At 46.5% G+C, this 144,179-nt stretch overlaps 1 protein-coding gene across 1 annotated transcript; it reads left to right on the top strand.

Moving 5' to 3' along the window:
- Positions 1–22,409: 22,409 nt before the first annotated feature.
- TSHZ3 (teashirt zinc finger homeobox 3) lies at positions 22,410–97,603 on the top strand. The gene is made up of 2 exons (XM_003275046.3): positions 22,410–22,899; positions 92,802–97,603. The coding sequence occupies exons 1-2, from the start codon at positions 22,860–22,862 to the stop codon at positions 96,005–96,007; spliced, it is 3,246 nt and encodes a 1,081-aa protein (XP_003275094.1). The 5' UTR covers positions 22,410–22,859; the 3' UTR covers positions 96,008–97,603.
- The last annotated feature ends 46,576 nt before the right edge of the window (positions 97,604–144,179 follow it).

The raw sequence follows: 144,179 nt of genomic DNA on the forward strand, positions 1-144,179 counted from the left end.
TGCACATCGCAAGTGACACACACAAGCGCATATGCAGCCAGGACTAGGGGCCCTCCTCTTGGAAGCCCCTGCTGCCTGCTGGTGCCGTCTTATCTCCCTAGATAGCCTCCCTGTCTTTATCCTCCTCCAGAGAAGCAGCGTGCTCCAGAGTCTGGTGCAGTGATACTGGCAGAGGCTGCAGGTAGTGTGCTGTGGAAAGAGCAATGGAGCAGGAACAGATCCCTTGGAGACACCTTACCTTCAAAATTGTTCTAAACTGTGCACCCCACCACCCCTGCCACCACCTGGCCCAACCCGCCACCATATCTTGTCCAGAAAATGAGCACAGCCTACTAATTGGTCTCTCTGATGTTGCTCTTGTCCCCCTGAGTTAATCCTACACACAGCAGCCTTCACCATCCTTTAAAAATTTATATCTTGGGCCAGGCTTGGTGGCTCATGCCTGTAATCCCAGTGCTTTGGGAGGCTGAGGTAGAAGGATCCTTTGAGGCCAGGAGTTCAAGACCAGCCTGGACAACATAGTGAGATCCCATCTCTACACAAAATTAAAAAGAAGCCAGGTGTGTTGTTGTGTACCTATAATCCCAGCTACTCGAGAGGCTGAGGTGAAAGGATCGTTTGAGCCCAGGAGTGTGAGGCTGCAGTGAGCTTTGATAGTACCACTGAACTCCAGCCTGGGTGACAGAGCAAGACCCTATCTCAAAAAAAAAAAAAAAAAAGTAAATCTTACTGTTAAATATTCCCTTGTTGAGGCCCTCCCTTGGCTTTCTATACCCCTTTTTCTCTATCCCTTTTCCCACTTCCATTTCCTCACAATTAATTCTACACACTAATCATCCTTTATATTTAGTCATTTGACTTGATTATCGTCTCTTGTACTGGAAGAAGGTCTCTAGGTGAGGGTGCTGATTTTGTTCACTTCTGGGTCCCAGCCATTTAGTAGACATGCTAATATTTACTTAAGACATGTGGTTTCTCTAAGCCTCAGTTTCCCCAACTGCCAAAAGGGGACAGTGAATTCTGTGTGTCACACATTATGGGTTTGCCAGGATTAAATAAGAAAATAAGGAAGGACAGACACTGTGGTCTGTGACATGAGCCAGGTAAGGCAGGGTGGTTTTCAACACCACTGCCTGCAGATGCTAATTTTGCAGGATATTTTTACATCATCACAGTCCACGTCCGAGGTCAAACGGTGGCATCTTCACTACAAACAACAGCTATAGTGCTCCTCCCAGCTGAAAACCCTGGGAGTCTATTGAAAATAAATTAGCAATGCCTCATTCTCAATGAGAAAGTCTCGGGGAGATTTATAATTTTATTTTTTCTAAGTGTGCAGAATAACATAAATCAAAAGAAGCAATAGTCTACCATATGTTTGGACTACTTTGACCCTCTTCAACCTCTGCCAAATTTTATCTCATTTGTGTTTAACTTTATACATCAGAGTTTAATTTGAGAGCTGGTGGAGAAGACAGTGATGTATAGGGTACATCAGGTGCAGCTGAAATTACCCTGTCCCTAGGGGCTGGAGTTTGAAGGGAGGGTCCCAGTCCTGTTTCAGGGTAGAAGAGGAATGGTACAGTTTGCCCCTGGAACCCAGACTCTCTCCATGCTGCAGCCTCTCATTGATTGATTTGGCCAGGTTTGAGGAGCTCACTAAATTGTGTTCATGCAGGGCTCATGCTTCCAGGGCAGCCACGGGCTCAAAGCATCAGCCACTGTGGACAATGTCATATTTGGAACCAGATAAGGAGTTCTATTAGCATTGATTTTTCCTCTCTTGTAAGTGGATATGTTCCCTGGAAAAGTGTGTTCAGTTGGCAGTGTGTAATCTTCCAGAGAGAAGGCTGACTTTGCCATTCTGACTGTGCAGAGCCTGCCTGGCATCCCACAGAGCACTCACTAAGAGTTGCTGCATGAACACAGGAACAAATGAATGAATTAATGAATGGGTCGCCTTTTGCTTCCTCATTACATTCTTTCCTCATTACTTGAGACAGAGTTTCACTCTTGTTCCCCAGGCTGGAGTGCAGTGGCACGATATCTGCTCATTGCAACCTCTGCCTCCCAGGTTCAAGTGATTCTCCTGCTTCAGCCTCCCAAGTAGCTGGGATTACAGGTGTGTGCCACCATGCCCAACTAATTTTATATTTTCGGTAGAAACCGGTTTTAGTCATGTTGGTGAGGCTGATCTTGAACTCCTGACCTCAGGTGATCCCCCGCCCACCTCGGCCTCCCAAAGTGCTGGGATTACAGGCATGAGCCACCGTGCCCAGCCTGTTTCCTCATTACTTTTATGTTCCAGCTGGCCGCAATACTTTTTAGAGATGACAAACACAAATTGATCAACTGGGCCCCAGACACAGGAACTGGTGAGCTACTGTCTGTCCTAGAAACTCTGTTAATGTAGCTTAGGGACCCTGGATACCAGAAGGAAACTGAGATCCTCTTATCTCACTCTCATCTTTCACATGAATGTTCCCCAAGACAGCCTGGCCAGGGGCTGGGCCACCTTTATTAAATGCCTTCAGGGTGGGCCACTCATGCCATGACCCAGTGTTAGCATTTTCAAAAGTGCATTTCCCTTGTAGCACTTACCACATTTAGAAAGTATATATTTATGCGATGATTTGATTAAAGTCTGTCTCCCCCACTAGACCCTAAAAACACTGACAAGCTCTGTAATTAAATTTTACAAGAAAGTTCTGTTTGTCCACCTGTATCCCTAGGGTCAGGCCCAGGGCTTACCATGCAGGAAGTGTGCAATGTCTCTGAATGAACCAGTGCCAGGCACACTGGGATAGAGGGATGCTGTGATTGGCTAAGGTCAAGGTCAAGGCAGGAATGAGGATGACCAGTAAAAATGTCCAGGTACAGAAGTCATGTCACACCTGGCCACCTGGTCCACCCTCAGTCCAGAACACCAGTAAGGGGGTTCAGGGAGGCATTAAAAGGTGGCTGGATTTCAGGGCTAGGGGAAGATGCCAACAGTGGCAAATATCTCTGGTGGGTCCCTTGCCCTAGACCTGCACTGTCCACAGTGGCTATCAGCCACCCACGTGGCCACTGAACACTGGGAATGAGGCTGGTTTGAATGGAGCTGTGTTGTAAGCATAAAATCTATACATCAGATTTCAAAAGTTTACATGGGAAAAAATTGTAGACTATCTCATTGATAAATTACATGTTGATTACACATAATCATATGTTGAAATAATATTTTAGATATAATTGGTTAAATAAAATGTATTTTTATGTTTGTTTTAATTAATTAATGGTTTTGGTTTTTTTTTGAGATGGGGGTCTTACTTTGTGACCCAGGTTGGGGTACGATGGTGCAATCTTGGCTCACTGCAGCCTTAACCCCGCAGGCTCAAGCGATCCTCTCACCTCAGCCTCCCGAGTAGCTGGGACTACAGCCACACACCACCTATTTAGCCAATTTTTGTATTTGTCTGTAGAGATGAGGTTTTGCCATGTTGCTCAGCCTGGTCTCAAACTCCTGGGCTCATGTGATCTGCCCACCTTGGCCTCCCAAAGTGCTGGAATTACAGGGGTGAACCACCGTGCCCAGCTCCAGTAAAAGGTATTATTAAAATTAATTTCAACTGCGTCTGCTTTTTGAAATGTGGTTATTATAACATTGAGAATTACATGGCTCACATTATATTCAAGCGCTGTTCTAGAGGAAGGTCTTTGGAGCAGTTCTTAATTGCAGAAGAGCTTTACATAAACACTCACCACTAAACAACAATAGTTATCAACCAAGTTGTGTCTATTTTGTGGCTGGCCCTGGGCTAGATACTTCAACCTCTAGTAGCTTTATTTTAGAGACATCATACTGGATAAATAATCTGAAACATGGAAAAATTCTTTATACACAAAGTTTTTAATTATAGCATTCTTTAATATTAATGAAACAGGATATAACCTAAACATATAAACAGTAGAAGAAGGCTGAGCGTGGTGGCTCATGCCTGTAATCCCAGCACTGCGGGAGGCTGAAGCAGGCAGATCACCTGAGGTCAGGAGTTCAAGACCAGCCTGGCCAACATGGTGAAACCCTGTCTCTACTAAAAAATGCAAAAATTAGTCCAGCATGGTGGCGCATACCTGTAGTCACAGCCATTGAAGGAGGCTGAGGTGGCAGGACAGCTTGAACTCAGGAGGTGGAGGTTGCAGTGAGCTGAGATCGCGCCACTGCATTCCAGCCTGGGTGACAAAGCAAGACTCCATCTCAAAAATAAATAAATAAATAAATAAATAAATACAGTAGAAGAATTATAATATGAACTATGTTAGCATTCATACAACAGAATATTATGCAGCCATCAAAAACTATGTTTGCCAATGATTTATCATAACATGGCAAAATACTACAGAAATGCTCAATCAAAATCTCAAAATTCAAAATCGCATCTGACTCTTACCACAGCCACAGAGGCAAAGCTTCAAGGAAAGCCACTGGAAGGAGTTCCACCAAGCCGTTCACAGTTGTCTTTGGAGAACAGGATGATAAATGACTTCTCTTTTCTTCTTTCTATTTTTTCAATTAGATTTTATTTAATAATCATTTGATAACAGAGAATTATACATATTTTATCTCAAGGAAAAAGGCCCGGCCCCAGGAGTTTGCCTTCACGTTGTCAATGGCAACAGGAGGCCAGGCATGTCAAGGTGGGCGCGCTCCTTCCAGGCACATGCAACAAACCCCAAAGCTTCTGCAGGAGCGTCGCCCATGGCCTGCATCTGCTCATGGAATCCTTTGCCAAGGGAACACCCCCTCTCTCTGCCTGACTCCTCCACAGACTCTAAGATCTTTGAGGGCAGTGCTATGGTCTCCTCTCTTCCCATTTCCAGCCCAGAGCCGGCACGGGCTGGGTGCTTTGCAAGACGCACTGTGCCTGTGCTAGTTTTCTGCCACTTGCCTTAGAGCTCTCCATGGGCTGTGCCCTGGGAGGCAGACCTGGGTGGCAGTTTTCACTCACCCCTGCAGGGGTTTATCCAATGCGGAGCCCTGGCAGGAGAGTGGAGGAAGAGAAGAGAGCGTAGTCCAAGTATGCCATTCCCTGGTCACCTCCCTGTGGGTCTTCTTGGGCCCTGACTTTCTCCTGATGGTGAAATCTCCTCTAAAAGTGGCTCTCACCACATTCTCCTCCTGGCTTCCAGTAACCCATCCCCTTCAGGCGTGAGGAAGTAACGGTTCTGTTCATTTTCTCTTGTGCTTTCCTTCACCATTCCCTCCGGCCTTCCAAATAGCCTCTTCGGAGAATCCTCCATGAATAATCCTAATCTGAGTGTGTCCTCTCTTTCCCACCGAGCCCCTGATGCACACGGAACTTATCTGAAAATGCAGTGCCTGTCCCCCCTGCAGTGTGTGGAGAAGAGAGGCACAGTGCCCATTCTAGGAAGGGTGGCATCTCCGAGCCTTGTGACGTCTCCTAGTGTGCCCAGCACCAGGTGTGGGACAGTCAAGTTCCAGGGCAGGCAGACCTGAGTCCAAATACAAGATCTAACCCTTCTAACAGCTGTGAGACCCTTCATTCATTCCTTCGTCTCTCAAGCCTCATCTTCTTCATCTGCAAAATGGAGCAAAACAACTACATTTTGTGAGTATTGTGAGGATTAAATGAGGTACGATACCTAAATTTCTTAGCGTGTGGCCTGGCTTGGAGTAAACCCCCCAGCAAACATCAGCTGGCACAATTATTGCTCTGACCCTCTGCGGCTGCCTCATGAATGCAAATGTCCCAAGACGACCTCCACTCCTGAAGACATGCCGCAGCAGGACCTAAATCCTCCCTCTCCCTGTCCTGGGCTGCAGAGATTACAGGGAAGGCCCTCCCCAGGACCACAGACTGCCCTACGTCCATTCTGTGTAAGCTCTGCTGTGAGACACAACGGTTATTTGCAGAGCAAGACAAGGAAATGACAAAGAGTAGGAGATAAGGTGCATTTTGGGAAAATCCCTTGTTTATTTAAATATTGCACTTATGAAAGACACCAGAAAGAGAAATATGGGCATTTGTGGCAATGATCAAAAAGGGAAAAAACGGAAATACATGATCAAAAACACAGGAAAGGATTACATCTGAAATAAAATTTGGTACCCTTAAAATATCTGTAATTCAACCTCAGAATGAGTGTATCTTTTAAAAGCTCTTTGAAAACACTTCCCCACTCTCTTTGTCTCTTTTCTTTATAAGGCATCTTCTCTTTAACTCCCTTTGGGAAACTTCTTATAAATGAGGATTTGCATCTCCAGGGATTACTCTGGTTAGGAAAGTGTTTTATTAAAAAATATATGTTTGCCACAGAATGCTGAGCGATATAATTAGCTGGTCCCTTCTGTTTTGTTTTAAAAGGCTGTATGGCCAAGTTCTAATTAAACATATTCTCAGGACGTTTGAAATGTGAAGGTGCCTCAGAAATGGGCACTGAAATGAAAGAAGCAAAGGCTCTGGAAGTATATACCAGGAAGGAGGATCTCTGGCCACGGTGCACCCGGCAGAACGGCTTCATTTCTGTCTCTGTGTGCACAGCTACTGTGGATAGAGAAGCCGGTCCCATCCCACCTTGGTGGGACACTGCCTTGTGTTCTGGAAGGCTATGTGCTAAATGAGCTGATCTCGTTCCACCCAGGGCAATCCAGGAAGGCTGAAGGAGTGAGTCCTGGGCTGGGATTCTGGGGACCTGGGGATGTAATCGGTTATCATCTCTAAAGTGACAATTGCTAAGGTCCCTGCCAGCTCTGACATTCTGATTGGACACATGGCTGTTTCCACTGGCTTTGTTCTTGTCACAAAGCATAAGAATGCTCCAAGTGATCACGCTGCATTTTACTTTGTGACCCCAGGAATAAAACAGAAGGCTGGAGAATCTCACTGCTATTCCTACTGAATAATGACTGGCTCAACCACGAGAGGCAGTGCTGTGCCCTCATTTGCAAAAAGAGAAGGATACTTCCCTGTCTCCCTTTTGGAGAAGCAAGTAACCTGGAAATGAAAGTATTCTGTCCCCATTCAGAAGGATGGGCTAGGAGCTCACAGGAGTTTAGAGTTTAGAAATGCCCCCTCTGAATCTTCCCACCTGGGCACGCTATGAGACATGTTAACTCTTTACAAAGCACTTTCACATTCACTAATGCCTCTTACAGAGCAAGCGGAGCCTCATTTCATTGCTAGTGGGGATACAAAATGCTACGCTCACTTTGGAAAACAGTTTAGCACTTTCTTGTAGCATTAGACACGCTCTTACCATTGACCTAGCAATCATTCTCCTAGGTATTGAAACTTAAGAGAAATGAAAACTTATGTTCACCCAAAACCTAGAGGTGCATGTACATAGTGGCTTTATTTGTAATCAGCCCAAACTGGAAACAACCCAGTTGTCCTCTAACTGATGAATGGATAAACAGACCTGGGTAAATCCATGCGAAGGAATACTTCTCAGCATTGCTAAGACACAACCTTACTGATACATCCGACAGCATAGATAAATCTCAAATGCATTACACTAGATGAAAGAAGCCAGACTTGAAAGGTGACATACTCTATAATTCCACGTACGCTACACCCTGGAAAAGGGAAAGCTTTAAGGTGAAGAACAGATCAGAGGTTCAGTGGTTTCTAATGTGGGGGAGCTGGGGTTAAGGTCAGGTGGACTACAAAAAGGCAGCACAAAGCAGTTTTGGGGGAGTAAGGAAACTATTCTAGGCCAGGCACAGTGGCTCATGCCTATAATCACAGCACTTTGGGAGGCCAAAGTGCTGAGGTCAGGAGTTCGAGATCAGCCTGGTCAACACGGTGAAACCCTGCCTCTACTAAAAAAAAAGAAAAAAAAAAGCCAGGTGTGGTGGTGGGCGCCTGTAGTCCCAGCCACTCGGGAGGCTGAGGCAGGAGAATCACTTGAACCTGGGAGGCGGAGGTTGCAGTGAGCCAAGATTGTGCTATTGCATTCCAGCCCCGGTGACAAGAGCCAAATTCTGGCTAAAAAAAAAAAAAAAAAGAAAGAAAAGAAGAAAAAAAGAAAAGAAAACGATTCTAAATCTTTTAAAAAATTTTTTTGAGGTGGGGTTTTCCTCTGTCACCGAGGCTGGAGTACAGTGGTGCAATCACAGCATACTGCAGCCTCAACCTCCCAGGTTCAAGTGATCCTCCTACCTCAACCTTCCAAGTAGCTCGGGCTACAGGCACATGCCACCATGCCCAGCTAATGTTTAAAAAGCTTTTCGTAAAGACGGGGTCTCACTATGTTGCTCAGGCTGATCTTGAACTCCTGGGCTCAAGCGATCCTCCTGCCTCGGCTTCCCAACATGCTGGGATTAGAGGTGTAAGCCACCACCACACCTAGCCACCGTTCCAAATCTTGATGGCAGTGGTAGTTACGTGATTTTGTGCATTTGGCAAAACTCAGAAAACTACATACCAAAAAAATGCATTTTATTATATGCAAATTAAAAAATGAATTTAAAAAACCCTATAGGCTTGGCAGTAAGCATGGTGGTTGTTTGAGGTTGCCTCCTCCCCATACGGTACTCTTTTTGTCCTACTAGGAGTGCTCAGTAAGGCGTCAGGGCATGGCATTCACTGGAGATGCCTCCTGCTTCATGGACGTGGCCCCTGGAAACTGAAGGGAATGACTTAGATTACATGGGTCAATGAAAAGTTTTCTATTATTCTCTTCCTTGTTGAATGTGGACAAAGAAGCAATTAGTTCCACTCACCATTTATGGTCCTCTTGAAATCATAAGATAAAACACCTTGAGGATGAGATTATGCCGAAAATGAAATGAAGAGTAAGAAGGCAGAGAAAATTGGCTTCCTGTTAATATAATGGAGCCATAATCTACCTCTTGCCAATTTCCTTAAGCCAGTGTGAGCAGGGGGTTGTATTTCTCACAGATAAAAGCATCCTAGGAAATAGAGTGAGAGATCTCACTGAAACATTTGTGATCTGATCCACTGTCCCAAACCAATCTGAAACAAACCTGGGCAACAGAGAACTTGGGTGAAATAACGTGAAAGATATACGCAATGGATAATGGCAGGACTTGAACAGGCATCTCACAAATAAGGCATTCCCGATCACCACGCAGATATAAAAAGGTGCTCAAACTCATTAGTAATCATGGAAATGCAAATTAAACACAGTGAGACAGCAACCACAGCCGCTAGATTAGGAAACATTACAAATACGAAGAAACATTGCTAACAATATCATAGGCTGGCAAGGATGTAGAACAATGGGAACTTTAAAAACTGCTGTGGGAATGAAAATTGACACAATCATCTTGGAAAACAGTTAGAGCTGCAGATATGCAAACTCTGACCAAGCAATCCCACCCCTAACTATATATAAATAGGAGATATTCCCACGTGAGTTACGGCATAGGAACAAGCATGTTCACAGCGGCATTCTTCATGATATCCAAACAATTGGGGGGACAAATCCTAACGTTTTCATGAAACTAATGTTTTCACAGTCTAGAACTTTGATCGTGAACCAGCAGCACAAATCCACTGGTTACGCCTGAAAAACAATGCTGAGTAAGAGAAACAAGACACAAAATAATTCATACAATATGATCTCATTTATGAACATGACCAGGTATACACACCTAAATATTAAAACTACAAAGTAAGGCAAGGAAGTGATCATTACAAAAATTAAAAATAGAGGTGGCCTCCAGGAGAGGGGACTGGAATTGGGAGGTGTTGGGGGAGGTTTCAGGTGACTGAGTGTTGTGTATGCAGGTATTATTTAAACCGTACCCATATGATTCACACGTTCTTTTACCTTTTGATGTATCACACACACAAAAATGTAGGAAGACAAAAATCAGATCGCAGGGAAATTCAGAAAACCAGTCTGAAGCCAGGAATGTGCAATGAATGACCCTAGATCATGCATTCTCGAGGATATGGCCCCAAAGAGAGACTATCTGGATGGCTCTACAGAGTGGTCACAAGCTTCGCTTCGCTTCATTATCATTTAGTCCAGCCAAAGGCCTTTTAAAGGCATTTGCTTTTAAGTAAAACTTGTCTCCTTTTAAAAGTGCCAATTTTTGGCGCCCTGTAATCCCAGAACTTTGGGAAGCTGAGGCAGGTGGATCACTTGAGGTTAAGAGTTCAAGACCATCCTGGCCAACCTGGTGAAACCTCGTCTCTACTAAAAATACAAAAATTAGCTGGGTGTGGTGGTGCGTGCCTGCAATCCCAGCTATTCGGGAAGCTGAGGCAGAAGAATCACTTGAACCGAGGAGGCGGAGGTGAGTGCAGTGAGCCGGCATCGTGCCACTGCACTTCAGCTTGGGCAGCAGAGCGAGTCTCTGTCTAAAAAAAAAAAAAAAAAAAAGTACCAATTTTCTCTTTTAAGTTTAATCAGAGTGTTAATCTTACAGAGTTCTCTTACTGATTTTTTTACACAGTTTAGATCAGATTTGTTCTCTACATGAGTCTATAGAGACTTAAGGTGAGCTACTCTATCCAACTGTTCCTTATTTGCCTGGAGAGCCTTTATCTTAAAAACTCAGTCATCAGGGTAAGAAATATAGGAGACCACAACCCAATGCCTCTTGAATAGGTAAAAGTATTAACACATCTTCCAGAGTCCAGGCGTACACTTCATGCAGTTTCCTTGTAGAAAATACCTTCCTTCAAATACCTTATTTGAGCCTATTAACTCTACTCTTATTTTAAATATAAATCTAACATGCTCAGCCATCTGTTTCCAAGAATACATCAGCTAAGAAAGGTAAAAGTGAGGAAGAAGGACTGCTCTAGCCAGTGACAGTTAAGAAGCTCACACTGTGAAAGAAGAGAGAGGAAAAAAACCTCTCAATTCTCCTAAGCTTCTGGAGGCATTTATTGTAGAGACAGCAATGAAATGTTGAATTAGAAATTGACCAAACCCCTTCTGTAAAATAATCAGGAATAAGTTCAGTGCACAATAAATAATTGCCATCAAATATTTAGCAAAACATATTCAAAAGAGTAAGTTTAATATCTATTTTCCTGCAAAGGCTAAGTCATTCTGTGAGAAGGCTAAAAATGTCCACTGAATCCAAGTCCCAATGAGTCTATGTGCATGCATAGATACAAATATGTAAATACATATGCACAAGTACATGTACATGTACACAGACATGTATGGGAAAATATTCATTTATTATATGTGTGGCCGGGGCTTTGGATCCCATTAAATAACTCTGGATTTGGTTGGAATTCACCCCGATAGCTGAACAATTCCGGAACAACTGCATCCTCAGCACAAAATGACCTTTTCATCAAGTTACAAAACATTAAAGGTTAAAGGATGTTTGAAAGGAAGTTAATACTTTTAAAACATTGGGAGAATGGCCATCTTTTCAGAGATCTGACCAAAAATGTGAAGGAAGCATTGGACGGCCTTTCTGGCAGTTATTTGCAGGCGGGTGTCATATGTTTGCACTGCCTGCTCCTGCTGAAACCATGAACGAACCTACCTCCTTAGGAAATGAGATGAGATGGGCCTGCGCTCCGCACAGCACAGGAGCTCACGAGAGGACTCCTTAGCAGGCTGGTTCCTAATTGCAATTTTGAAGTCACATTTCTTCCTCTCAAGAGTGGTGATGGCAAAGAGAGCAAATCAATGAGACTGTCAGATTTTCCCGCCTTCTATTTTCCATCTGACCTGGATGGTGCAAATTCCAGTCGCTACTAACAGGGAAAATAGAAATATCAGTCACCAGACCCCTTCCTCTAATGAGCTCAGAGAAAGGCCCAGAAGAACCTGACTTATCAGCCCTGCAAATGCCCAATCTTCCCAGAAAGTCAGGTGGACTGCGCACTGCCTTCAGCCATTCTCTCCTGTCTTTCTTTTTCACCACATTCCAAGCACCTGCTTATAATCTCAGGTGCATCCAGGCTCAGCCCAAATATAAGCCTTTATTTTCAGGGTGGTCTGGCCCTGTGGCCACCCTGCACACCAACTTAATGGGGTACCATTTATTGGACAACTACCATTCTTCACCAAGCTCTCTGCCAAGGCATGGACACACATAATCCCACATGAGCCTCACAAGTGCCGTGGGAAGTAGACTCTACTGTGACTTGCCCACGGGCACACGGCTAGTGACACAATGCCTCTTTCAAACTCTGGTCTGACTCTGAAAGCTTCCAGAATGTAGTCCCAAAAACCCATGGGTTCAAGGGGCATCTCTATTTCTCTCTTTTTTTTTTTTTTTTTTTTTTGAGACAAGGTCTCACTCTGTTGCCCAGACTGGAGTGCAGTGGCACGATCTTGGCTCACTACAGCCTCAACCTCCCAGGCTCAAGCGATCCTCCTGCCTCAGCCTCCCAAGTAGCTGAGATTACAGGTGCATGCCACCATGCCCAGCTAATTTTTGTATTTTTTGTGGAGAGAGGGTTTTATCATGTCGCCCAGGTTGGTCTCAAACTCCTGGACTCAAGTGATCTACCTGCCTCAGCCTCCCAAAGTGCTGGGATTACAGGCATGAGCTGCCACAGGGCCTGGCCAAGGCATCTACAATTTTGATGGAAGGTTTCCACACTGAATTCCTACTTGGTGTTTACGATGGAGAAAGCTGTCCTGTTTTAGAGATGGAGACAAGGTTCAAAGAGAGGGAGTGACCTGCTCAGGCTCACTGGGTTACTTACGGGCCAGAGGCTCATCACCACAGTTGGAGCTTGCATTCCCCTGCAAGGTACCGCTTGCTGCACATATATTCATCTGCGGGGCACACCCACTGTGGGTGTGATCCTTACAGTTACTCACTGATACCTAACTCCTCAGATAAACTGACTAGCTTCACTCTCTTGGTCCTTCACCTGTCATTTACTTCCTCATTCATCGTGCATAGTTCAGCTGAGATAGGACTGGATGCAGGGCTGGATGACAGCCAGCCTTCTACTTTTTTCCTGCTTTCACTGCCTACCTTCTTGTCCCTATATGGGCTCTAAATACAGCATCCTCAAGGTGGAGAAAGAGAGAGAGAGAGAAAGAGAGAGGCTTGCATTTCTGCACATTCTAGACAGGAGTGACTCTTTAACAAATTTCACTGTTGGAGGAAGACTCTGGTCCATTTGCAAGTCTCAGGTGAGGCCTGAGGATGGGGAGGAGGAAGGAGGGTTCCCGGGCTTCCAAGACAGGTTTCCCTGCCCTGTCGTATAAGTAGAATCAGCCATCTAGGAAGGGGCCTACTCCTTCCTTAGGCCTCCTCCTGATGGGAACCCCAACCCAGGTCCTAAAACCAGCCAGGATGGAAGATTCTCTTAGAAAGTAGAGAGGCCTGTTTTGTACCTCTGTCACCAGCTGTTTACCCCATGCATTCCCATCAAGCCTGGGGCCAGACCCTCTTCTCTTCAGCCAACACACTCCTCAAAACTCCAAACGATACAAAAGCCTTCTTAGGAATTAACATCCTTTGGGCAACATACTTTGAAACTATTGATAATATGTATAAGGTGATTGAGAGTCAAAATTCACTCTCTCCCAAATGTGTGTTCAGCACCTACTCTTTCTGCTGTGTGTATTTACATACAGTTAGTGAGCCAGCCTGGGCCAGGTTCTGAGTGGTCATATCCCCAGGTTCTCCTTGATGAATGGGCGGGTGAGACTGGCTGCAGATGAATGACTTGCTTTGACTATGTCTGGGGAAGAGGTACTGAGAGGGCTGCTGGCTGGAGTGCAGACCACCTCCTGCAGACCCTTTTGGCTGGGAACAGAGATGGGGATCGAGCATTCCCAGAGACAGCTAGGAACCAACTCGAAGCCCTGCTGAGATGGAGAAAGAACAAGGTGTTCAGCATCCCACAGCAGAGTAAAGAAAGGCAACTGCACTTCTAAAAATTCTGCTTTAAAGGCAAGTTCGTGTGGTGCTCCAATAGCTCTAACAGGCACAGCCTAGGGATCTGGCATGGGATGGAATATGGGGTGGGGGAAGGGAAGTGATGATCAGCGGACAAGAGACATCCACTGTTCTTTGGCTCCCACGCAAAAGTCCCCGTTGAGTCAGGACCTCCAGGAAGAGCTGGGCCTGATTCTGGTGGAGTCAGAAGTGGTCTCATCACCAAGCCAATCTCCCCCATATGAATCTGCCCTATCTTCCTGGCTGAGCACCTAACCATGGCCAGCGCCTTATGGCTTATGTATATCCCTTTTTGCCCTCTCACTGGGGCTGCCTTGAGGCCTGGGTGCTTCTTCCAGAAAGCATTTTCCCAGGTGAGAAGTTCTGCTGTCTGAAGCCAGCCTCCAGGCACTGCCTGCCCCTGCCTAGGCTCCCACAGCTTAGCCAAGGTTTGGGGCTCCAGGCAGGGTGCCCTCCAGAGTGCCCTGGCCTGTGAGGGTGCAGGGTCGTTGGCTCAGGGCAAGATGGAAAGTTTGATATATCTGCTCCATCATTTCATTATCAGAGGGCCTTTGGGAAAGCTGGCCATGTGGTGTGCGGTGGGCAAGAATCTTGTCTTAAAGCTAAGTCAACAAGAGCAAATACACGATTTTAACTTAAGTGCTGGGTTTGTTAGGGGAACCTAGAGAAGGTGGTTGGGTGAAGGAGGCTGGAGCCTTTCTGAAACCCCTCCTTGGGGTCACCATCCACTTCTGCAATCCATCAACACTTTTAAGGGCAAGAGGCATGCCGAGACCCTACTGTACCCCTAGTCCACGAGGCCAGCCGGAAAGCCTCCTGGGGCCGCGAAGCACCACCCGGACCCCACCATCACCCCTCCCAAACCCCCCTGCATCCCAAACCCCCAACCCCCCATCTCGTCTTTTGGGTCAGAGCGGCCGCCCGCGCTGTCCCGCCTCCAGAGGGCGCTGACGGAGAGGTGGTAGCACCCGCTCCTGCCGCCGCGCCAAGGAGCAGCCCCAGGGACTCCACCCCTACTACCGCCACCCGGCCTAATTTGAATATTTCATTGGCTGCCGCCAGTCTGGTCAATTTATCATGCAAATGTAGGTGCCCTCCGCGCCAGAGAGGAGCCATCGCCCGCGCAGGAGAGCGGCGCCCGATTGGTGGCCGAGACAGCGGCATTTGTAATATTTTTCTTTGGGCATTAGAGTCATTTACCAATGCCATCCCCGCAACTCCAGGCACTGAATCACAAGCCACTTAAAGGGTTTTATTGGCAGCTTCGAAACTTCTTAACATGTTCTTTTATTTCAAACCAAGTGTCAACCTATTTCTGACCTCCCTCCCTTTCCCCCACCTAAAAAAGCTGCAAAAAACTCCAAACTACTTTGTTCCCTCACTATTTGTACGCGGTAACAGCCTCCGTCTTGCCACAGGGAAAAGGACTGGACCTGTTTGGGACTAGCACTTGGTAGACCTTAAATCAATAACCTTTGAGAAGTCTTATAAAGGTGGAGGAGGGACTGCTGGAAGAGAGAGGCACAAAAAGAAAACAGAAAAACAAACGAAGAAAGAGATGGGGAAAAGAGAAGAGGCGGCAGAAAAGGGAGAAGGCAGAATTTAGGACTGCTCTGCAAAAGAGGAAAATCTTGGTGTTATCAAAGCCCTGGAGATCAGAGACTACCTGCATGCCATATCATCTAACCCTTCGGGCCACCATGTCCCCAGTCACCCTGGCCCTCCTATTGCCGAACTACAGGTGATATCCATCAAATTTCAAGAAACAAAAACGTGAAAGAATGAGACCCCCAGAGTGTTGTCCCTCTCTTTTGTGTCTGCCCTGCTGAAACTTAGGCTCTGTCTTCCCCGTTTGTAAATTGTAAATTTAGGGACAAACACAAAACCCTAACGTTGAAGACAGAGGAGAAAAGCAATGTAGGAAAGAAGAAATGGGAAACGAGATTCTTCCTGGTCTTGCAAATTCCCTGGCCAGTTAATGAGGTCACCAGCCTCAGAAAGCTGGGCTGTCTGGTCGGCTAAGACCTGGTGGTTTGATTTCTGGGACCTCCTCCTCCTTCAGGATTCCAGCATTCAAAGAGCCGGGGTTCAGAGCCGCATCGGGTTGCCCACGTAATGATTCAGATACCTGCAGTGCGGGGCAGCTGGCGCAACCACATGGGAAGAGTTGGGCACCCTTGAGCTACAACTAGCAAATAGCTGCTCGCTCCCGGCCAGGGGTGAGCCCCTAGGTGGCTGCAGCTATCTCTAGTGTAGGGTTTTCCCCTCCCCTTATTTTTAGCTCTGCTTAAATTGTTTCCAAAAATCCATTTCACCCAAAGTGGGGTGGGGGTGGGGGTAAACCACGCCACGCTGCAGCGAGGAATTCGTGAAATTCCCAGCGCAACCCAAGTCGACGCGTGGGATTTGATGAAAGGGCATTTCGCCTGGAGTTAAGCGCTCCAAACTGAGTTTAATGTGCATCTGTCCTCCTTAGACTGAAATACAAAGACGTTTTATTTTCTTTATTTAATCTTCGCTCTCCTAAAAAAAAGTTTTTGAAAGTTCCGTAGATGATTGAACGAAAGAGAATGAAGGAAGAAAGAGGTATCTGAAGATGCGAGACTCAGAGCACTGGAAAGCTTGGGGAGAGGGGAGGGAGTAGAAAATCCTCATCTCCTGTCTTGGGAAACCCGAGAAAGTGGCCGCTATGACTCACACGGTGGGTTTCTAGGCAGACCTTGTTTCCCTCTCCCTGCACGCCTGTGATAACTGTACTCCATCCTTCCCTCCCTCCCTCTTTTAGGTGTATTGTTAAGTGGGTCTTTTTTTTTTTTTTTAAGGTGTTTATAACTGCCTGGAAATCCTAAATCGGAAAAAATGAGGCACTGGAGAGGGGGACCTGCAGGCTGTGGCTTCCTAGACCAGGTCGGCTTCCACCCCAAGTTCTCCCGAATCTAGTTGTGTCCAGGAGTTAAGGGCGGGCCAGGCAGGGGCACCAGCTTCCACCCTGCTCTGCCCTGGCCCCGGCCCCACACACTCAGGCATCAAAACTGCCCCGGGAAGAAGATCGACGGCCCCTTTGCCTTTTAGTCAGGCGGTCCTCGTGGAAAACAGCAGCAGCATGCAGTGGACACAGTCTGCAAAGTTGAGCCACATCTCTGTGCCCCAAGCCACAAGAAATTTACGATGTAGCAAGCTATGCCTGGTTGGAGGAGGGCTGGGAGTTCGTACTCTGGAGTGACAACGCATGTGTGTGTGTGTGCCTGTTTTGGGAGTCGGGGAGGCACTTCACCTCCCCCAAACCAATTCTTGACCTTGGGCCAAGAGAAGCCCCCTACTTCTCTCCAAAGATTATACTCCCACCCCCAGCTTCCATCCAGGCACACCTGACTCAGCTCTCCCCAGGCCCCACAGAAGTGGTATTAATATACTCTTCCGATTTTTGAAGGTTTATTTCACGTCAAAACTGTAAAAGTTCTTGGGAGAACTTACAGACAAAACATCTGGTTCGTTAAAACAAAGCTACTGGAAAAAGAGAAACAAACTTCGCCGCTGTGTAAATGCACTTTTAGCAAACAATTTACCACTTGGGGAGGGCCAGGGTCCCTATCCTTCCTGCTTGGGCAGGGGCTGAGATTCCGGGGCCCAATTCCTGGTTGAGGTGTGCAGGTGGCAAGCTTCCCTGCACCCAGGGCACCTCCTCGACACTGCCTAGCCCAGAATGTGGTGTGGGGTGGCGTGAGGAAGGCAAAAAACCCATATGCCAGCATTCCAGGTGAGTGCAGGCAGGAGGGCACCCACCTGGTGCCTCTCTCCCCTGGTGCTGCCCAGCCCTGGGCTCCCTAAAAGCCTACACTCTGGGCAAATGCCCTCACACTTTGAAACGGGGTACAGGCTCCCAGAGGGTACTACTCAGCGTGCCCAGTCCCTCCAGGTGGCCCAAGCCTCCCTCCCAGAACCACTCTCCAAGATCAAGGCTTAGGCCCTGGGTGCCTGGGACCGGAGCCCGCTCTAGCTTCTCATCTTGTAATGGTAGCTTTGAGGACACCTTCTTTCCCTTAAGTCTTTTCCCTCAGTGGCCACCCCAGATAAGGCCAGGACTTGGCCTTCTTTGGGTCGAGCTGTCACCTACTGCCCTCAATCGCCACCTCAAACACAACCTCGGCTGCCTCCCGGCGGTGGCCTGGCTACTCCTTTCTGGCACAGACTTCGTGACTCTGTGTGGTGTGTTGCCAGACAAGTGCCGGTCCCCACAGCACACACCTGTTCCTAGCCACGCCTGCATGTGACTTTTTTCTTTCTCTCTTTTAAAAACTTATCCGGGTGGGGCTCCCGGTAGCTAAGGTCATGAATGATCCTGGGGTGGGGCACAGGTAGCCTTGGGGACAGGTGTCCCAATTTCCTTGAGTTCAAAAGGTCGGAGGCAGATTTCTAACCCCTGACCTGAAGCAGCTTCATTTGGGAGCTTTTTTACTGATTTTCTACTGATTACATAGCACCGCTATGGAGGAGGAGCAGGATTCCACTGGGCCTGAGGTGCAATCGTGGGGGTCAGCACTGCCTTCATGGCCCTGGGGGATGTTTGGTGATCACAAGGTTACCACCCAGCTGTTGGGTGAGCCACCTGGCTGCCATGCGAGTGCCAGTTTCTCCTATGGACATTTGCACCTCGATGTTTCGGTGAGTCGTCCCACCGCCTTTGCTCATTTTTCCTCCTTCTATTTTTAGGGTTTTTTTTTTAATGTTCCCGGAAATGTGGCACCTCCCAAAGGTGGGGATATCTCACTGGCCTAGGGGCTTACTTTTCAGAGTGACTCAGGCGGGTAGAAGTTACCAGGCGCTTGCAGGGCCAGAGCCTGTTGTTTTTCAAAGATAATCTGCAACTCTGAAGAGTGGGGTGAAAAGATTTCTACACAGTGTACATTCTACAGAATTCTAGCTTCTCCGCGGGCGCAGACTTTTCCGCCCTCTAGTCTAGCGTGAAAACAGTTCGACCACTGGATGTGGGCGGCGAAGCCCGAACCCTAGAGCGCGGTGTCTCCCTGCAGGAGGGAGCTCCAGCCCGCGCCGCCGCGGCCGCTTCTGGCCTCCTCGGGAACCGAACCGAGCATACCTCAGTGCTCTCCTAGAAGCGGCTCCTTTTCCCCTTCTTACTCGCGAATGGCGAAATGAATAGCCGCGCGGGATTTTACCCGTTTGTGTAGTGGACTCTGAGGGGGCACCAGGTATCGAGACAGAAATCTTTGCGGTGAGAATAAAGTCAGGTAAAATGCCTGGTACAGCCGCCCTGCAGATGTCCCAAGAGTAGGTACCCCGTACACTCTTCCCATTAAGTTCTTAGGGGGAGGAGAGGGAAGGCCCTTTGGTCTGGCTGGATTGATCAGGGAGGTATGCGCATATGTTTGCCCTCTGGACATTTGGGGAGGGGTTATGGGAGAGTTGAAGGCAAGAGGCAAAATCAGGTAGAACAAACAACCACAGCCGAGAGCGGCACTCTCGGGAAACGGGCACAGGGAACTCCGCGCAAACCTCCGGCTTCTCAAACCTACAGCCCTGCCCTTTCTCCCTTTGTAAACAACATGTGAATTACAGACTTACTGCCATCCAAACACTATTTCTCCCTAAATCTGGCCCTTAGTTCTCACTGGGATCAACGTTTTCCTCCGCTCTCCAGCTCCTCTCCATCAGGCCATGTCACGCAGCAGCCAGGCGGGGCCAAAAAGTTTTAGCGCGAGACCTCCTGGCTAAAACCTGCCCAGCGACCTCGACAACACATCCTAGGCCCAGGTGAAGGGGGTTTAAGCCCTTGGATCCAGGTAGCTTCTGGATCTGCAGTGTGCTTGGTGCGGATTTGGGAAGTCTCCCTTCCTTCTCTCATAGCCACACCCAACCCACAGAAGGGCAGAGAAAACCTGGTGGAAAATAATGACTTGGGCGACACTGCCCTTCTTCCTTCAATTCCATCCTTAGAATGGCCTGCAAAACTATTCATGTTTGGGGGTCCAGATATTAAGTGGGGGTGGGTACATGTGGCTGAAAGAACACAGATTAGGGATTCAGGCTGTGCCAAGCCAGGCCGGGGGCCTTTTTGGGTGTCCCGACTTGGCAGTATGGTTGCGGCGTGCACTCCGCATAGCCCGTGTTGTGCGTGGCGGGCTGTCGCTGCAATGTGCAGCCCATTGACACTGATGGATGCGCCAATGGTTGGACGGACAGATGTTAGGGCGGATCGCACAGCGCTCGGCGCCTGAGCGGGGGAGAGCCAGGCAGCGACCAAGCAGCGGCGGCCGGCTACGCGGAGACCCGAGTTCAGGCCGCGGCCCGCAGGGGGAGGGGGCCGATGGAACAGAGGTTTGCAAGAACAGCGAGGGGATGGAAAGGAGGAGAAAAGCAAGACCAGGGAGAACTCCACGCTTCCGTGTGCGGCGCCCCGCGCTGTGCACACGCCGCACCGGGCGCGCCTAAGTGGGCGCTTCGAAGGTGAGCGAGGAGCCGGCGGGAGCTGACCCCGTGCGGCGCAACCCGCCTCCAGGCGACAGGAGCTTAGCGCGGCCACCAGAATGGTGAGGCCGCCGGCGGTGTCGGCCAACTCACCGTTTCCTCGCTTGCAAGAAGCGTTTCACGCTCCACGGCCGCGTCTCCCGGGCCTGGAGGAGTAGCGGTTCTGGCCTCTGCGGCCACGGGCACCCAACGCGCACGGCGCCTCAGCCCCCGAGTCCGCCAGCCCCAGAGCCCCGCCACAGCCCGCTTCGGACTCCCTGCCCCGCCTGGGGTCCGCACCCCACAACTCCGAGCGCTCCTGCGGGCGGAAAGGCGCTGGAGGCGGCTTTATAGCCGGGGAGGCCAGCGGCGGCGCATCTGCATCCTGGGAGACTTCTGGACCCAGCCCAAGCCCGCAGGCTGGGCGAGCGGAGACTTTTGATCTTACCGTGTGGGTGAGATCACTGTCTCCCGGTCTAAAAGAAAAGAAAGCATGCTGTAAACTTTTAAAACAAACTTGCAAAAACAGTCGTAGAGAAAAAATAAAAAGGACACAGGGCAGAAAAAGAGGGAGAAAGAGACTAAAAAAAGAAAAAAGATAAGTGGGGGTAAGAAAGGAAGGAGAGGAGGAGGAAGAAGTCTGGGGTTTGCTGCTCAGGAGCGCTCAGGCAGCCGGTGCCGGAGCGCACGGCGCCCGCCCTCGCCGGGACTGTCGGCCTCGGGGCCCGCGAGAGCGCCAGAGCCCCAGCCAGCGCGCCCGGGCGCAGGGCCGCCTCGGGGACAGTGGGCCCGGAGGCCGCCCCCGCGCTCCAGCCGCCGCCGCCCGGCAGCGCCCGGAGCCGTCCCCGTCGCGGCCGCCCCATTCCCGGCCTGAGAGCTGGCCCAGGGAGACGCAATCGAGCCCGCAGCGCATCGATGCGCCGCCGCCCGCGCCGCTCGGGCTCCGGCTCCCGCTCCGCCGCCGCCGCCCGGGGGTCGCCCGCATGAGCTCCGGCCCACCCGCGCCCTCACCGCCGCCTGTAAGTGAGCCCGCGTCGCCCTGCCGCCCACGCCGCCCCGCCAGCTTCTCCTCGTCGCGGCCCGCCGGCCGGGCCCGCCCGGAGCCTCAGCGACCCCGATCACCAATCAATAATCAATCCCTCTAGTCCAGCAGCGCCGGCAGGCCGGGCGCGGAACACGGCGCGGCGGCCCCCTAGGCTCTCGGGGGAGCCCCGGGCGGGGGATGGGCAGGGGAGCCGGGTTTCCTTCTCCCGCCCCCGTCCCGCCCTAAGATCGGCCCGCGCTGTGGATGGGGGGCGCGGCCCGGCTCCCGGGGGCGAGGGGCGGGGTTGAGGGACCCTGATCATCCCAAAGTCAGGAGAGGAAACTTGAAAGAACCCCCTCCCACATCGACCCCCGGGACGGGCCCAGGAAAGTTTGTCCGGGGAAAAAAAAATTGGGGGAAGTGGCTACGGCGGGTCCTGGGGGAGGAGCTGGGTGGCGCGGGGTCTGAGGGATGCCCCCACCCGCCCCGGCCCGCGCCCGCCTCCTCCCTGGAGGGGTCCGCCCGTGGGCTCTGGCATCCCCGGGGGCGCCAGCCCCGGCCAGGGGACCGCGCTGGGGGCTCCGGAGTCGGCGGGTGGAGAGGAGTGCGGGCCGGGCGGGGCAGCTGGGGACGAACGCTGGGTGGGAATGGGGTGGGGGGGTAACGAGCGCCCCGGGACGGGCTCGGCGGGGCGGGCGCGGCGCCCCTGCGTGTGCGCACGGGGCGGAGGCGGAGGGGTGGCACCCCTTTCGCTGGCGGGGCGGGGGTCCCAGGCGGGCCTGGGGCCGGGGGCGGGGGCGCGGCGCCCCCGCGGGCGATTGACACGATCATCTCCTTTTCCTTTAAGCTTGCCTGTTGCCGACGCCGCCGCTCCAGCCGCGCCACGGGCAGAAGACTGGACCGCCGAGCCCCGGGCCGCGGCGGCGGCTGCGCGTCCCCCCGGATGCCGTGACCCCCGGCCTGGAGGCGGGGGCCGGGGCAGTACCGGTCCGGGCCGCTCCCGCGCTCCTCCTCCCACCCTTCTGCCCGCCCTCTCCCCCTCTCCCCGCCCCCCAGCCCCGAACCCCGCGCACCTCGTCTGGGGACGGGGCGGGGGGGGGCAGGGCCGCCGCTCCTCCCCGCCCCCTCCTCCTCCTCCGGCCTCTGGAGCGATTTGTCAAACTTCCCATTCCGCCGGCAGCGCGGTCCTCCTCCTCCTCCTCCACCTCCTCCTTCTCTGCCTCCTCCTCCCCCCCGTGCTCCTCCCTCCCCGAGCCTCCCTCGCCCGCCCTCCTTCTTCCCTCCGCACGTTCGGGGTTCGCGGCGGAGCGCGGCGCGGGGGGGACGCGGAGAGCCTGGGCGCAGCAGCATCCTGCGGGCGGCCGCTCTCCGGGGGGGAGGCTGAGAGCAGGCCCGCCTCGCCCCCCCGCGGGCCAGCCGCCCCTCCCTCCCTGTCCTCAGCCCGGCAGCGGCGGCGGCGGCGGCGGCGGCGGCGGCAGTGGCAGTCGCCGGAGAAGCATCATGCCGAGGAGGAAGCAGCAGGCGCCCCGGCGCGCAGCAGGTACGAGCCGCTTCCCCTTCCTTCTGCTCTCCTCCTCTTCTTCCTCCGCTCGCCCCGCGCCTCCAGCGGACGCGACCCCGCTCCTCGCCCCGCTCCTCTGCCCGCACTGAGTAACTCCGGGCGCCGCTCTCCTGTTCGGGTGCGTGCGCCCGCCTCGGGTACCGGGCGCCCCCCGGACGCCCCGCCGCGCTCTGCCCTCTTCCCTCTCGCACCCACTTGGGGAGCCACTCGCGGAGCGCGCTGAGCCGCGCCGGGTCCCTGCCTCCTCGGTTCTCCGGCTACAGAGGGGATGGGAAGCAACCCCGGTCTGGCTCTTTCTGTGGGGGGCGGGCGGGGTCACCTGAGTTCCCCGGGACACCTTTCGCGTTCTCCGAGCGGCCGACCGGCTGGGGACTGCCCGGTGTCCGCCGAGCCAGGGAGCGCGAACGAGTGAGCGAGCCGGTCCCCTCGGCCACCTTAGTACTACTAATACGATTGATTCCTCATTTCTTGGGCCCAAACTGGGCACAGCGGTGGACCCGGAGCGCACAGGGTCTGGGTATTGTCAGATGACTGTCAAGTCCATGTTAGATGCTGGCCTTTCCTTCTCCCCTGTTTGTGTTTCCTTGCCCCCACCCCCTCCTTGTACTGCTGCTCCCACCCTCATCTCCGCATAGCACTTAGTTCTGGGACGTGTCTGAGTACTTTTTTGTTCCTCATTTTTTTTTTTTCTTCTTCAACCGGGAGTGTCAACTCCTGTTAAGACTGAGCCGATTTTTTTTCTTTTCTTTTCTGGAAAACGCATCATTGAAAACAAAACAAAAACCACACACATAACATTATTTTGCAATAATGTCGGTTGGGGGCATGTTGCCTGGAAGAAGGGTTTCTGGCCCGTTGCCATCCTTGATTTGATGACTGATTGATCGCCCGTCATGCTGCTGCCTTTGATCTATTCATTCCCAATAAACATCAATAAATCACTTGGAATAGTGAGGCCAAGCTCTGTGACGTCAGGAGGGCCCTGTCAGTGCAACTTTGGGATTTGGGGCGGATTGCCGAGAGGACCACATATGGACGTGATGTATTTTGATATGAGTAACACTCAGATGTGCAGAGGTTCAGATGCTCCCTGAAGGGGAGGGTTAAGTGGGGCTTCCTTTCTTTTCTTTTCTCTTCCTTTCTTTTACTTCTCTTTTGATGTTAGAGGGAACGGCAGAGAGTAGGGTCAGGGCATTGGCTGATGCCCATCTTGGAGGAAGGCGTTGTACCCATGGTGCCCTGAGTTGCCCTGAGTGCCCATAATTTCCATCATGCCAGCCAGCACTGCCAGGGGACCTCACACGTTGGCTGCACTCTACACTCCAGACCCCTTACACGGGGTCACAGAGAAGGAATGATAATTCTCTTTTCTCCCAGAAATGTGCTTGCCTGCCAGTGTCTTCAGAAAATCTCAGAAGAAAACAGGGTTGGTTTGGGGCTTAGGATGCAGGTTTTGCTCTCTGTCCTCGGTGTTGCCCAAATTTAGAAAGTTTGAAAATTCCAGGAGTGATTGTAGGGAGCTTGCCGCCTCCCTAGTTAACCTCCTGGAGCTTGCTTCTTGCCCGTCCCACCTTCTACTTTAAATTCCAGGCTCAAGCAGTGAGCTTATCTACCCAAAATAAACTCTGAAACTTTGGAGGAATCCTTCACAAAGTTGAGTAGTAGGAATGTCTTGGGCTTCTTCCAGTCTTTGAAATTTTTTTTTTCTTTCCTTTTTGGATACACATTTTAAGGTATGTGTGTGCCTCCATCCAATGAACCATATGTGATTACATCTTTACATTTGGTTCAGAACTCTCTCTCTAGTTCATCTCTTCGGTTGCACCCTGCCAATCTGAGACTCGTATTTGATAGCTTCCTCCAGAGAAGTATCAGAGGAGGAGGGAACCTGCTGTTGGCTTTATTTATTTATTTATTTACTTATTTTTAGAGCAACCTGTTCACTAACCTTTCTGCACTTTTTTTTTTTTAAAAGAAAGCCAGCCAGGAAATCTCAGGTCAGTTAAGAAAAATTCATTATATAAAAAACTTGACTGCAGGACTAATAGGAGATGGAAGAATGGTTTTGCTCTATCAAAATGACCCGTCAAAACGACTTTGTTTCATATTTGATTTAATTGTCTCTCTCCTGACAGGCACATTCATCAATAGCTTAATGGTCAATCAGAAGCTGGCAGCATGAGTGCTTTATTTCTTTCCCATACTCGGGTTTTGGATTTACTTTATCAGAATGCCTCTGCCTAATGGACATGTGGAGGAGGGGGTGGAGGCTGACTGAAGAGCTACTTATTTAAGAAGAGTGGAGAAAAAAAAAAAACTCCACATTTAGGCTGGTGATAAGTATGCACAGAGGTTTTTTTTGGGGGGGTGGTTTGTTTGTTTGGATGGACAAGAAACTTCCCATTTTTGTTTCTCCTCTTTTTTAGTTCTCCCAGCTGCAAGTTATAAGGCTCATGCCAGCTTTTGTGGCATACTGGGAGTGATGACAAATTGATTGCTTTGTACTGATAGAGAGAGTGGGGAAAAGAAAGATGTCTGCTGATTGGTAACTGGAAATCCAGTCCCCAGCAACCTTGAGAATACTCGAGAATTTTTTTTCCCCTCCAAACTGAAAGGTCCGCTCAGCCATAAAAAAAGAAAAGTTGTTTTGCCAGCTTCATTAGTGTTCACCTAATTAGCTGTAAACCTGATGGATTCCTGACAGCTTTAATGATTGGAGATGACAAGCTCGACGCAGTGTCATCCAGCAGAATTAGGTTTGCAGCTAGTTTGATGTAATCAAGTTGATATTACACAGTCCTGGCTGCCTTTAGTTGTGCATTAACTCAATTTTCTGCTGCAGGTGACAAATGGGCTTTGGTACCTGGATAATCATGTCATAGGAATTAGGGCCCTTTTAATGGTCTGGGGTAGAATAACAACCACAAAAGGCCAAGAGCTGGGTAGGGCGAGCAGACGTGGCACACAGGTACACACGGTCTTCATATCTAGGCCAATGTATCATTGCTTTCCCGAAGGCCGAAGCAGGCTCCAAGAATCCCTGCAAATACATATTTCTGTACTTTAGGATTTTTTGGTGTTTTGATAGAAACTGTGTATGGCTTAGTGTCTTTTCTCAAAGAGAAAGAGGTTTCTTTACCTGCCAAAGAGAAACCTGGGTGAGAGTTTGCTTCCTTGAGACCTGTAATTTCCAGGGGCTGTGCGTTTGTGCTGGACAGATGTTGCTGCGTTTAGAAGCTCAGAGGAGTGGGGTTAGGGAAGGACAGTGTCCTTCAGGCAAAATGACCATTATCCCTTGCTTAAAGCATGACTTTCTCCTGTTCAGAGTGATTTTTAAAAAACATTTCTGAAAATGCCAGAAAAATTTAGTGTAATACTTAATAGCAGATATTTTATTTACTTATATTAATTTTCTGGAGGCAAATGTGAAATCATAAAAGACCATTTCTTATGCTTCCAAAAAAAAAAAAAAACCAAAAAAAAAAAAAAAGAAACCATCGAACCACAATTTGCCAGCGAGCTATATTCTTTGAAAGGGGGTAATGTTCCATGGAGTTCTTAGGTGGTAAAAACAAGGCGAGGGTAAATCTTTAAGCATCTTGACTTTTGTGAAAGTGACTTGGACCCCCTAGGGTCTGCTGGTGCCACAGAACACTGTGGATCCCCCTGGAATAGGCAGACGGGGTTCCATGTTGCCAGTAGACATGGGCATGCCTAAGAGGTGGCCCACCTGGTGGTGTCCAGATGACACCTTCCTAAGTCTGGTCCACACATCGGGCAGCTCCGGGAAGGAGTTTTCCCTTCTCTCTTGGAAGCACGTGGAGCATTCAGAAGGGCATTTCGGCCTTAGCTTTGGGAATTTATTTCCTCTCATACCTGCCATGTATTTCTCCTTGGACAGGTATTCTACTCTGTAGCAAGGTGGCAGAGCGACTGGTTTTGACTGTTCTATGATTTTTTTCTTCCCCCATTTCCTACGAAATGAGAGCAACAATGCAAATTCTAAAAAGGAAAACCAAGAAGACGAAGGAGAAAAACAAAGGAGGTGGGAGGCAAGGCTATTCCCTTGGATGTCCACGTGGGGAAGAGAACCTTCCAGAATCAGCTGCGGTGCCCCCATTATCTTGACAGCTGTCAGTTAGGGCTTCAGTGCTCTCCAGGGCCACACTTGATTGTGAGCTGTTGATGTTGTCATTTTGTTCTCAGTTTTGCCTTGAGCGCGCTCATAAACAGGAGCCAGATAGTCAATAACTGATGCCTCAGCAGCGATTCCCTAAATTGCCTCACACGTCTGCCTTTTCCCCTCTTTTTGCTAAAGATTGTTTTGTCAAGTGATTAGAATGAAAGGTGACTGCTCAGGGCCGTGGGAAATGCCGTGAAACCCAGGTGAGTTGAGAGAATTAAAACCATTCCTTTACCCCCGCCCTCCACTCCTGGGATTTCTGGAAAGAGAAAGGATCTACCTTCTTGAAGGCACAGTGCCTGGACCTCTTGTGGTGCTTTCTCTTTTACACGTGTCCTGCCAGAGTCAGGCTGGGGCCAGGGCTGCGGCAGGCAGGCAGGCAGGCAGGCAGGCGGGGAGGCAGAGAGGAAAGGATTCGGAAGTGCCCGGTCCTGGTGCACACAGCCATGTTTAATCCAAGAGTGGCAGCAGTTCACAGTTATCCCAAGTGCAGTTTGTAAGGCTTTCCTCCTGCCCCATTTTCATCCCTGCCTGTCACTGGGCAGAGGGTAAAAATAGCTTTGGTCATGTTGTAAGAAAAATTAATATAAATGAAATAAAGTAGGGTGTGTGTGTCTACCCTTCTGTGTTAGTGTCCAGCTCAGGTAGGTAGATGGATCTTTCAAATCAGCTGCTTTATCACACCCCTGTAGCATCACCCTCAAAGCCCACGGAGGGGAAAAGGACAGAAGGGAACAGTGGTATCCCATATCCCAAACCCTTGCAGGTGTTCACTGTGTGTGTGTGTGTGTGTGTGTGTGTGTGTGTGTGTCTGTGTTTTAGTTATGCTCTAAATTGTGGTTTCTCTGTCTGAAGTTACAAATGAAAGGTGAATACAATATATTGTATTTAGTAACAATGATATGGACTGGTACATCCAGACAGATAATGTGCAGTTGTAATTAGACTCAATAGACAGGCAGTCATTTTTAAATTCTTTGACACATGCATAAAATAGTCATATAATAAGATAAGATGACAATTTTATGTTAGGTTGATAAAGTGTCCCGATACATGCATTTAAATGTCTGTAAGCCTTTTTAAAAAAATCCAGACAGATTAATTCCAGTTTCCAGTATTTGCAGTTAGTCATTAAATTTTTAAATCCCACTAAACAATGGCTATCAATATTTTTCCCCTGTTTCTGGATTTTCTTTAAAAAAAAAAAAACACACAAACCTGCATTGTAAGGACTGGAGACATAGACTTGGTAGCTTTTCTTAATTTTTCACCATTTGTAGAAATTTACGCTTAGAAATGGACTTAAAAATTCAGGTCACTGTTTGTGACCAGAATAATGCTATGCATTTTCGGAAGTAAAAAAAAAAAAAAAAAAAAAAGACAGTAATAGAACATAATCTTCTTATGACCACTTGCCTGAACAACTGTCATACTCTAGGTTTAGGAATCTTTATTAGAAAGATTACATAGTGTCCTTGACCAAATATTGAATATTTTATAAGCCCCATTTAAAAAAGAAGACATTTCTAGCACATGCACTTAGTTTGATCAGCATTTAGATTCTTGGGTTTAATTACTTTCAATTCTGTAAATTATTTTAGCATTTCAACAAGAATAGTCCAAGACATACAGTCGGGGGGGTGGGGATGAGTAGTTCACCGAAGGTCACGTTACCTGGACATTTTAACCATCTCCTTACCTTATTTTCTCAAATATGCAAAGGTGTGGCTCTTGAAGAATAATTTAAATTTGTTTGGGCTGAGTGATAAATTATTAATTCATACTGTCAGGACACATGTTATTAATTATGATTGTGTTTTCTTCATCCAGAACAGCTGTTGGGGAAACAGGGTAAGTTCAGATTGTTGTCAGGAGGGAGGGCACAAGGAACTTACTAACTCCTTGTCATCACATTCCTGGTCACCTGGCTAAGAGAATAAAGGATTGTAAAGGGTAGAGTGTAGGGGAAAAAGACACTGTTAGTTCTAGATCAAGATGGGCACTGGCAGATGCTAACTTACGTACATTTTTAAAAACGCGAGCCTAACTCGCAATGCACTGTGAATCCAGGTGAGATCTGAAGGCAAACCATCCCTGTTTTATTCCAAGCCCAGTTTTGGATTGGCTGCCCTTTCCCTTCCACTAGTTTCTCTTGTTTTTCTTCTTTTTCCTCTGTGGTAGGCCAGAAGGTCATGTTTACAAGTTTATAGCAGTGGAAAACACAATATTCAGAATATATATTTGTTTCCCAAAGTGGAACCCATCCTTAATGGAAAGCAAAGGACTGTTTGGTAATATACGTGAAATGACTCCAATTCATTTACTTTTGATTTTCCATTCCCATCATTAAATCTAGTCCTATGTATTCAGTTTCCTCTGAGTTCTTTGAGAAATGCATGTTGCATAAAATAGGCAATTTTTAATGAACAATTTAATGTAAATGGGTTTTGAATTTAAATTAATATTAATGAAGCCTTGAGTGAATTTATTTTGCATACGTAAAGACTTGTAAGTCTTTCACCCATGTGCTTTCTCCTTTATGTACTAACATTGGTTGGGTGGATTAACCAGCACCTTTTAAAGATTTACACTTAAAAAATTAAATTGATTTTATATGTCCACTATCACCAACGTACTATTAAGCAAAAAGCATGAGTTCAATTTTAAGAGAATATAGCTTTTTCCCTGTTAAACCCCTCAGTTTCCATTGCTCTGAAAGCTGCCGTTGGTGTGGCATTGCTGCTAGAGAAAATACACCCCAACAATAGTTACTACAATCAAGATGTTTTCTTTCTTTGGCTTACCTCTAATGCATTATGTATCCTGGAATGATGCGAAGTTCTGTAATTAATTCTGTTAGATGTAATTGCGATAATCACTTTGATGTTACACATAATAAAGGTAATATGGTAAGCACATAAAAAATGTAAACACCTTATTGTAATACTCCTGCTAAAATGCCTTCTCATCAAGTCTGGTTTATAGACAAGTGTTCCTGACTATTTTTGGTCATAGGTGACAGTTTATTCGAGCTGTGTTCATTGATATTCTAAAGGAGAGGCATTTATTGGAAAAGATGGGCCTTGGTTTGGAGGGATCTCCAGGCTGGTTGCCTAGGAATCTTAATGTCCATTTTCTTAAAGATGTGGCTAATTATGAAAAGGTGACCATTGTCTTCCGAGTAGACCAGAGAGGTAAACACTTAAGGAGTAGCCGTGGAACCAGGGAAGAATGTGGCCTAGGAGTGAATGAGGAGCTAAGAGAATCCTAGCAGAGGATTCAGATCAAAGGAGCTGTTCTGTAGGTTTTCTTATGGTGTGGGATTGTGGGAAGTGCCGTGTGTGTGTGTGCCCGTGTGTGTGTGTGTGTGTGTGTGTGTGTGTGAGAGAGAGAGAGAGAGAGAGTGCATGCTAGCAGGTGAACAGAGAAGGCCACCTTTCTGTAACAGTGCAATAAAGGAAATAAAATGCAGGATATCTACTTTATTATTTTCCTACACCTTTCATGGGGGTAGGGGCTACAGATGGTGCCTCACTGTTGCATGACATGTCCGGGAGTGGCTGATGTTGCCTGTTGGACTGAAACCTGAGAGGTATTTGAGACACACTCCCACCCTACTAGGCCTCTGTGCAGCTACCCTGGATCCAGACCGCCACAGGACATCAGGGAAGTTTGCCTGAGACCCCAAGTGCACAATACTTGTGGGATGCTTCCAAAACACATGTACATTACGTACATTACTCTTTGCCCATGCATCTTGCAGAGATGTGGTGGGGCAGGAAACTTGCCATTTAATTTTACCTTCCTGGAGATCCTAGAGTCAAACTAGTGTGTGGATCTGCTGGACACCCGTAATGAGCTGCACCTTGTCCCAAGTGTTACAGAGGTCTGGAGGCCTCGGGACTCAGGGTCAGCTTGGCAGTTTTCACATGCCTTCCCCCATCTATATAGTATTTTTCAGTAAGGGATTGCACACAGAAATCAAATAACAGAGGGTGCATGTGTGAGAAGGGGATGCTGCAGTCTCTTTGGAGGAAGAAAAAGGTGTGTTACAGTGGTTGAGAGATGGAAGATGAACGCAGTGGTTCCCTGGCCTGTGTCCAGAGCCTGTGAAGGCGGGTCTTGCTGCCAGCTTTAGCTGGCTGGGTGCAGACTGGCTGGGGAAAGCGGGGCCTGCCTCCTGGGTCTTGGCCCTGCAGCCTCCTGCCTGCCAGGTAAGGAGGGGCTGGAGGAGAGGGTCCTGGGGTCTGGGCCCTGGGCCTGGGCTGCAAACCTGCAGTCCCCAGTCCTCCCGGCAGTGACTCCCAGACTGGTTTTGATGGTGAGGATGATAAAAGGTCTGAGAACTCTATAGGCCCCAGTAATCAGGGCCCGCACTGACATCCTTCTCAAGTTTGACAGCTTCTTCCTTTTCTCTCCTCACCGCCAAGGCTTTCTCAACTGAATTTCCCCGCCCTCCCTCTCCCCTCCTCCCTGCCACCGCCCACCCCTTCCCTCCCTCTCCCCTTTTCTGTGTGCGTCTCTGTTGTTTCATGTTCTTGATCAGTTTCAGATGCTGGGAATTATTTTTTTTCAGGCGGGAGGGGGAGTGTTGCTTTAGGTTTGTGGGTTGGGCAGGTGTGAGAGGAAGTCTGTGGGTTTTTTTTTTTTTTTTTTTTTTGTACTGTAGGCCTGTTGCTAATTAATGTTCCTCCATAAGATTCTGTCGGAGTTGAGTAATGTTTTTGATCTTTATGCCTGATAACTGCATACTTAATGAGATTTCAAAGCTGTGAGTGCAGCTCCCTACAATTATTGACAGATGCCTTTTCTTTGCCATTGGGTTCAGCTTCATAAATCCTCTCGCCATAATGAGGTTCAGCAGTGCCACCCTGGCAGTGAGCTAATGAAAGGGGGAGGGCGAGGCGGCTCATGGCTGTCTGACACATTTTTTTCCTTTAAAATTTACTATGCAGATGTCAAGCTGCGGGACGATTACTTCAAACATGCTAATTTTTATCTTGCTTTTGTGTCAGCCCTTTGCCATTAAAAAATAAATAAATAAAAGGGCTAACCTGACTCCACTTAATTTCTTTTCTTTCTTTTTTTTTAAAGTCAATTTTTTTTTTAAGAACCCACGGTGTTGCGACAGCTAGGGACTTCGACACGTGTGTGGCCTTTTGCAGGTATCCAGCAGCAGAACGCCGCCCCCCCCGCTTTTTTTTTTTCCTTTTTGCCATGGGAAGGGCAGTGGGAGGATGGAGTCCGATTTCCCAGGCCTCCCATCACCCTGCCCTAAGTATGCACTTGAAACGTCGGAGAATTCATTTCAGAGTTCTGAAACTAAATCCTGGTGGAGAAGAGCTGCACCATGCCAAACAGTCGATTTCCTTTTCAGCAGAGTCATACATCACTGACCCACCCTTCCCTCCTGACAGAATGACATATGTCATTTATCATATGGGCCCCAGCCAGACTACAGGGAGGGGAGGGAAGCCCAGGTCCATGTGAGGCTGTCTCCTCCTTCTCTTGGTACTGTACCCTGTGGCTTACAGGAGGGAGCTCTGCTGATTTGGCAAGAGGGAAAGGGAGGAAAGAGGCTGGGCAGGGGAGAGGGGGGTACAGAGGAGAGGGGGGTAGAGCCTGCTTCTGGATGGCTGGGTGCGTGTCGTGGTGGGTGGGAGATTGGCAGAGGCACGGGAGAGGTTATGTTCGTTCATATTATCTGCTAAACCACACTGTTCAGCCTTTGACGCACTTCTGACTTTTTTTTCCCCCTTTCTCATTCCTTTTCTCTTTTTTTCTTGCCTTTTTTTTTCCCCATTAGTCAAGGGGAGAGAAAAAAAAAAAGAAAGAAAAAGGTTGACAGGTATCATTCAAGCCACCCTGGCTTGCAAAGAGTGGTATAAATGAATCTCAGGGCTCCTGACTTCACATGATTCAAACATGCGTTATTGAAGATGGATGTTCCTTAAAAAAAGATTGATGGTGGATGCCGGGCTTCGGGTACCATTTATCATTTTGAATATTATTTAGACTTGCCGTGTAAACCTGTAACTTGAGAGTCGGACAAGCTGGGGCAGGGTAGGGGCCTGTGTGTGTGTTTCTATCGATTGGCCTTGCCTTCTCATTGCAGCTGACCAGACACAAACCCTCGCATGTGCAATACAGAAGACTCCCCCACTGGAAAAAAAAAAAGAAGAAATAGAGAAAGAAAAAAAAGATGGAGGGAGGAAGGCTTTAATTTTGAATAATTTCCAAGGATACAGAGAAAAATGAAGTATCTGTGATTTACACTAAAGCTCACAGGCAACTTTCTCTCTCCCTCTTTCTCTTTCTTCTCCCACAGAAGCAGTCACGTACAAAACATTAAAATATAAACAGAGCTGCAGTTGCTGAAGCCAGAACCCTTGTCTGATTTTTTTTAAACTCCATGTCATGCTAAAAAAAAAAAAAAAAAAAAAAAAAAAACCAACACCGTATCTGAAAAGCTTAGCACAATATAACTATTAAAAAAGTCTTTTGGTTGGCTTGGTTAGTAGTGTGAGAATGAAGAAACGTAAAGACTTCCATGTCTCAGGAATATTTCAGATAAAAAATAATCTTTTGCGGCTCCCTGCCCGGGCTCCCAGCAGCCTCTTCCCCTTTGTGTCTGAGCTCTGTCCCCTCTGCAGGGCCCCAGCAGACCCCCGCCAGGCCTGATGTGGACAGCTGTTTCCAAGCCCTGCCAGTTAATCGCTTCTGGGTTTGCACCCTTGAGCTGTGTGCACCAGGACACCCCCACCTACTGGAAGTACTCAGGGACGCAGCCTGGTTCACTGACACAGCCCCCAGCTGCCTGAGGATTCGGTGAAGCTCTGGCCTTTCCACCTCTTCTGCTGCAAGAGGCCTTGCAGCCTACTTCCCTGGTGGTAAAAGGAAAACAGAAACTCTCTAGGCCTTCCTGCTGGATCTCCACTGCTGGGAGAGCCCCGATAGTGCAAATTTAATTGGCAGGAATTCTATTAAATATGTGACTTTATTTGGGGTTGCTAATGAAATCAAAGGCTTGTTGTATGACTTACAGTGTGGACATTAATTTTTAAGAATGATGGGATAGAAAGTTAGACCGGAAGAGTTTTTCTACCTAAAGAATGAGAATCTAGAATTTGTGGAAGGGCTGAATGTTCCTATCTTGCTGCTTCTGGGACAAACTTTTCCCTGACATGTAAAATGCCTGCAACTGCCATGAACAGGAAAGAAATGCAAATAGTACTGATTCAGTCATCAACTCCAGGCAACTTTGTGTGTGTGTGTGTGTGCGTGTGTGTGTATGTGTGTGTTTATTTTGAAATAACTTTATTCGCAGCCTAACACTTTGCACTGCACTCAGCATGACTTAGAATTTACTTTTGGTGTTGTCCAGCTGCTGCCAAAAATTGGGTAGAATCAGATTTGTATTCTTTGTTGGTGCCTGGAATCATAGCCAACGGTACAAAGGTGATGTTGTTCCTTGCTGAGACTTCGTGGAAGAAGGCAAAACTTTGATCATCTGCCCTTGCACTTGGGCAGTGTTGGAGGTAATTGGAGTACAAGTGCCAATTTGCAGGAACAATTGTAAACACCTTTGATACAAATGCCATCATCCCATTTTTACTGATTAGAAAAACTTTGCTATTAATAGGTGCAAAGTCCATTTCAGGTATAATTGGTAAGGAACTGAGTGCACTCATGGGAAGAAACCTTGTTTTGTTTTTTGTTCGCTTTTCTTCTTATCCCCTTTTCTCAGTTTTATGGCTGGAGACATGATTTATTGCAGCCATCCATCTTGGGGGCTCATCCATCACACCCGGGTTGCTAGGAGATTGTGGCAGCAGCTGTTTGCTCTGAATCAGACAGAAAAGTTGTCAATCATCAAAGGCAGGTGAATAGCATTAGAAACACGCTATTGTCAGACGGAATAATTAATCAAAGAGAGAAAAGATAATTAAAAAGATATGACCCTTGCAAGTACTTGCTCTGGGTTGCCTGTAAAAAAAAAAAAAAAAAAAGAAAAAAAGAAAAAGAAAGGAAGAAAGAAAGAAAAACTGCCTGGTCTTTTCTAGACGCTTAAGCAGCTGAGGGCTGATAAAATATGCACTCTGCAGTGCATAGTTTTTAATTAATTGAAAAAGGTTCAACATTCAAAGATGATGCTGGAGAGAAGTCTGATTATGAACAGAAGTAATATTTATTGTTTGCTTGAAGGGCTTGACACAGAGTTCTAACTTTTTGTTAAAAATCTCTGGCTTCCCTGGCTGGCGAGGAGGCACAGGCTGGGGTCTTCAGGTATCCACTGGTGCCCCGCATCTGTTCCCTCCACTCCCCGGCCCACACTCTTGGCTCTTCCAGAGAGTCTCAGACCCCGAAGAACTGGAGGGAGACCCTGCTGACCAGGATCCGATGCCCTTCCACAGTTCTGGTGGGTCTGAAACTTCGTTCCTTAGATAACCGGATTTTTTAAAACATGAAGATGGGAAGCTTGAAAGACATTCCATGAGGACCACCGTCAAGATGCCCAGAGTAAGCTGTGCATCTCCACTGGCCTCTTGCCTAACTGGAACACGCTATAGGTCCTCAAGGACCTAGAGAATCCATCCATCCTACTTCGAATCTGTCTGCGTGTGGTCCCACAAAGTGCACTGCAGAGTCCCAGCCAGAGAGCAATAACCTGGCATCACATTCTGAAAAGGCCCCCAGTCATGGTTTAAAGACCATTCTTGGTGCCCCTTTCAGCCTCAAAAAAATTGTCATAGTTCAGGAAGTTCGTTCTTGATTTTTCTGAAGCTAAAATATTCTGGAGGAATTGGAAAATATATTAAAAACTAGATAGAAAGTGGCATATCTGGAGTTGCTTTTCAGTGAAATATGCTGCAAACCCTGAAACAGATCTACTCTTTTATTTTTGGATACTATGCTTGATTTTCACACCATTCTCTTCCCAAAGAATAGCAGGACTTCTAAAATTAGCAGGAGGAAAAAAGGCTTGAATATTAGAATTCATGAAAAGGAAGAAAGCAACACGTTTTTGAGCTGGGACACCGTTTTCAGGAAACGCCAGATCAGTGCACTAGGGACTCCGTCCCTGACTCCCTGCGTGTCACAGCACCAGGGATTTTTTGCCAAGAGTCCCAGAGGAATCTCTGGTGGCTGCACCTCATGGTGTGACGTCCACCTTCTGTAATGAATGCACTTGGAGCCCACGGGGGTGACACAGCTCTGGCCTTTCGGTGATAGAGAAATATATAGAGAGAGAGACCCAGATAAGCAAAAGCACCTGCCAGGCCTGCTGGTACCCTCACAGAGGTCTCACCTGTTCAGGAGGCTGGGGCAAGTGTACCTTATCAGAACTTGGCCTTTAGGAAAACGAGTGGCTTTGACTTCAGGTGACGATTTGGGTTCTTGAGCCGGAATCTCCTTGGTGGCCTTCTAAGCTCACAAGTCAGTGGGAGACAACCAGTCTCTTGAGTTTTCTGAACACATAGCAGTTGTCCTTAAGGTCAGTATTTTCCAGGGCAGTCAATACCTGTTCTAGACCAACAACGGGGTGTGCTGCAGGAATGCCAGAGATTCCAGTAGATGCCTGACCAGGGCTTGAGAGCTCCAGGTGGATGGCAGCATCCGGGCAGGGGAGGAGGCCCTTCTGTCTTCCGTGAGACCTGGCCATTTGGAAGTGGGCTGTGAGGGTAGCTCCTCTGTTCCTCGGAGAGAAATTCTTGTAGTTGCCATCTCTCCTTTCCAAATAATTGCTGAGAAAGCGCTTTGCTTAATGTCAGCCAACGCAGTTCCAAAATATGGCGGTTCGTCAGGGAAGGGCAAAGGAAGAAAGATCCTGTGAATCATTTATGGTAGATTTGTGAATTCACGTATAAAAAATGTCAACCTTTAATGCTAGTAAAATTAGAGTGAGATTTGCTCCCTCTTAAAAAAGGGAAAACAAGCAATGGGTGAAGAAGAGGGAAAGTCTTTAAGTTTTGAGAAGTTCACGCAGGTCATTTTTCCTGGAGCCCTGGTCAGGATCTCATGTTTCTTGCTCCCCCAGGTAACCCCTGGCAGCTGTTTGAGTGACTCACTGAACACATGACAGAGAAAGGGCAGGAAGAAGGGATGATGATTGCTTATTCTTTAGAGGAAGTTTGGCTTCTGTGGGTGTGCATTTTGGCCAGGATTTCAGCATCTCTGTCCCCAGGTTATGGATTCTCTGACATGGGAGCCGGGAATAAACACAGGTCTCTAATGTCTCAAGGGGGCATGGCAGGATAGAGCCACCACATTCAAAGCCATATATTAGGCGAGAAAACCTAGGACTCCACTGACCCCTGCATCAACTTGATATTTGAGTGTTCTATCTAAGTGATGTGTATTTGCCTCTTGGAGTTCCATGAGACAAGGTTACCTGGAAGTCATTTTGGTTTTTCCTAACTCAGCTGCCATAGACTCAAAGCAGGCTCAGCCCCCACCCTGCTGGCTTTGCCTGAAGCCTTAGGATGAGAGGGAAAGGCAGCAGAAATTAACCAGTGTGACTCCCTGTAGGTAGAGACATTCCAAAACACTTAAAAGACCTCAGTATGCATAAGACGCAATTGTTATTACTCATCTGCCTAACAAAAAGCTTTTGAAAGTGGGCAGAGATTCATATTTGCCAGAGGAGAAGATGGGTTATCAGTGGTTTTCACGTGGTGAAATGTTCCCATTCCATTTCTTGCCTTTGTTTCTGCTCTGAGCTTGTAGTAAAATGGCTCTTTCACATATATTAGTTAGCAAATACTATGGCTGTGTAATAGATGAGGCTGCGGTGGTGTTGTTTTCTCTTGCTTTTCTGTATAAAATCGTAAGACAGAGTGGACCCTCCCCTATGTGATGGAGGTTCCTACCGAGATGGTTAGGTGAGTAAGTAATAGAACAAACACGTAGTCAGCTGGGCAAAGGAAAACAAATAAAATAACAGCATGTTCTTGGTTCTTAGAGCTGTGCAACATGAGCTCTGTTCAAATTGGGTCTTAGAGCCCCACACTTTCTGATGTAGTGTGGGTGGGGAGGGAGCAAGGTGTTATTTGGAAACACATGTACACGCTCCTTGTGAAAGAAGTGAAGTACTTAACATTTCTGCAAGGAAAACATCTTTCATTACTTGACGTGTTCTGTGGTAATGATTTTTCAGTTCAACAAACAAGTACTTATTAGCGTGCGTGTGGGAACCTGGCTGAGGTGAATGGCAGGGCCATTTTTAATGGGAACGCGCTGGCCAAGTTTCATGGGGGCCTGGCTGGTCCAGGTGGTCCCGAGGTGATGGCTCACTTGGCCTGGAGCGGCAGCTCTGGGACAAGCATCCCGCTGTAAAGCCCCCTGGGCCCCATCACTGGGGCCCAAGAGCTCAGGTTGGAGTGACATCAGCATGTTTGTTTTTTTGTTGCAAGCAGAACCTTCCATGGGGCTTCTTTGGTAGTTTACAAAGTGGATCTGCCTGGAGAGATAACACACTCTGCATGCCAGGGGGTTGGCTGAGGATTTGCTGGTTCAGTGGACTGTTTGGGTTCAAGATGATATGCGGGTGAAAAGGGCCGATCCAGGTCCACTTGCTGGGATGGGTCTGGTTTTTGTAAATTGACTTGTTATAGGAGAGAGAGTGTAGGCACAAGAGCTGAGTGGGCGCATTTCTGCAGGGGGAATGGAGCTGGTTTTCACCCAGAGAGGGGCTCGCATGTCCTTGGCCATAATCTCCTGAGTTGGAGTAGTGTTAGGAAGGGCAGCTGCATTGCTCTTGGCCCTCCGTTGGGAGTGGAAGGGAACAAATGCCCTGTTCATGTAGATCTCTCTGAGGCCCCAACTCCCAGACACTTTGAGTGTGGCCTTCACCCCTGGATTTATTTATTTACTTATTTATTGTGAGACAGGATCTCCCTTGTCACCCAGGCTGGAGTGCAGTGGCATGATCATGGCTCACTGCAGCCTCGACCTCCTTGGGCTCAGACAGTCCTCCCACCTCAGTCTCCTGAGTAGCTGGGACCACAGGCACACACCACCATGCCTCAGTAATTTTTCTATTTTTTGTAGGGATGGGGTTTTGCCATGTTGCCTAGGCTGGTCTCGAACTCCTGGGCTCAAGCACTCTACCCTCCTCGGCCTCCAAAAGTGCTGGGATTACAGGTGTGAGCCATGTGCCTGGCCTACCGCTGTTTTGTTTTGTTTTGGTTTGGTTTTTTGCCTTTATTCCTATGAGATAGTAAGTGCACTAGCCACTGTAATTGCAGGCCTGACCCAATATGGCTTTTTCTCTGCTTTGCATTGCATTCATATCATGGTGTTCATAAAACTAGAAATAGCGAGTTGTGCAGCTTTTTGAAGAACCCCAGTAATCACAGTCCCCTAAACTGGAGTCCCCACCAAACTGAGACTAAGTAGGGATGGGTGATGGCCCTGTGCAAACTTCATGGCACATCTCAGTTCCCCAATACAGCTGATAATTTTAGTGGATTTGTGCCCCAATCACATCTAATGAGGGGTCATCGGTCGTCATGGCTCCAGAAAATGTGATCTCAGTTTCTATCCCATGACATTATATTCAGTAAGTGAAAATGGCTTTGAGCTTTCAGAGCCCCACTGGCTCCGTGGTTCCCTTCTGCCATGGCAGTGTGGGGAATGCAGCGGTTAACACTGTTTATACATTCCAGGGGTATTAAGCAGTTAGGTTACTGGAATCGTGGCAGAGCGAGTGGGAGCCGCATTCTGGGTTGTGTCTCTGTAATCAATTACTAAACATATCGTGAAATTCCAGATGTAATAATAAAGTTTATGATGATTATATTGTCAGGAGGCCGAGAACATACCACCTCATTGACAGCTGAAGGAAGCAAGAGAATCAGCCTGGGTTTTGCCTGTAATAGGAAGAAGGGTCTTCTTTTGCTCCCACCAGTGATTCTGCATACTTTCTGTGAATGGAAACATGCATTTTTTGGAGACTCAGCTAGAATGGAAAAGGGAGAGGGTGAGAAGGGAACACCCTTGGTTTTACGGGGGACATCTGCTTCACGTACCTCCTCTCCCTTCCTCCTCCTTGCCCCTGCCCAGAAGAAAGTGCCCGAGGGAGGTGACATCTTCTGCAGTCAGGGAGGCAGGCTTGGCTGGGGCCCAGCCGCTCTGCCCTTAGAAGCAGCCACCCCTCCTTACGAAGGTGCAGCCTGCTCTGGTGTGGAAACATAAAATGGACGTTCTGTGAAAATCAATTGACTATCCCGGCTGGACCAGACAGCTCTGACACCACAGTAGGTGGCAGGTGGTGAACATAAGGTACCCAGAACCCTTGGCCGCAGTGACACAGCGAATGCAGCTGCCGGCCTCCTTCCTTGCAACACTATTTGTAGTTTCTTCTCTCTGTGCGTCCATGGCATTTCCAGAAAATGCATCTTGAGTTGACTTCCCTTCGTTATGACACAGCACAGCAAGCAGGGTCGAGCTGCAGTTGGGAAGTTTCAGGGCACATTTCGGCCACATCTGCTGGTACCAGTAGGACCGTGATTGTTTTGATGGTTGTATGAGTGCAGATTAATTAAACAACAACAACAAAACAAAACAAAACAAAACAGCAATTCGCGGCAGATCTGAAATATCAGTGACAAAGACAAAAAAATGATAAATAAGCTATTCCAGGCTATGAAGGAAAATTAATGCCCCTTTAACTCATCACTGCACCAAAAGTAGATAATAAAGTGCTTACTATGAGAGCGGTTTCACAGACATGTTTCCTGAGGCTCTGGTACAGGTGAGCTCAGGAAGGCCTGGTGTCGCTCTGTCCACATTCCCCGTGTGCCCTCTGAATTTCTGATGCTTTGGTTCAGCCCGGGGGTCTCTCTTAGGCCAGGGTTACATGCGCCATTTCGCTCCTTCAGTCCTTAGAGGGAAGGAGGGGGTATCCTTTTCGGTGAGTCGTAACTCAGCCGTTGGGTTGGGCAGCTCTCATGTAGAAGGGGGATTTTAGGAAGCCCGTCTTTGCTAGAATTTGCCTGGCAGGCCCTGCGTTTCCCATTGTCCTTCTGCCACCATGGTGACTGGGGACATGCCCGTGCCTGTGGGGGACAAGCATGCATGTCAGTTTTTGGGCATGTCAATGCTGCTTTCTGTGCCCTGGGGTGCGGCCCACCTTCTCTGGGTAGAGCTGTGTCCCTGCCAACAGGAAGTGCTGGGAAAACAAGCTCCTGACACCTCCGTCTGGGATCCGGGGTCACCTTCTCGGCGTGGGCTGCTCATGACCCATAGGTGTTCTGGACTTTTTTTTTTTTTTTTTCCCCAGGTTTAAACAGCACTTGGCTCCTTGTTAAAAGTCCATTGATGTTTTGAGCCCAGAGGGATGTGTGGATCACACAGCAGGTCAACAGCCTCCATTTTGCACCCTGCCATTCCCTGTGACTGGTTAAGGTGGGAGTGGGTAGGGAGGAGAAAACAGAACTAGAGTGTGACACTGGGGCGATGCTGACTGAGGGTCTGACCCAGGCCAGGCCAGGCCAGGCTGCTGTGTCCACTGACCTGCTCCTCCCTGCACTTCACATGGGAGTTTGGGCATTGGGAGCCGTCAGGCCAATCCTCAAGGTATGGCCAAGCAGCCCGGAGGCCAACTCTCGAGGCCTGTGCCAGCAGCTCCTGGTCCATGTCTGCCGGTCAGCTCACTGCTCCACCCCTGCTAGGCGTTAGATGTTTCCAGAAGGCCTGAGGGCCAGGCAGGTGAGGGGCTTCAAGTTCACTCAGGGCAGCTGCTGAGAGTTTAGCGAGTTTTATTTTTGCCCCCAAATTTAAAAGTATTGTGGAAGGCAGAGCTATTACAGAGGGAAACCAACCTTTGGTTATCGCACAGCAGCTTTTATGAATTAAAAAAAAAAAAGGATCTTGACCCTCTTTGAAAGGAAATAAAGGAGGAACCCAGTGTTAAGGAAAACAAAAAAGCTGATATTACAGTTTTTATGATTACTCATATCCTAGGCTGGAGCTTGAGGAAACCAGTTATAATGGAATTTCATTTTTTTCTCTTCCTAGTTGTGTCTCTACGCTCTTTTTTCCATTAGAATGAGGAGTGGTTCATACTTGATGTGGAAAAAAAACACACAACAATTTTGGCATGTGATCCTTGCTCTTAGTTGACCCAAGGCTGATGGGACTGAAGATAGAATTATGCGGCCTTGTAATTAATTATCGAGCTATAAGGGGAACCGTGGAGTGAAGAGAGAAAGGGATGGAGTTACACAGGGCGGTGTTCCTGCCTCTCTCTCCACAAACACCCCCACTCCCAAGTGCTGTACCCAGGTTTAGCTTTGACACCATAAATAATGCACCTTCTGATATTCAGAAGTGAAAAATCTAAAGCCATCTAGTGGTTCATTTTTATTGGTAGCCACTGTATTAATACCATTTAAAAACACTCTTTTATTGCTGTGAGTCTGCAAGTTGCCAGTAGCAGTTCACCAATTTCACCGGTGTGAGGTGAGGGGTAAGATGATGACCAAAAGCAGAGATGCCTCCACTCTGCCTAAATTAAATGTTTGTGCAAGTAAACTTGAGCATGCCCATTGCCAGGGCTGACCTTATACCACTAATTTCTTGCAGTGCCCTGGATGATTGTAATGGAGGTAACGTGATATAAATGTAGACTTTAGCCCCGCTTACACAGAATGCACAAGACAGCGTGACACCTTCATTTCAATAGTAAGAAATTACCATTGTCTCTTATTTCTTGCTTGGAGCTTGGGTGACCAAGCCAAGAAGTAATTACACAATTAGGGTTGACAAAGCAGTTCTTGTAACATTTCTTTCTCTTAAGTTCGGGTAGCTTATTTCCACTTCACATTTTCCATATCTTTGTCATTAATAACAAGATATCCGTTTTCAGTGCAATACATGTGCCGCACGAAGATTGGGAGCCTAGTGTAATTTAATGATGAAATGTGACCATTTCATTTTCTATAAATGTGGCTTTTTGAAGTTTAAGGTAGACATCCAGGAGCTCACATGGCCCCTATACAGGAAGTTGACTAGCAACTCTTCAGCAAGTGAGATTGGTGAACAGTGATTGGGAGCTACTCCCACTTAGGTGACAAAGATTTTTGAAAGGATATGCAGATATGTGACATGGCTTATCTGGAAGGCTGTCTCTTCAAAGTCATCTCCCATTACTATGGCTCCAGATAATTCTGTATTCTTAAATTGTGTTATCTGCAGTATGTATATGGTATTGTAATTAATTGTCACCGACTTAAAATATAATCTCCTGTTTGGAGTTTATATACCATCTAGGCCTGACCCTTACCTAAAGAAGAAAACACTTCCCAGTTTCTCTCATTTGTTATTGGATATGAAAGGAGAGAGACGCTCTCTGCTAAAGAAAAATAGACCTGTTAACTTAACATTTAACCCGCCATTCCTTGAATAAGACATTCTCAGAACTTCTGTTTTGGTACCAGCTAATGCTGCAAACAAGCTTTGAAACATGGATGGCTCAACTGGGAGGTGAGTGGCCTGCAGGAAGGTTGGGCTCCATCAGCAGGAGCCAGTCCACTGAAGCAAGTCAGTCCCGCTGCCATTTGTCAGCCTGGGCTGGCCTTCGAGAGCCCATCCCCGGCGTGGGAGAGGTGCCAGTGTGGCCCACAGTCCCCACTGTGTTTTATAGCTGATGCTATATGCACACACCCAAGCCTTTTCAAGGCTCACACTCAGAGAAGTGCCCACTGGTCTTCCCCTCAGGTGGACAGAGTGGGTGAGTTACCTGCTCCGTGAGCCTAGCACTTCATTTTTCAGCAAAGGTGCCTTGGTTTTGGGTGGATCTTGTATAAATGAATTCTAGTTGGGGGCCTGGGCAAAAGTTATATTTCTTCTGACAGACTTTGTAGCAACGTTTTTCTTAATTATTCTTGATGTTTTGCCCATTATACCATTAGCTTCTTCAGAGGACAGAGATAAATAGCTGGTATCCACAAGAACAAAGTGTGAACTGAATGCATTTAATTATTGATATCTCAGTAACTAAAGGCTCTAAAATGATGTTGTCAAATGCCTTAGTGATCTGACAGCCGGTGTATTGGTTTGCAGATGCAACTAGAGACAATGTCCACGTAAACCCTAGAGAAGGAGAACACTAAACAAATAAGAGAATATCGTAGTTCATTTTCTCATTTCTTTATTTTTTTCCCAGTACAATTAGTTTCATTTTGTGTATTGGATTTTGAGGTTTAGGGGCTGTGCAGGGTGGTTTTTTTTCAATATGTGATAAGATACAAATTGCCTTCATACTATCATATTATTACCTGTAAGTATACTGCCTGGCTCAGTTACATATACACTGTTTATTTATATGCATGTATGCATGTATTGTGTGTACATATATGTATTCTTACATGTGTATGTATATGTATGGTACGTATGTGTATCACCTAGTGGAAATCAGTGTTCTCACAGTCTTATTCTTATCAGAGGGATTTTTAAAACTAGCCTTATATGCATGTTTTCAAGAATAAAGCAGAATGCTAACAAATTGCATTTTCCTTCCCTCTCATTAGATATCAGATCCCTTTCATGTGTAGGAAAGTAAGGATTTCAGGTATTTATTCTGACACGTTGACATAACTCCATGTTTTCAGTTACCTCAATTTTTAAAATCCATTTTACTATCTCTCACATGTAGAATGTGATTCCCAGGGTTTAAAACACACAAGGAAATCGATCACTGTTCAAAAAACGTGCAGCAGTAGCCCAGAGGCTCAAAGTCTAGAACCTCGAGCTACAGGTCTCAGGGAAGAAGGGAATTGGATGAACACGTCCAGCATTGCCATGGAATATTCTTTTTTCCTTTGAAGGTTTGGCTTACAGTACTGTTCCCATGATCATGTTTAATTCTATGTTTTTTCTAAGGGCTTTTTACTCCTCTGCTGGTTTTCTTTTTCTTTTCTTTTTTTTTTTTTTAATGAAACAGAAAGTTGCTGCCTTTCAGTAGCCTGGCTGAGTGCTGTAAGGAAGGCGAGTCTACATTCTGGACTGCTCACTTCCTTCCAGGATGCCTTCTCTAGCGTTCCTCACATGGAGCTGGACTTCTCCCCTGTATTTGCATGCTTCTCTGGCCTGTGCCCACTGGTGCACACATAGGGTTTCCATCAGAGCCGAAGGCTGCGTGAGACTTGGGGAGGATATTTATTTGAAGTTGCACAAATGTTTACAGTAAGGGAGACTGAGACATGGGTACTCGCAATGCAGAGCTACCCTTAGCAGAGGAACTGCCTTTCCCTCCTGTCTTCCATGTGCTCCGTTCTCCCTAACAGCAACAAACATGCTGTCTTTTGCAGCTGCTTACTTGGAAATTAAATAATGAGCCTCCTGAAGATGGTTGCTTCACACTCCGAGGTTTCAGCCCCATAAGAAAGTGACTTACAGCGATAGATGAGGGGAGGTCAGCACCACCCTCTGTGCAGGCTCCGAGCATCTGGGTGTGGGTGTGTACGCGTGCTCATGCACACACAGACACACACAGGCACGTGTGCACATGCACACACACGCGCCAGGCTTCTAAGCATGCAGGGCTACTCTACAGAAGCTACCTAGAGCCCTGAAAGATTTGACAGTAGCTTTCTCTCATGAAAGTGGATGCATTGTCATTCTTTAAATTAAACAAAATGATGTACATAATACAATATTCAAGAGAATCAAAGGACATGCAATTAAAAGAGTGTCTTCTTCTAACCCCAGTTCCTCAGTTCTCCTTCCTAGGGGCAAGCACTGATACCAGTTTGCAGTATCGTCTTCTAGATATTTATGTTGGTGCAAAAGTAATTGCGGTTTTGCCATTACTTTAAAAGTATATTTTAAATATTTTAAATGAGAAATCCACACTTTACACTCTATGTTGTACCTGTTTTTGTCTAAGAATATACTTTGGATATCTGCAGTTTACTTGACATGCATCCAAAAGTGAAGATACATGGAATGATGGGTATATATGTGATAAAGCAAATAAAGTGAAATGTTAAAGTTATAAACTAGGTGATGGGTGTACAGGCAAAATTCTTTAAACTTTGCTGTGTATATTACATGGTACATAATAAAATGGTGGCAAATCTATGTATCTCAGTCATCATCTTATATCATGTTAGGTTTCAGCTGCTATATCCTATCATATTTTGTTGCACAGAGCTGCCTTATACTTTTTAAGGGCCACGTTTGACTCTAGTGAATGAGTTACCCTCTGCATGGACATTCTGGTTGCTTCTAGTCTTTTCTTTTACAAACAGTACCATAGTGAACATCCTTCTGCACACGCCTTTGTATAGTAACGTCCTTCCACTTACATCCTTGTGGGATGCAGTCCTACAGGCGGAATTGCTAGCTCAAAAGGTATGTTCAGGTTAACAAAATGATAAATATCCAAACTGCTCTCCAAAAAGATAGCACACATTTCGCTTCCCACAGCTGCGTGGGAGTGCGCGCGTGATGTCTCTGGCCGTCAGCGCTTAGGTAGGACAGCATCACAGTCAGCAACCCCTTCTCTCGCTCAGCAGGCACCCAGAAGCCTCCGTGCATCAACAAAAAAGGATACGGATATGAAAGCGTATGAGTCCCTGTATTCATCTCAGACATCTTTGCCTTTTTTATTTCAGTCTCTGGGTGACAGCAAATAGGTAAATTCATAGGATTCATAGGATCACAGCCTTTTAAATTCATCTGCAGGGACAGCCTCATTGGATGGACGGGAAAACTGAGACCAGCCTAAGTTCACATGTCATTCCCTGGCCGGTCCTGACCAGTGAAAGCACTGAGGGTGTAAAGCCTGGCTCTGTGGCCGGACTGCGGAAGCCCTCGCCATAAGCATCCTCATTACCTGAGGTCGCCTAGAGAACCCAACGGCCAAGATACAGAGGCACTGTGCCTGTATGCTACCTATGTTTAGTTCCTACGGAGCACGGCGGAGGTGGCTGGCTACAGCACGGAGCTTCTTAGATAATGACCGAGGAATACTGAAAATGTCCTTTTGGGTTTTAGCTGAATAATATTTAAGGATTTTGAAACAGTGACTGAATTGTGTTTTTATGTAATTGATGGCATTGTAGTAAAACGTATTGAGACACCACATCAGCATTTTTCTAACTGTTCCTTGGAGAAAAATATGCTCATATGAAAATGGTTTCTTCACTTTCCACTTATGGAATTGAAAAAATAAAAAAAAAATCACTGTGCTTCCATGGAATCACTATGCCCAGAGATTCTCTAATTTTAAAGGGTTTTCCCCTCTGGACTTGACCTACATAATGCAAGGATATTTTGCCTTTCTAAGTGGGGTTGTCCCTTGTTTTAGAAGCAATGGCAGTGGATTCAGAGGGACTGTTGTGTCAGAGAGTTGGTGCAGAATGCTGGTGGGGCAGATTTCAGGAAAGTTCCATATACCAGAGGCCATAGGCCTCCAAACCTAAAACCCGGTGGCAAGTCACTTCCCATTCAGGCTTCACGCCCCTTGCCCATTCCTTTGGGTTTGGAAGGTGCTTGAAGGAAGGCTGTCTCAATGCTGCAGTGTTGGAAAATAGTGTCTGAAGTTGAAGCCTTCATCATGTTATGTTGATATCAAAGAAATCAGGATATTTACATAAATTATATTAGTTTTCCTAATTTGACACAATTGTTTATATGCGGGAGGTGTAAGTCAACTGGCAGTATTCATTTTGTTCCAAACTTTGCTGCTTAAGATTTCATTCTGAATAGTCAAATTGTAAACATAAAAAATGAAAATTCAGACTGGATTTATAATGATGGAAAACTCACAGGTCTACTACATTAAAATCATAACGATAATAATAACTCTTTCAAAGCAACCTTGGTTGCCTCTCTAGTAGCTTGGTTCCCTGCTCTACTGATGGTAGGCTGGCCCAGTGTGCATAGCCTTGAGGGCTTGGCTGTGCAAGTTGATGTAGGGGCAGAGAGCCAGCATCAAATTGGGTGCTGCAGAGACGTTTTTTCCTCCTGCTTTTGGTTGTGAAGATGCCCCTTGTGGCTTCTGATCCCTGAGCCCTCGGTGATGCCTTGAATGAGGGCAGCCCCACATGCAATGGGATGCCCGAGGCTGCCTCTCCTGCAATGCATCGTGTGTGTGTGTGTGTGTGTGTGTGTGTGTGTGTGTGTGTGTGTGTTGGAGGCCAGGTTCAAGTACAAGAGCAGCAGCTGCTGTCTTTACCACCTGGGAGAAAACATCTTTCTAAGGTGTGTGGCAGTGTGGGAAGGTGATTGTGGATGGGGTGACTGTGTGGGAGACTGTGGTGGGTCTACCCTGATGTATCTGCACCTGAAGCCAACTTCTTCCTGTGGTCTAGATGTGGACATTTCTTAAAGTTTATCCTGGGTCTACAAATGTGAAACCATCTGGGTATTCGTAAACCAGCCGCATCACTGAGAGCAGAGGTAAATCCAGTGCTGCCACTTGGTAGAGTTCTTCAACAATGAAGCTGCGTAGAGGTGGACAACAAAACCCACAACAAAGATAAAGAAAAGAAAAGGAAAAATATGCATTCATAGAATTATGCTTTGTCTTTCTACTTAAATGGCAAAACTCATGTGTCTTCACATCTGGAATAAATGTGATGTTTTACAATTAAACGTATTTATGGGAGCTCACCATTGGATCATAGCATTTGCTTTCTGATTTTTAAAGCCCCCTAAATCATTGAATAGTAAAGAGTGCCGAATGCCGTGTAGTGAAGTTCACGATCATAGGCTGCTCCGTGGAACTCAGGTATCTATGGTGGCAGCGTGCTCCTGGGTGAGTTGGGCAGCTCCCGGCTGGAAGAGGGAGGCCTGGCCTTTGGCATCTGGTTGTATGGACTTCCACTCCTTTGAGGTTATCTCAGCATTTGATAGCAGAAGGCTGGTTTAAAACATTTTCCATGTGAGAGAAATGCTCTTGACCCAGTGTTGCGTGAAAAAAGCAGGTTGCCAAATACAATGCCAACCCAACACATTCACACACATGCACACATTATAAAGGTAAAATAAAAGGAATAAGCACTCCAAAATGTAAGGGTTTTTATTCTTCTGCTTTCTTCTATATGCCTTTATTTTCCAAATTTTCAGCAATAGGCATATATTGCTAATCCTTGATGTTGATTTTATTTTGTATCACAGAGCTTTGTGGCTGGGAAGAAGGTAACTAAATAATTAGTTTCAATTATTCATTCATTCATTCATTCATTCACTCATTCCTTTATTATTTCCATCACTAATTTATTCCTTCACTCATTCATCCATTCAAAAAGTAAGTACTGGCTGGGGATGGTGGCTCATGCCTGTAATCCTAGCACTTTGGGAGGCAAAGGCAGGAGTTTGAGACCAACCCAGCCAACATGGTGAAACTCCGTCTCTACTTAAAATACAAAAATTTGCCAGGTGTGTTGGCGGGCACCTGTAATCCCAGATACTCGGGAGGCCGAGGCACGAAAATCGCTTGAATCCAGGAGATAGAGTTTGCAGTGAGCCAAGATTGTGCCACTGCACTCCAGCCTGGGTGACAGAGCAACACTCCAACTGAGAAAAACAAACAAACAAACATAAAACCATTATTCTTAGCAAACTAACACAAGAACAGAAAACCAAACACCGCGTGTTCTCACTCATAAGTGGGAGTTGAACAATGAGACCACATGGACACAGGGAGGGGAACATCACACACCGGGGCCTTTCGGGGGGTGGGGGGCATGGAGAGGGATACCATTAGGAGAAATACCTAATGTAGGTGATGGGTTGATGGGTGCAGCAAACCACCATGGCACGTGTATATCTATGTAACAAACATGCACGTTCTGCACATGTACCCCAGAACTTAAAGTATAAAAAGAAAAGGAAAAACATCTTCAAGGAAATGCATTTACTCATACATAATATATATAAAAATATATATTTAATAAATATATAATCAACAACAATTAAGGACTACCTTCTTTCTCTCCTGGCCTCGACTCTGGCTCCCTTCCTCTGTCTCACACACAGTCTGGATGGAAAGTACTGCTGTCCACGTCGGGCCTGCTGTTGTGGGGAAACAAGAGGATAAATCATTAGTGTCGGGTGCTTTTGACCTTGCTGCCTGATTGTGGCCGGGACCCTTGCATTAACCTGGCTTGAATCTGCCGTATGCAGACACCTTGGTGTGTTTCCATGAGGTTTCAGGCAGAGCCGTAGGCTCCATGTTTAGATTTCATAAGAGTAACTAGAAATGCACTTGTTAGGTGGGCAGTTAAAAACAACGTGGAAAGGTCTCTGGAGTGCTTCAGTGGTGAGCCATGTGATGACACCACCGGGCATGTCCGAGGGGCACTGTGAAGTTGGAAGGTAGAGCTCTGATTGGAGGGCCAGTGAGCAGCGTCCAGCCCTGCCTGTCTCCCATGTCAGCCTTAAGTGAGAGCCATGGCCTTCTCAGCACCGTCACTACCCACCTCCACCTTGGAATGATTGATTCATCAGGTTCAGAGGATGAACTTAGACATTAAGGAGCTGGCCAGGCCTTGGTGGAAAGGGATGCTGGAAAAAAAATTATAAAGCACTGTATTTTGCTTGTATGGTATCACTGCCATCCTTCAACAGGACACAGTTTTACATTCTTTATGTATTGCAAAGTGGAAGACAATACATTGACAGTTGCCAAGCTACAATTTTAAAAATGTGAAGCAGATCTTCTGTGGAGGATGGATCTTGAGGCTCCAGGCCGGATGACCTGTCCTGACATCTGCTAACATCTCAGCAGGACCCGTAGGGAAGGGAATTCTGCTTCCTTCTCCTTCGGTCATCTCAAAATTCCACACTGCATAGGACTCAGTGACATCCTGCAACCAGAGATACAGATGTTCTCCCAGGAACACCCAGACCTACAGAAGCCAGGATGTCTTAGTGGAAGGGACCAAGAGCCAGGGAGACTTCAGTCTCCTGGTTGCTTCCTCCCTGCAGCCTGGGTGCACTGCAGACTCAGGCGCAGTGGCCATTAGTGCTGTCTCTAGGACCCGCACCTGACCGTGTCTTAACTACAACCTTCAAAGGCTTAGGTCCAGGGAGAGGTCAGTTACTCAGGTCATCCTGAACACATTCCTTCTCCCCAGAAGGACACATCATAAAACATGTGGCCCCCAACCCGAGGACAACTGCAGTTATCATCCCCCGCAGGTGGGCCCAGAGCACAGAACACATCTGTCACTCCAGGCGTCACGTCTCAGAAAGACATTTTCTTTAAGGTTAAATAAATAACATTCACACAATGGAATATTTTACAGCAGTAAAAATGAAGGAATGGCAGCCATGTGCAACAGCAGGGATGGATCTTAGAGATATTATATGATTAGATAAAGCAAGTCAAAAAGGACTACGTCCAGGATTAGTCTTTTCTACAAAGCACAGAAGTAAACACGAACCTAGTATTGCTTGGGGGTCACGCATTCATGTCCAGGGTCGTATTTACTCACCACCTGCCTGAGCGGTGGAGAAGCCCTGTGGTCGTGTTGTCATTCTCAAGTTGGGTGCTCGTTCACAGGCATTTGTTTGGTTATTATACTTAGGAACCTACATGTATATTTCATCTGTTTCTGTATAGATCAAATGTAACCTGAGAAAACAGGGTGTGAGCTCCCTGATACGTCAGGTCATCTGCAGCTCTAAGCTCTGGTTTTTGAGCCAGGCTGTAGCGGTTATATCCTAGTTTAGGATGACTTGGCAAGAAACTCTCCATCACTTCTATCAGCTGCGTGTGTGTTGGAAAGAATTAGGAAGGAAGGGCCGATTGCTACTTTCTCAGGGGGGCTGCATCTTAAGAGTCCATATATGTCATTCAGCTAATGAAGCCTGCCTTCCTGCCCCTAGTAGCAGCCTTTTTTTTTTTTTTTTAAAGCAGCTTAAGTAGAAAGAAAATTTGTTTCAGTGATGTTTGTGCTTTTGAGGGCGACAAAAAGTGTTACACTGTTGTTTTCCTTGTGATTACCGTTGTCATGGTGGCTATTTGTCCCTCTTCACTGTTCTAGTAGAAACTTTCTGCCTGGTGATGCTTTGAGGGGCTATGAGCTTATGGTGGGTGAGCCCGGGTTTCCTCAGGGCCTGCCTCTCACTCCTGCAGAGACATCAGTCTCCCTCAGTGGTGGGCTGGGGCTCAGCGGAGAAGCCCAGGTTGTGGTTGGGTTTTGCTGTGCTGACCTGGATATGCTCACCTTAGGGTTTCAGCCATTTTCACTTCTTCAGTGTGGCGTGTTTGTGTCTCACCAAGTGATCTTTATATATGAGTAGCTTTTTTTTTTTTTAAATTACTGATGAAACCTTTACAATGTTTATTGGAAACAATGATTTATGTGCAAAATTCTTAAAGAAGGAAAACCTACTTTTCTCTATTTTGTAATAGAAGGCTTTTTTGTTGACAGCGTTCTTCTTTTTATCTGCAGCTGAGCCGGCCGTCTTGGCAGGTGCTATTCATAGCCTGCTTGTTTCTGTAGTGTTGCTAAGTTGTGAGGTGGGGATCCACACTTTCCTTAAGTCCTGTTGTTTTTCTCTATAGGGGAATGAACTAGGTGGCTTTTAACAGGAGACAGTTTTGACGCCTGCTTTTATATTCAGATGTACTCACCCAGGAAAAGCAACTTCTCAGGTCCCTGGTCTCTGGCCCGGAGGATCCTTGATCAGACAGAGCTGAGATTAATGAGCTGCTTTTAGCCATGGCACCAGGGTGGTAGGATTGTCTGGGCCGTGGGAGGAGCCCATGAAGAGGCACCAGAGCTGCTATAAAGCCCTGCTCTTGGGACTAGGTGTTTGCCACAGTATTGGTGACCGGATCGTTTGTTCCTGATAACGGAAATCTCATCATTTAGAGATGGCAAGTTAAGATACTTTTATTGAATGAACTTCCTGCGAAGTTTCTGAGCCATAGTTGGGCTTATGACATAATTGCTGTACATGTTGATACCATCTTTTATCATAATTGTTTTTCATTGTTTTTAATAAAAGGATAAAAATAATAGGAGACATTTTAGAAAGTGGTTTTTTTGTTCTTTTATTCATGATACTAAAAATTACCCAAAATAAGATATTTTACAAAAAAAGGATTTTGTTCCAAAAGTGACTAATTTAAATCAGTTTATACAATGAACTTGCTAATGATCCTCAGTCTAGAGAAGTGTAATGCTTTTATACTGTTATCATTTTTTATGAATAGAATTATACAAAAAAGTTCCTATTGTGTTGTACAGTGAGTTTCACACAACCATCCTTTATCAACAGATGGCAACCAGCACATGAAAAATAATTAAAAAATAAAATGAAAAGAAACCGAGAATGAATTAAAGTGCTTCTTTGCGTTCTGATCTGCATTTTTGGTTTAGAATTTTTATGGTGAATTGCCATATTATCTGTTATATCAGTTTACAATGAGGCTCCTATCAGACATAAAACAGATTTATAATACCATTAAAATACAATATCAAAGAATGAATAAGCAATTCAATAAAATTACAATAACACAAAGATAAAATGAAAGGCTTTTCAATAACAGTTTTATGCAAGAACATTTTGCAGATAAATATGTGTTTATAGATCTTTTAAATGTATATTTATTATACTGTTCCTAATAGAGCCACAGGGGTTAATTTTTCCTGTGTGTTGTCTTTTATAAGTGGTTTAAAAGCTAGCTGCAAAACTCTTCAATAGATTGTTTTGAATCTTTGAATTGATTTTGGTAAAGGGAGCTTTTACAATCCTGCAGCCGAATGTTCACACACAAATGAGTCAATACGGCTGGGCCCTTTTACCAGGGGTGGGAGGTGCCTGGAGGAGCTCCTTGGTCACCTGGGACCCAGGCATGAAAGAGACGCAGAGGGAAAAGTTTATAAATGAAGTTTGATTCTGTATGCTTTCCACCCCGGATGTCCAGGTCAGATTTCCAGAAGGAAAGTTAATGAAAGCCAAGCATGATGACAAGCCGCCCCTTCTTGGGAGTAACGGGGCAGGCGTTTGGGACAGCTGCAGCCAGTCTGGGGATGTGCCCTCCTCTCCAGACCCTGCTGCTCTCCCCACACCTGGCTTGGTGCACCTTAATTACACAGCCTGTTTCCTTCCTTTGTCTTGAGTCTGAGCAGGGAGCTCCCTAGGCCTTCTGTGATCCTTGCTGTGCTTGGCCAGTAGGGTCAGTGTGGCAGTAAATTTGGGGTGAGGACATAAAGACCAGGAGACATCACAGGGGGCTTCTGAATCCCTGGCAGGTTCTGGGTTGTATGATGCAGCCAGGGTCCCCCCGCTCTTTGCATCTTTCCCCATCAAGAGCCTGCACCGTTAAGCATCCCCATCGTCCCGATGTGGCTGCAGTGGGTCACACCCTGGCCCTGGCATGGCTCGGCTGGAACAGCTGCCCAGAGATGGCTGGGGCATTAAACTACAGCATATCAGCGTTTTAATGCTTCCCTCCTAGGCAGCTGTGGCTCTGGCTGGGGCTAGGGCTGGGGCTGGGGGCATGCCCAGAGAGCTGGAGGGGAGGGAGGCTGGTAAAAAGAAAAACCCGTTGCATTTTGTTGACGGATGAAAAATATCCCGGAGAAGAGAATTTTGTCCCTGGGAAAAAGTCTCCCGTGACTAAATTTCAACTCCCGTGGTCCTTTCTTTGTTGTAATTCCTCTGCAAATCATTGGCTTCGTCTTCTTCCAAATTGATAGAAGGTGCCAGGCCCTTATAGATTGCTTAATATACTGTAGGTAATATGGGTTGCAGTAGAAAATAAAAGCAAGCAGAGAATATTTGGCCGGAGCATATGTGACTCAAATAATTGAGAAATAAAACGGGAAAACGACTAGAAAGACTGTTCAGTGACACAGCGTACAGTGAGCTGAGGTGGGGCGGGGGTTGGCTTCTGTCTCTCTCTGCCTGTTTCTCCTTCTCTCTCTCTCTCTCCCCACTCTTTCCCTCTCTGCTTTTCCCTCTTTTCCATGAGGTGGAAAGCAGACACTTGAACATTTCCTTCCCGAACAGCCCCTCCTCTCCCCCATGAAAATTTAGAATTTTGCTTTTTTACTTTCTTATTTCCTCTCTGTTCCAGAAAATTTTAGTACACGACACAGCGGCTGCCGCAAATAGCACTATTTCCCCAGCCCAGGCTGTTTGATTGCAAGAGGCTTGATTGCATCATTAGTCCTGAAGTGCTGTGCTCACTGAAACACGCCAGCATCTTGGACATTAAAGTGGCATCCTGTTGTGTATGAGGAGAGGCCTCGTACACACCACTTCATCTTGCAAACCTGCCTTTTCCCCAGAGTCTCCGAGCAGCATTAGGTAAACAATTACAGGAGATGACTTTAGAGGTGCCGTCTTCCCCTTTAATTCATGCATACAAGCATTCCAGTGTTACTGCTGCAGAAAACACAATGGAGTTCTCACAAACAGGCTTTGGGAGATTTAGGCAGATTTCCCCCTGGAAAATGGGAAAGGCATTTTAAGTAGCGGGGAACTCCTGCCTCCCCCCTGAAAACAAAGCTTCTGGTGTTGCTGCTGCTTTCATCACTGAAGACTTTGAGATCCTCCTGCATTTTGGACTCTCTTAGGGGCGTCAGACTTCTTCTATCTGTATTAATATTTATTTCCTTCTCCTTACACACCCACCCGAGGTGCAAGTCTAATTTTATATAGCAGTAATTATTACACCTTGCCACTCTCTCCTAAGTTGCTACTTGATTAGTGCTGAATGGGTAAAAGTGACTAAACCCTTCTCTGTGGGAAAAAAAAATGGTCGATGTCTCTTTAAAGTCTTTGTCCGGCTGGTTATTTTTTATATGAGCTCAGCTCACATCACTTTTTATTAGCTTAATAAATCACCTTTCTTGTCAATCAAGCAGCAGAGAATAATTGGATATGGTTGAAGCCTTGCGTGATGGATTATAAATCATTCAAGATTAAATTAAAAGATAATGCACAAACTTAATGGTTTGTGTTTTGCAGTCTAAATTGCCTCGGAGCACTGCTGTTTTCAGCTTTATTGCCAGCCGTTTTTCTTTTCACAAAACCTTTCTGATTTTAGCCCCTTTTTATTTCTGTTTATCATAATTCCAATTGTATTTCTCATATTTACCTTTTAGTGCTTTGCCCATCCAAGCTGGGTGGCGAGTGAGGGAAGTCTAGGGTGCACCCACCCGGCTCCCTGGCAGAGGGCAGGAGGGGCCCCACTGCTGCGGCCTGGCCTGGCTCTGATACGATGTGTCCTGCCACCTGGCAGTATCCAGCACCCCGCCCCCAGGAGTAGAGCTTCCTGAGTACCCCCAGCCAAGCTCCACCCTTTGGAGGAGAAATGGACTTATCAGTCCAAAGTTATGAACAGACTAGGGACGCTTTGGGACAGGGCGGGGCTGGGGGAATCTCCTCTATAAAAGGTCAGTACTGTCAGTAATTTGGATGGCTGATGTGAGCCTCGAAGGAGAAGGGGAAAGAGAAAAGAAAAAGAAACAAAAAATAAGTATAGTTAAAGGAAAGTTGGATTGGTCAGTAGGTCACATTCCAAACAATGCGCCTTTCAGCATCTGTTCCAGGTAGCTCATACATTTCTGCTGGCCGCTCGGGGAGAGCATAGGTGATAGACATCTCTTGGCAGAGTTGCTTTCTTCCCTTGATCTGTGCCCAGGACCGGAGTGTCCAGTCCAGCAACCCCTGGTGGCAGGGTTCCCTGCTTGCGATTACATCCCATGCTGTCTATCTGTCCAGCACGCATCTGTAGAGTTTAGAAGAAACACACAGAGGGATATAGGACCCATCATCCTTTCTCACAGAGGTAAGCACCTCCGGTGTCTCAGGAGCCTGGCTCCTCCCAGGGGCCGTGAGCTGAGCCTTCCACTGGAGCTGTGCCCCCAAATTTCTTCCCCTTCTTTTTATTTCACTGCCTGCTGTTCCAGACAGCCCCGGAGGTGCACACTCAAGGGGTCTGAGAATGACGGTGATTACAGAGCAAGGTTCATCCAAACGGTTAATTTCTCCCATTCTGGCTACAAAGTTAATTAATGTAATCTAATGCATCTTGAGGCAAAATTATGCACTCACATATGAATAAAACCGTGATCTATTGCAAAATATGAATCTGGCACTCAGAACAATTCACAATCACTCAAATTACAAGTTATGCACAAGAATGTAGTATCACAAGGGGATGTGAAATCCTCTCATTAGAAATGATTCACAATGCATCAGAAACCTGGCCCTGAGAAGGCTGGGCAGAAGAGGCGAGCAGCCAGATAGCTGGGATAGACTCGTGCAGAAACAGGGGTGCAGGCAGAGCCCCGCCGTGCAGGTGAGACACGGTCCGGGCCGCTGCCCACGTGGCTTCTCAGGATTGCAGTGATGGCCGACCATGCCTCCCTGCCACTCGCTCTCTCTCCCATGGCTCTGGAAACACCCTCACCTGCATGTAGCAGTGCTTGGCAAAGGGAGCTGGCATGGCTGGGGCCTGGTCTCAGCATCTCTCCTGCAGACTGTAGGGAAAGAAGGCCTCTAGTCCTGGCCTTAGAAGCCAGAGGGAGGCATCCTTTCTGGTTCTCTAGGGGACAAGGGAGGCAACCCCGTGTCATCATGTCATCATCATCCATCAAGCATCTTCTGACTGCATCCGGTGAGCCCAACAGCCACTTGAGAGGCAGGCATGAGGGACTCTCTGATGTGCCTTTCCCAAATGTGGACCTGGGAAGCAGACAGAGAGAAAGGCTCACCGTCATTACCCAAGGTGAAGGTATTGCCTGATTTACAAGTGAAACCCCCGTGGCGCAAAGACTTCCAGTTGTGTGCTCCAGGTTACAGCCTGGTAAGTGAGTGTCGGTGCCAGGATGCAGGTACCTGGACTCTCAGTGCCATGCCTTCTCGATAATACCCCACTTCTGGCAGTGCCTGGCTACGAAGGGCTTTGCTCCCATGGGGCCTTTCTAGGCAAGGAGCAGGGATCCTTCAAGTCCCGGGATCCTTCTCGTTTGCTGAATGGCTACGGCAATGCATTTCGTTGTTTGGGGGACTCACCAATCTGTCCAAAGTCAGGGTGAATTCACATGTCACATGTCGCTGCCCATTTCCTGGGTGTCTGGGAGAGGTGGATGGGCCTCACCCTCACAGAGGCACTGGCAGATGTGTGGGGACAGGAAACATTTCCGCAGCCCAACAGGCAGGTGGTATGCAGTGCCAGGAGCGTGGCCGCCCCAGTCCCTGCCAGGTGCCCAGATCCGCACGTGGCAGGCGTGTAGCTCAGACTCCTCGCTGCCCTCCAGCGGTGCACACTCGGCTTCCAGCCCCCAGTCAGCAGCCAGGCACGGGGCCATCGTTCAAAGGTGAAGCATCCTGTCTGTAATTGATAATGGCTCACTGCAAATTTTACATTTTTATTAGCATACTTGTGAACATTGAGGTTTAATAACCACTACCTCCTCCAACTGGACGTTCAGAGGTTTTAATAGAATCCTGACAAATTCCCTTCCAAATCTCGGGTGTGGAAATGCTAACAGCAAACGCTGGTAGCAGAGCAAAGCCCTCACCTGGGGCTTCCCGCAGAGTCTCCTCTGGAAGCCTCTGTGACTGTTCCTTGCCCCCGAGCAGGTTTGGCGTCCTGAGTCCCAAACCTGTCATGCTGTTTGACGTTTCTGCATACCACATGCACTGCCTGAACTTATTATTTACAGACGTTTTAACTCAAATAAATTTATTTTTAAAAGGAAAGTGTGTCACTCCTATAAATGAAGACCCAGAATCACTTGCCATAAAGAGAAAATAACCATAAAAATAAACGCCGTGAAATCAAACAATGTCATTAAATCCTAGCTGAATTCTCTTGCTTTCCTACCGGAGTCTGATGCCTTATCTCTCTTCTTTAAAAAGGGAGATTAGCAAGTGTTGGGGAGTGTTAAAGACCAATAGCACCCACCGGATACTTTCTCCTTGAAGCAATCAGAGGGAAAAAGACAGAACTGACAAGGGAGTAATTTATTACCGTGTGATTCAAGGTGAACCACCTCATATTTTCTTGTACCACCGGTGGAACTCCTCCCACACTCTGAAAGATTCTGGATTTCAGCGAACACTGACTTCGATTAACTTCCCAAAGGGGCCCTGAAAGCCCCTAAAGGGCTAATAACTGTTTCTGTAGGAAAGTGTCTTTTCTAAGAGGAAGAGAGAGGACATTAGGAAGCCAAGGGGTTCAGGAAGCAACAGAAGTCCCCTCCAGCCAGCAATGGAGTGTCCTGCTCTGATGAGAATTTGCTGCCCTGAGCCGTCCGATAGGACTACCCCATCGGAAGTGTGATGAGTGCAACAGAGGAGCTGAACTTTACATTTTATTTAATTTTTATTAACTTAAATGTATATAGCCCCATGGACAACACCGTCATTAGCCCCATGGACAGCATAGCTCTAGATCCTTCTTTTGTGGTTCTGTGCTTATTTCTGTGACCTAAGCCAGCGTCTGCTGATTCATAGTTTCCAGCCGTGGGAGGGAAGATGGGCCTCTTCTCAGCAGTGGTGTGCACAGCACAGAGCAGCCTGCAAAACACTCTTTTTGTCCATTGCTCCTCTCCTAGCAACCCTGGGAAACATTGCTGTCACCATGCCTGTTTTACAGATGGGGAAACCGAGACTCAAAGGCCACGACATGGAGAAGCCAGGATTTAAAGAGGAGTGGCTTGGCCGGGTGCAGTGGCTCACACCTGTAATCCCAGCACTTTGGGAGGTCGAGGCGGGTGGATCACTTGAGGTCAGGAGTTTGAGACCAGCCTGGCCAATATGGTGAAACTCCATCTCTACTAAAAACACAAAAACTTGCCAGGCGTGGTGGTGCACGCCTGCAGTCCCAGCTACTCAGGAGGCTGAGGCAGGAGAGTCCCTTGAACCCGGGAGGTGGAGGCTGCAGTGAGCTGAGATAGTGCCACTGCACTCCATCCTGGGCAACAGAGAGAGACTCTCTCAAAAATAAATAAATAAACAAACAAATAAAATAAAGAGGGGTGGCTCTGCTCAAAGATCTCTCACTCTAACAGTGAACGGACCCTAAACAGGATTCTTATCTTCCAGTCCTCATGTTCCACCCACGCCCCCTGAGCATTGATCAGTATGGAGCCTGTGAGCTGGACAGAGGGGCAAGTTCCCTTCACAGTGCAGCGCCTTCTGTCCTCTGCTTCATCTCTGCATGTACTGGAGGACTCTGTAGGACCAAGACCTCTCTTTCCCATAAGGAACAAACCCTGTGCAGTTGGAGGCCACAGGCGAGACTCACCCCAAGAAGGTCTTTTGACAGGAGGCAGGCCAGAGCTCAGCAGCACATTGGCACCTATTTTGTCTCTCTCTTTCCCAGCTTCTACCTCCCCAGACATGAATGTTCTTGATCTGTCCTAGGATTTGTGGGGGGTGAGGGGGATATAGGGGAAGTGAGTTGATGAATAAATCCACAACCAAAGTGTTAGGTGGATTAATAACCCCCATCAGCCCTCAGTCCCCCTCCATCCCAACTTGCTTGAAGTTTATCTGCTTTTTATAAGAGTATCCAAAACAGGGCAGTGCTTAGCCCAGAGTCTATCTGACTTGGTACTGGTGAAACTCTTGGCCTGAGATGGAGAGAGAATTTTGGATGGCTGAAGGCCTTTTGGCTGCCACCTTACCGAGGTGACCACCTCCCTTCCTGGACTCAAGAGGCTGAGCTGATGGCACAGGCAAGAGTTTCCTGGACATTGCATGATCCTTCCAGCTGCAAGGGTGGGGCCCAGTGAGGGGCTGAACCTGTCACCATAGAGATCCTGGCCTTGTCACTGCAGGAATCTTCCTTGCTGATGAAAATTCTAATTTCTGTAACCCCAAAATAACTGTTCTTTACTGAATGCTTGCCATGTGCCAAGCACGGTGCTAAGTGCTTTATATGCATAATTCCATTAACAACAATTCTCAAAAGAGAGGACTTTCTTTCTCATTTTAAAGGGAAGAACCAGAAACGTAGAGAGGTTTCGTAGCTTGCCGAAGTCCTGCTGTGGCTCAGGACAGAACAGAAGATGGACCTAGGCCTGGGAGGTCCTAGTGTCTTTTCACATTGTGACTTATGCATCACACAGAGCCTGCACGCTGCCCACCCCTTTCCCTGCATTCATTCTGAATTCTGTGCTTGAAGGAGGAATGTGGCCTCTAGCTGGAGGTGGAACTGCATCTCCTTTAAGAAGGTGGAAGGGATTCTCTCCTGAGCAATGGGTCTCTGAGTCCATCCATTCATCCATGCAGCAGATACTTGCAGACCACCCTGGACACCAGTGCACAGGATCGGTGCTATACCAGAAAGAAAAGGAAATGCATGTGGAATGGCCCCAAACCCTCACATCTCCCTAGGAAGATGAAGGAAGACTGATTTTTCTGCTGTAGTCTGCTCCACACTCTGCTTTGGGTCACTCGACTCTTCATCTTCAGTTTTGGTCCATTGAGAGGCAGCTTGGAGGAGAGAGGCCCATTACCTGGGACCAGAGTAGGGAAGAGACACGAGAAGGTTGAGACACCAAGTGGAGGCTTAGCAGATGGGGCAACATGACAACATAATGAATGGGCCCCACAGTTCCAGGGATGGGAAGGAGATGTCGCTCAAACTCAAGGAAGGAAAACCTACTTGCATGCATTCTCCCATCATCACAAATTCCTCCGAGGGCACCAGGCTCCTGGAGTATGTGTTGAAACAATTTGAGCAGATGTTTATTAAGCACCTGCTCAAGCCAGTGCTGGCAGGTGCCAGGGAAACCAAGATAGGCAGTCCTCAAGGGGGTTGGAGTGTGGAGGATGAGACTCAGATGCACGTAATTCTGATGTGGGTACCATGATGGAAATGACCGTGAGCAGGATGGGAACATGGAGAGGGATGCTGTGGCCATCCCAGGGGGTAAAAGAGAGCTAGCGACAGCTTCCTGAAAGTGGAGATGCCCCAGCTGAGTCTTCAGGGAATAATATTCCTGCAACAGTCTTAGGAGCCGCCTTTCCCCTTTGTGCCACATTATTTAATGCTTTGCAAGTTTGGATGACTAAAGTACCATGCTTTATCTGCACTTTTCATGTACCTACCTTGATTTCTTAGTTCGGGGCCTGTTTCCAGGCCTTTCTTGACCCCTGTGCTAATCTGGAATATTTGTTCTTGCTGACTTGATGGTTCCCAATACCAAGAATGTGTTCTTCCTCAAAATGAGTGTCATATGTTATACTGAGAGAGCCTCAATGCTGGTGTCTTCCGTCCATGCGGGGATTGACTTGCCCTGGCTTGGGTTTCTGCGCCTGTAGAGTGTTTTGTCCATTTTTTTGCAGAAGATATGGCTCCACCCATCTACGCCTGCTAGAGACCATGTTCTTCCTTCAGGCAAGGAATTCCGAATCTACTCCCTCTCTCCCTTTCATCCTTCTGTCCGTTTACCACCCACCCTCTTACATCACGCACCCTAGTGGGTTAGCCCATATCCTGTGGGTAAATGGCAACACTGAGAGACCATAGGGACCCCCAAGTCCTGAACCCACGGCCCTGTACAAAGCGATGCCTTCCAGCATTGTGTCTGCAAGGGATGGCCGGCAACACCACTGTGTGCATCTTCACACCAAGCAAAGCTCGAGGCAGCCCGTGTTGCAGAGGCAGCTGGGCGTCGTAGGCAGGCCCCAGGGGCCAACAGCACGGTGGTCACTGGCTCACAGAAGATTGAGCTCCTGGGCTGGCCTTGGGGAGGACGGCAGGCTGGTGGCCTGTCATGGCAAGTGGGTCCCACCAAAAAGTTAGGCGGTGTGGAATCTGGTCTCAGCTCTGCTGTGAATGCCTCGTGGTGCCTCTGGTCAGTCCTTTCCTCTGGGGCCTCATTTTCTCTCATTTCAAATGAAGCCCATCTGTAGGAGTCACTTCCTTATCTCTAGGATGATCTGAATCTGAGCAGACACAGCCAGGATTTCTGCAGGGGTCTTAGACGGTGTGTCCCTGTTTTTCTCTCTTTCCAGACAAGAGCATCAATTGAGTGAAGATTCTCAGCACGTGGTGGGCGGAGAACGTGCTGCCCCTAGTTCCCAAGGGCACCTGACCAACAGAGAATGGCTACTGAGTTAGTAATCTCTTCACACTACCCCCTGTATACCTGTGGAGCCTAAAACACCTGGGAAGGAAGCAAACCCCAGAGCTCCGAAACCTCCATTTCCAAAAAGGATCGAGAGCCAGTCTCCTAGAAAGGGAGCCCATAGTGGTGGTCCACGCTGGAGACGGTGACAAACAATCGGACCCTTGTGTCCCCAAGCTGTGGCCTCCCTGGCAATGACACTGGGGCTGTCTCTATTTTGCCTGTTGGGGGAATGTTCCAGCGCATTTTCCCTTATTATGACTTGATTAAGGACACAATAAACCCTTGCCATGATTTTTATCTATTTGCAGTAATATCTCTCAGTTCTAATTTCAGAGATTAGCTTGTTTTCCAAACATTAAATGAAGGACAAACTTGATCCCATTGTTCATGCCTTGCCAGCACAGCCATAGCCACCACCCACCATTGACAAACACAAGCTGCTGGCCACACCTGCACGTCACTGCCATGGGAAGCAGCCCCGAGACTGTCGGAGTAGGAGGCAGAGCATTAGGGATTTCAATTCTGCTTTATTTTCAACTTGAAATGGAGGAAAACAGACAAAAAACAAATAAGAAAGCTAAACAGTTGCGTGAGAGCTAGCAATTTGCTGGGCTCCCGATGACAGACACTGCATTATCATAATTGTCTCTTCTACATGATAGGACAGAAAAATAATAATGTCATTTTATTTATAGCTGGGGTGGCCCCTTTATGAGAGTCATACAAGTTTCTGCCAAGTGGAGTAGGTCAAATGACATCTTTTGATCAGGCCTGTCCAAAGAGATCAAAGATGAATGGCAGGTAATGGATACCCAATGACAAACCAAATCTAAAACAGAAATAAGGCTGCCAGAGCCTGCCAGTTACCCATTAAAGGCCCGCCTAAGGAAGGCAGGCTGCTTGACACATTGGCCGAACACCTAAATCAGCCAAGCGTCAGTGCTAAAATTGTGTATTATCATTGGAAATGGCTATTATTTCCTCGGTAACATTTCTGTTAAGGCTTTGTTTGTGTACGACTGACCCACAATCAGAAGTGGAGTTTGAGGAAAGCCAGCCCAAGAGGCTTGGGGGGCACCCTTGGCTTTGCCGTTCGTCACGCAGTTTTATTTGTGGGGTCCTGATGGAACACCAGCCCCGTGCCGCGTGCTGCTCAGGTGGAGGAGGTGGGGCTGTTTCCAGGTGAGAGGGTGGTTCGGGCCTCATATCATCACTCCTGCATTTCTTGACACTCTCAGCTCCGCTCCATCTTCCCGTCTCCCCAGCCATATGCAGTTGGCCCCATCGTAGGCCACACAAAGCCCAGAACCCTCCCAGAACACGGGGAGGGGGAGCACTAAGCAGATGGGAAAAAAATGAAGGGGTACAATGGCACTCTTTCCTACCCAGGCTGAAAGAACAGGGCGGGCACTTGGCTTTTTACACAGCCAGTGCAGTCTGCACATATAGAAACGGGTAGAGGCAGCTTCCAAAATTATGGGAATAGATGCATTTTTTTTTCCTCAAGCACTTGAGTTATGTAATTAAGTTGGGCTTTGTAGAGATGTTATTTACAAGGCTTTGGTGGGGAACAAAATTTACTATCTTTTTTTTTTTTTGGCTTCTAATTTGTGGGGGTGGAATGAGGTGGAATACAAAGAAATAGTCAAAGAAATATTTAGAAACGAGGACTCCAAGTCTGCAGGAGAGAACGCTAAATCTTCATGTCCCAGGGGACGCACAGGTGGTGCTGTGGGTAATTTTTAATTCTGCGGCGTATGCTGGAATGTTAAAAAATATTATTAAACATTGAAATGAGTATACTAGTTAACTAATTAGTATGTTTCTCTTTCTTTTAATAATCCTGATGCATTTTCTTTCTTTCCTACCTCCATTTTTATACACGTGTAACCCTAAAGAACATATTTAGAAGCATAATTAGTTATAATTAGAAGCAAACAAACCTAGCCCAGGGTATCTCCAGTGTATTATGTTATAAAAAATGGCAGGTAATGGTGGCAATGGCAGAGACCCAGGTTCTGTGCTGCCTGGTAGGAATTCTGGTTTTACACACACACATACACACACACGCATACATACGCACACACGCCCATGCGTGAGTGCACATGCGCACCCGCGCACGTGCACATGTGCCCTCTCAAGATACAAGAGCCAATGATGGAAGCCGCCTTTGCTTGGCTCTTAAAAGTTTTACAGACCTCACGTTCTGCGATCACTTTGCATTAACTGTATCTTTAAGTAACGGAGACACTATGTCAAAGTCGTAGCATCACTTCTTGGTGATGAGAAGAAGATAGACATTTGACTGTTAGGCCTCTTGGCAGGAAATTTGGTAGTGAAGTCCCATCCAATTTGTCACACTCAGTAGTGGTCCTCGCTCCGAAGGAAGCTCGCAGCCCAGCCCGCCGCGTCACCTGTCTGGGAGAGGCCCGGCAACTCCATCTGAAGTGACAGGCTGCATATGCAGGGCCACCCCGGGAATGAGCCCACACGGTGGGCGTGCCGTCGTCTCGTGGGGAGGGCACACCTGTGCGTCACTCCCCGCCTGGCACTCAACTTTGACATTTGACCATTCCAAAAAAGCGCCTACCCCCTTTTTGTGGCTCCCACCCCAAACTTCTATGTAAATGAAAGTTTAAACAAATCTGTGATCATGCTGGCTTTCAAGTGAAATTTTTTTTAATTTCTCTTGAATTATGTAAAGATGCATCACAAGATATTTACGATTTTTTTTAAAAACAGATATTCTTTTTATATACTGATAAAATTGGAAACTTGGAAGCATATTTGGCAAGTGTAAACAGATGGTTAAAGATATTTGCTGGGAAGTATCAGAAACAGTTATTCCTGACTTGCCTGCTTGGCTAAACATTGCTCTGAAAAGTCAACTCACAGGGCACCAGGCAGGAGATGCGGGTCCCATTTTGCTCTAAACAGAGTGGGCAGGGGCGCTGTTTTCCTCTCTTTATCACCATGCTGTAGGTAAAGCCTGCCCGTGGAACTTGTGCCCTCTTCTCTTTCTATCCACAAACTCCATAAGGGGTTCTTTAGCAACTGAGCAAGAAGGCGTCTCTGTTGTCTCCTTAATTAAGGATGCCTGCTGCAGGGATCTCACTCAGAGGGAGCCGGGCACCTTTTACCTTTCTCCATCTAAGGTATGAAATTAGTGCTTTTCCTTTGCTCTGGGGAACTGATCATTTTATTCAGAAGATGTCCATGCTAGGAGGTTTCCTATCCCTTCAAAGGCAATGGATGTAAAGTTGCATAAAGGAAATTACTGGGAAGAAAGAAAGAAGAAACTGACACGCGGCTTTTTTTTTTTCCTTTTCAGACAGCAGAATTCACCACACACATTTCAAATAACGAAATCAACAGTTCAGAGGTGATTTAACAGAAAGCACAGAATTTCATGAAATTGTCTAATAGTCAGATTTGTGGTGTGTGTGTGGAGGGGGTGGCAGGAGAGGGGGTGGCTGGAGATGGGGATGTGGAAAGAGGAAGCTGCCGTATTTTTTTACAAGCTTATAAAACACAAATGCTCGTGGCACTTGCTAATCTGAAATGCTTTTAGTAGAATTGTTCAGTAGCAATAATCTGTCAACAGATTACAATTTTGCTTAATTTTAATGTGGCTAACTTAAGATGGTTGTATAGTAAATTTATGCAACTGATCACAGTTATTAAATTACTGCATCTGCAAAGGAAGCAATCAAACCCCTTATTACAGTTGCTGTGAGTGAATGCTAAATGTCAAGGAGTTACCAGTGCGCTGCGGGGAATCGCGCTCCAGTTAAAGATGCATAAAATATCAGCACTTTTTTAATGCTTGTGCATTCAACAAAGACTCCCATCATAATTAACTGGCATGGAAATAAATAATTTTTACAAACTACCTTAGAAACAGTTGTGCTATAGTTTTTGTCAAAGTCTACTGCTCTGCAGCAATATTTAAGCCCTGAGACATATTTCCCTCTAACTCACATATGCTATAAAATATTTAAATCTCACAGAGAGGTTTGAAAATGATATTATAAATCCAACTCTCAGTGCTAAAAAGTAATTTATGATGATTAATTTAATTATACATTTTCAGGTTTTGATATTTTAAAAACTCAAGATTAGTTTTTTTTTGTTGTTGTTGTTATGGTCCCAGTTTGACAGTTTGGGGAAGGGAGATTCTTTTTCTAAACAGCTGAAGATGCAGAGGGAGAGGCATGGCCCCGAGAAAGGTGGAGAGGAAGAGTTATGGGCGTGGGGGCCACATGCATACAGCGAGGCCTCAGTCCTGGCCCTGCTTGCCCCGTCCCCTTGAGCAAGTTTCTGAGAGTCCTCAACTGTGAAAGGCAAATTATAAGAGTGAGCACTTCGGCCTGGGCGCAGTGACTCACGCCTGTAATCCCAACACTTTGGGAGGCCAAGGCAGCCGGATCACGAGGTCAGAAGTTCGAGACCAGCTTGACCAACATGGTGAAACCCCGTCTCTACTAAAAATACAAAAATTAGCTGGGAGTGGTGGTGTGCCCCTGTAATCCCAGCTACTCAGGAGGCTGAGGCAAAACAATCGCTTGAACCCTGGAGGCAGAGGTTGCAGTGAGCCAAGATGGCACTACTGCATTCCAGCCTGGACGACAGAGCGAGACTCCGTCTCAAAAAAAATGAAAATAAAAAAAATAGTGAGCACTTCATGAATTCCTTGTGGAAGGTGTGTGGGTTAGTGCTGGGAAGGCCCTGGAATAGCACTTGGCCCTAGTCAGGATCCATCTCACCGAATGGTAGCTAGCATTTATTTTGAATAAAATAAAATATTTGCAAAAAAAATCCATCTTTCTGAGACCCATGTGCTTCTGCTGGCACCAGCCGATGGCTCATCCCATGACAGTTCAGCCAGCGGGTGCCATCTTTTTGCCAGTGCCCTTTGTCACTTGTGGGCTTTGGGGTTTTAGAAATCTGGCCGGTGAGGCCTTGAGACCTTGCTGGGGAAGAAATGCCAACAGAGGAGAGAGGGAGATGGGGCGGGGTGTGGGCATGAGAGCCTGCACCAGCACCCACCAGACTCCTGAGTGATTCTGTGCCTCATGCTTGAGTGATTCCGTCCACTCAGCCACCCCACGGACAGGCTGCCAAATGGGCCCTGTGCAGGCCCCATGCAGGTCAAGTGGCCTATGCCATCATGAGCCGAGCCCTCCACCTTGGTGACTGTGGGTGCCTGTGTGGACCAAGTGCGTCTCCGGTGAGCCAGGTCTGTGCCATCTCAGAGGCTGCTGTCTCTGTCCTGTGTTGCAGCACGACCAATGTTGCAGTGCAGACCCGGGCGTGTTCCTTAGCATAGTGGAGAAAGGTCCCTTTACAACACTCAGGCCTGTGGGTCAGCAGCTCTACCATTTTCAATCTCTTCCCAGAGAGATGGGGGGCGATTTGCCGGAGTGGATGGAGGCTTGGACGTTAGGAATCTGATGTTGTCAACCCCACCCATTAGCCTGGACCGCCTTTGCCCAGTGTATTCATTCATTTGGTGTAGCTTTGTTTGGAGTTGTTTGTTCAAACGTATTTGAAGGATGACTCTGTAGGGCAATCAGATTCATTCAGAGGTCCATTTGTGCGTATGTGGATGGGCGTGTGTTTATGCATTTATGGATAAGCATAAGTATGTGTATATGTTTACACATATATGTACATGTAATCTAGATTAAAACTGAAAATGAACTCAAGCCACGTTGTTTACCTGTGACATCTTATTTCCACCAAGCAAGCAATGGGGCATGCTGAATCTACCCCAAATTGTGGCCTTATTGAGCTAGACCCTTTGGCTTCCAGATGCTCCTGTTTTGAACTGTGGTCTCCTCAATATACATCTCACTTCCCATATGGAAGTGCAATTTGAGGATGAATGTGGCATCTTTGCATTATTTTTTAACCTACACACTCTGATAAGAAAAATGCATATATATGTGTGTGTTTATATATAGACATATCTATTTTTATATGTATGTAGTTTTTAAGTATTTTAAGGTAAAAGTAAAAGCACACTTATAAAGGTCAGTTGAGGAAATGTCTGTATGTTTGGAATGGGAAGAGACAGATTTTAGAAAACAAAGCATTCAGAATATAGAATTTCTTAAAAGGAATGCATTTTGCTTTAAATTTCCATGTAACTTACACTGATTTCTAAAATGACCACAAGTACTGGATTCCTTGGGCTGGCTGCTTATGAACAGGTGTGAGTACTTTCTGATTTTGTGTGTCTGGTGCATTTCTTGTTGAGTAGGTTGGAGGTGATGTGGAGTTTTACGTCTCATTCACACACCGTGCTGTCTTTCTTCCTGGACATGGGCAGAGTCTGTGGCTCTATGTTTCCAGGGCACGGATCACAAGGGCGGAGGGTCAGCTCCGGCCTCTGAGCCCTTGGGAAGTGTTGGCAGCAGCTTATGCACTGAGGGGTCACTCCTGTGCACCCTAGACCTGGAGAGGCCCTGTGAGTGGCAGTCTCAGATGGCTCAGCACCACGGCTTTCTCTTTTGCCACATTAAGGTGGTGCTGGGGCTTTACAAACTTTATGTAAGGGCCCCTTTGCCTGCGTTTCTGAGTGTAAGGAATGTCTTCAGGTGTGACTGGGCTGGGGTCTTGGAGGTCCAGCTCACAGGCATTAGAACTAAGATGTCCACGGTGTGGAATGTAACAGGTGCCTAGGGACCTGAGTTCAAATCCCGGTTTTCCATGTCATCAGACGTGCATCTGGGACACAGTGTCTCCACCTGTGGACCTCATGGGGCGGGTGTGAGGAGAACCAAAGGCAGCATAGGTAAAATGTACAGCAGAGTGCTCAAACATTTTAAAAATCAAAGCATGCTGGCTGCCATCATCACCATGGTCGGTATGATTGTCATGTCCGGCAAACTTGTCTGGAAAAATCCGGATGTATTTTTCGAAGCACCTCGGACTCCTTCTGACCCGACCCTCTCTGACCTGCCATGGGAGGCCTGAGGGTGGACATTGCGGAATCCCTTTGCCGGGGTGTCCCCTGCTCTGTGACGATGCCCAGCACAGGGCCAGTGCCTTCCTGCAGGCATGTCTCAGGCAGCCCGGCCACTGCAGGCCCTGGGCCGTTTATTTTGGTTACGTCCATGTTGCCATAATTGTGGACAAGACGGCATGACCAGGGCGAGGTGTTTGAGTGCACAGCCCCAGCAGATGTCATCTAAGTTTTAATTTCAGTAATTGCTTCTGTACACCTGTCATTTGCTCTGTTAAATAGCCTGGCATTAGATGTGTGGGGCTGGCTACACAACCAGGAAGAAAACCAATGCCGCTGTTCACTGGGCTTGGAAGGGGTTTGGGATGAGAGAGGGCCCTGTCATCTGCCCTGAGAGGGAGACGTGGTGGGGATACCCCATCTCTGGGTCTGCACCACCCGCTTCTTTGCAGAGGGATGAACTGAAATCCCCCGCAATCCACTCCACCCACACAGGCCCCCACCCAGCCTTCCCCGTCTCACCATCACTCCTGTTGTAGCCGAGGGGGGGAAAAACGATTTTTAAAGATTTGCTAATGGTAATGAAAAATATTCTGATATAGCATTAAGGATTTTGCTCCTGAAATGTGTTTAATGTAAATATGCTGTCAGAGACCCTTCAAGTAATTGACACAAGCAGATGATTAGCAGTGTTCTCAACGGTGTTTTTGCATAATCTTACATTTTGACAGAACTCCTCAGGCGCACGGTATTGTCAGTGCTCCGCAATGAGTAGGACTTTCTTCCCTGACAACATTTACTTTGTCATTATCAATCTTGTAAGTGGTCATCTAGCTGGTTCTGGGTGGATGGACGAGTGTCATTACTAATGCATTTGGGGCTATGACTTCCTACCGAGAATCTCTCCTGAAAAGTAAACTTCTTACCAACTTGGATCAAATCAGAGGAGCCACTTAGCAGCCCTGACCCCGGGCTTGTGGGGCCGCTGTAGACTGCTGGGGCGTCAGCTCCGTGCACGCTGTGGGACCTGGAGAAGGAGGTAGTGTGGCGAGTGCATCGTTAGAGAGGCCTGGACCTGGGCCAGCTCTCCTGGGGCCATCCCTCCCCAGGAATTCACCCTTTGGTTATAACCTAGCTACTTTCCAAGCTAGGTTGGTTTTTTCTTTTTGTCCACATTGAATTGAGTTCATCTATGGTGATATAAAAAAAATTTGTGTTCAATTATAATCATATCCAACTGCCCCAAATTAAACTGCCCTGATCTATAAGCATTCATAACTGCATACAGTTAAGTTACATTAATAGTCAATATAATAAACCTTCACCTTTATTGAAGCTGCTCTTGTTTCTACAGCAGTTCTTTAATCTATCTCAATAGATTTCTGGTGTACAGCACGTATAGATTTGGCCAGTGACAAAGGTTAGAGTAGTCTTGTAGAACATTTACTTGTAGCTCTGAAAAGCCCACATTTATCAGAGGATGAAGTCGATCACAATGTACCAGAATCAATGGAAGGCTTGTGGGATCCCTCTTAGGCTTGTAATGCATTCACCTTCTTTGGAGAGAATTCACACGCACACACACTCCCGCGCGCTCACACATACACGCATACTTCTCTGTCTTAAAGCCATTTATCTCTGAATGTCAAATTGCAATAATTAACCATTATTGATCTTAAATTCAATTAACTTCATTAACACAGGTCATGATGAGGGTACGTGTAAGGGAAAGGCATTTGACAAGTGTCTTTGCTCGTGTGACATTCTATGTTCACAGTGGCGACAATACACTGTTCCTACTGTCCCCTCCAAGAGGCTGCCAACAGAGAGGGCTGCCCTGAGCCTCAGAGACTCGGGTCCCGGACCCAGTCAGTGAGAGACCCCCGAAGTATTTTTTCTTTTTGGTCCTGAGAACTTTGCACAGTAGGAGTCTTACAGCTGTAAGGCAGCGTTTCAGCCCCCTTGCTATGTGTGGACACGGGGACCTTTGGAGCACAGGCAGATTAATCCATGATGGTCAAGGGATGCTGACCCAGGGCCCAACTTCTCCCCTGCACCCCATAACCTTGTCACAGAGGGTGTTCATGGACTTCAGGCTTTGCTTCATCCAGAAAGCGGCCCTTCTATTTGTGTTTTCAGATTAAATAAAAACGACTTTCCCTCTTGATCAAGAAGAAAAACACCCGGATCCCACAATTGCGACCAGCAGAGGGTTCTGGGCACCCTTGCTACATGTGTGACATTCTTGCTTTATCTACTTTGCATATTTTGGGTCTCCCCACACCCTCCAAGGGAGGTGATTATATTGTCCCATTTTTCAAGTGGGGAGACTGAGGCTGAGAGATGAACAGACTCACCAAGCACACCTTGCCAAGGTGGCGTGGCCTGACTCCAGCCTACTGTCCTTTCCGGTCAGAGAGAGTCGCCATGCAGTTATGTGTCACACTTTTTTTTTGAGATGGAGTCTCGCCCTGTCACCCAGGCTGGAGTGCAGTGGTGAAATCCCGGCTTACTGCAACGTCCGCCCTCGGGGCTCAAACAATTCTCCTGCCTCAGCCTCCTGAGTAGCTGGGACTACAGGCGCCCGCCACCATGCCCGGCTAATTTTCGTACCTTTAGTAGAGACGGGGTTTCTCCATGTTGGCCAGGCTGGACTCGAACTCCTGACCTCAGGTGGTCCACCCACCTCGGCCTCCCAGAATGTTGGGATTACAGGCATGAGCCACCGTGCCCAGCTGTGTGTCACACTTTTAAAGAATCAGGAGACCTTCTCTCAGTTTCTTCACTCTTAAGTAGTACATTTTAAATGTGTATTCTGGAAACAGGCAGTGAGATCCAGCAGTAAAAGCCCTGGCTGCTTTTTTTTCCCAATTCCAGTCCTTATTCTGTATCTCATTCCCTATTCTCTGTCTCTCTAAGCTTCAGTCTCTTCATCCATGACATGGAGCTCATGGACAGCTCTCGCTCCTTCTCGGGCCCATTTATAGCTGGGCAGCGATCATGTGCAGAAGGTACATGGAATGCAAGGCCCCGCAAAGTGGGCCAGGATCGTTCCCAGACAGCACTGCTGCAGGTAGATGGGAGGCTTCTGTGCATCCATAATTGGTTCTGGGCTTTTAATTCTTTACGGAAATGCTGCTTGGTGCCGAAGTGTCTCAAGGAAATGGAACAAAACAAACAAAAAGAACAAGGATGAAGTCGGCTCTTCTACGGGGTTGACTTTTAATTTAAAAGTTTGATTTAATTCAAAGAAATTGACTGAGTATCTGGCTTGTGCAAAGCCCTCCCTCTGCTCTGTATGGGGAGGGTTGGGACCCCCTTGCCTACCCAGCCCACTGGAAAAAAGGGACTGCCTAGCTGCAGGGTTTCTGCAGGGCTATGGGGATGCAGAGGTGAGAAGGATGGGCTTTGGATGGAGGGGACAGCAAAGCCCTTGGTCATGTGAGACGTCAGCTGGGTTGGAGGTGAAATGCTCCTGGTCACATGAGCAACCCTAGAGTGGCCTTCCCTGGGTGCAAGGGAAGCCAAGAGACACAGATCTCACAGGTCCGTGAGCGCCTCCTGAGGAGTGACAGGTGACTTAGGAGGCCGCAGGAGCTCCATACAGCTCTGTCCCTGCCGCCGAGGTGGTGGCCCACTGACCCTTTCTCAGGAAATGTCTGCTGATCCAGTAGCAGGTCTCTCTGCAGACGGTGAGCATTTCACACCTGGGTTTTAGGAGCATAACCACTGGACCTGTGAGTACACATTAGGGCAGGGACGGCCAGGGAAGCAAGTGGCAGCTGAAATGGGTAGGGGTTGTACCTATCCTGGTTTATTTTGAGTATCCTCTCCAAGCCTGTGTGTTTCTAGAGCACTTGCATTAGAAGCAGAAAGTCCAGGCCAAGTGCATTGCCTCACGCCTGTAATCCCACTGCTTTGAGGGGCTGAGGAGTTGGAGGCCAGGAGTTCAAGACCAGCCTGGGCAACATAGCTAGACCCTGTCTCTACAAAAAAAATTTAAAAATCAGCTAGGCGTGGTGGTGTGCAGCTGTAGTCCCAGCTACTTGGGAGGCTGAGGCACGAGGATCAGTTCAAGGCTGCAGGTGAGCCATGATCACACCACTGTACTCCTGCGTGGGCAATGGAACAAGACCTTGTCTCTTAAAAAAATAAAACATTAGAAAATCTAGGTTGTAGAACTTTCTGCGGTTCTTAGGAATGGGCAAAAGGAGACAGGAAGGGAATAAGCTACCCTCACTCTTGGTGGTTATCTTATTCAGTCTTCACAGCAGAAGGGTGGGGCCCAGAGAGGTCTCACTGCACATCTGTCTCCATTGTCCTGCCTGCCACACAGACGCCTGCCCCGCGTAGTCCACCACAGGGACCTGGGAAGGCTGGCGACGTGATCTGCAGGGGGGATCCTCTGAGGGGATGCGGGGAGCTGAGAACTGTGCCCAGTGGAGGAGGCAGCTGGCCTCAGACAACAAGCCTGAACCTGAAAGGAAGAGACAGACCTGAAACCCGCTGATTCCCACAATGGGGGACAAGACCCTGCCTGTGGTTAGGGGTGCTGTGCCTCCCGGATGCTTTGGGTATTGCCCAACACCCTTCCAGGCTCCCACCTCCCGCTCCCACTGAGGTCAAAATTAGGACTGCAGCACAGTTTGCCCGTGTCTCTGTTTTCCCATAGTTTGTTGTCACTGTGGGTGACACTTTCACCTAGAATGCTGCCGGCAGAAGAGAGCAAAGGTGAGAGCCTGGAGAGCTGTCCCGGGCCCTTTAGCATTCCGTGGAGCTGGCACCTGAGGCCCCTGTGCCTTTGTGACTGACCCCCAGTGCAGGAACCCACTCTCCACTGACTCCCAGGCATGCAGCCCCAAATGCCCACTCTCTGGGACCAGGCACTGTGTCTTCTAGGCTGACGGTGCCCAGTATAGAGCCTGACACACAGGAGGTGCATGCTACAAATAAAAATTCCTTTATAACTTTTAAAATGTCACAGTACTAACTGAGCAAGGTGGCCTACGCCTGTAATCCCGGCACTTTGGGAGGCCGAGGCAGGCAGATCACCTGAGGTCAGGAGCTCAAGACCAGCCTGGCTAACATGGTGAAACCCTGTCTCTACTAAAAATACAAAAAATTAGCCAGGCATGGTGGCGGGCACCTTTAATCCCAGCTACTCGGGAGGCTGAGGCAGGAGAATCGCTTGAACCCGGGAGGCAGAGGTTGCAGTGAGCCAAGATCACACCACTGGACTCCAGCCTGGGCAACAAGAGCAAAACTTCGTCTCAAAAAAAAAAAAAAAAATTCACAGTACCTCCAGCACTTCATGAAGGTGTGCTTGTGAACATTCCAGACGGTGCAGAAGAGCGCCTGTTTCCTCCCCTTCCTCTTGTCATGCCACTCCCCACAACAGCATCTGCCTCCTCCACTTGCAGGACAGCTGCTAATATCCAGGCCAGGATTCTTTCACTGGGTACCCACATACAATCACATACACTCAAACTTGCTCAGAAAACAGAGACCATGTTTGTGTTTCTGAGACTTATTTTCTTTTCCTACCTTCTGCTATGTCTTAGAGATCTTCTCATATGAGAAATTAGAGAATTATCATTATTTTTAAACTTTGTATGCAGTTGGGTGCACATGGTCATAAAGATGGGAACAGTGGACACTGGGGGGGCTACTAGATGGGAGTGGGGGAAGGTGAGGGGCAAGGGGTGAAAAACCACCTGTTGGATATCATGCTCACTACTGGGGTGATGGGATCCATCATAGCCCAAACCTCAGCATCACACAATATGGCCATGTAATAAACCTGCACCTGTACCCCCTGAACCCCAAAGTTGAAGTTATTACTAAAAAACCTTTTTATGCTGAATAACATACAAAAAGGCCAGCATACGAATGTAAGCGTAGGTGGAATTTTCCCCAGTGAACACACCTATGCCTCCAGGGCCCAGGCCCAGAGGCAGAACATTTCATGCTCCAGGAGTTCCACAGCCCTTCCCCAGCCACCACCTCCAAAGGGTAACTGCTGTCCTGACTTTTAACACCACAGGTGAGCTTTGCCTGATTTTGAAATTTACATAAATGAATTCATACAATATTTTGTTGGTGTGATCCTCCCATGTTGTTTTGAGTAACAGTTGATTTTGTCTGCGGCATGGCACTCTAGCGTGTGGACAGGACACTGTGTATTTTTTCACTCTACTGGTGGTGGACATTTGGATCCTTTCCAGTTGCTTTGCTGTTGTGAATAGCGTATCAAAGGATATCAGCGTACAGGTCTTTTGATGAAATACATATGCACATCTAATGGGTCTAGATCTAGGAACAGAATTGCCAGGTCACACAGAGTATGTGTATGTGTAGCTTCATGGATACTGACAAACAGATTTTCAAAATGGTTGTAACAGTTGGTACTTGAAAGTTCTAGTGTTCCGTATCTTCTCTGACACTGGTGTCTCTGTCTTATTGTCCTTGTGAGTTGCTGCATAGTATTTCATGATATGGGTATACTTTAGTTTGTTTATTCACTTCTTTGGTATTCTAAGAAATATTGATGAGAATACCCTTAATCATAGAGGGTATTTTTTTTTTATTGTTGAGGGGCTATGTATGATGTATGAATGTTTTTGTAGTAAAGATTGCTAGCTGAGTCAGAGTGTAGATATTTTCAATTTTGATATATGCTACTAAATTATCCTCCACAAGAAGGCAAGCAAGGCATGAACCAGTTAGTGAGAGTGCTGTTCTCATTATTTTATTGTTTCTTTTTCTCTCTCTCTCTCTTTTCTGTCTGTCTTCCTTGTGATGGATGGTGAGGTATTAAGGGTTCCTGATCTAGTATAAGAAACACCCAACTCAGACTATATAAGTGTCAATATAAAAATGTGAGATGGGATACTTAAGAGGAAATATATATTGTAATGCCAACCAGTCAATAGATATTATTTACATATTGGTTGGAGAAAAGCTGTTTTAATACATAGAAATGAGGTTGAAATCTGTAGGCACGTATATGCCAGTCAAAATTATTTAAAAATTGAAACATTTGACCATTATCACTATCCATCCAAACAATGTTCACATGCACACTAGTGAGGCCTGGGTGCATGTTAGCTGAGAGCTGGGTCAATTCTGAGTGAGTGCTTGTTGAGTGCTGAGTGAGTGCTGAGTACTGGCTAAGTGCTGACTGAGTGCCGCTGGCTGACTGCGTGCTGCTGGCTGACGGCTGGGTCAGGGCTGGCTGAGTCCTGGCTGAGTGCTAGGTGAGTGTTGGGTCAGTGCTGGCTGAGTGCTAGCTGAGTGTTGGCTAAGTGCTGGCTGAGTCCTGGATGAGTACTTGCTGAATGTTGGCTGAATACTGTGTCAATGCTGGCTGAATGCTGGATCAGTCCTGGCTCAATGCAGGCAGTGCTGCAGACCTTAAGAAGGTCACTTAGTCATGGTGACTACCATGCAGGTGCCCAGTGCAGAAAGGGTAGGGCTAAACTTTTCTGAGGTCACTGAGAACATTTTCTCTCCAAGTTTTCCTTGTGGTCATAAGATGAGGAACTTCGCCAGATCTGAGATACACTGGTGGCCCTGGTTCTTACTGGAGTGTCTCTGTTCTGTGACGTGGGAATGAGGAATGAAGAGATGCATGGGAAGTCAGAGAGCACCTGGGACTTCTCAGCCCAGCATTCAAGAGCTGTTGAGGAAGGTGGTGGAAACTTCTACCTGAAGTGACCCTTGGTCTTTGTTGGTTCTTAACCTAAGCAGCGCCATCCAAACTAAAAGAATTGGACCGGAAGTTACTGAGTACAGTTGGCATGCCAGGCCGTGCGAAGGGCACAGAGGTAAGAAATGCTCCTGTAGTGTATATGGAAAGAGAATTTATGCACAGGATCAGCCACTCTAAAACTACAAGAGATAAATGCCAGAAGAGATATACAATGATGCTGATAATTTCTTATATTTCTGTAGACTTTAGAGTTTAGAGGGGACTTTTCCATTCATTGTCTGATCACAGAAATTAAAGAGATCACTTTCAAAGAGAGAGGTGAGAAAGGACTTCCTGGGGGACATGGAATGAGCAGGACCTTGGAGGACAGGGAGGGGAGTGTGAAAAGATTGAGCATGGTATGTAAAATGGAAGAAACAGCATCAATCCAGGCAAGATCAAAGGAAAGTTATCAGGGAAGACTAGCATCTGTGTGTGTGGAGGGGGCAGTGGACGATAAAACATAGAAGGTAAAGTGGGCCTTGGTTAACCTGGGCTTTGAATATCGAGCTAAGACATTTGTGCAGATGTATGACTCTTTAACGCCCTTGTGCTCTGTGTTTAACCAAGGCCACCTTGAGCACATAAAAGTATAGCCTGTAATTCTGAGCTATTTACTTTGGTTACTTATTCCTAACCCTAAAGCATCTGGAGTATGTAATTAGTGTCTAATACATATTGGATGAAAGGATGGGTTTTTGGGTTGTTGATGGGTGGGTGGATGGATGGATGGATGGATGGATGGATTTTTGGATGGATGGATACATTTTTGGATGGATGGATGGATGGATGGATGGATGGATGGATGGATGGATGGATGGATTTTTGGATGGATTTTTGGATGGATTTTTGGATGGATGGATACATTTTTGAATGGATGAATTTTTGAATGAATGGATGGATGGATGGGTTTTTGGTTGGTTGGATGGATGGGTGGATGGATGGATGAGTTTTTGAATGGATGGGTTTGGGATAGCTAGAAGAAAGATGAATGGATGGGGGGATAGATGGATGGATGAATGGATGGGTTTTTGGATAGATGAATGGGTGGGTGGGTGGGTGGATGGATGGATGGATGGATGGGTTTTGGATGGATAGGTTTTTGGATGGATAGATGAATAAGTCTTTCAATGGATGGATGGATGGATGGATGGATGGGTAGATGGATGGAGGGTTGGCTGGGTGGATACATAGATGTGTTGAGTGAATCAGTTGCTTCCTCTTCCATGTAAATCTTAGCTCCCATCTCATGTTAGCCATCCATTTACCTTCCCCTTGGATATAGCTCTTTTAGTATTTTGGAGGAAAGCCAGCAAGTCCCAGTGACAGTTTGAGTTGTACATGTTTAGCCACTTGAAGAGGCCCATTTTAAGGACTGTTCCCAAATTTTCACAGCCTGCTGCCCAATTCTCAACTGTGCTTTTCCCAGGTTTTTAGATCACCAAGTGTATAGGCAGGCAAGAGTTCCTTGGTTCCATAAACTGCCTCAATGAGCTGCCTCATTAAAGACATCAGCTACCTCCTGAGAATCCCTCTGCTCATGTATGCAATTTGAGAAGGTCAAGCACATCCCCTGCCCCTAATAATTTACCCAATTCCTATTCTACCAAAATGAGAGAATCCTTTCTTTTGAAGAAGTTATTTTTCTAATTTATTGGATCCAATATAGGCCAGGATTTACCTTATGGATTTTGTAGAATAAAAGGTAAAAAGGACATTGGGAAGAGGTTCAGACCCTGGATTCTTTATTCTGAGAGGGCAGAACTCCTGGACTCTTTGGACAAGGAAAAATGCCAAGATGCTCACAAAGCATCTTGACCACTTCTCACTCCCCACTTACTTGCCTCCCTCACACCTGGGCCCACAACAGAGCAGACCCCAAGGAAATGGCAGGAGGAGATAGGAGGGGACAGTTCAAAAGCCACAGCAACCCAATGTGGCGAGCCGTCCAGGAGGGCAGTAGCTGGACTCTGGAGAGGACCTGCCGATTCTCTGCTCTGTTGCCCAGCCTGGAGTGTAGTGGTGTGATCATGGCTCACTGCAGCCTTGAACTCCTGGGCTCAAGTGATCCTCCCACCTCAGCCTCCCTAGTAGCTGGAACTACAGGTAAGCACCACCATGCTAATTAAAAACAATCTTTTTTTGAGTTGGGGTCTTGCTGTGTTGCCTATGCTGCTCTGGAACTCCTGGCCTCAAGTGATCCCCTAGCCTCAGCCTCCCAAAGCACTGAGATTCCTTCTGAGGGCTTAGGCATGTGTTGAAGTTGATTCTGGCTCTGAAGAAAGGATAGGAGGGTCTGCAGAGACTGGTGTGCATGAATCCTGGAGAGCCTGCTTGGGAAAACACACCCGACAGCCACCTTCCCAAGCCATCATCCTTCCTCCATCTCCTTTGGCTAGTTAAATTATTATTAAAAACAAAAAACAAAAAAATCAACAAACAAAAAACAATAAAACACTCTTATCCTGGTGAGGTATCTAGTGCCTGTAGTCCTAGCTACCCAGGAGGCTGAGGCAGGGGGATAGTTTGAGTCCAGGAGTTCTGCCCTCTCAGAATAAAGGAGTTCTGGAAATGTATTGAACTCAGAAAGAGGAATGGGAGTACGGCACCCACAGGCAGCTTACTTCCTTCACCAGTCTTGCAAAAATGCACCCTGGCTCCGGAAGCCATGTTTGACTGTATAGACCATCGCCGGCTACCAGGACAAACTGATTGCTGTCAACCCAGACATGGGCCCACCACCAGGCTGGCTGAATGACGACTCTGCCCTGTAGCTTAAATGGATTAAGGTGATTTCAGCAGTGAAGCACTCCTCCAGCGCACAGGGAGTGAGTGTATGGACTCCCCATGACAGCAGACTGGTGTGGGCTTCCACGGTTGGTTTGGTGCCGAGTCGGTTTAAATGTGCTTGAAGCCAAGGACAGTAGGTGACTCAGATGGTCCCCGAAGCGAGTATTTATTTATTCTTTGTTATCTGAAGATTTGTCCGAAGCAGTGGTTTTTGTCCTGTGAATGCATCCTTGATACATTTATTTTTGTTTGCACTGGGGTTGGTGCCCCAACTGCAGCAGAGCAAGCCCCCCAGAAGGCATTTGAAGAGAGTCATTGTAGAGATAGGGAAGCTGCCTTCTCTTTTCTGATCTTGGAGAGCCTCCTGACATTCTGGCCTCCTCCTTTTCTGAGCCATCCCCCTCATGAAGAGTGCTGGGAAGGGAGGGAGATTGTTCTGGGGAGGAGCTGCTGAGACGGTGGCACAATGGGGTTCTTTCATTGCAGCAAGAATTCAAAGAGAGAAGCTTCGGGCAGTGTCTTTCTTAACTCAGTTTTGGGAGCCCCAGGTTTGGCTTCTGGAACTCTTGGACTCTTGTTTCCCATCACCGCTGGAGGAACAGGACTCATCCTGGGCTCTGAGTCTTCTGAACTGGCTGGGGCTTCCAGCAGCTGGGAGGTGTTCTGGGAAGCCTTGCTGCCTTGGGTTCCCTAGAGGAGCAGCCACAGCCTGTCATTGGCTTGCGCCACCACTGGCCACTCTGGCTGTGCTAAAGCATGGTGTTTCCTTATTCACACTGACTTTATTCACCAGTCAGCTAATGCCATGCTTTTCTTGGCATGAAAGCATTGCAGCTTTATTAACACAGGGATACCCAACTGAACAAACATTCATCTTGCACATTACATCAAATTAGCATGTACAAAATTAATATTCCTGACCTTGCTAGTGGGAACAGCAATCAGTCTAGGGGAGGTTGTCATCCCACCATGGCCAGCCTTCTGCAGAAGTCCTGGCCATTACAGCTGCAGCCACTTTTCCTTCCCCCAGAGCCAAACCATGCCCTTCTGGACCCTCTGGCACTTGGTTATTCCCCTGGTTTCTGGGGAGCTCCAAAGCCCAGCAGCGATGCCTGGAAGGCCCCTGGTCTCCCTGGTACCATCCAAGAATGCCATTCTCTCTTTGTCCCTAAAGGCCATGACCTCCATCACCCTAGGTGGCGTCTCTAGGTGACTCCGGGTGCCCAGGTGGATAGATGGAGAAGACTTTTGTTCCCCACTGATTTTTCACCTCCTCGGTACCAGGTATAAACAGTCCTCTAGAACCTTTTTTTCTCCCTGCTTATTTAATAACTAGACAGAGGCCCAATATGCAATCCAGTCATATTGGTACCCCCCAGTGTGTGTTTAGCTAAGCCCCCTCCACTCCATCCCACACTTCCCCCTGCGATCTCCTCTCTCTCTTTGCACAGAAGGGAAGTCCTGCCTTCATGCTGTTGCTTTGAGCCCCTCCCGGTCAAGAGCCAGGAGGGTGCACCTCCATCTTGATTTGTCATGTTCTCTGAGGGCCAGGGGGAATGTGTTTGCTTAGGGGCAATCCAGGCCTGAGCTTCCTCCCTGTCTATCTATCCCTCACACCCACCAGGGCTCTGGGCCAGGTCTAGGGGCAGCTGCCTCTGAGCAGCCCATTGTGTGGGACCTCAGGACATCTGGGGATAGCTCTAGGCTCCAAATTGGGTTGCGTCAGACACAGCTGATATGGCAGGTGTGGTTCCCCTGAGAAAGGAATCCCCTTGCTTCATCATAGCAAGGTGTGCAACACGTTTGTACAGCAGAGAGCCCTGTATAAGCATAACCTATGGGGGCACAGTGTGTAAGGCACTTCCGTGAGTCCTTTGTCAAGCAGATATTCTTGTGTCAAATGGATCAGTTCATCCAGATTTTCTAGGTGTATTGAGAATAAGCTGAGATTTAGGTGAAATTTTCTGGGGACTTTGAGCTCTTTCCCTGACACAGATGAAGGTGATTCAAGGCAGAAGCCCAGTGGACACGGGGACTGGGCTCAGCCTGGAGGAGAACGCGGCCCAGCTTGGGAGCTGGGGGCTACAGGGACAATGGCAGCCAGTCTGAGAGCCAGTGTCTGAGGTGGCCGCCCCAGCCAGCACCGTGCTGCAGGGCATCTGGCTCTGAACCCCACTCCTGGGAGTGGGGCACTGGGGATCTCTGGTCAGGTCCATGCAGTGGGGTGGAGCGGGACTGAATGCATGGTCCTGCCCGCTACCTTCGTAGAATTCCTATACCAGGGGCCGGGGCCTGGGAAGGAGAGCTGTGCTTGGTCAGGACTGCTAATGCTGCAGGTGTGCGTCTGATATCGTCTCTTCCTTCCTCACCTCCTTTCCTTGCCCTCCATTTCCCTCCCTTTTTCTTCTCCTTTCCGTCTGGCTTTCTTCCTTTTCTGCAGCCCCCATTTTAAGGCTGCCCAGAGGGAGGAGGGACAGTACCCAAGCCCCAGTGGGAGCTCTTACCCCAGCAGGGCTTGGTGCTCATCCCCCCACCTCCTCCTTTCCTGATGAGGTCTGCGTGGAGGGTCTGGGAGACCCAGAGGCCTTTACAAGAGGAGGGGTGAGCCTAGGGGCCATCCCCTGGCCCTGCCTCCCAGATTCCCGACAGCGGGTGGCCTCCTGTGCTCCCATGGAGCACAGTCCCTGTGCAGTTGGTGCACTTCTATTTGCAGAGTTTCTTTAACTTGGAAAAGTCCTTTATGCCTACTCCTTATGAAATCCTTGGTTGCCTGCAAACACCTGGGAGGCGGATGTGGCCAGTTGCATTCTTCCCATTCCTTCCTCCCATTTGTTGATGAAGAAACTGATGCTCACAGATGTGAAGTCAGTCATCACAGCCACAGGACTAATCCATGGCAGGGCAGAAGCTGAGACCGAGGGCCTCCCTGCCTAACATCACGTTGTTTCCCAGAGAAAAATGTAATGCAGAAACAGCAGGTCCTGCCTGGCTCATGCCTGGAATCTCAGTGCTTTGGGAGGCTGAGGCTGGGGGATCACTTGAGGCCAGGAGTTCCAGAGCAGCATGGGCAACACGGCAAGACCCCAACTCTAAAAAAAGATTGTTTTTAATTAGCATGGTGGTGCTTACCTGTAGTTCCAGCTACTAGGGAGGCTGAGGTGGGAGGATCACTTGAGCCCAGGAGTTCAAGGCTGCAGTGAGCCATGATCACACCACTACACTCCAGGCTGGGCAACAGAGCAGAGAATCGGCAGGTCCTCTCCAGAGTCCAGCTACTGCCCTCCTGGACGGCTCGCCACGTTGGGTTGCTGTGGCTTTTGAACTGTCCCCTCCTATCTCCTCCTGCCATTTCCTTGGGGTCTGCTCTGTTGTGGGCCCAGGTGTGAGGGAGGCAAGTAAGTGGGGAGTGAGAAGTGGTCAAGATGCTTTGTGAGCATCTTGGCATTTTTCCTTGTCCAAGCACAGTCTGCAGCAGAGAAGAGGACTTCGTGTCTTCTGAGGGCTTAGGCATGTATTGAAGTTGATTCTGGCTCTGAAGAAAGGGCAGGAGGGTCTGCAGAGACTGGTGTGCATGAGTCCTGGAGAGCCTGCTTGGGAAAACACACCCGACAGCCACCTTCCCAAGCCATCATCCTTCCTCCATCTCCTTCGGCTAGTTAAATTATTATTAAAAACAAAAAACAAAAATATCAACAAACAAAAAACAATAAAACACTCTTATCCTGGCGAGGTTTCTAGTGCCTGTAGTCCTAGCTACCCAGGAGGCTGAGGCAGGGGGATAGTTTGAGTCCAGGAGTTCGAGGCTGCAGTGAGCTGTGATTGCACCACTGCACTTCAGCCTGGGTAACAGAGCATAACCCTGTCTCAAAAAAAAAAAAAAAAAAAAGAAAGAAAAAAAAACACCCTGTGTCGTTTGAAAATCTGAGTATTCAGGGAAGCAGGAAGAAAGGAGGCCCGGAGTCCCCAGCATTGGAACGGACCCATAGCGGCTCCCCTAGGTCCATCCTCCTTTACCTTGGTGGCCGTCCTGAGGGCCGCTTCTGTACCAGAACTCACAGGCTCCAGGCCCTCTTTGTCATAGAGTCCTTTCCAGAAAATAACCTCTTTCGTCCTTGTCTCTTCTCAAATCTCCATCACCTGTGTTCTGTCTCTCCATTCCTACCTCCCATGCCCTTCGGTGGCCTCTCTCTCCCCCACCCCAGCCCTAGTGGATTCTTTTCTTCCTCTCCTGTCTCTTTTTCTCCCTCTGTCCTCTCTCTGCTGGGCCCCCTCCTCTCTCTCTGCACCCTTCTCAAACCCGGGATGACTTGATGGCCCCTTCCCTCTTCAGTCCTTTCTTCTCCTTTCCCTCCTTTCCCCGCCTCTTCTTCTCCCTCTTGCCTCTACTCTTTCCTCCATCACAGTCACAGGGCTCCTTATGGATGGATGACCAGAGGCACTCGTTGCAGAGAGGGGCGTTCTTCTGGGCTATCTGTAATAAGAAGACATGGGGAAAAGGAATCTGTAAAAAGTTTTAGCCAGCAAAGCACCTTCCCAGGGAAAACGGAGGCTTATAACTTCAGAACCTTTATTTCAGCCCAGAAAATGCTGACATTCACAGGGCAGTTTACTTGGAAATTGCATTGGGGAGCGAGACACAGCCATGCTTTCTTTTCTTTTCTTTCCACCCACACCCAGTGCCCCCTCCCACCCCCGACTTGCCCGTCTGTGGCCCCCGTGGCTGGAGAGTGCAGGTCCCAGCCAACACTTCCTCTTCATCTTTTGGGAGAGATACCTAACTGTGTGATGAAGGTAATTCCACCTTGCCCAGAAATGAATTCCGTTATGCCCCAGCTTACTGTTTTATATTTATATGACACATATTAATTTCTTTTTACCTAGAGGTTGAATTTAGTTAATGATGACAATAAATATTAATGAAGGAATTGGTGTCTCCAGACCCTTGATGGCCATGGTGGGTCGGCTCTCCTCTCCCCGGACGTGATACGTTTGTCATCCCTGCATCCACGGTGTGAAAGCCACACCGCTGGTGAGCTGAGGGTGGGGATGCTGGACCCTCCTGGAGGGGTAGGTGTGGATCCCAATGGGGGAATTGAGAAGGTTCTGTCTGGCTGCCCACTCCTCATTCCGGGGACAGGGTGCTCCCTCCCACTCTTCCTGTGTGGTCCCCTGACACTGGACCTGGGGTGTGTATCTTAGGAGTTCAGGCAAATGCCCTATCTACCTCCAGTGACATCCTGAGGGGTTGCGGCAGAGGGCTTGGGGTCAGAACTGGTTCCTCAGTGCAAGTGTGCTGTGGAACTAGCCAGAATCCCTGTTTCCTTGTCTGCAAAATGGAGATGGTTTTTCCACCTTCCTTGACCATTGAGAGGAGCAGATGCAATGAATGTATGAATGTGAACACAGCTCATAAACCTGCTCATATTAGGCAGGATCCGTGTTTTGTCTTTGTGTTTTTTTTGTTTTTTTGTTTTGTTTTGTTTTTCCATCATGTGGGCTTCCAAGGCTGTTGGGCTACAGAACTTTGCAGAAAGCTTTTGTAAGTTTGGGAGCTTTTATTTCTCATCCATGTGTGTCTCTACCCAGGAGTCACATTTGGTTCTGTGCGTGCCAAGTTCTTCGGTTCAGGCAGTTGTCTGGAAATGTGTCCTTGGCACTCAGCTCTTGAGAGATCGATGGCTGTCTTGCTGCTTTAAGCACACAGTCTTCACTGGTGGGGTAATGAAAGTGAGATGTGTGCGGAGAAGCGGGTGCAGCCATTCTGCAGGGGCTCACATCTTGAAGAGAGACTCTTTCAATGGAGGGACTTGGGGAAGCATGGAATGCCCAGTGGGCCCCTCACTTGCTAGTCCCTGATCACTCCTGTGTGCTTCTTTGCATCTTTGCAGCTGTTGGTTTGGTTTGAATGAGCACCTCCTCCCCCTCACAGTCCAGCTGCCTCCTCCATGGGAGCTGGCAGCAGAGGTTCCCATCTTATTTGCTCAAGAAAAAAGGGATAGAGGGATGATAATGCATTCTTTTTCTTTTTCTTTCACTTTTACTTTTCCTTTTTTTTTTTTTTTTGAGACAGTGGCTCGCTCTGCTGCCCAGTCTGGAGTGCAGTGACGATCACAGCTCACTGCAGTCTCCACCTCCCAGGTTCAAGCAATTCTCGTGCCTCAGCCTCTCAAGTAGCTGGGACTACAGATACTCGCCACCATGCCTGGCCGATTTTTTGTATTTTTAGTAGAGACAGAGTTTCACCATATTGCCCAGGGTTGTCTCAGTCTCCTGAGCTCAGGCAGTCTCTCAGCCTCGGCCTCCCAAAGTGCTAGGATTACAGGTGTAAGCCACCACGCCTGGCCTACTTTTCCTTTTTTTTTTTTTTTTTTTTTTGAGACAGAATCACTCTGTCACCCAGGCTTTAGTGCAATGATGTGATCCTAACTCGCTGCAGCCTCAATCTCCTGGGCTGAAGCGATGCTCCTGCCTCAGCCTCCTAAGTAGTTGGGACTACAGGCACAGACCACTATGCCCTGTTAGTTTTTAAAAGAATTATAAAGACGGGGTCTTGCTGTGTTGCCCAGGCTGGTCTTGAATTCCTGGGCTCAAGCATTTCTTCCACCTCAGCCTCCCAAATGCTGGGATTACAGACAAGAGCTACCGCACCTGGCCGATAATGCATTCCTAAAGAGGGTATTTGAATGTGGGCATTTGAGTGTGGGCACAGCTTTGTGAGTGGCGGGCTCCAATGCAAGGAGACCACCGACTGGGGTGTCTCCTCCCATCTTCCTTGGTGGTGGGTTCTGTCATCCTGTTTACCCTGGAGACCTTTCCTCATGAAGTGGCATTGCTGAATGTGCCAGTCACTCTCAGACAGAACTTGCCTAGGATGGACTTTGGGTCTCACCCCAGCACATCTGCTTTGCATTGGGACTGGCTGGACTCAGGATCCATTCAGGATGTTTTGGCAGCTATTTAGGAGGTGTGAAGCAGCCGTCTATGATACTCATTCATTTATTCATTCATCCCAATGACATGTATTGAGTGGCCACTCTGGGCTGGACGGTAGGGTTGCGGCTGATATCTGGGGTGTGGGTGTGTGGGGTCTGGTCCTGACCACACAAAGCTGACAGTGTGTTGGAATATCTGGCCATAGACAAGTGATCCCCATGGCTAAGGGGACAAGAGCTGGGGTCAAAACCCTGCTATCCCCAAGAGCCTTTTCCCTGAGGCCTGGGGAAGGGTGGGTTCCCGCATTCTCCACTTCACTGCACCTGCCCCAGGGTTTCCAGCAGAGGAGGCAGTGCTAGAAAGTGAGGAGTGAGAGATCTTGGTGCATCTCAGAAGCTGAGAGGGGCTGGAGGGGAACCGGGCAAATGGTGGAGGACTCCCTTCCTTCAGGGCTGCTTTGAGGAATTTGGACCTTCTTCCGAGCCCAGTGGGAAGTTATTGAGGGTGTTATATGGGGAGGTGATATGACCAGCCTGATATTCTATATTAATCTCAGCAGCTTCTGCTTGGAGATGTGATTAAAGGGGCTGGGGCTGGAGTCAGGGAGTTGGTTGGGGATGGGGTGAGAGATGCTAGTGGCTGGACTGGGCCCATGTGGGAGGCTGCAGAGAGAAGGGGGGATCCTGTTACAAAGGCTGTTACAACTCCTTGCTCCTGGACATGACCCCCCACTCACCTCCTTGAAATAATGAGGCAGCAACTGTCCATTGGTCACCTACTACATGCAAGACTAAGGATGTAAGGTTCCCTCCCTTTAGAGAATTCAGGCAAGAATGCGCAGAAAGTTCAGTAGCAACAAGGAATTTAAATACTCTCAAATACTGTTGGAGACAGTAGCGGAATTTCCCAAGGTCATATGTGATGCATTGTCGGGTCGAATCGGCGGACGGTGCCTGCCCCTGGGCTACTGAAGCCAGCCTGGTGGGGACCAGATTCTTGACAGCCCTGCCCCACACCCTTGTTGACTTCTCACCATCTGCACAGTGACTGGGAACACCCAGTCTTTCCTCCCCTCCTTGCCTGATCCAGGGCATTCACTGTGCCAGCTTCCAGAGCCCTTCCTTCTATCCAGCCAGGGGCTTTGCGTGTCAAGCTCAGTTTAGAGAAGAAAGCACAGAGGAACTACTCCACTTGCTGAGTGTTGGTGAGGTTGGCGTTTGCAGAGAATGAACCAGATTAAGCGATTTTACAGCTCAGCTCTTTACCTTCTCTGAAAGGCCATAAAATGATAGACCTGTAGCTGAGGAAGGACCTTACAAATATTACTCAAGTGCCCCATATCATTCAAAGAAGGGAATAGAGGCCTAGAGAAACAAAACTCTGCACTGCACAGTGTGCGGCAACCTGCCTGGTGCCTGTGGCAGCTTGATGCATATTTGTGGAGTGCCTTTCATCCCTTAGTTCCCTCATTCCACTGGGTCCATTTCCATTTTCTAGAACATTTTTAAAGTTCAGTAATCAAGAGTATAAATATTCTCAGAGTAGTGAAATTATTGCAAAGCATGGTGGAAGGATGGGAATTTTCCCTTTATTTTTATGTATTTATTTTTGGAGATAGGATATTGCTGTGTTGCCCAGGCTAGAGTTCAGTGGTGGGTCATGGCTCACTGCAACCTCCACCTCCCGGGTTCAAGCAATTCGCCTGCCTCAGCCTCTGGAGTAACTGGGACTACAGGCGTGTGCCACCATGTCTGGCTAATTTTTTTGTATTTTAGTAGAGATGGGGTTTTACCATGTTGCCCAAGGTGGTCTCAAACTCCTGAGCTCAGGCAGTCTGCCTGCCCTGGCCTCCCAAAGTGCTGGGATTACAGGAATGAGCCACAGCACCCAGCCTTTCTCTTTATTTTAATGTGGAGGGGAGAACCAATGGGTAAAAGTCTTAGGCTCCACCTACGGAAATACTTCTCACCTTCAGATAGGAAAAGAAAATGGTCATTTGAACAAGGAGTGAGGCCCACGTCATAGCCATGAGGGCGTGCGCTTGTAAGGACCCTCAGAAACCATGACATGGTCAGGAGTGGGGTGTGCGGTGAGGCCAAGTCTCTCCAGGACCCAGTTCTCCTTGGCACTAGAGCCTTTTAATTCTCCTCTGAGTTGGATCTTGTTCCACCAGGGAGGTTGAGAGGTTGGCCTTTTCTTTCCATATTAATTTCCTCCTCAGTCATTAGACTGATGACATTCTGACCCTGCTGTGTAATTTACAAAGCATATCAGAGCGTGTTGTGGGCCAGCTCAGGAGAGGAGCTGGTCACATCATTCATGGTGCATGTGCTGGGGAGGGGTGCTCCAGACGGCCTGGGCTGGGTTGGTGCTTGTGCGGTAGGGGTGGGGAAGGCTCTAGCCATGGGGAGATGCATTGCCCCTGGGTGGAAGGTGGGCTGGCAGAGCCCCTGGGTTTCCCTCTCACCTGGTGGCTTTCACCCACAGAGGACTCTTTCATGTCCACTATTGGCTCTGCTTCTTCTGGGTGCTGGTGTCCTCTCGTATTGGCTGCTGTGGGGCCATTTCTCTCTCAGACTTAATTTCATGGGAGCTACTGTAATAGGAGCAAAATCCCCAGGGTGTGGGGTTTGTATTGCAGACTGTGGCTCCAAGAGGCATCTCCAGGAAAGAAGGGGCTTTGATATCTTCACCCATCTACACAGGCCTGGGCATTTCCTTGAGTCTCAGTGGGAGGGACACCAGCCGTGGGATTTCCTCCTCTTTCCCCATTTACAATAAAACCATACTATGGAAACGTCATATATGCATGCACCCAGTGCACTTCTGCAGACAGTGGGCTGTGTCTAGCTAAACCCAGCCTACTCTGCTCCAGCTGCTCCCCGAGAGGATTATAAGAGAGGTTGCAGACCCACGTGGATGCTCTGACCTCAGTCATACCATGTGCCCCAGCTAGAGTAACAAGCCATCCTTCAGTTTGCATAAGACTGAGTAAATTCCCAGGATGCAAGACGTTCAGTGCTGAAACCAGGACAGGTCCAGGCAAATTGGGACACTTGGTTATTCTCCCTCAGCTGTTCTTCCTTCAGGCCTGCCACTCCATTGGAGTTTTGAGTCCAGATTTCTAGAATGTGCTGCACCCCGAGGAAGTCTATCGGGGGGCAGGTGAGGGAGAGTGAAATGTCTTCTTTTCTTTTTCTTTTCCTATTCTTTTCCAACACATGCATTCACGGTCTTCATTGTGGCTAGCACAGGAGCCTCCATTGGCCAGCGCTGTATTTCCCTAAGCATTTGGTCCTGGCCCTAGGAACAGAGCTTTTGCTGTCTTTATTTGTCATCTCGAAGTGCATGGCCTTAAACTTGAGGTTCCCCACAGCACTTCACACTCAGCTGACTGCAGCAGGGCACTCTCTTCTGGTCATTTGTAAAGAACACCCACAGCTCCTGGACAAGACTCTTGCTTAGTAGTTGGCAAATGAGCAGAAGTATCTCCCTCCCTGCAGCTGATGTGTGTACCTGGGACAGTTCCCATCCAAGTTCACATTACATCAGTGTTGGGATTCCATGTGTCTTGGCTTAGGAATCTTGGAACTCAAAGTAGGGGGCTTAGGAGCAAAAGAATCACACCTGTCCTGGAAGGAATGAGGGGAGCCTAGCTGCTTGGCTTCAAGGGACTCATTTCACTGTTTTTGTTTGTTTGTTTTTGTTTATTGTTGTTGGTTTGTTTTCTGATGTGAAATGGAACAGGGGCAAATCTTTAAAGTTGGTGGAGTCAATTCCACAAACAAAGCTTCCCTTCCTTTCTTAAGAGCTTTTTGTAGAAATCAGCCTTGCAATTAGCACTGCAACGTTCCAACCACCTAACACACTTCCCCACTGGCCTTTTGAAGCAAACAAGTAGTTAGAAGCTGACAGGACAAAGTCACTTTATTTCCCCTTTTCCTTTACCTTGAAATTGTTCCTAGCCACAGGGCTGGCCACGCCCCACTGTCCAAAAAACTACCCCGATGCAGTATGCAGTGGCAGATCAGTTTAGTAAGGAATAACCCAAGTCACCGAATGCAAGAGAATTAAAAAAAAAAAAAAACACCCTGTTGCATTAATGCAAGTATTCTTTGGGCTCTGCGTCTCTGGACGTGCATCTTCTAGAACCTGCAGGCGTGTGGCCTGCCCTCCACCTGCGTGGGAATGCATGCTGGATTTACATCCCAGTTACATCGCTTCCAGAAAGACAGGATCTCTGTTGGATGCCCATGAAGCTTATACTGAGTAAATATTGACAAAGTAGTCTAAAGAGCAAACACTTTGACATTTGTAAGGTCCACTGGAAGGTCTTGTATATATTTATACAGCAGGAGTGAGCACCGCATACCAATTTTCCTGAACTTGTTCTGACATAATTCTGCATGGAGAGTGTGTGTGCGCAGGTGGCTGAGAACGGCTGAGTGTTCACATGGGGGACAGGGCTGGGGGCTTCGTGGTAGCTGGTCAGGGTATCTCCTCTCAACTGGAACAAACCCACACCTATCCCTGCCAGGAAACCTACCTCTAAGCTTTTCTGAGACCTGCTTTTCCAGAAGGAAGAAAGAAAAAAAAAAAGCCACAAAATCTTGTTTTTCCTTTATTACAATGGACGTACTTTTCTTTTTACTTGGTAAAAATTTTATTGATGTTTTTGTACTTTATATTTATTAAAGATTGAGCCTCAAAAATGTAATGAGTAAAAAATGCTTGCTTAATTTAAATTGTGAATCTGTCTGTTAAGAAATGCATTAGGGGTAGGAGAAGCATAAGACATATTAATTGACAGACAGGAACTGCTGTCTCTGAGGTTGATACAAGTAATTTATTACTTTAGAAATGAATGCCACCTCCAGAATGTGCTTCATTAATTTCAAATTTAGTTTTAATTTCAAGCTGTTGCCCCTTGAGAAGAATAAGGTGGCAAATTATGTTTGAAGAGCAGATTTTTTTTTTTTGCTCCAAAGAAACACCACATTTTAACTATTTAATTTTACAAATACATGTACCCATCTGGGTTGCTGTGTTTTCCTGAGAGCCCAGAACATATTCTAGGTAAGATCAACACATACTAATGCTTTTTTTTTTCTTTCTCTCCTTCTCCCTCTCTCTCTTCATTCCATCCTACCTGTCTCTCTTTCCCACCTGTTATCATGGCAGCCTATGTTTCTGAAGAGTTAAAGGCTGCTGCCCTGGTGGACGAAGGTTTAGACCCAGAGGAGCATACGGCAGATGGAGAGCCCTCGGCCAAGTACATGTGCCCGGAGAAGGAGCTCACCAGGGCCTGCCCCAGCTACCAGAACTCCCCAGCCGCTGAGTTTTCCTGCCACGAAATGGACAGCGAGTCACACATCAGTGAGACCAGTGACCGAATGGCTGACTTTGAAAGCGGCTCCATCAAGAACGAAGAGGAGACCAAGGAGGTCACGGTCCCACTGGAAGACACGACTGTGTCGGATAGCCTGGAGCAGATGAAGGCCGTGTACAACAACTTCCTCTCCAACTCCTACTGGTCCAACCTCAACCTCAACCTGCACCAGCCCTCCTCAGAGAAGAACAACGGCAGCAGCAGCAGCAGCAGTAGCAGCAGCAGCAGCTGTGGCAGCGGGAGCTTCGACTGGCACCAGAGCGCCATGGCTAAGACGCTGCAGCAGGTGTCGCAGAGCCGCATGCTCCCGGAGCCCAGCCTCTTCAGCACCGTGCAGCTGTATCGGCAGAGCAGCAAGCTCTACGGCTCCATCTTCACGGGGGCCAGCAAATTCCGCTGTAAGGACTGCAGCGCTGCCTACGACACCCTGGTGGAGTTGACGGTGCACATGAACGAGACGGGGCATTACCGCGACGACAACCATGAGACTGATAACAACAACCCCAAGCGCTGGTCCAAGCCTCGCAAACGCTCCTTGCTGGAAATGGAAGGGAAAGAAGATGCCCAGAAGGTGCTGAAGTGCATGTACTGTGGCCACTCCTTTGAGTCCCTGCAGGATTTGAGTGTCCATATGATCAAAACAAAACACTACCAAAAAGTGCCTCTGAAGGAACCTGTCACTCCTGTCGCCGCCAAAATCATCCCTGCCACTCGGAAGAAAGCTTCCCTGGAGCTGGAGCTCCCCAGCTCCCCGGATTCCACAGGTGGAACCCCCAAAGCCACCATCTCAGACACCAACGATGCACTTCAGAAGAACTCCAACCCTTACATCACGCCAAATAACCGGTATGGCCACCAGAACGGGGCCAGCTACGCATGGCACTTTGAGGCCCGGAAGTCGCAGATCCTGAAGTGCATGGAGTGTGGGAGCTCACACGACACCCTGCAGGAGCTCACGGCCCACATGATGGTCACTGGCCACTTCATCAAGGTCACCAACTCGGCTATGAAAAAGGGGAAGCCCATTGTGGAGACGCCTGTCACACCTACCATCACAACCCTGCTGGACGAGAAAGTCCAGTCCGTGCCCCTGGCCGCCACCACCTTCACGTCCCCCTCCAATACACCTGCCAGCATCTCCCCAAAACTGAATGTGGAGGTCAAGAAGGAAGTCGACAAGGAGAAAGTGGTCACTGACGACAAACCTAAGCAAAAGGACAAGCCTGGTGAAGAAGAGGAGAAGTGTGACATCTCTTCCAAATACCATTACTTGACTGAAAATGACTTAGAAGAGAGTCCCAAGGGGGGGCTCGATATCCTCAAATCCCTGGAAAACACAGTGACATCCGCAATCAACAAGGCCCAGAACGGCACTCCTAGCTGGGGGGGCTATCCCAGCATCCATGCCGCCTACCAACTTCCCAACATGATGAAGTTGTCCCTGGGCTCGTCGGGGAAGAGCACGCCCCTGAAACCCATGTTTGGCAACAGTGAGATTGTCTCCCCGACGAAAAACCAGACCCTGGTCTCTCCACCCAGCAGCCAGACGTCCCCCATGCCCAAGACAAACTTTCATGCCATGGAGGAGCTGGTGAAAAAGGTCACTGAGAAAGTTGCCAAAGTGGAGGAGAAGATGAAGGAGCCGGATGGGAAGCTTTCCCCGCCCAAGCGGGCCACTCCCTCCCCATGTAGCAGCGAAATCGGGGAACCCATCAAGATGGAGGCATCCAGTGACGGGGGCTTCCGAAGCCAGGAGAACAGCCCCAGCCCCCCGCGGGATGGGTGCAAGGATGGGAGCCCCCTGGCTGAGCCGGTGGAGAATGGCAAGGAGCTGGTGAAGCCCCTAGCCAGCAGTTTGAGTGGCAGCACGGCCATCATCACCGACCACCCACCCGAACAGCCTTTTGTTAACCCTTTGAGCGCCCTGCAGTCAGTCATGAACATTCACCTGGGCAAGGCTGCCAAGCCCTCCCTGCCTGCCCTGGACCCTATGAGCATGCTTTTCAAGATGAGCAACAGCCTGGCGGAGAAGGCCGCCGTGGCCACCCCGCCGCCCCTGCAGTCCAAGAAGGCAGACCACCTCGACCGCTATTTCTACCACGTCAACAACGACCAGCCCATAGACTTGACAAAAGGGAAGAGTGACAAAGGCTGCTCCTTGGGTTCAGTGCTTCTGTCACCCACGTCCACAGCCCCGGCAACCTCCTCATCCACGGTGACAACGGCAAAGACATCTGCCGTCGTATCATTCATGTCAAACTCGCCGCTACGCGAGAATGCCTTGTCAGATATATCCGATATGCTGAAGAACTTGACAGAGAGCCACACGTCAAAATCCTCCACTCCTTCCAGCATCTCCGAGAAGTCTGACATTGACGGGGCCACTCTGGAGGAGGCTGAGGAGTCGACGCCTGCCCAGAAGAGGAAGGGCCGCCAGTCAAACTGGAACCCCCAGCACCTCCTGATCCTCCAGGCCCAGTTTGCCGCCAGCCTCCGGCAGACCTCGGAAGGGAAGTACATCATGTCAGACCTGAGCCCCCAGGAGCGGATGCATATCTCCAGGTTCACCGGGCTGTCCATGACCACCATCAGCCACTGGCTGGCCAACGTGAAATACCAGCTTCGAAGGACAGGTGGAACAAAGTTCCTCAAAAACTTGGATACTGGCCACCCCGTCTTCTTTTGTAACGATTGTGCGTCCCAAATCAGGACTCCTTCCACGTACATCAGTCACCTAGAGTCACACTTAGGCTTCCGGCTACGGGACTTATCCAAACTGTCCACCGAACAGATTAACAGTCAGATAGCACAAACCAAGTCACCGTCAGAAAAAATGGTGACATCCTCCCCCGAGGAGGACCTGGGGACCTCCTATCAGTGCAAACTTTGCAATCGGACCTTTGCCAGCAAGCACGCTGTTAAACTTCACCTTAGCAAAACACACGGGAAATCTCCAGAAGACCACCTTCTGTATGTCTCTGAGTTAGAGAAGCAGTAGCATTTGCTTTTGATAGAAAGGACTGCAGTTTGCTTTGAGGGAAACTGTGGAAGGCACCTTCAGGCCCCCCTGACTTCTTGTTCTTGGCACATGTTCTTATTTTAACTGCAGAGAATCACTCTGGGCTGGACTGTTTTGTATAACTGTACAGTGTTTAATAGAGGTGCATAATCAGCTGTTGTTACTGGTAAAATATGAAGGTTAAAATGCAGTGGTAAGTGTTTGGAACTTTGTGTAAATGGGATTTAGTTGTGAGCATCCTCCCGATGCTTCAAGCTGCATGCATTAACAGACAGTTTAATTAAGCATTTATAACGAAATCAGGCACACTTTTTCCACGAGACTGGAGTGTGCTGGCATTTCTCACCCTTTCATCTTTAGCCCTCTGAGTACTTTGAAGCACTTTTGCATTAATTTGGTTAAAAAATAAAATAAAATAATAATAATGTATGAAGCTCTGTTTTTTAAACTCCTTACCAGCTTAGTTATAATGAATAATATGAACCTCCATTTATGCAGGTCTGCAGGGGTATAACACGCCTTGAAATTTAAAAGAATATTATTTTCACATTGAAACATAGATGTATATATTGTATAGATTTCAGACTCTCTTATGAAAAAAATGTGATTGTGGTTAAATGACCTTTTTCTTGCATTTATAGCAACAGTGTTTTATGCACCTGCTATGCTCTGGGCATAAGCTGTGCCTATGTATAGTGTATATTTCTTTTTTCTTTTTTTTAAGGTCTATGGGTTTTGTTTTTTACATGCAAACATTGTAAATTATACAGAAGATACCACAGATAGCATTTATAAAATATACAGAAACATTATCTGAAAGCAAAGTATGATAGTTTGTTTTGCTATACAGTACATCTATATTGATAGAGGTTCATGTTTAAATTATACATATTTATTAGCATCATATTGTCATTTGTTTTGAGCAGTCTGAATAAACGAGACCGGGAAAAACATCCCTGGCAGGCATCAGAACTATTTTGCACATGATTTTTAAAGGTATTTATTAGAAATCAAAGAACGCTCAAAATAAACTCAGTGCTCAAAGGGTTAAGTCTATTTGAAAAGGTTAAAAAAAAAGAACAAAAAAAAAGAACTTGTACTGTATTTCCTAAACATTGATAAAGCCTTTAAAATGTTTGTACTGTAATACTTTGCTTAAAAGTCATGAGGCATTCTGTGATCCAACCTCTTTCACTTATTTATAAGCCCTCTTGGTTGCTATTCCATATTGTAGGATGCCTTTCTATTTCAATTGGTAACTTTCTGTTTTGTTCTTCCTAATTATTCTCCCAAGATCCCACACTGCAGCTTTATCTTTAGGCTTATGAAAGGTAACCCGTGGTTACCGGCTCTCCAAGTGATTCTGTTCTTCTCCATTTTTGGCAGTTAATTTGCAGAAGTAACTGACAGCTGACACCATATGAGAACCTTTGTATAAAATATTGGCATGTAAACAGCACAGACACCGTAACACACTCTGTGCCCTGTTTGGTTGTTGACAATGAAGCACCATTATGTGACTCTTCATATAACCCTTTTTTCTACGGCAGCATTAAAATTGTCTTTTTGCTATAATTTTGTGTTGCGTTCACAATTATGTCTGAAATGTGCTACGACTAACGAGCACATTAAAATTAAATTGTATGCGATCTGTTTATGACGGAGCTGGTTGCTGCGGCTGCCAGGTGCTGGCAGTCGGAAGCTGTGCGTAAATCAGGGGGAGTTTTAGTGAACTTTGGCGTTTGGAGAGCAGGGAGCACTTACTCAGAGGCAGCTCGAATAGGATCTGCACCGAGAATAAACATTCACAAGAAAGGAAGACATGCCCATAAGGTTAGATGCTCAGTGCAGAAGGGATATTGCCAGACCCCCAGGATCAGAGCTTCCGGTCACACCTGGTGACCTGCATGGGGGTCTGGGGTTTGATCTCTCCTCTGGATGCACGGAGTTCAGGGCCCTGCGCTGTCAAGGAGGCTGATAGGAAAGAAAGCTTTGGAAGGGTGACTCCTTCCTGTTGACTCAGGATTTTCAAACAGCGGGAAACAGAACCAATCGAGTCAGACAGACTTTGGGGTCCCAAGGTTCTCCCTCCTGTGTTAAAACAGCCACAGATAAGCAGGCAGGGGGGTTGTGGGAGGAGACTGAACCCATCCACGGGAGGAGGGGGAGAGCATTTATATGATAATCACAAGCTTTTATTAGTCCCAGCAAATCATGCCAACAAAACGCTGGGAACATCATGTAAAATTGTAAAATACCTTTATTACTATGTTCAAACTACTCTTGCAGTTATGCAGAATCATAGCTCCTAACCTAGAATTATACAAATGAGAGATGTATTACATCCATGTAATACATAAAACACCTCAACTTAAAAAAAAAAAAACAACCTCTTTTATTAAAAATTTAAATTAAGCCCTTTCAGAGATGTTCGGCAACACGCCTACGGTTTTTCCGCTCATCCCCACCCCTTTTTCTCAAGAGGAGTCCAAATTTTTCTGTCTACTCTGTTTTCTCTCGGCATTCCATCTTTCTCCGGGTTTTTAGGGAGAAACTCACTACAATTTAAAATGAGTTTTTTGGCAAATAGAGAGTGCTGTGTTAGCTAAGCTCTTGCCTTTGGATGTGGGCACACAGGTGGGTTTTATGGACAGGCAGGGAAGAAAGCAGGTTCCCCTCCTGGTGCAGGGCCTGTGCCAGGCCCCATCTTTTCTGTGGCTGGCCCTGGTTCTTTTCTGGCCTGTTCTTTGTCCTACTGACCTTTACCTGGGAGGAGCTGAAGGACACATATGTTTCCCTTCAGGACCGGCTCCCCACAGAACGCGTCTCAGGGGACAGAGACATCCTCCCTCCCATGCCTTCCGCATCTTCACATCCTGGAGCCCAGATTTCCACTCTTGAATTTTTCACAGGTTAAATATAGCATCGGTTTATTAGAATCCAAAGTCCTGCATCTAACAGATTAAACTGACAACACTTCCATCACCACCAGGGCCCATGTGGCTTGAAGGGAGATGGGATTTGTACAAGTGACGGCGGAACCCCGCTCTTGGCAGTTTGGGAGAAGGACTCGACACACTGCCCATCTCCTCCTCACCCCACTCCCAGGATCATCTTCTGGGCTTTCCAATTTGGGGGTCGGTGTGAGGGTTTACCAGCCAAGGTAGGCCGCAGGTTCTCTCGCTTGTTTGACACCTTGGGCGTTTAGCCAGGAAAGGACTGCTCATATTCACGGAGGTCCATGAATTAATTTTACCTCTAGAGAAACATCAGAATTGGGCAGTAGGGCTCCAGGCATGAATGCAAACCTCACTTGGCAAAATAACAACCCCATAAACCAGGCAGCATGGCGGATATGGCTTGTTGCGGTCTCACCCTACTTGGAAATTCAGGGCCATTTTGTCCTGAGGTTACCAAACTTTTGCCTGGCTAAAGATTGGGCCCTGTCCGGAGAACCTTTCACCCCAGCCCAGAATGGCCCTGGTTTCCCTGAGATAAGACAGGAAGATGTAAAGTCACACTCCGCGTCTGTTGTAGTGCTCATGTTCTGTGGTTGCTGTTGCGAGTGAAGGGAGGAAGGCATTGGTCGCCCAAGTCAGGCCTTTAAATGGGTGCAGGAAGGAGGGGGGGATGTTGCCAAGGGAGGGAGGTTTTAATCACAGGTGCGCATGTGACCCTGACCTCACCCCGCCCAAGCCCTGGCTTGCTGCAGTCCTACTGTATATCTTCCGACCATCACATTTACGCAGTATCTTAAAATAACATTTGTGATAAATGTGCAATTTAACTAATTTATGGTGCTATGATGTGCTCAGGGCTACATGCAAGATGAAAATCTTAAATGGAGCTTGAACAGCTCACTTCACAACAAGAAATCAATATGCCACATCTTAGCAATTCGCTGCAGTCAACATTTAGCAAAAATATCAGTGATGTATCTTTAAGTTTTAGGCAGCAAGAATTCTATAATTAACCAAAATCCTTACATGTAAGTTAGAGAGGGTTGGTTATGATGAGGACCCAATCTCCCTGGCATCTCTATTCTATTTTCATTCTGCAAAAGGAAAAAATATATATATTGATAACCACCAAACAGGCCCTCCTCTGCCCTGCGCTCAGACAGAGGTTGTGTGTCCACAACCTTCCCAGCTGAGTTCAGGGCAGCAGTCTCTGTGGTTCCTTCCTCAAGTTCAGACCATTCCAGCTAGGTGACTTCACTGATCCCCAACCTCTGACCACCTACAGTTCCACAGACGTGGTGACAAAATACTTAGAGAGGAAGAAAGGCCCTCTAAGCTGTCCAGCTCCATCTTGAGGAAGCAGAATTCTGAAGACAGAAACCCGTGAGTGGCAGAGAGACAGGACCTGCCGGGAAGCCAGGCTGCATCGAACAAGTTCAGGATGAAAACTATCATCTTTAGACATTTCCAAGTCATCTAATAAAAAAATTTTTTTAATAAATCCAATGATTTTATATTTTTCAAATTCATCTGCCACAGTCCTTTTGAGATTGGAAAATTGCAATCGCATTTTATTCTGTTGACTATTTAGCAGGAAAATAATACACTTTGTATTAGAGGAAGCAATCATACCACTGAAAACATGCAACTCCAACACCGCTCTTTAATAATAAATACTTTAACTTTAAAATAATAGCTATTATCGTCTTAGCTAATGGAGAAATTACCATCTTTACTCTGCCAGATAGTTATTCTTTTGGTAATGGAAGCACGAGCCTTCTTTCTCCCTGGGGATTTATTAGTGAGCACATGTAATCTTTGGCAAAGGCAGCCTGAACATACATTTCCCCCGGGACCCTGTGCTGGTAGATGCCTTTCAGCATTTAGCTGACCTCAGAAAACACAGAAAAGGTGCTCAGGCTTGGACCTCCATGCAGTGCCAGGGCTCACCGGCCTCTGCAAAATACGCTATAGTTAGCTCTGGAAATAATCTGGCTCATTTGGGTAGGGCTTCGGCGCTGTGTCTTAGCATAAAGCTTCAGGGAAGACAAGCTCCTCTGTGACAGAACCGACCTCACCTTCCCGCGTGCCGTGTGGCAGCTTTGTTGCAGCCGAGGGCTGGATTCTGGGTGTCACTGCAGAGCAGCGATCAAACCCAGGCTTTGGTTTCCAGGGAGTTTGCTTATTTTTCTCGCAATCCATTGAGTTTCCACAAGCCAGAGGGAGATGCTGTTTGACTCACAGGCGCCATTTTTCTGTCCCTAAGGATTTGACAGGAGGCGACCCCCAGGAGGATTTTAAAGGCCAGTGAACCCTGTAACTGGTGGGCTTTCATGGTTCCAAGGGCCTGCATCCCAAAGCGCTGGATGATTCAGACCCACATCCCCTGCCCTGCCAAGACAATAGATTAGCCAAATTGTTGGTTAGCGGCCTGACAGTCCATGAAGGCTGGAGCCGTACCAGGCAGTCTAATGATGACTCAGTCCCGGTACTGCTGTGGACACCAGGGGTGGCTTAGATAAGTCCATGGCTTCTGGAGGCTCAGTGTTGGGGTGTCAGTGCCCCACTTCTGGTCCAAAAATCCAGGTCTTAAAAAAATTAAATTCTAATGATAGCAGATCAGAGACACTGCTTTTCTGCAACCTTTGTATAATGTCAGGTACCGATATATTCTTAATTAATCATTCCTGATGATTAAGGTGGTAAGAAAGGTGATCCTTTTCCAGAGATTAACATCCACAATTAGCCAATTCAGGAAGTAGGATACATTTACTTACCTTCTAACCTGTGCTGTCCAATATAGTAGACACTAGCCACATATGGCTATCCAGATTTAAATTTAATTGAAATTTAGTTCGTCAGTCAATCATACTAGCCACATGTGACTAGCAACTACTCTTTGGACAGCAGACACAAAACATTCCCATCATTGTAGAAAGTTCCAATGGAAGGCCAGGCACAGTGGCCCAAGCCCATAATCCCAGCCCTTTGGGAGGCTGAAGTGGGAGAATCACTTGAGGCCAGAGGCAACATAGTGACCAACCTGGGCCACATAGTGAGACCCTGTCTCTACAAAAAATAAAAAATAAAAATTAGCTGAGCATGGTGGCATGCACCTGTAATCCTAGGTACTTGGGAGGCAGGACTGGGAGAATCTCTTGAGCCCAGGAGTTTGAGGCTGCAGATTGTGATGTCTCAAAAAACAAACAAACAAATTTCCATTGGACATTGGACAGTGCTTTCTATACCATGATTTACAAATCAGTTTCCTGGGTAAGAGCTCACACCTCAGTGATGTAAGTGTGTTTCCAGTTCATGAGTATTTCTAAAAATCCTTATCCTGCCAATATGGGCACAGGCAACATTCTCACATGCTAATATCTCTGATCAAAGCCAAGGACACACATAATTAACCTTGAGCATAAAATTATAAACAAGTGCAGGCATCGGTGTATGAAGTTGCGGATCATTCTCCCTGCTGTGGATATGATCTGGGCTGCAAACACCAAAGCCCACAGATCTGATGGATGTAGTCGTGACCTTGCTCTGCCCTTAGTCAGTGATGAATCAGCCTGTCCCTGTGCTGTTCTTTGCACCCAACGACTTGGAGACAGACTTGGCTCCGTGGCTGGCGTGGCTGTCAGCCTCCATGCAGGGATACTGGGACTCCCTGCCCAGGCACCACTGCAGACCCCATTAGGCCTCTGGCCTTTGAAGCCCCAGGCATCAGCGGGGGAGGCCATCCTGCTTTCTTTTTAGAAATTAAAATATATAAATGGGACTTTGGAAATGACTTCTTAAATTTGGGGGGGTTAAGTTTTTAAATTACTGCATTTCAACATTTCACTTTCATTTTTTTCTTCCACAGCAGGAATCCAGGGACACATTTATGACCGTCATAATTGTGAGTTAGAGATCTCCCAGGCCAAGTGAAATGAAATTATGAGAAACTGAAATCTGTTTTAATTGGAGCATTTATGGAAAAAAGAAGTCAGTGTGGCTGCTTTTTTTTTCCTTTATATGACTCTCTTGTTCGTGGCCATACCTGTGTCCAGAAACCAGGGCTGGGTAAACTTGAGCCAAGAGACAGCTGGGAGGAAAAGAGAGAGAGAATGAGATAGGTGTGTCTGTCGGGAAGGAGTCATTTTCTTAGCTTAAAAAAAATGGAGGTACGGTCGCCGGAGTTCCGCCTCAGTGACCATGAAACCGAGTCGGCAAAAGCTGAAGGACCCGGCTCCTGAAAGCCTCATCAGGGCTTGTCATTGCTCTAATGAATATCATTTAAATTGCTTTGTATATTGGTGGAGTTTGGATGTCGATTTAATTTGTGCATGTGTTTGAGTTCTTCTGCTTGGCTAGGCTAACAGAGAAGCAGCCGCCTAATGAAAACTGAGTTGGTGACAGTGTGATGAGCTGCAACCCAGTCAAATGAGTTTGAAGGGCTGCTATGACAGCCCTCAGAAAGAAGTGCATGTGGCTGGAGATAGAGGAAGGCGGCTTTCCTGCAATGTGTGGACCTGCTGGGCAGCAGGGGCTGCTCCGTGCAGCTAAGTTTACTGGGGATAGCACCTGTGGGGACCTCGCTTTGCCCAACCCACCCTCTGTCTAGTGGGCACTGAGCTTGGGGCACAAGAGACTGTGTCTGTGGAACTGGGGTCTCAGGAATTCTCCCCTCCCTGTGTTGAAATGGCACATGGATGGATTTGCCCGGGGAGACAGCCATAAAGGTGAGACTCAGAGCCCATCTCTCCAGCAAGCCTTCCAGTCAAGATTGTACAGGAGGTCCTTCCTTATGTTTTTTGTTTGTTTGTTTGTTTTTGACATTTCTTTTTTTTATTTAATTTAATTTATTTATTTATTATTTTTATTATTTTTATTTTTTTATTATTTTTTATTTTTATTTATTTTATTTCTTATAGTCAATCACTGAAAACTTCCTTATGTTTTGGCAACCCAAGAAAGCAGAGGCCTTCTCCCACATTGCTTTCGACCCAAGGAGTCATGTCCTGATATTCTTCTTGGGTGGCACAAGCTCACCTCACTACTTTCTTCTTGTATCTGTCTCCCCAGCCATCCTAGGAGGGAGGAGGGCTGTAATCTCTGTGACACCCGTTCATAGATGAGGATTGGGGATCAGTGGCCTGGCCTGGGCCCCACTGTGTCAATCAGGAAGATCAGCCAGGCTTCTGTTTTCAGAAGCTTTAGAAACACGGAGCATCCACCCAGTGACAGCCTTACCCAACCCTCCCAGCCCCTATCTCCAAAAGGGCCATGGTTCTGGAAGGAGTTTGACATTTGGCTCTTGTGTTTCAGTGAGACTAGGGCTTGGGTCTCCTGGGGCTCTGATTTCATGAGAGGCACCCTGCCAACCCTGATTTTCCTGGGGGTACTGCACCAGTGGGTGGTCCCAGGGAGAAAGAGAGCACACTGCTAATAAAGACATACCCAAGACTGGGTAATTTATAAAGGAAAGAGGTTTAATGGATTCACAGTTCCACATGGTTGGGGAGGTCTCACAGTCATGGAGGAAGATGAAGGAGGAGCAAAGGCACATCTTACATGGTGGCAGGCAAGACAGCATGGGCAGGGGAACTCCCATTTATAAAACCATAAAATCTCGTGAGACTTACTATCACAAGGACAGCATGGGAAAGACCCACCCCCATGATTCAATTACCTCCCACCAGGACCCTCCCATGGCAAATGGGGATTATGGGAGCTACAATTCAAGATGAGATTTGGGATTTGGGTGGGGACACAGCCAAACCATATCACCTGCCTTCTTACTGCACTTGTCAAAGGTGTGACCATTGAACAGATGACCCCTACCTTCACTCTGCTCTCTCCAGCTTCTCATCTCAGCCTTCTCAAATGTTTTCAATATCCCCATTCTCCACAAGCCCAGCATAGTGCTTGGCAATGATCCCAAAGGAGAAGGTGCTCTGAAATCCTGGCCACAGCCTCTGCTCTCTAAATGCCCTCTACCCTCACCCCTGTGTGACTCCCTCCCAAAGGGCAAGTGGGGACAAAAAGCTTCTGAAGTCCAGGAAAAAAAAATGGGCTTATTCTCCTAAATGGAACTAAAAGCCAGAGACGTGAGGCACCCACAAGAAAGACCCTTCCATCTCTTTCTAGCAGCCAAGAGATGGGGGAAGGGTGGATGGAGTGGGGGCAGGGGAAGGAAGGAGATACTGAGGAGATGGTGCCTTGTGCTTGGGCCTGATGGAGGCTCTGGGGACACAGGTAGGGGAAGGAGTGGTGGGAGGTTGAGGGGGCTTCCGGACTCCTAGAGAATGAGTGAGGGCAGGGCCTGCAAGGGACTTGACCACCATGGCCCATTTGAACATGGAAGGCCTATGGTTTTGTTCTGAGAAAGGGTCTGAAGAGCTTTCCCCCAAGACATGTGGGGGCCCAGGTCATTCTCCTGGACCCTACACAATTCTCAGGCAAGGGTGAGCTCTCATCTCATCTGTGCAGGCTGAGAGAAGGCCCTGAGGTCCTGTGTCGTCACCAAGAACAAGAAGAAAATTCCTAAGACCTACCTTGGCCTTTCATAAGTTTGGACTCAAGCTGGAGAGAGGAGACATGTATGTAGTCAACAATCATGCCAAGTCAATGACAACACGCAATGAATGAAGAACACGACTGGCCAGAAAACAAAGTGAAATTGCAAGGCTCAAACCCTGAAACTTGAAGTGGGCTGGCCAGGAGCGCTTCCTTGTGCCAGACAGGGCCCGAGGTGGACTGTGAAGGATGGACGCCACTTGAGCTTGCAGAGAGGGGAGGGCGTTGGAGGGCTGGCCCTGTCCTTGGTGGAAACCACAGGGGCTTGGTCCCTAGATGTCCCTCTGGCCCTGCTTTGAGATGGTGAGACTCATGGTGTCACTTGTCACATCATAGGGAGTGCCTTCTGAATCGTCCAAGGCAAAATATCACCATGACCATTTTAGAGATAAATGCATTTTATTCTATTCCAGTGTGTCTCAGATGGGGATTTATTAGAACTTTATACCACAACCTTTTTTTTTTTTTTTTGGAGACAGTGTGTTGCTCGGTTGCCTTCCTGGCTCTGCCTGAAGGTCAGGTTCAAGTCATGTGTTTAGGGTTATGGTCTGGATGAAAAGGGTCCTGTTAATGGGCTCGTAGGTGATTCTTTGTGCATCTTGAATAATATCTGGCCTCAATTTGCCAAAGGGGGAATAAGCCCCAGTGTGAACTTCTCAGATTCCTCAAGGAGTGGCGCCCCTGATTCAAGGATTTCAAGTGGTGCAATCATAGCTTACCGCAGCCTTGAACTCCTGGGCTCAAGTCATCCTCCTGCCTCACCTCCCTAGTAGCTGGGACCACAGCCATGCACCACCATACTCAGCTAATCCTTTTTTTTTTTTTTTTGGTAGAAACGGGGTCTCGTTATGTTGACCAGGCTGGGTATACCAGTTTCTTGACCATTTAGGGGTTATAGGCCCTTTGAGAGATACAGTCTCTCTCCTCAGGAGAAAGTGGATGCAACCACCACTTAAGTATTGCCTAAGATGCTTAAGTGTAGGGGGACATGGGCTCCCTAAAGTCCACCTCTAGGCCTTTGTGGTGGATCCCAGTTAACAAACACTGCTCTCTACTGCCCTGCAGAACATGTAACTCACAGGACACCTGTTCCTCTCCAGGCTCAGGGGCTAGGGGTGCTCATCAAGATGCTGTCAGCAGGAATTTGCTCAGGATCTTAAGCAAAGAAAGGGATTTGGGTTCTTATGGCTGAAGTCCAGGATAAGGGGCTTCAGGCCCAACTGGACATGGGTGCTCAGTGATGTCACCAGCAACCTGCCCCTCCACCCTTCTCAGCACCCCACCTCACTCTGACTCTGCCTTGTCCTCAGGCACTTTTCCCTTTGTGGGTGACCCACCCTTGTGTGGCTCAGCCATCTTCAGGGGAAAGGGGCTTCCTTTCACAATAGTGACAGCAGGTGTGTTCCCACCTGCTTTCAGGCCCAGAGCAGCAGGCCTGGCTCTGCCCGAAGGTCAGGTTCAAGCCATATGTTTAGGGTTCCAGTCCAGGATGTAGAGAGCTGGTAGGTAATTCTGTGTGCATCTCGAATAATGTCTGGCCTCAGTTTGCTAAAGGGGGAATGAACCCTGGTATGACCTTCTCAGATTCCTCAAGGAGTGGCACCCCTGATTCAAGGACTTCAATTTACAATAGGGAGAATCCTGATGAGAAACCAAGATATGGGATTTTCTTTTCATTTTTCTTTTCTTTTCTCTTTTTTTTTTGAGACAGAGTTTTGTTCTTATTGCCCAGGCTGGAGTGCAATGGCGTGACTTTGGCTCACTGCAACCTCCACCTCCTGGGTTCAAGTGATTCTTCTGCCTCAGCCTCCCAAGTAGCTGAGATTACAGGCATAGACCACCATGCCCGGCTAATTTTTGTATTTTTAGTAGAGTTGGGGTTTCACCATGTTGGCCAGGCTGATCTCGAACTCCTGACCTCAGGTAATCCACCTCCCTCAGCCTCCCAAAGTGGTAGGATTACAGGCATGAGCCACTGCACCCAGCCGGCTATGGGATTTTTGTGACCCACTGGGAGCAGGTTCTCCTAATGGGGCAGGCAGTGTCTCCTCCTCCTTAGGCCAGAAGTGTATAGGGTGGGCCATGCTGACCTTGAGAACCTCCTGGCCACTCTCCACAAGGTATAGCTGGGGACTCCTACCCCAGAGTCAGAGTGGGCCTCTCTGCCCAAAGACTGCTGGTCCTTTTGGTCATGACTTCCTAAACCCTGTTATGGCTGCAGACCAGAATTTACTAGAAAGAGGAACGTTCATTGACTGGCCCTGTCTCTGGCACCTGAACTGCACAGTGAATATTTTACCTGGCACAGGTTGCAAAATGTGACCCATGGACGGAATATGACCTGCTGATTTGTTTCGCTTGAGCCATACCGCTTAAAAAAAAAAAAAAAGAAAAACCCACAAAACTTGAATTCATTGCCAAACTTTGAAGATTGGGAGATTTCATACAACAGTGAGATTTGTGTCATCTCCGGATGCCACATTCCTGCGTAACAGCAGGTGGCTGGAACCGGGCAGCAGCCGCCCATTTTAGACAGGACATCCGCTCTCTGGCTGGCCCCGGGCCCTGCTCCTCCCTATCTGTCTTGTAGGCTGGGCTCTCCCACAAGTGGGACTGAGATGAGGATTTGAGGGCAGGTAGTTCATTTGACAAGGGAGCCCAGAACATTCAGATAGGAGGGAGGAGGAGGCAGATGGGGAAAAAAAGGAAGCTAATTCCCAATGCATTAAGGAACAAGCTGCCACTGTAGGCCACTGGTACTTGGTCCCCAGGAACCTCTGTAGGTTTGTGCAGGAAACTCTCATCTTTGAGTGGCCCCACCCCAGGATAAGGCAGCTGATGGTCCACCACCTCCTGCCAGTCACTGGCTGAGGGTGGCTTCCCTGTGCACAGGTGGAATATGTCCCCACAATCATAGGGCTTGCAGGAGGAAGCCTTTGGCCAGATGCAGACTGGGAAGATGAAGGAATGTGAGGCCATATGGATACCCCTGCCTCCTGCTGCATTAAACCATTCATGCTCCCATCTCCCCCGCTGCTTTCCTGTTGGCACCTATTCCACATGGGGTCCTTGATTGGGTGGGAGAGCTTCCAGCAAGGAGGAGTGACTTGCCCAAGGTCACACACTTCATGTCAGCGGCAGAGCCAAGGCTGGAGCTATGGGCCTCCCCCTCCTCCCCCGCTGTTTCTGCTACTCCATACAACTCATTCCACGGAGACTAGAGCTCTGGTGCCTCACTCATCCGTTTTATTTTATTTAGTTATTTAATTATTTACTTATTTATGTGTTTATTACCCATCTAGTTCCAGAGATAACTTAGGGCTTCTATACAGCTCATTAATTGCCTCATTGCTAGCTAGAAACAGTGGGACTGGCTGAGAGGGGTGGGGATGAGAGCAGCGGGGGGGACCCACAGGATCTGTGAGACATGGAAATCTGGAGGCCTGCTGCAGGGCACACTGTCCCCCGTCTCTTGGCACCACACAAAATGACATCACGCAGGAAGTGGCCCCATGCAGGAAGTCCCTCCCCCAGTAAGTCCCCCACTTGCCACAGGGCACATCTCGCCCTGACCAGCAGGACCGGGGCACTCCAGCTGGGGAGAAGGCAGCTTTCCTTCATGCCTTCGCAGCCCCTCGTGCTCGCTGCTGGGGGGCAGCCGTGGGCAGCGGGTGGCGAGGTTATGAATGCCGAGAGGAGAGGGGCTGCTGTCACAGCTCCATGCAGCTTTGCAAAGCTTCATAGGATTCTCGTCCAGTGCCCACACTCCCCACCCCCTGCCATTTCTTTGTCCTACCTCCATGAAAATGACCTGTCCTAAAATTAGTGCCAGAATCCACATGGATTCTAATATAATCAAGGTGGGTTCAATGGCCTTGAGAATTTGGAGGAGAGTTTCCTGTCTCTGTCCTCTGGGACCTCCAAGTCCAGGCTCAGAGGCTGCAATTCTGAGCCATCCATCTTCAGACCCCGGCAGGGCAGAGACACACACCACCCTTCACGATGCTGTCTGCCCTGGCCATTTCTGCTCTGCTCACCCAAGATGTCCATGCCAGCTCTGCCATCAATTAGTCCTGAGGAATGGACAAAGGGGATTACAGGAAATTAATTTCATCTGGGTCTTCTCTCCTGAGGCCCTGCCTGGCAGTCAGCGCCCTCGACACCCACATGTCCACAGCCCAACTGTTGCGTCCATCAGCTCTTGTCCGAGTTAACTATTCATTTTATGTATTTCAATTTGGGCAGAACATTTATTTGGCTTAAATTTCCTTTTCAGGGGTTGGAATGTGCCTTCCACTCACAGGCAGAGATGATCTGCTTGAATTTCGTCAGAAGGAGTTTAGTTTACAAAGATAGCAACTGAGCTATTAAAACCAACAACCCCTTTTAAAGCAAACAGACCATTAAAATATAGGAACAGTTTATGGCATAAATAAAATTGAGGATATAGATTATTTAAAGATAAGATTTTCAAGAAACAGGGATAAAAAAACATTTAAATAATTTCTCCACAATATATTTTTTTTTTACAAAGTGAACTTCAAAATGCAAATGCAAATTTTTTACAAAAAAGCACAGAAAGACATTAAAAACCTATCTTACTAGTAAAGACATATGAAAACGACTTGACTTTTTCTTCTTGATCTGTGTATGATTTTTAAGAGGTGGAGTGGGAGGGGGGAACTCTTCGAATTCATAAATGGTAGCGTTTACCCAGCTCGTGAAACCACATTGTGGAAAAAGAAGCAAGACATTTGCTTCTAGATCATTCTTTGCAGCTGACTGACAGATACAACAATTTTGTCCATTAGTCCGAGCCATTGTCTTCCCTCAGCACAGAAGTGCTGTACCGCGGAGGTAGATTTCCACTGCTATGCATATTTTAAGGGTTATTTGGCAACATGGGTAAAGCTAAAAGTAGCCTCTTAATCTAATTAATTGACATTTCTGAATCTTGCTTTCACAACAACACATGGTTTCATGTTCTGGGTTTTAGCACTTGTCAAGCTTTTTTGGAGAATGTTTTGGTCAGAATGACAAGATAATTTGTGACTGAGGCTCCAAGCTAGAGAAGTGTTTAAGGCTATAATGATTTATTATCATCACAGAATAACAAAATTTACAAAGTGTTTCATCAGAATTTTTGAAATAAGTTTGCCACCATAGGAGAATCATTGGGGTGGAGGGGGCTGGGCTCGCAGACAGGGAGGGTTCCGACTTCATATACAAACTTAGCCGTGACTGATGGCTTAACATCTCTCTATGAAATTTATCTCTGCACATGCCTTGAGAGAGAAACCACAGAGCACTTTTGGAGGACAAGAGGTGATAGAACGAGAACACAGAGAAAATTCAGACCTCTCCCCCAGTTTCTGTAAGCAGGAAACCCGAGTCCCAGCTCCACTTGTAACGTATATGTGGCTGCAGTCAACGATGAATTTCTACATTTTGGCAACGGTCAGAGTGAAAGTAGTCGCACTATCTATAGAAACTTTGAGATGGAGAACACTTGGAGTATGCTACTGAAAATGCAAGAAACACATTTTTGAAAGGATGAAATAATATCACTGAGTGACAGTAAATTAACATGCTGACATTTGCAGACTTTCAGAGCATTGCCATAAAAAGAAGTAATACAACATGACTAATTTGGACTTCTTTATTCCTTCCTTGGGAGAGACAGCCCTGTCCCTCCAAGGCCACCCCTCGGGCTTTGCCTATCGGCGCTTCTTCCCCTTTTGCAGGAAACACTGGAAATTTAACATTCCCCTAAGCTCAGGCATTGCCTCTCAGAGACTCTGGAGAATGTGATTTTTGACTTCTGAGTTCTGAAGATGCTCCTTTGAATATCAGAGCAGTGTTCAGTGGCTGGCAGAGGGCACACAGACCGAGCCTGCAGTTCTTGGCTTCTTAATGTCCACAGATGTTCTGCCTACAGGACGCCAGGGGTGGGAGAGCCCTTGGGCACCCTGAGCACCCATTGTACTAATGGTGAGATTGAAGCACAGGAGGATATAAGTTCCCAGGTTGCTTCTCTTACTCTTGAGCCAAGACTGCAGCCTGAAAGGTCCTCTAGGAGAATGCAGGCATCTACCCCCGGCCACCACACCCTGCATTCAAAATGGACCTTCGATTTAATATTATAGGAGCCGGCACAGTGCTTGGCACACAGAAGGTGCTGAGAAAACTTGGGCTAAATTCATAATTTTAAAAATGCGTGTGGTGAATGGATTCTCATAACCTTTGAGTTCAAGCTCAGTGCCTTCCTAAGTGCTAACACAGCCTGCCTCTCCTTTTCCCTGGTACTTGGGTTTCAGGAAGAGGAGGCCATTCTCTAACTGGGACAAAACGTTCTTTTGTTCGCAGAGCTGTGCTTCCCAAGTGAGCGCCACACCCTTCCTGTCCAAATAAACAAATTGACTGTACTCTGGCAGCCTAGCCCTGTGTCTGGCACATAGTAGATGCTCAACAAAGGTGCGTTTTCTCCCACTAAGGAGCTTCATATTTTTCCTGGAAAAAGACTACCTGGAAATGAGTACATGTTTTAAAAAACTGCTGCCCTGGGAAGCCCAGAGAATAGCCTGTCACCCAGAGTTCCTCAATGCATGCCAGGAGGACAGAGCCCAGAGATCAGGCGGGTGCCGAGGCTGAGCTCCCAGCTTCTGCACAGCCCCAGGTCCCAGATTCTAAACCCAGACCTGACCACTGAAGAGGAGGGGCGGTAATTTGCCAAACTACGCTTTATGTAGTATCACCAGACTGGCTGTACTTAGGCAGGGCACCACGGACAAGAGATGACCAGACATGGACGAGGATGGTGAATCTGACAGAGACCCAGGCAGGGGCGACTGGGTAGGACAGAGCAAGAGGGGAACTCAGGCTGCAGAGGGGAATAGAGGTTCCTGGCCGGGTCTCAGAATTAGCCAAAAGCACAACAGCAAAGGGACTCAGACCCCAGGCCCTGAGCTATGGCCTGGAGATGGCTCAGGGCTGAGGCTGAGCCTGCAGGAGGCCCATGTCTGCCCTCTGAACAATTAACCTGGAAAATCAGCACAGGGCAGAGCAGAAGGAAGTATGAAAGATGCACGTCATAGAAGTTGTTCTAGTGATGAAAAGTCAAGTTTGAAGCGTTCCTCTCCCCCGCACGACTGGGCCCACGTCTGTCCCATCAGTGATATTTCGGTCCCACAAGAGACCTGGGATCTTGGGCTTTCTCTAAGGATTTTCCTAGTGACTGAGACAAAATCCTTGGCCCGGGCTGGAGATGTGATGATTTGAGGGTTCTTAGAGGGTGGGCATGTGACAGATCACAAAAGAACCACCATTCTCTCCTCTTCCCTAAATGCAGCTCCTTCAGCAAACAGTGACAGCTGCCGTCTACACCCAGCATCTTGAGTTGGAAGAATGAGGGTTTCTGGAGAACATGACCTCCTATTTCTCTTTTTTTTTTTATTTCCGGCAAAAATTGAGTGAGCTCAGATACCCAGGGACAGGTGAGCTCCCAGCCCCATAGGATACCCTCAGTGGCCTCCCTGCCCTCCCTCTGCACCCAGGACCACAGACCCCAGCCCATGTGCCTAGTAGGGAACGGCCATTTCTCAGACGCACGCTTCGACTGGACCCTACCAGGACAGTCTGAGGATTTGCGAGCTTCAGGCCATGTCGTGGGCTGAAGACTGTTACGAGGTAACATAACTTGAGAGTAACCTTTCAGCAGAACAGTCTGAGTTAAAATAAAGGGATTGAAAAAGAGTACAATGACCAAAAAAATCTATAAAAATGCAATTGCGCTAATATAATTTTATCACTTATTTAAAAATTTAGTCGACCCAAAAGACTACCAAGTGTGAAATTAAGGAACAGCTCCTCTACTTTTATGGAAATCACTCTTCCTCACTTGTCTAATAGCCTGATTTTGTCAGATCATTTATTTCCATGGTTTTAAAATGAGCTTGACAGACAGAATTTTATAACACCACTTTACTGCAAATAAGAACATCATTTTCGCTTATTAAAACTGAAGCTTAGAGAAAGCATTAAAATTAACAGTTCACTCTGCTTTAACCTTTTGAATACTGCCATGACTTTACACCACCAACTATGTGTAAGGAAGACCGTGGGGCTGGGGTTGGATAGGGAAGGTGGGCCGGGGCATGGATCCCAGACCTGCCAGGACTCACAGAGGACTCACACTCTACTGGAAATGGCTGTGATGGAGCCTACAGGAATCGCCCCGATGGGCCACTGAACAGCAGCTTTGGGAAGCCAGCCCTAGGGCCCAGGGGAAGCCAAGGGAAGGCACTTATGCTAAGCTGTGGCAAGGGACCTGCATTTCTCCCCGGGAGACTACATTGATTGACAGCTAGTCTCTGAGAATCTCAGGCATTGGTTCTTCCTTCCCTTATTTTCTGTATTCAACAGATACGTGAGCGTCTTTCACGGACAAGGCACTGTGTTAGGCACTTGAGATAAAACAGTATGACCGAGTCCCTGTCCTTGGAGAGCTGATCAGATCAGTGAGGGAGACAGACTGTAATCCAAGAAGCAAATAAACATTTACTGTCATGCCTGATAGGGTGCTGCTGGCTGCGGAGAAAACCAAAACAGAGCCAGGGACTCATAGGAAGTGCTTGTTGAACAGAAGGGCGATTTCCCTGGCTGAGGACTTGGAGCAGGGGTTTGCAAGTGTTCTCTCCTGGCCATCAAGACAGCCTGCAGCAGTCCTGTTCCATGTCCTGTGGCTGAGGCCTGGATCAAGGGCTTTACTGGACAGAACAGCTGGAATCTGCATTCCTGTGTCTGAGAGCTTTGTCCAAAACTTGAGAAAGCCACTCCACCCTCATGGCAGGCCCCAAGAGCCAGGGAGCTTATACCCTTGGGAGCTGCTGCCAACCAATGACAGACAGGGACTTTGGGCAGGGACTGGCAATTGTGTTGTAAGACACCATGGATGGGTCTGAACCCCAGCTCCTCGCCTCTTGTAGCAGGGAATAAGCCCGGAATGCATGTTTCCGGGAGTCTTCTCATGGGATTAAGCTGCAGTCACCCAGTTTAACAATTGCCCCAGTCTCACCCCCTTAACTGGGTGCCATCCTTCACTCAGTCCCTTCACTGTCTCCCTTGCACTTCCCAAATCAGTTACTTGCCCTGGAACGCTTGGCTCCAAGTTTGGGAAAATCTAGCCCTCGGCAAAGACCAACGTCAGACAGCTGGGGCTGATGGCTTTTGCTTTTCCCTAAATCCCCAGTCAGATCTCCTTTCGTGCCCTACTTAGAACTCTCAGACTCAAGCCTTTTTATAGGGACCACTCTGCATAGGTGCTGACTAGTCCATACAGAAGCAACCAGAGCAGGCGGCAGGTCAGGCCCAGGTGCAAGCCCCTCGCGTCTTCCCCAGGAGGGTCTGAGACTGCAGCGTAGCCACCCGGTGCAGCCTACCCAGTCTGTGCTCCCAGGAAATCTTAAACCGCAGTGACTTAGCAGGTCCTGGGGCCAGCCTGACGAATAGCGGAGGAGCCTTACTTCCCCAGAGTGGACAATTTGGAGTCATTTCACAGGGTCCTCCAGAGGGGTCCTGGGGTGGACCCCCATTGCCCACAGCAGTGGTGAATTTGATGGTGTGTCCTTCGATTGGCTGGGCATCTGCTGCTTTTGCCCCTCCTTCCCTCATCCCTGCTTACGGGGTCATGTTCCGGAATAAACTACTCACACATACTGTTTTGCCTCAGCTCTGCCTTCAGAACACTCAGGCTAAGGCACCAAAAGGAGTGAGAGCCGCTCAGACACTCTGGGTGGCTTTCCCAGGCTAGCCCTCTGGGGCCGGTGTCTGGGCTTAGCTTCTGAGCACACAGCTCCCCACGGCACCGTCCTGCTCCCTCGCCACCCTGAGTAGCACAGCCCTCTGTGCCTTGGCTTACATCCTTCCCTCTGCTTACAATGTCCATTCTCTCTAACGGCCTCTGTGCAGCCATCTCTGGCTCTCCTACGAAGTGCTCCCTGAAGCCAGGGAGGAAACACCTTTTCTGGAACACCCTCCCCGGACCACTCCCCACACCAAAGGCCATAGCCGTCAACAGGACTGACCGACAGGACTGATGTGGGATAGAGAGGGACAGGGAACACAGAGGAACTCACTACTCGGGGCCTGGCTCCTGCACACCCACAATGGCAGCCTTGCTTTCAGTCACCTGTAGCATGTCCAGTCCTGTCCTTGGTGCTGTGAGTAGGACAATGCTGTGGGATGGAGATCGAGACAGGGAACACAGAGGAATCAGCCAGGCAGACTGTCCAGTGGCACGGACCCCAGTGAGAGCCTCAGCCTCAGGCCCACGGTGGCGCTGTGAGAACACGCGGGCAGGGCAGTGACCCTGTGCAGGGAAGGCCCCTCTGTCAGGAGCCGTCACTTCCTCTGAATGGAGGGCTGTTCCCATATTGGGAAACTTCTCTGTGCCTGGCACATAGTAGATAACCAAGAAATAATGAATGAATGGAAAATGAAGGCATGTATGATAAAAAAGAATGAACGTCCTCCGTACCTGTTTGCTGTGTGTGTTACAGCATCAGAGCGCCTCTGCCTCATATGCCCTGGGGAATACCCCCAGGCACAGACAGTCACTCCCGAGGCCCTCTGGGCAAACATCTGTCACTACTTCATGTTGCAGTCTGCTTACAGGTGAGCCTCGCCCCAGCCTGGGAGCACCTGGGACCTGAATCTTTCTCTCTGTCTACTGCACCTGGAAAAAGGCCCCCGCAGAGAGAGAGCTGATGTGGCTGGGCGGCAGGCATGTGCACAGAGGGTGTGTTGGATTCTGATGAGATGTAAAGGGATTCTTCACCAGACAGGGAAGACTAAAAGCAAGGCCACCATGGTGGGTGTGCAGGAGCCAGGCCCTGAGTGGATTCCTCTGTGTTCCCTGTCTCTCTCCATCCCGCAGCAGCCCTATGAGGGGAAAGTCACTTTATAATCTCATTTCACAGAAGGGGAGAAAGTGAGCCTCGGGGAGGCTGAACATGGGGACCAAGGCTGCATGCTTGTGTTGGTGGAGAATGACCATGCACTCAGTTTTGGCGCCACCCCTGCGCTCTCCTACTGCATCCCCTGCACCCCACACCCCTCCCCTCCCAGTGACTGGACCTTCCCCTCCTGCCCTGGGCAATCTCAACTTCTGTTACGCGGTGCGCATTGAGCTTCTTCCCAAGACTGCAAACACCTCACTCATCACCCCAACACTAGCCCCTGAGCAACACTTGGACAGGACTGGCACTTAGTAAGGGGGGGCTTACCTGGTTCTTTTAGATGTAGAGGCCATGAGATGACCCCGGATTTCTAAGGACAAGGGATTCCCCGTTACCTGCAGAGAAGGATACAGAATGCCCACGCGCAGACCCCTCTGCTGCTGTTATGCCTGTCTTAGGGCAAGCTGACCCCACCCCCAGAAACCCCAGGGGTGCTTGAGTGACTGTGACACCAGCGAAAACTACACACAGCTGCTTGGGGAGCAGCTGTAGTGACAGGTGTCCGTGGCATGGCTTTGAATGGGAAGGAAGCTCAGGTCGTGTTAGCCTGGTGCCCCTGCCATGCATAAAAGAAAGGGCACAACTCTTGGTGGTAAGCGCAGTGATTTGAAAATAAGGCCGGGTATGATTTTGAGGCAGATGCAAATCCCCCAGTGACATTGTTCGGAGGATGGCACATTCCTGCAACATGGTGAGTTGTGAAGGAGGCCTGGAGTTTCTGGAGCATCCAGGCTGCCTCCCCCTCCAACCAGCAGCTGGGGTTTCAGAGCAGCTTACTGTGTCGCCCTGCAGAGCGTAGCAAGCAGAGCCCATCCTCACTGCCCCCAGATGTGTGCTATTTGGATTCACCATTGCCTACTGCAGAGGGGTTTTGGGGGAGTTCAAAACACTCTGCAACATTTGGTTGGCGTTCCCCATTGATGATCAACAGTGGAAACCTCATCTCCTTCGTTTTCCTCCTCCAGTCACCAGAGAGCCAGGAAAGCATGGAACCAAAAGCTGATTCTTTGTCTGATCAGAGTCTCCGGAAAGGAAACCCAGACTCTCCTCTAGCTAGGAGGATGTTGGGTAAAGTTCATTATCATTCACTGAAGTGACTTCCTTCCTTCCCCACTCCTGCTGAGGCACCTGCAGATGCTGGCCAGGTGATAGCTTTTAGATGCTGCAGTCCTTCCTTGCAGACTTGAATCTAAGTGTGGCCTTGTCCATCAGCATCAGGGCACCCCGGAGAATGACTAAGAGGTTTCATGGGTGACTTCAGAGCAGGCTGCTTCCTGCTGTCCTTGGACAAGCACCAGCCCCATTGACTGCAGTGTCACAGAGCAGGTCGGAGCCCAGACTGGTGACTCGGTCCATGTAGATCACACAACAGCTTAGGGCAAGAACTAGAACTTGAACTTTCCTCTTCCAAAATGTGGGAAAGCAGAGAGGCGGATGGCCTGAAAATCACCCGCCGCAATGAACAGTATCTGTTTACAAAGACAGGAACTCAGAAATGTATCCATTGTGGCAAAACAAAGCCTCAGAAATATGAAAGCCAGTGTACTCTCAGAGAGGGCGAGCCATAGCGTGTTTTATATTTCAGCCCTGGGGATTGGTGCTGACCGGCCCCCTTTCCTCCAGGGCCCACAGCCCAGCCTGGGCTCAGTTCCCAGCGTATCATAGTTTCACTGCACCTGTGCAGCATAGCTTTGTGGTGACTCACTCCTGCCTCCTCTGCAGGCCCGGCTGTGCCGGGGACCAGAGCGTGTACACCCTAGGGCACAGCACCCTGGTACCCAGCATCCGTAACCAGGCATGGCCTTGAAGCTCTTCATTTTGTCCTCATGCAAGTGGATGGACCAGGGGATGCTAAAACCACAGGGTATTTGCCAGTGGGTGTCAGGAGGCTGGCTGGTCAGCAGGTCACTCAGTCTCCTATTCAAAATCTGCCAGGTGCCCAGGACCTGCCTGGCAAGGTACCCAAATCCTTGCAGCAGAATTAGTATTGGAGGTTGTCTGTGAGCCGGTCTGTTCTGTAGATGGGGGTGGGGAGGAGAGTAGTGTTCAGACAAGAGCAGGAGCTCCTCTGCCTTAGTCACACCCAGCTGTCCTTTGACAGCCTTTGACAGCTGGATGTGAAATTTCCTTAATTTTGAGATTGCACTGGCAAATCCTGCTGCCATCTTTGCTGAGAAATTGCCACACATTACAGAAGTAGTAAAACTCCCTCTTCATTCCTGTCCCTTTGCTGAAGGGACAGCGGTGAACTGGTGGGTGGGGGACGGGGAGTTGGCCCTTTCTACCCGGGTTGCGAGGTAGAAGTATGTCATCATTCCATGCTTATATGTGCACAGGAAAGCGTACTCATGCATGCACAGACTATTGCTTTTTACATATATGATCATTTTGCGGCTGGGTGCAATGATTCATGCCTGTAATCCCAGCACTTTGGGAGGCTGAAGAGGGAGGATTGCTTGAGGCCAGAAGTTTGAGACCTGCCTGGGCAACATAGCAAGACTTCGTCTCTACAAAGATTAAAAAGAATTAATAATTATTCTGCACATATTGTTGGAGACTTGGTTTTCTCAGGCCCTTCAGCTTTTCTGTTAACCCCTGTGGAGGGGCACACAGTTGAGATGCAACTTTGGGCGTTCAGCCATTTCTTTGCCAAAGACATCTATGACTGTTTTCCTTTTTTTAATCTTAAAAAAATTCCTGTTCTTTCTTGTTCTTCTCTTGATCCATTTGCTGCATTTTTCTCTGAAAAGTCTATGTGTGTCTTAGAAACCTTAGCTCTTGTACTTGAACTCCTTATTTTGCTAGTACAATGAAAGTGACTCATCAGTGATATTTAAAGCCCCTCTAATGACCCCAACTACCGCTGTCCCTGGGAACACCTTGTCCTGGGATTTGCACGAGGATACCTCACCCTGAATATGCAAATAACATTTAGAGATGGTTTCGATTAAACTAAGCAAGTAAATGTTTGACGTGCACTAGGACTCTATTTTCAAGATCTATATATTATGTTTTTACCCAAATGTGTGTGCAGGGAAAATTAAAATATCTATACTGAATATTTTCAGCACTTGTCTAATATACATTGTCTTGTTAAATCCTCACGATAATTCTATGAGGCTAATGCTATCATTATTTGTGCCTTAATAACTGAGGACACAGTAGTGGGCTGAATGGTGATCCCCAAAAAGATATGTCCACATCCTGATCCCTGGAAACTGTAAATGTTTACTTTATTTGGAAAAAGGGTCTTTGCCAATGTGTTAGTCCATTCTCATACTACTATGAAGAAATACCTGAGACTGGGTAATTTATACAGGAAAGGGGTTTAATGGACTCAGTTCCACATGGCTGGGGAGGACTTAGGGAACTTACAATCGTGGCAGAAGGCAAAGGGGAAGCAGACAACTTCTTCACATGGCAGCAGGAGAGAGAGCTGCAAGCAGAGGAAATGCCAGATGCTTATAAAACCATCAGATCTTCTGAGAACTCACTATCATGAGAACAGCATGGGGAAACTGACCTCAGGATCCAGTTACTCCCACCCGGTCCCGGACTTGACACGTGGGGATTATAATTCAAGATGAGATTTGTTTGGGGACATGGAGCCAAACCATATCACCTGATATAAGTGAATCAAGTGTCTGGAGATGTCGAGATCATCCTGAGTTATCCAGGTGGGCCCTGACTTTGATGACATGTGTCCTTACAAGAGACACACGGGGGAGCTGGCATAGGGAGAGATGGTGGCGCGAAGACAGATGCAGAGATTAGAGGGATGCAGCCACAACCTCAGGAAGGCCACCAAAAGCCAGAAAAGTCAAGAAACGGATTTTCCCCTGAAGCCTGAGGGAGCAGGACCCTGTAGACACCTTGATTTCTGGCTTGCAGCTTCCAGAGCTGTGAGAAAATAAATATCTGTTGTTTTAAGCCACCATGTTTAATATCATGGCCTCAGGAAACGAATTTAGACACTGAGACTTAGAAGGTTGGAAACATCTGCAGGTTACGCAGCACCCCAGCACTACGCCCTGTGCCTCAGTGCCCTGGGGTGCTTAGGGATACAGAGAAAAACCATGCAGCCCTGAAAAAACTTCCAGCCCTGGGAAACCACCCGAGCTCTAGGCCTCCTGTGGGGACTGCAGCGGGGAGCTCTGCTGAGAAGCCCTGTGAGCAGAGGCGGTTTGCTCCGGCATCAGCACTGCAGTGGGCAGGATGCTGGGGTGAGTGTTCTAGATAGTTCTGCTGCTCTCAGCCCTGGCTCTGTGGTAGGTCCCACTCCACCTCCCCAGGCAGGAATGAGAGCAGGAAGGGTTCATTCCCACTCAGCACAGCCTGCTGCATCTTCTGGGGGCCTTGGCTTGAGAACACCAGATGGACTGGTGTAGGTGGCCAAAGATGTGCCCACTGGACAGGTGCAAAGGTCCCAGGAACACATATCACGGCAGGGTTGGGAGGTGTGGGGAGAGGGTGGGGCTGGAACACCTTCAGAATTAGAAAGACCACCTCTTCTGCTTCCCAGGGAATTCTTTATCTTCTGGGTCTCAGCTTCATTTGCTGTGAAGGAGGTCAAAGAGGTGCCTGTTGCACAGGTGCAAAAGATCCCGGGCACCCATGTCACTAGGGAGCAGGAGGCAGGGTGAAGCCAGAACAGCTTTGGAATAAGGAACCACTGGCTTGGAATTAGTAAAACCACCTCTTCTGCTTTGCAGGGAAACCAGTATCCTTTGAGTTTCAGCTTCCTTTGCTGTGAAATGGACTTCCTAAGGGGGCTAAAGCATGCTCTGAAATGGGAAGAATGTAGGCCCCAGGCAGGGATGTCCCCTGTATCTGCCTACTCCTTGACCTGGGACAAGGATCACAGAAGGGCCCTGCAAAGCATGGGGCTCAGGAAGAGGCCCCTACTGCTCAGGCCTGAGCACTGCACTGAGTTCCAGGGTTTTATTTCTGGAAGCCTTCCAAGGCAGAGAGAAGTCTTCAAGAGCCACCCTAACTCCATTTTCTCCCAGCCCTCCAGAACCTTCTACTGTGTTTGGTGGCAAAGCAGGCTCTACCCTCGGCTTCCCAGTGGAAATGTGGGTGGGGCGGGGCAGGGTGGTGTCCCTGCCCCTCCCTGTGGTCAGACACTAAACCTGACTACAGGTACATCAAGGTGGTGAGCACTCCAGCTGCTCTTCCCATGAGGAGACACTGCCCCAGCCTACTGCTAGCCTAGCCAGGGCAGCCATTCCTCAGATGACAGCAGCTACTGCCATTTACTGAGCACCTACTATGTGTCAGGCTCAGTGCTAAGCAGTACTTCTACTTGATGAAAAATATGATTCTTGTCCCCACTTCACAGATGAGATGACAGCGCCAGCCGGCTTCTGCAAATGAACTGACACATGGGTGTCTTTTCTGGAGACCATGATTCAATAGCCTGTCTTCCCCCAAAATGGTTTTATTATAAAAAAAATACTTAGCATATTCCACTTAGAATTGTAGATATTTCATATCTTTTGCTTATTACAATGCACCGTGCTAAGCATCCATTATTTAACTGTGCACTGGGTGTAATCATTCTTCAGGTACTGGTATGCCAGCAATAATTTACATCCTGTGTAAGGAGTTGGGATGTATCCTCTACCTGTGTGGATAGAGCTGACAGCAGGACAGAATATAATTGTTCCAAAAAGCCACACTTGATAGTTAATGAATGAGCGGATGAGGATTAGAGATGGGGAGATCCACCAGCATTTGTGAGAGGTAAACCAACAATTAGAAGAAGAATGTGTTCTGTTGGCTGTCAGGGAAAATTTTTGCAACGCAGAAGGGAAAAGATGATTTAGACTCAAGGGTAACACAATGTCTGCTTGCAGGTATAGGCACGAGGAAAGTCATGCTCACAGATGTGCTTAAAGATATATTTTTAAGAGGACTTCGAATTTCCTTCAGTGCTTTTAAGAAGTCAGAAAGATTTGGCTGTGCCTGTCCATGTGTTCACTCAACAGGTGTGTCCCGGGCATGTGCTCTGTGCCTGGAGCGTGCAGCCTGGGAGCTCTTGCACCAGGAACAGCTCAGAGCAGCAGCTCGTGTCCCTCTCTGAGTCCAGGAGAACTGAGGCTCCAGGGAGGATATATTTCTGTACCCCCAGGAAGCAAATGCGGATGATAATCACAGTCATTGCTGCTAGTTATTGACCACGGAGTGTCCTCCAGGACGCTGCATGTTATCTGTTATCTCCTTGATGACAGGAGAAACTGGACTGTGCTGCCTTTATATGTCACCTTGGAGGAAGCTGGGGCTGGGGAGATGGAGGACCTGCCAGAGGGAGGGGCGGAGGCCTGTCTGGCCCTATCTCTGGGCTCTCTCTCCATCCTGAACTGTGGATGCTCAAACCCAGAGCTGTGACAGCAGGTCTCAGCTGAGGCGTATTAGGGGTTTTGTCAAAACTGAACCTTTTCCTGCCCAAGGAGAAAGAGTTAAACTGCCTGAGGAATTCAATTTTGCTTTGATTCTGTGAATTCTATATTTTTTATATATTAAGCTTCCCTTTGGAGTGTGTGTGTAAGTTGACAGTAGCCACTCTGCAGTCGGTGCCAAGGTCCCTGCTCAGTTGACCCAGGCAGACAGGGAATCTGCTGGCCTGCCCTCTAGAGCCAAAGACTGCAGCAGCCTGGGACCGTCTTCATATCAGTCCTCCAAGTTTCCAAAGCTAGATCCAACCACGCTGGAAAGGCACATGCGTTTCAAGCATTGGGCAGGCTATCCTGCCCCTCTGAATAAGCGGACACCTAGCTTTTCCTACTTCCTCAGGCTGCAGGTGCAGCATTGACAGATCACTGGAGCACTGGAACTTTATTCAGTAAGAAGCTTCTGCAACCCAACGGGACACTGACTTGGCCCCTAGGCAGAGGCTCCTCACCCACTCTGTGCTTACTCTTAGCGTCTCAGGTACTTGAGGCCCTCACCTCCCTGTGTATTTCAGTGATGGTCTTGGGGGTCGCAAGCGAGCATAGAGGGACTAGTCACACTCTCATCTCTTGAGCAGGTTCTAGGGGCTTGGCTCAATGCTAGCTGCTCTTCACTCAAAACTACTTCAAACCTGCTCCATCACCCCAGTGTCCTTTGATTTAGGATTAATAGTCCTGTTTTAGAAATGAAGGTTTTGAAAGGCCTTACTGTCCTCCTTTCTCTTGGTGGACATTTGAACCTGAACCCAGATTATTATTTCTTCTTCTTCTTCTTCTTCTTCTTCTTCTTCTTCTTCTTCTTCTTCTTCTTCTTCTTCTTCTTCTTCTTCTTCTTCTTCTTTCTTTCTTCTTCTTCTTCTTCTTTCTTTCTTCTTCTTGCTCTTCTTCTTCTTCTTCTTGCTCTTCTTCTTCTTCTTCTTCTTTCTTTCTTCTTCTTTCTCCTTCTTTCTTCTTCTTCTTTCTTCCTTTTTCTTCTTCTTCTTCTTTTTTTTTTTTCAAACAGGGTCTGGCTGTCTCTCCAGGCTGGAGTACAGTGGTGCAATCATGGCTCACTGCAGCCTCGACCATTCAGGCTCTAGAGATCCTCCCTCCTCAGCCTCCCAAGTAGCTGGGACCACAGGCACAAGCCACCATGCCTTGCTAGTCTTTTGAACTTTTTTTTTTTTTGTAGAAATAAGGTCTTGCTGTGTTGCCTGGGCTGGTCTGGAACTCCTGGGCCCAAGCGCTGGGATGACAGGCAGGGACCACTGTCTCAGCCTTGGACCTAGAGTTTTGAGTATTCTGTATACACAGCTTCTCCACAGTACTGGCCAGGTTGTTGACTCTGACATCTTGGTTGGAGACCCTGGTTGCTTGCTGCAGGTTGTTTTTTCTACCCCTTTATTTTGCCTTTAAACTTGCCATTTCTTTTTAAGTTTGTAATTTTAGGCTTACAGAAAAGTTGCAAGAATTCTCATATTCTCTTCATCAGATTCCCTAATTGTTAGCATTTTACCAGCTTTTATTCTTTTCTCTCTTCCTCTCTCTTTTTGTGTGTCACACTGATATGACTTGGCTGTGTCCCCACCCAATTTCATCTGAATTGTAGCTCCCATAATTCCATGTGTTGCAGGCAGGACCCAGTGGGAGATAACTGAATTGTGCAGGAGGTTTCCCCCATACTGTTCTTGTGGTAGTGAGTAAGTCTCACGAGATCTGATGGTTTTATAAGGGGTTTCTGCTTTCACTTGGCTCTCATTTTCTCTTACCTGCTGCCTTGTTAGATGTAGGTTTCACCTTCCACCATGATTGTGAGGCCTCCCCAGCCACGTGGAACTGTGAGTTCATTAAACATCTTTTCCTTTATAAATCACCCAATCTCAGGTATGTCTTTATCAGCAGCGTGAAAACAGACTAATACACACACACACATACACACACACACACACACACACTGTAATTATGTGTATACACACACTTTAATTTTTCTGAACCATTGGAGAATTAACTGCAGACCTGATGCTCTTTCACCCATGAATACTTCAGTGTGCATTTCCCATAAACAAGGATGTGCACTTCCATAAACACAGGAATTAGAAAATACACAAAAATCAGGAAGTTAATATTGATAGGATAACCCGTCATCTACAGATTTTGTTCTGATGGGGCTAATTATCCTAATACTCTCCTTAGTGGTGGAAGGAAGTCACAGATCGTGAGTTGCCTTCGGTGCTCATCTCTCCTTGGCCTCCTTTTATGCCTTTATCTTCCTTTGTGTTCCACGACACTGATGTTTTTGAGGGCTGGAGGCCGGCTATTGTGTGGATCGTCCTCAACTTGGGTTTTTTAAATCCTGACATTTTATGAGGATTAGGTTTGCATTACGCATTTCTGGCAGAAATGCCACCAAAATGGTGCCTTGGTCTCCTCAGTTCTTCCTGTCAGGGGGCACAAGATGTAGCTTTGTCCCATGATTGGAGTTGCTAATCTGGATGTCTTGGTGACAGTGGTGTTGCTAGCTTTCTCCATTCTTAGGAAAATGTCCTTTTCCTTTGAAATAAGTAAGCGTCTTATGGGAGATATTTCAAGACTATGTAAATATCCCCTGTTATTCCTCAAACATCCCTTCAGTAGTTTTAATATCCGTTGACGATTCTTGTTTGATTCAAGGATGATGATGATAGTTGCCAAGAGGAATTTTTTCTAATTATAGTATTCCTTCTACATTTACTAATTGTCTTTCTACTGCAAGGAAGAGCTTTTCCTCCTTTTTCATTTATTTATTTATATCCATGTAACTGGTGGATGCTTATTTCATTCAATAAATCATGATTTTCAATCATTATTTATTTTTGTGCTAAATTTGCCTCATATTTGGCCAGTGGAAGTCTGCAAATTGGCTTCTTTGTCCTTTTGATATGTCCCTGTTATTCTCTGAGCATTTCCTTACTTTTTGGCACTAGAAGTTTCAGGCTCATCTTGTGCTTTCTTGGTTGCAGGCCTGCAATAACCATTTTGTAAGTGGCCCTGTTTTCTCTTAGAGGAGAATGACATGGAAACAAATGCCTCCATGCTAAGTATGCTCATTGCTAGTGGAGTTTCATTGTTTCCAGGTCCTCTGTGCATATACATATGAACAATTTCTTTATCTCTTTCCTTCCCTCTCCTGACTTCCCTCTCTCTCCCTTCATCCCTTCCTCTGTCCCTTTTTAAACCATGAGTTTTTACTTACACCTTCAATTTCGATCCAGCACCATAGGGCTTATTCTATCTCCTCCTCCCCTTTCCAATTTTATACTCCTTTCTCCAACAATGAGAAACCTGGCTTTGAATGACTATAGTATATTTATTTGTTTGTTCAACTGTCAACTATTCATAATTATTTTGTGTCAGCTATTTTAACTTTTAATGTCAAATTTATGTGAATTGCACAAGTAATACATGAACACATTCTTTTTAAAAATAATTTTAAATACAGGTAAGGAAGATTGTATCCTCCACATTCTCCCATACCTTCAGGTCTAATCAATATGATCAATTTGGTATGAATCTTTCCAGACATTTTTCTGAGCCTTATACACTCACAGATATTAGAATTGTAGTGTTTTGACTTGTTTTTATATAAATGATTTGATAGTGTATACTCTGATTAGCAACATACTTTTTTTAAATTAAAAAAAAACAAAAAACAAACTCTTGGAGACTTTCGATGTTGTGACATGTCGATTCACTTCACTGCAGCTTAACTCAAGATGCTGAACAATAAGAGAAGTCTCTGAGGTCTGAATACTATTTTAGCATGGCTCATCTATGGAATATCATGCAGTACTTAAAAGGAATGCCCAGCCATTTCATGCACATCAGCGAATATGTCCCTAGAGTTGCTGCAGAGAAGTAGGATGGTTGGGACTTAGGACATTTATATTTTGTAGTTAAATAAATATTAAAAATGGATTCCAATGTGGCTGCACTGGGAGCCACACTACCTGCAATGAATGCTGAGTGTCTTCTTGGGCACCGCAGGATGGGTTGTAACAGCCCCTAGAACTCTGTCAGAGGCAGGGAATGCACTCTTGAGACTGCAACTATCTTGAAGCATCCAGCTTTGTATGGAGACCCCATATAATCCTCTGCAAGGCTGGTGGCTGGCTGGAGGGCTCTCTCAGGTCTTACAGTACAGGAGCAATGATTCTCACATGTCCAGAGCTCCCATCTGATAGTGCAGTTGTCAGATGTTTTAACTACAGTAGCTTGTGTTTTAACTACACAGAAGCACTCTGTTACCAGGCAGAAGAAGCTTCTGCGTGAGATTTTGTGTTGTTTTGTTTTGAATTTTGTCTATTTTAAAGATAGGCTGGAGGAGATAGGGGTGACCTGAAACCTTGTAAGCATCAATATTTCTTTTAAGAGTAGCTTCTTGTTTCCTAGTCAGATTCATATGAGCAATAGCCCCTCTATCTTTTTTGCCATTTTCCTTCCACATGACTCCTGTGCACATTATCTTATTTTAGTTCCTTGCCTATCCGATGAGAAAGGTGAGACAAGTTTTTCCCGTTTTTCAGCTTTCTCCTACTTAAGGTTGCACAGCCAATGTTGGGGCCTGGACTCAAATCCAGACCCCAGATTTTAACTCCAACATTTTTTCGTAAGTAAGATTTTTGTTTATTGTATATTGACTTGCGACAATTGAAAAATATAGAACATTATAATAAAGAAAAAAATAATAAATCACCTGTAAGCAACACTATCATCCAGAGATAATAGCACTGTGAATATTTTCCTATATACTTTATACATATATAACAAATTACATAGAGTATTTATTTGACTGCTTTATATTGTAAGCATTTTCCAATGATATTAAATTTTCTTTATAAGATTTTAGGCAAGGAGCAGTGGCTCATGCCTGTAATCCTAACACTTTGGGAGGCTGAGGTGGGCAGATGTCTTGAGCCCAGGAGTTCAAGACCAGCCTGGGCAACATGGTGAAAACCTGTCTCTTCAAAAATTTCAAAAATTAGCCAAGTGTGGTGGCATGTGCCTGTAGTCCCAGCTACTTGGGAGGCTGAAGTGGGAGCATCACTTGAACCCGGGATGTCGAGGCAGCAATGAGCTGAGATCATGCCTCTGCACTCCAGCCTGGGGGACAGAGCCAGGCCATGTCTCAATTAAAAAAAAAGAAACGATTTTGAATGACTGTATACATATCCCATTATGTGGATAAATCACAATTTGGGCAATCTTCCATATTTGGATGTAGGCTAATTTTATACTGATATACTTTATAGTAGTCCATTCCTGCACAGCTGTAAAGAAATACCTGAGAGTGGGCAATTTATAAGAATTTCTTATAAAAGTAGCTTCTTGTTTAATAACAGAGGTTTAATTGGCCACAGTTCCTCAGGCTGTACAGCAAGCATGGCTGAGTAGGCCTCAGGAAACTTTCAGTCATGGTGGAAGGCAAAGGGGAAGCCAGCATGTCTTACATGGCCAGAGCAGGAGGAAGAGAGAGAGTGGAGAGGTGCACACACTTTTAAACAACCAGATCGAATGAGCACTCACTCACTCACTATCAAGAGAGCAGCACAGGGAGGAAATCCACCTCCATGATCCAATCACCTCCCATCAGGCCCCACCTCCAACACTGGGCATTACAACTGGACGTGAGATCTGGGTGGAGACAGAGATGCAAATTATATCATACACTTTCATTGTTATATATAAAGTTTCAAATAACATCCCTGAATGCAAATATTTAACTATATCACTGATTATTTCCTTGGAACATAGACCTAAATATGGAGAGAAATCCCAGGCCAAAAGTTATGCCCATGTTTTAGGTTCTTAATACCTAAAGCTCAAGTCTACTTTAAAAAGGCCTTGCTGATAACCACCCTCAGGGTAGAGCAACCACAGTGCAAAGCGCCCTCCTCCAAGTGTATTCCACATGAGAAATCATGATTTGATATTGTTACATCAAGTTTCCAAATGCAGATGAGGAAAACAGAATCAGCGAGGTTAAATAAGCTTTCTAAGGTCACAGAGGGGGGACCCAGCTCCCATTCCCAGAGCTCGATGGACACCACTCCACTGCTCCCCCATATCATCTGAACAGGCCTGACCTTGGCAGGGGAGGCACGGAGCCCCTGAAGATGGTATCCTGTGTCTGTGGGACATGCATCTGCCCCCACCCCCTCTGCTTCTGCTATTTGAGAGGACTCATCCCATATGCAGGCGGCAGGGTGGTCACCACTATAATACCAGCCTGCCGGGCTCACCTCCCTCTGACCCAGGAAAGTTCAGGGCATTATATGATATAGGATACCGTGCATGGGTTGGTGTGATACAGTGGGACCCGGTCTACACAGGGGTGAGTGGATAGACAATAGTTAGGAGTGACTATGGCAAAAATCCCACAGACTTGTTTTAAGTGATGTCTGTAAGTGTGTAACAGTATAATTGTAGGTTGAGTTACCAACATGGATTATAAATGACTAGGGATCAAGCATGGAATTGTGCCAAGGTCAGACTAAGGAATTTGGGGTTGTGGTTCTTCTAAGTGCAGTGGAGAAAAAAAATCCATCGATGACAGGTATAAAGTACTATACTTCTCTTAATCCATATAAAGTCAGTAGTTACAGCTATAGATATATGCACATCTTTCCTTTCATTGAAGGCTTCAGACAGGTTGGTTTAGGAGGGCGTGATGGTTAATTTTAGGCATCAACTTGACTGGATTAAAGGATATCTAGATAGCTGATAGAGCATTATTTCTGGGTGCATCTGTGAGTGTATTTCTGGAGGAGATTGGAGGGTGAATTGGTGGACTGAGACGGGAAGATCTACCCTCAATGTGAGCAGACACCGTCCAATCTGCTGGGGTCTCAAATAGAATAAAAAGGCAGAGGAAAGTTGAGTTTGTGCTTTCTCTCTCCTAGAACTAAGGCACCCATCTTCTGATGCCTTTGGACATCAGAACTCCAGGTTCTGTCTTCTAGACCTGAGACACCCATCTGCTGCTGCCTTTGGACATCAGAACTCCAGATTCTCGGGCCTTTGTACTCTAGGCCTTTGGCCTCAGACTTCAAGCTACACCACTGGCTTCTCTGGTTCTGAGGCTTTTGGACTTGGACTGAGCCATGCTGCAGGCATCCCTAGGCCTCCAGCTTGCAGATGGCCTGTTGTGGGACTTCTCAGCCTCCATAATCATGTGAGCCAATTCCCTTCATAAATAACCTCTCACTTATCTATCTGTGCATCCTATTGGTTCTGTCCCTCTGAAGAACCCTGACTAATACTAAAACTTTTTTCTGGGAGGGACAAATTTTAAGTGAAAATTCGAAGACCAGGGTTGCCATATGTGAGAGGAAAATCACTGGCTAAGTAGAGAAGTGTGCATTTCAAAAATATGGCCTGAAAATCCACGGAGGAAATGAAATTACCCACTTAATTATCTATATAGTTTACATCCCTTGAATAATTGTCTACTAGGCATCAAGTGAAGATAGTATGATGGGGCAGACTGCCTGATCAGAGTGAGGTATGTGGGCCCAGTGAACCTCACAGGTTTATGAAATAGCTCAGTTGGTTCTCTTGTCGTAAACAACTATAAAACTAGACACAGCATATGACAAGTGATTTGGGGCGATAACAATTAGGTAACACAAACAGTGATTCCAGAGAGATGGGAAGCTCATGTGAGGAGCCTTCTGGTCATTGAGTCCCCTGCCTGGGTTATAATAGTAGCACAATCACAGCAGAGCAAGCTGATATCTGGGCAGAGGATGGTGGGCACGCTGAACTGAGGAGAATGAGGTCAGAGTTTGAGTCACTTCAAATGGCTGGAATCTGCACAATGGCGCATCAGAGAAAGGGAGGTGTGTAGGTGGTTCCCTGCAAGTCCATGGCTGAGAACCAGACAGCACATGCATGGAGATTACCTAGTGCTTACCAGAGTTAAGCTGTTGGGAGATTGAAAGCAGAGCAGAGAGACTAAAGCTTTGACAGTGATGGAGGACAGGCAATGTGGTGGGGCTGGATGCTTGATTCTCAACCTTATTAGAGTGAAGAGATCTCTTGAGCATATGGTTAACATCTCGGGCATCCTTCAAGACAACAGAAAATTGTGTCTAAGGTATAAGAACTATTTTTAATTTGTCCCAACAGAGTCCAAATTGAAGCCCCAACAAGAGTTTGCAGTTTGAGTCCTGTCAAATTAGAGGGGCTTGGGAAATACCTTGGACTTTCCATTTATTATTTAAAAAACATAAAACCAAGCCTACTAGATGATGTGCAAGCAACTGATCTGCCTAATAAGCACGTGCACACATTCCTATGAAAAGATAACAGAATCCACGTTCTCTGCCACATATAATCTATGGTGTGCAGTATTCGATCAAATACCACTTAGGCATACAAAAATGAAAACATGAAAATGTGATTCAGGGATAAAGAAAATATAATCAAGAAACTAAATGTAAGATGACTCCTATGATGGAGCTAGCAAAGACTTTAAAACAAGTATAATATTTTCAAAGAATTAAAGAATAATATGGTCGTAATGATTGAATAGAAAAAGAATCTGAACAGAAAAATGTAAACTATACAAAAAATCAACCGAATGGAAATTCAGTAACAGAAAATTTTAATAACTGAAACTTTTAAAAAATTACCAGATGAACATAACAGAAGTTTATAACTGGGCAGAGAAAGAAGGATCTTGTTTATAAATCAATAGCATTTTTCAATAACATATACAGAAAAAAAGAATTAAAAAAATAAACAGAACCTTATGGACCTGTGTGAAAATATTTAATTACTTAATAACAGTTTTCAAAGTGTGAGTGTCCCCAAGATTACTTCATAAAATCTGCACTACTAAAGCTATATTTATTATAACTAAGATATTATTTGCCTTTCTCACGTCCATCTTTTCATAGGTGTATAGTGGAGTTTTCCATAGACTGCAAGATGAATGATATAACAACAGATTAAATGCAGAAACAAATATGAGACTGTAGCTGTCTTCTATTAAGCCATAAAAAGCACTCTGTGAAAGTGTGTAATTCTTCTCACTAAGAATTTTTGATTTTTTTCAGTAAGTCTGTCTTTTTTATGTTAATGTGTTATGGTATTTTGCTTTTTTATGTGTGTCAAAATACATATTTTTAATAATTTCTCTGCTTTAATTTCTAATATGATAAATATTGATAGATCTAACTACATAAACAAATGCTTTCATGGTTCTTGAAAATTTTAAATAGTGTAAAGAAGTATTGAGACCAAAAAATATGAGAACTACTGCTTTTACATACATGAAATTTGAGTCTCAGAAAACAATTGTAATGAGCACACCAGCATTTAGAAAAACAATGACTAAAAACTTAACAAATTGAATGAAAAACAAGAAAAAATTTTCAGATTAAAAACAAAACCAAAAATCTAAGTCAATCCCAAGCAAGATAAATGTAAAATAAATAATCAGAGTCAAATTGCAAAGAAAATACTGAAAGCAGCCATATTGAAAACACACATTACAGACATGAAACAAAAGGATAAAAATAACTTACTGTTGACTTTTCATATCAAACAATGGAGGCTATTAAAAGTCAATATGATTACATTTTAAAAGTGTAAATGTTTGGGAGGCCATGGTAGGAGGATCACTTGAACTCAGGAGTCCAAGACAAACCTAGGCAACACAGTGAGATCCCATCTCCACAGTTTTTTTTTTCTTTTTTAATTAGCTGGGCATGTTGTCACATGCTTGTAGTCCCCAGCTACTTGAGAGGTTGAGGCAGGAGGACCACTTGAGCCCAGAAGGTCGAGGCTGTAGTGAGCTATGATTGCACCACTGCACTTTAGTCTGACAGAACAGGACTCTGTCTCCAAAAAATAAGAATAAAAATAAAGTGTAAATGAAAAATAATCTGGTCAATTTAGATTTCTATATCCAGCAAAAATAGCTTCTGAAAGTGAGGATGAAATCAAGATGATTTCAGACAAAGAAAGTTAGGAATTTTATTACTAGGTTGCTTGCAAAAAAGAAATAGTGAATAGTATCATTCAGCCTGAAAGAAATAACAGCAAATGAAAATTTAGATCTGTGTAAAAAATAAAGGGCATCAGAAATTGGAAATGAGTCTGTAAATATAAAAGCTTCTCTTCTATTCTCATAATTTATTTAAATTACTCACGGTGAAACTAATTACTTATCACATAAATAATACACTGTAGAGTGACCTTTAACATATATAGATAAGTAAAAAATAGGATAGCAATTGTAGGAAGGATAAAAGGAAGTAAAAAAATCATATCCTGGGAAAAATATTTATTGTAAAACAGGAAGTATAAAGTATCAGAAGGGAAGTGTGAAATGTGAAGAGGTATAATATTGACTCTAAATAGACTGATAATTTAAAAAACACATTTTAGTAGCCCTACATCAAGCACACAAAAATTAAGTACAAAAAAGAGAAGATGTATTAGATATCTAAAATATTTATCAAAGAACACAGGAAATAAGTAAGAGAAATAATTTTATAAAACATGCTAGGGAAAATCAAATTATAAGATGAACTTAAACCTCAACTCATCAAATAATAAAATGCAGATATACTAAGCATTCCAATGAAAATAAAGATTTTTGACTAGGAAAAAAAGTGAGATCCAACTCAATGCTCTCAATGCTATCTGTAGGAGATGCATTTTAAAAATAAATAACAAGACATTGGCCGTAAAAGGATGGATAAGACATGCAATGCAAACAATAAGAGCAAAAAGCTGGCATGGCTATATGGGTATTAGAGAAGGCGGATTTCAAGACAAAGAGTAAAAGATAAATTCAGGCATTATACAATGATTAAAGGAACAATTCACTAGCAAGGTAGAACAATTTTAAATATGTATACCCTTAATCATAGGGCATTAAAATTCATGGCCAGGCACAATGGCTCACGCCTGTAATCCCAGCAATTTGGGAGGCCAAGGTGGGCAGATCACTTGAGGTCAGGAGTTCGAGAGCAGCCTGGCCAAACTGGTGAAACCCTGTGTCTACTAAAAATGCAAAAATTAGCCAGGTGTGGTGGTGCATGCCTGTAATCCCAGCTACTCAGGAGGCAGAGGCAAGAGAATTGCTTGAACCTGGGAGGTGGAGGTTGCAGTGAACCAAGATTGTGCCATTGCTCTCCAGTCTGGGTGACAGAGCAAGACTCTGTCTCAAAAAAAAAAAAAAAAAAGCAATTCATGAAGAAAATATTAACAGAAATAAAGGGAAAAAATGGACAAAGCCACAATGATCGTCAGAAAAATTTTAACATTCCTCTCTTGGTAATTAATAAAAATATACAAACCATAGGTGAAGATGTCAAAGATTAATATAACAATATCCACAATTTTCATATAATTGACATTTATAGAAATACCACAAACACCTGCAGAATACATATTATTTTCAAATGCACATGGAATGGTCACCAAAATAGCTAATATTCTAGGTCATAAAATAAATATCAACAGAATTAAAAACATTGCAGTCATATAGAGTTGTTTTCTGACCACATGGGATTAAATTAGAAATCAATATAAATGGCATATCTAGAAAATCTCTAAACATTTTGGAATAAAACAAGTTTTTTCAATAACTCAGAAGCCAGTGAAAATTACAAGATAAATTAAAAATATTTGAAGCAAATGAAGATGAAAATTTAACATTTCAAACTTTGTTGGGTGCAGAGTTCAGCTAAAGCAATACTTTGAAAAGAATGTATAGCTTTCAATGTCTATTTTAGAAAAGAAAAAGGTTTAATACCAATTATTGATGTTTCTATTTTATAGATAGAAAAAGAATAAGCTCAAAGCAAAGAGAGGACAGAATTAAGAACAAACATCAATGAATGGTAAACATTCACATGGGGAAAATTAACAAAGCCGTAAGTTGGTTCTTTGAAAAAAACTTAATAAAATTAGTAAATCTCTAGGAAGACAAATTAATGAAAAAATAAACAAACAGTATTAGAGGTGCAAGTGGGGATATTAATACATATCCTGCAGAATGTTAATACATATCTAGAAGAATTAAAAATATATGCATATTTTAAAGAATAATAAGAAGCAATAATAATAGTAAGAAATAATGAGGAATATTATCATAAGAACATATTGCAATCAACTTTAGCCTGATAAGTTTAACAGTTTAGGTGAAAGAGACAAATTACTTTAAAGCTACAGTATTCCAAAACTGAATCAAGGGGCAACAAAAAATTGAACAGTCTCCAATGTATTAAAAGAATTGCCTTTTCACTCTGTCGATTGTTTTTTGTTTGTTTGTTTTTTCTTAGACAGAGTTTCACTCTGTCTCCCAGTCTGGAGTGCAGTGGCACGATCTCCGTGCACTGCAGCCTCTGCCTCCCGGGTTCAAGCGATTCTCCTGCCTCAGCCTCCCAAGTAGGTAGGATTAGAGGCATGTGCCACCATGCCCAGCTAATTTTTGTATTTTTAGTAGAGATGGGGTTTCACCGTGTTGGCCAGGCTGGTCTCGAACTCCTGAGCTCAGGTGAGTCTCCCACCTTGGCCTCCCAAAGTGCTGGGGTTACAGGCCTGAGCCACCACGCCCAGCCTGTTGATTGTTTCTTTTGCTGTACAAAAGGTTTTGCTTGACTCAATTCTACCTATTACTTGCCCTTCGTTCCCTGTGCTTTTGGTGTCATAGCCAAGAACTTATTGCCCAGATCAATGTCAAGAAGGTTTTTCCCTGTGTTTTCTTCCAGGAGTTTCATAGTTTCAGGTCTTACAGTTGAGTCTTTAATTCATTTTTAGTTTATTTTTGTGTATGGTGTGAGATAAGGGTCCGATTTCATTACAGCAAAGGAAAAAAATAGAGTGAAAGGACACTCCTAAGGGAATGGAAGAAAATATTTGCAAACTGTATATCTGATAAAAGATTAATATCCAAAATTTTAAAAGAACTCGAACAACTTAACAATAAAGACCAAATACCTGATTAAAGATGAGCTAAGGACCTAAACGGACATGTCTCCAAAGAAGACATACAAAGGGCCAACAGGTGTATGAAAAGGTGCTCAGTGTCTCTAATCATCAGGGAATTGCAAACTAAAACCACAATGAGATATCACCTGGCACTTTGTTACAATGGCTATTGTCAAAAAGACAAAAGATGACAAATGTTGATGAGGATGTGGAGAAAAAGGAACTTTTGTACACTGTTGGTGTGGATGTAAATGGTACAGCCGTTATGGAAAACAGTGCAAAAAACTAAAAATAACTAGAAACTAAAATAGACCTGTCGCATGACCCAGCTGTCTCCCTTCTGGGTATAGATCCAAAGGAAATGAAATCAGTATCTTGATGAGATATCTGCACCCCCATGTAGCATTATTCACAATAGCCAAGATGTGAAATCATCCTAAGCTTATATACGTTGACACATGAATGAATACCAAATACGTGGCTGGGCACGGTAGCTCTCACCTGTAATTCCAATACTTTGGGAAGCTGAGGTGGGTGGATCACTTGAGACCAGCCTGACCAACATGGTGAAACCCCTTTTCAACTAAATATACAAACAATTAGCCAGGTGTGTTGGTGCATTCCTGTAATCCCAGATACTTTGGAGGGTGAGGCATGCATGAGAATTGTTCAACCCCAGGAGGCCGTGGTTGCAGTGAGAAGAGATTGTGCCACTGCACTCCAGCATGGGCGACAGAGCGAGATTCTGTCTCAAATTAAAAAAAAAAAATAAGAAGAGGAGGGAAAGAAAGAAAGAGAGAGAGAGAGAAAGAAAGAAGGAAGGAAGGAAGGAGAAAAAGAAAGAAAGAAAGAAAGAAAAAAGAAAGAAAGGAAAGAAAGAAAGAAAGGAAAGAAAGAAAGAGAAAGGGAAAGAAAGAAAGAAAATGTGATACATACACACACACACACACATTGGAGGAAATTCTATGATTTGTGACAACATGGATGAACCTGGAGGGCATTATGTTAAGTGATATAAGTCAGGTAGAGACAGACAGGCAAATACTGCATGATCTCACTTATATGTGGAACCTAAAACAGTTGAACTCATAGGAACAGAGAGTAGAATGTTGCCTATCAGGGGCTGGGGTTGGGGGGAAATGGGGAAATGTTGGTCACAGCACACAAAGGCTCAGTTATATGGGATAAATAAGTCCTGGAGAGCTAATGTACAGCATGGTGACAATAGTAATCTGTATCATACACTTGAAATTTGCTAAGAGAATTAATCTTCGGTGTTTTCACCACACACGAAAAATATTTTATTGTGTGAGGTGAAGGATATGTTAATTAGTTTGGTTGTGGGGATCATTTCATGATATATACATACCTCAAAACATCACATTATGTACTTTAAATATATGTAATTTTTATTTGTAAGGTATCCCACAGTAAAGCTGGAAAATCATAAAATAATTGAATTTATCATAAAAAAACTTCCCATACAAGAAACTCCATGTCGTGATGAGTTCACCAATGAATGCTATCACAGATTTACAAAAGCAATAACATCAATATTGCCCAGACTTTTTCCAAAAATATAGGAGTGACTGCTTCCTAACATATGTTATTAGGCTAGCACAATCCTGATATCAAAAGCCAACAATGCTGTTGGAATGAAAGGAAATTACAGGTCAATATCTCTTATGAACGCACAAAGCAAAATCCTCAACAAAATATTAGCAAACTGAATTCAGCACTATAAGAAGACTGCATCTCAGTATTGCAAAGATGTTCCAACATGGAAAAATTAATCAAAGCAATTTCACACATTATAGAATAAAGTAGAAAAATCATATAATAATCCCAGTAGATGCAGCAAAAGAGTTTGATGAAATCCAAAACTCGTTCATGATGAAAAACACGCAGCAAATTGCAAATAGAAGGAAACCTTCTCAACCTGATTGTGGGCATCTACGAAAATCATACAGCAACCATCATTGTTAATGGTTAAAGCCAGAATGCTTTCCCCCTAAGACTGGCAATAAGACAAAGATGTTCAGTCTCCTCACTTCCCATAAATACTGTACTGGATGTCCTAGCCAATGCCATAAGGCAAAATAAATAAACAAATGAATTTAGAAATGACAGAAATATTAAAAAGGAAGAAATAAAAATGTATTAACAAATGTTATCATTATACATATAGAAAATCCTAAGGATTTTACAAACAAAACTACTAGAGCTAAAAATGAATTTAGCAAGGTCACAGAATACAAGATGAATATTCTATGAAGTTAATTATTATGAACAACAAATATTTAGAAAATGAAATTTCAAAATGAGAAGGGAGTAAATTTGATGAAAGCTGTGCAAGATTTCTACATGGGAAGCTATAAAACATTTTTGAAAGAAATTAAGGAAGATCTAAATTAACTGAAAGATATGTCCTGTTAGTGGATGGGAAGACTAGATAGTATTAAGATGTTCTTTGTAGCCAAATTGATATATACATTCAACAAAATTCCAAACAAAATCTCAGCAGGCTTTTTTTTTTTTTTTTGGTAGGAATTAACAAAGTTACCCTAAACTGATCTGAAAATGCAAGACACCTGGCATAGCTGAAACAATCTTTAAAAAGAACAAAATTGGAGGACTCACACATCCTGATTTCTATGGTGCTATAAGAACTAGGTATCTGTGTAGAAAAAAAATGAACCTCAATCCTTTGCTCACGTTGTTTTGAAGAATTAATTTGAAATGAGTCGTAGGTTTGGAGCATAATGCCTTCAACTATAAAACTTCTAGGAGAGGCCGGGTGCGGTGGCTCACACTTGTAATCCCAGCACTTTGGGAGGCCGAGGCAGGCGGATCACGAGGTCAGGAGATCGAGACCATGATGAAACCCCATCTCTACTAAAAATACAAAAAAAAAAAAAAAAATTAGCCGGGTGTGGTGGCGGGCACCTGTGGTCCCAGCTACTTGGAGAGGCTGAGGCAGGAGAATGGCGTGAACCCGGGAGGTGGAGCTTGCAGTGAGCCGAGATCGCGCCACTGCACTCCAGCCTGGGCGACAGAGCGAGACTCCGTCTCAAAAAAAAAAAAAAACAAACAAAAAACTTCTAGGAGAGAGCATAGCAGAAAAACTGCAATTTAGGGGTAGACAAATATTTCTAGGGACACAAAAAGCACTAACTAAAGAAGAAAAATGACCAGTTGTACGTCATCAAATTACAATTGCTTGCCCTGCTGAAGACATTGACAAGAAAAAGAAATAACAAACCACAGACTGGGAGACAGTATTTGCAATGCACATATCTGGCAAAGATTAGTATCCAGAGTATACAAAGTTCTCTTACAACTCAATAATAGAAGGCAAACAACTAATAAATAAGAGAAGTTCTGAATAAGCATTTCAAAAAGAAGATACACAATTGGCCAATGAGTGAATGAAATGATGCTCAATGCCATTAGTTATTGGGAAAATGCAGATTAAAACGGGATACCACTTTATATCTAAATGACTAAAATTATGACTAAAATGACTAAAAGACTAAAATTAAACAGACTGACAAGACCAAGCATTGTTAAGGATGCTGAGCAACTGGAACTTTCATATATTACTGGGGAGGGGAGGGAGTGTAAAATGGCAAAATCACTTTTGAAAACTGTCTGGCGGCTTTATGGAAAGTTAAGCGTACACTCACCAAATGACTCAGCAACTCCATTCCTCTGTTTTTACCCAAGAGAAATGAAAACATATGTCCATAAAGAGACTGGTCCAGGAATGTTCCTAGCAGCTTTATTCATAATAGTTTTAAGTCTGGAAAGAACTCAAATGTCCACCAACTGGAAATGAATCAACAACTATAATACATTTAGACCACGGAATACTACTCAGCCATAAAAAGGAACAAACGCTGGATATGTGCATGGATGAATCTTACAGTCATGCTAAATGAAAGAAACAGGACAGGAAACAAATGCATTCTGTATGATTCAATTTATATTAAGTTCCAATTATATTAAAACAGGAAAAAAACCATATCTGTAGAGACAGAAATGAGGCCAGTGGTTAACTGGAGCAGGGGGTAGGATGGAGGTCATTGACTTTAAGAGGCAAGAGGATGATTTCTGGAAAGATGGAAACATTCTATGTCTTGATCAGGGTGGTGGTTGCACGAGTGTGTACTTTGTTTGAATGCCACTGAGCTGTACATTTAAAATGTGTGTATTTTGCTATTTTAAACTAAACCTGCACAACGTTGATTTTTTAAAATAAGGCATTTAAAATAAACATTTGAATTTCAGGACTGCCTTGGAAAGCCACATGTGGGAATACTGGGCAAGTAATCCTACTTAACCACAGCCAGGTAGAGCTGAGCTACAGCCACCCTGTTCAGATTGGACCAGCCTCTCACCAGGCTGTCACACACCCTCCCTTTTCGTTCATTTCTACTATCTGTCAGATCACTGCTTGTTGGCCTCTGCTCTTTAAAAAGCGTTCATTTATTCATTGATTTTTTTTTCAGCCAGCAATTACTCATCAAACATGTCCTCGATTCTCTGGACTGGCGATTTCTTCTATGTGGGAGCAATCCCCTCTTCATTTGAGCAGCAGGGATGGAGAGAACCCACCACATTCTGGGAGAAGGTTGTGGCATCTTATAGACGCTCCCCCAGGCTTAGCTGGGTCTAGCTCAGGGGCAGGAGGCAAACTGCTTTGGCTCCCTTGGAATAAGGGAGATAAGCCAAGAAGGAGGTGACATTTCCCTTTATTCTGACCTTCCCTGATTCTTAGGCCTTTTCCCCAAGACCAGCTCTAGGGCAGAGGAGCCTGTGACTGAGAGCATTACAGAGACCCAATCAGGGCATATAAATCAGGGTCTGGAATTAAAGCAAAGTGGGATTTTTATAAAATGGATCATTATTGTATGGCTTTGGTGATGTAAATCAGTCAGGTGTAGCTAAAGTGTGAAGTGAATGCCCTTAAATCAAAATATTTTCCTTAGGAATTCCTAGGCACGACTTGTGAAGCTGCTATAGGATCCGTAAGCTCCAGTTGGAGTTATGTAAATCCATTTCCTCCCCTATAAAGCAGCTGAATGTTTTAACTAAATCTAATTCTTAAAATAATGATTTCTGAATCAAAACTTTGCTGGGAAGATTTACAGGCAAGTTTTATAAATCAGAGGTAAGAAGATATATAACTCAGATAGTGAGAAGTGCAGATTTATAAATCCAACTTGTAAATCAGGAGAAAAAACATCATGTTTTACACTAAATAATATTTTTACAAATGGCACCTCATACATCATGTAATTGCCACAAATCTTTCACAGTGGAGTCAGGCTACATAGTACGAGGCTGAATCACAAAGGAAATTGAGGCCTGGGTGGTGAAGTCGGGATCGGGGCATGTGGGTTTGCAAAAATGCTCCTGTAAGCACCTAATCAATGTAGATCAGCCAGGAACTTTGGCATCAGACTCAGGTGTGTTTGTAATTCAGCCTCCTGAGAGCTGAAAGTGTGGGAGAATCACATCACCATCCCACCATCCAGCTCTCAGTTTTCTTTCTCTATGAGTCCCAGGCAATAATCTCTTTGCCAATGGATTGTTGTGAGCTTTAAATCAGCTACTATCTGTATAGCACTTAGCTTGAGGTCTGAAAAATACCAAGTGCTTAATAAATGTCAGTTTTCTATTAATATATTATCATCTGCATTATTATTGTGATCATCCTCATTATTATTATTTTTAGTCCATATCACTTTTCCATCCCATGACTCATAAAACAAGCAGTGATGGGAGCCGGCCGCGGTGGCTCACTCCTGTAATCCCAGCACTTTGGGAGGCCCAGGCTGGAGGATCACGAGGTCAGGAGATCGAGACCATCCTGGCTAACACGGTGAAACCCCGTCACTACTAAAACTACAAAAAAATTAGCCACACATGGTGGCAGGCACCTGTAGACCCAGCTACTTGGGGGGCTGAGGCAGGAAAATGGCGTGAACCCCAGAGGCGGAGCTTGCAGTGAGCTGAGATTGCACCACTGCACTCCAGCCTGGGCAACAGAGCAAGACTCTGTCTAAAAAAAAAAAAAAAAAAAAAGCAGTGATGGGAAGCAGGGGTAGTGATGGGGCTGCTGACTCCAGGACCATGGCCCTGAGAGGTGGGTTGTCCTCTCCTAACTCAGCTGCATTTAGGTCTGACTACTTTCCCCAGCAATTCCCCAATTTTTGGCTGTAAGAATTTCCCCGAAAAAGCTTCCTGAAGACCATTTTTTGATGCCTGATTTCTTTGCAGAATTTAAATAAAAGTTAATGTTTTTAAGAATCTTGTTACAAAAAGTAATACATTTTTATTGCAGAATAGTTGAGGAATAATGAATATCACCAATACTTTTGCTGCCCAGAGATAATCACTGATAACTTTTTGGTTATCCTCTTAAAGTCTTTTTCTATGCATATATTTACATACATACATTTTTTAAAAACAAAAAAATGAGACGTACAGATGGGTTTGCAACTTTTTTCCCCATTTAACTATATATTGTGAACCTTTTCTGAAGTCACTACATAATTCTCAGTATGAGTTTTTTTATGACCTTGGATTATAATGCACTATAATTTATTTAAGCAGCTGCATATTTTCAGAGGTTTATTTTGTTTTTAATTTTTGCTTTTATAAAAAACCTTCCAGGGAACATTTTTAAATAAATTTCTGCAGTTATTTATGATTATTTTCTGAGGATAAATTCCTAGAAGAGGAATTGCTGTGTAAATGAGCTGTGCATATTTTTAAGAATTTTGCCAAGTTACCCTCTAGAACAATTGTATCACTTTAGGATCATCCTAGCAATCTGTGGGTGCCCATTTTCCCAGGCTCTACATAATCTTTTCTTTTTTAGAAAATGTCAGTGTAATAGCTGAAAAATTGTGTTTCACTATTGTTTCAGTTTGCACATCTTTGACAGCTTGCAAAGTTAAACATTTTTCATATTTTTGCCGTTAGTACTTCCTTTGTGAATTTTCCAATCATGTCTTTTGTCCACACTGACATTTCAGAGACTTAAGAATGTAAACCCTTTGTTACATACATTGCAAGTTTCTTTTTCCAGTTTCCTATTTGCTCTTAGATGTAGTTGTGGCAGAATATTTGAATTTACATGTGATCAATTTCATCAATATTTTACTTTATAGTAATACACTACTTAAAAGATTTTCCCATTACAAGATCAGATAAACATGCACCTATATTTCCTTCTAGTTCATTTGTATATGTATTTTTAAATTTATAATCCACTTGACATTTATTTTAGGACGTGGTGTGAAGCAGTGATGAATCAATTTATCTTTAGTGTTTCACAGTTGTCCCCGCATCATTTCCCCCAGAGACTTGAAAAAGCTCTCCTATTATGGAATAGATTCTTAATGTTCTTTCTACCTGCCCATCCTTGGTCCAATAACATTCTATTTTAATTGTCGTAGTTTTAGAATCTATCTTAATGTCCACGCAAATGTTTCTAATCTTTCTGTTTGATCAAACTTTACTTGATTATTTTATTCATTTATTCTTCCAGACAACATTTAGAATCATTTTATCAGGTTTCAAAGAAAACGCTATTAAAATTCGGATTGGAATTATAATAGACTTATACACAAATTGAGAGAATGGCCCCCTTACAATGTTTAGTCTTCTCTTTCAGGAACATGCATGCACCCCTCTAATTTTACCCTTCTCATATCTCTTTCTATAAAACTCCCTTCTAAAACCACTGGGTCAGGACAGCATCCCAATCAGGTAGGACTAATATTACTGGACTCAGTTTCAATCAAATTGGGAACCCACAGGTCTGTTTTGAGGAAGGAGGAGATGGAGAGAGGTTAGGATCTAAGATTAAAGTGGCGAGGTAGTGCATGTCCCTCCTTTGAGAACACTCACTTCCAGGAAGGTTCTGTAGGAAACTTCAAAGACCAGGGTCTACAAATGACGCTGCAGTCACTGACCCATGTACGATCTTCTGTGCAGGCTCTGCTTAACATCCTGGCAGCATCGGTGGAGATTTTTATTTAAAATCTGAACACCACTCTCTGCAATCTGCCCATGGGCAGGTGCTAGTAACCCTCAGTGTTCAAATATCCTAGCTCAAGGAAGAAAGTTTGACCCTAAGCTTCTGATTGAAACACAGTAAAGCAAATAATGATTGAAAAAT

The sequence above is a fragment of the Nomascus leucogenys genome, chromosome 10 (assembly GCF_006542625.1).
Source record: "Nomascus leucogenys isolate Asia chromosome 10, Asia_NLE_v1, whole genome shotgun sequence".
In the NCBI taxonomy this organism is placed as follows: Eukaryota; Metazoa; Chordata; class Mammalia; order Primates; family Hylobatidae; genus Nomascus; species Nomascus leucogenys.

Excerpts from the sequence above, each read along its gene's own strand:
- TSHZ3 (XM_003275046.3), top strand. The coding sequence starts at position 22,860 with ATGCCGAGGAGGAAGCAGCAGGCGCCCCGGCGCGCAGCAG. Across the intron at positions 22,900-92,801 it reads GGCGCCCCGGCGCGCAGCAG|CCTATGTTTCTGAAGAGTTA; the intron begins GTACGAGCCGCT and ends TTATCATGGCAG.